Source organism: Manis javanica, chromosome 6 (genome assembly GCF_040802235.1).
Source record: "Manis javanica isolate MJ-LG chromosome 6, MJ_LKY, whole genome shotgun sequence".
In the NCBI taxonomy this organism is placed as follows: domain Eukaryota; kingdom Metazoa; phylum Chordata; class Mammalia; order Pholidota; family Manidae; genus Manis; species Manis javanica.
The window spans coordinates 142,160,877-142,305,055 of record NC_133161.1 but is presented as its reverse complement, the minus strand read 5'-3'; the positions used below and the strand labels follow the sequence as shown (position 1 = coordinate 142,305,055).

General features: G+C 40.0%; 1 protein-coding gene and 1 long non-coding RNA gene across 2 annotated transcripts; one reads left to right on the top strand and one right to left on the bottom strand.

The window, feature by feature from the left end:
* Nucleotides 1-17,106: 17,106 nt before the first annotated feature.
* On the top strand, nucleotides 17,107-37,909 carry LOC140850238 (uncharacterized). Its single transcript, XR_012132921.1, has 3 exons — nucleotides 17,107-18,046; nucleotides 31,330-31,446; nucleotides 36,084-37,909. It is a non-coding gene; the product is annotated as an uncharacterized lncRNA (long non-coding RNA).
* A 15,304-nt stretch (nucleotides 37,910-53,213) lies between these two features.
* On the bottom strand, nucleotides 53,214-138,146 carry BLID (BH3-like motif containing, cell death inducer). Its single transcript, XM_073240029.1, is given in 8 exon segments — nucleotides 53,214-55,959; nucleotides 57,037-57,479; nucleotides 64,508-65,187; nucleotides 65,586-69,006; nucleotides 69,083-69,243; nucleotides 73,185-78,616; nucleotides 78,619-78,729; nucleotides 138,108-138,146. Coding segments are annotated over 3 exon segments (318 nt in total). The 3' UTR covers nucleotides 53,214-55,959; nucleotides 57,037-57,479; nucleotides 64,508-65,187; nucleotides 65,586-69,006; nucleotides 69,083-69,243; nucleotides 73,185-78,448.
* Nucleotides 138,147-144,179: the final 6,033 nt, after the last annotated feature.

The window sequence follows — 144,179 nt, the reverse complement described above, 5'->3', positions numbered from 1 at the left end:
AAACTTTAAATAGAATTCGTGCCTCATATCGAATTTACCGAGTATCATAATTCCTCCAGGTGGTAAAGATACCTCGAGACAAGTGCTGGGCATAGAAGCCACAGGGCATAAATCTGCAAAGAAGTAAAAAGCTAACCTTTGCAAACAATATGGCTTCTCTCTCACTTACCAACTTTACATTTCCCTGTATGGCCCCGGAAGATGACTGGTTAGCCAGAGACGGGTAAGATTCCTCAAGGGAGGAACAACCTAAGACAGGCACAGTCGCAGGGGGGCCATCAGGTGAGAATTTGGGGATCAACAGAGGTGAGGCTCAGAACCTCACCCCCCCTGCTTTGAGAGAAATCTTCTGCATCCGTGGATGTCTTGCTGCCCTTGTCTAGCCTGGATTAATACTTAGTCCATAGGCACACACCTGATCATCTGATCATCTACATTTGCCTTCTTACAGCACTAAACTATGTTTTCTACCTTTATCTTGCATCTACCTACCACTTCAGCATTTTATTAAAAATAAAAATAATAATAATAATAGGAGAAATGTGGGATCAACATATAAATCAAGTACAAAAATCAAATGAATATTCATATTTGACCTGATGGTTTATAGGTCATATTGCATGATCAAAACCGAAAGTTTCTGTGATGAATGCCCTTGTACTGTTCACCATGTAAGAATTTATTCACTCTGTAAGAATTCGTTCACCATGTAAGAACTTGTTCGTTATGCTTCAGAAGATTGGAGACTGACGAGAATTAGGCTTGAGATGGATTAATGATTGTACATTGAGCATTGACCCCCCTATACTGAATTTTATTGTTGTTAACAACCATTTGATCAATAAATATGAGAGATGCCCTCTCAAAAAAAAAAAAAAAAAAAAAAAAAAAAAAAAAATAGAATGAGGGGCATGGTGAAATCAAGAGACCTGTTCATTCATTCTTTCATTCACTTATATAATAAATACCTATTGAACACCTCCTGTGTTCTACTAAGTGCATCCCGAGTGGTGGACGATATTTCTAAAGGCAACTACTAAAGGTTGCCCTTCACCCCTCCCAAATCTCCTTACTTCATCATCTCTCCTTCCAAATGTGTTCTTCTCAGTTTTTGCCATCTGTTCGTCTTCTGGTCTTCTAGATTTAAGCCCTAGTTCTTACTAATGCTACCTTCTCTCATCCTCTGTATTCCAAAAATCAAGTTTTGTTCCTCCTTTCCTTTCTCTTTTCCCTTTTTCTCTTCTTTCCCGGTTACCATCCTAGCACTAAGCCCAGATCATCTCAAACCTGGATTCTTCTTTCGTGTCAATCCTCAAGTTTCGCTTTTATTTCAATTGGAAATTAGCATCCAGGAGAGTTTTTAAACAAAAGATCAAAGTAATGCTTTCTGAAGCTTGTGCTGTGCTCCATGAGTCTGTGCTCTGACGTCTGTGCTCCATGTGAACTGGAGTGAGAAGAGGCCAGCAAGGAGACAAGGAAAGAGCTTAAAACATTTAAATACAGACTGATGAAGACCTAATGTAAGGTGCTGAGATGGAAAGGAGAAAGAGGAGGTTGCAAGAGAGATTTTTAAGGAGTCTGGGTGGGAGTGAAGTGGGTGCAGGATTTGAAGACGTTGCCACAATTAACAGTCTCAGTAACTAGGAGACTAATGATATTTTCCCACAACTTCTGCAGCACCTATATGTTGTCTATGTTGCTCATATGTGCCTTTGGACCTACTGTCTTGTGTAGGCTGCTTCTTGTCATCCACTACAACTTGGTTATGAACTCCATAAAGCATGGTCTGTGTCCCATCATCCTTTCCTTTTTATTTCAAGCTTGGTTTACACGGAGTCCAGGCAGTCCTAATAAGTGTTGAAAATAGTAGTTGCTAATTGGTCCATTCTTGTGAATATTTGGGTGGTGGTGTAGAACCAGAGGGTGGGCGGCAGGTTTCCTCACCGGAGAATTGTAGTTATGTCTGCTGTATTAGTTTATGGCTAAACTAAGTCGATTCCATACAAGAAACCATATATATCATTGGTCAAACTTCAGGGTCATTCACAAAACTTATTTTCATGAATGAAATATCACCCCCATGAATGCTCCCATATGAATCTGGGTAATCTGGTGGACTAGTGCCTCAGAGAGAGGAATTAGTAGTGACTTTCAAGAGACTAAGACTCCAACAAGTCCTCTATGGGAAAGTTCTGATGAAAAGGGCTGTTCATTTTCTGTCTCCCCTGTCCTCACATGTATATCCCACATGCCTGGTATTTTTCCCTCTTAATTGAAAAACAAACAGGAAATTCACAAAAAAGAGACCTGTACCTTGACCTGTTGCCTATAATGCAAGGTCAACTTAGGCTGCATTTAGGCTGCGTAGTATGTCCAAGCAAATGCTTCTAAGATTCCTTGAAGCACAGCCTCAAACAATGTGGCATAGGTACAAAGTCCTGGAAAATAACAGCTGTAGGCAGAGCAGGCTGGGATCCAGCAGGAGAATGCATGGGTGGGTCTTTCTGAACAGTCTTTGAGCAGATGGTGAGTCTGAGCATCTGGGTACAAATCACTCCAGTCACATCTAAAAACCAAACGAGATTCTTTAGAACTGTGAAGTCTGCAGAGTATTACTGGTTCTGTGCTGATAGCAGAGAGATTGCTTCACCTCCTTCCTTCTGAGTACAAAAAAAAAAGCCATAAAACAGAGCAATAGCCAGAGTCAAAGAGATCAAGGCTAAGCAACAGGGGTGACATTGGCTAGAGGAGAGTCCTAGAAAAAAGAAGGCAGAAACCTAGATTTGATTAAAAAAAGAGAAAGTGCTCTGTTAATCTGGGAATATAGGACTACCTCCAAGGCTAGAACTAGGCAAAATCATGAGGCAGATAACAGAGAGGTAAGAGAAATGATTTTTAGCTTACTAGCATCTCTCATGTTATCTTAGATTCAATGTATAGAAAAGACTGACTTTCCAGAATGGTCTAACAGAAAACTCAGAGGCCCTCTCAGCAGAGAAGCCTCAGTTTAAATCCCACACCTACACTTCACCTGTGTGTGACTGTGGAGAGTCACTCCAACTCACTGAGCCTGGGATCCCTCATCTGTGAAATGGGTAGGATAATGTCTCTTTCTAGGTTTACTGTGGACATTAAATGAGTTAGTGCTCAAAGGCTCAGCCTAGTCCAGCTTGGCAGAGGACATCCAATAAATAGCTGCTCTTTTTCTCTAACCTCTTTTCCATAGGAGATAGGGCTCACACACCCCCATAAAAGGAAGAATTCTTTCATCAGCTGCCTTTAGGCAGAGAGGACAAACATTGTCAAGAACTGTGAAGGGTCTGAAACTTTATGCTGCTGTTAAATTAACAAGTTAACCTGGCACAGTTTCAAGGATGCTGATAGAAGACACTAGACTCCTGGATCAGAGACAAAGGACTTGGTCACTCGTAGCACAGCAAGCAACATGAGCATCAGCATGTTTGCATTGGTTCCCTCTGCCCTAATTCCACGGGGCAGTGGGAAGAAAGCCAGGTGAGAGCTAGTCACACCGGAGTGCATGCGGGAGAGGAGTCCTGAGTTAGAGAACGCAAAGTTTGTATAAAGGGTAGGAAGCACGTCTGCTCTGTGCACTAGACCATCTCTTTTTTCCAAGGCTGTTTGCTATAGAAGCATCCTTGAATACATAGCCCAGAACAAAGGCAATCGGTGCTCCTGCTTTCCAGACGTAAAAATGTGAGACACATGAAAAATTGTCTCTCAAAAGGCCTAACAGAAATAATCCATTTCCTTCCCATCCCTTTACCAGGCTCACTAGCAGTGGCAGGCTTTCTGTGCAACACTGCTCTGTGAACGGGAGTCTCCCATATCACATACGCCCTGCATCCCATCATGTCAGTGTTCAAGCACCCCATCAGGAACTTCCTGACCTCGTCTTGAGCTACTTAGAGCAGGGTCAGAGCCCACAGCTGTGGAGGCTGCTGGCCTGACTACGAAAGGCCTGTTCTCTCACATCAGTTTAAGCTCCCAAGAAAAATGTGAGAGGAGAAGATTTGAGGGGTGGGGAGAAGTCAAAGGAGAGAAGAAGACACCTGTCCTCTTCTCTCCACACTTGGGGAGTATTTGACCCTGGCTTGGAGGTGAAAACTAGGCCAAACTGGTGTCATTGAAATGAAGCAGGAGCATTAAGAGTCTCAGCTATTGCTCTTCAGGTGCACGGGCCCAGGGCCAGCTGGACATCTGGGGAGAGCGAGAGGCCACCTACATGGAGTTATTTGAGGGACACCATGAACTCCACCTGTTTAAAAACATCTTTCTGCACCTGACATTTCCATTACGGTCTATCCTCCAGGGAAGACATGGTCTAAAAAAGACACTTCCAATATAAATATGCTCTCTGGGAGGAACAATCTCTACCATTTGTAAATGCTCTCAGACAGAGCCCATTCATTCAATACACACATTTTGAGTACCAACAACATGCTAGACAGTGTGTTGGCTACCAAGTTTGAAGCGTGATCAGCTGTAGCCCTTATCCCCAGGGACCTCAGGCTTGTGAGGATCAGAAAGGGAAAGGCTTGTGGATACGGAGTTATACGCTGCATGACAGTGAATTACAGGCTGACACAGTAGCAGAGGGAAGGGGTATTACATCTAATTTTGGAAGTTCAGGAGATGTTTTTTTCACAGATGTTAACTTTCACCTGTGATGCAAGAGTTAAGTATTTCTTATCTCTGCTTTAGACTTGAGGAAGCAGGTTTAGAGCATCTAAATGTCTGACCTGATGTTACTTGGAGTGTGAGTGACAAAGTCAGGGCTCAAACGTATTTTCACACAGTTTCAGTGGGTTTTCCCACAGTATGCATTTTATAACATATTGGTGTGCCTACGCGGGAAGGGCTTTCGGAGGCAGGATCTGTGAAATTGGAATCTCAGTGATGGTGGGAAGTAGAAGGGTGTGGACGGGGTTCAATAAAGACAAGTGTGTGGGGTGGGGTTAGGGAGAAAGACCCAGAGCATAGGACATTCTGTGGGAAAGGCCAGCCCAGTGGCTGGGGGCTGGGGTAGTGGGGAATTCTGGAGGAGCTATAGAGGGGGTCTGAAGCCAGTGGAGATAGTGGTGGAGGTTCTTTGGGGGGGGAAAAATAATAGAATAAGAAAAAGAAGTATTTAAGGAGAAGTCGTAATAGAAAATTTGATGCAAGCAGTGAAACTTAACTTTCCCTAATTTATCCAAACCAGTGCTGCACGGGCTGGGCATCGCCACTATTTTAGGAAGCAGGGGGCCAGCATTTTCTGAATAACCCAGAGAAGAGGGAGAATTCAATCAGGGCAGCAACATGCAAAGCCAACTTTTCATAGGAGTTGAACTTAGGATGCCTCTAGTCCTTTTCAAGCATGCCCCCTCTCCATCCTTCATCAAGGACTGCTCTGTTCCAGAGGGAATTAAAGTAACAGGTGATGAGGACCTGTTTTCCCACTATACTTTGACCCCCTAGCAGCCCCGAGTTCCCCACCTCTGGCCTTGGCATCGGGAATGAGCAGAGTGACCTGTGTGCATTAGCAGGATCGGGCGCAGATCTGACGCGACAGCCAGCAAAAGAGTGGAAACTGTTTTGAGTTCGATCAGGGCTTGAATCATACACTTCAGCTCAAAACTATTCTCCAGTTTTAAAGCCAAGCCAAACTCATTTGAGTCTCAAATATCCCCGTGAAGCCGTCGATCAGCCTGGACCTTCTCTTCCAACTGGACTCTCAGCCAACCTAGGCAACATTTGGATCCAATTTGATTTAAAGAAAAAATTGTATGAGTTCGTTGCCAGATGCCTGTGAGTCTTTGTCGAACTTGGTGATTTAGGCTAAGATTTGGGGTGTGGTGGAGTTCCCAGAGGAATTCTAGGGTTGCATAATCTACAGGGAATGAAGCAAAGGGTATTTTCAAAACTACCGCCAAGGAGCGGGTACTGTAGACCTCTCATCTTACGGGGCCCTAGATGACACAGCTTTCACCACTGAGTTTAAAGATTTCCACTGCATTTCACGGTCTTCTAGGGGTTGCTTAGCCATCTGTTTATTTTTCTTTCCCATCACCCCATCATATAGGTTATTATCCATTTTGAACCAGAGAAAGCCAGTACAGGCACACCTCAGAGAGACTGTGGGTTCGGTTCCACAGCACCACAATAAAGCAAATATCTAAATAAAGCAAGCCAAATGAATTTCTGGCTTCCCAGGGCATATAAAAGTTATGTTTAAACTGTACTGTACTCTATTATGTGTGCAATAGCATTATGTCCAAAATAAGAGTGTACATACCTTAATTAAAAAATACTTCACTGCTAAAAATTGCTAACCATCATCTGAGCCCTCAGGGAATTGTAATCTTTTTGCTGGTGGAGGGTTTTGCCTCAGTGTTGACGGCTGCCAACCGATCAGGGTGATGGCTGCTGAAGACTGGGGTGTTTGAGGAAATTTCTTAAAATAGAAAACCATGAAGTCTGCTGCAAGTGACACTTCCTTTCACAAATGATTTCTCTGTAGCATGTGATGCTGTTTGATAACATTTTACCCACAGTACAACTTCTTTCAAAATTGGGGTCAATCCTCTCAATCCCTGCTTATCAATTAAGTTTATGTCATACACTAAATCCTTTGCTGTCATTTCAACAAGCTTCACAGCATCTTTACCAGGAGTAGATTCCATCTCAAGAAACCACTGATCACTATAACAAATATAAAAATAATAATGAAAAAGTTTGAAATATTACTAAAATGTGACACAGCAACACAAATGAGCAAATGTTTATGGGAAAATGGTGCCAATAGACGTGTTCAACAGAAAGTTGCCGCAGACCTTCAGTCTGTAAAACACGCAATGCCTGCAAAGTGCAATAAAGCAACATGTAGTAACATGAGGCATGCGTGTAACATAGTGATGATAGATTTCTTACTTGAGGTTGAGAAGTAAGAACATGAATGAGCTAAAGGCCTGATTCAGTGGATTCTGTTGTCCATAATCTACCAAAAACTTGATCTCTGCCCCCTTGAAAGTTTGAGAGATTTTTTTTTTCTTGTAAGGCGGGTAACTTCAGCAACAACAGGTCACAATAAATCTAGGGCAATGGGAATGTCACACATCAGGTTCTTTGAGGAACTGACTGTGAAGTGGAGATTTGCTTGCAAGCAGCTCTTTAGGTGTGCGCTCAGCAGCAGGGCTCTGGAGAGAGCAAGGAAGCCGGATGGGGCCAAGGGAGAAGCTGAACGGTGGTGCTTTCCCAAGAGAACGCATAACTGACTCCGAGGAGAGCTCTGGAGGGCTGAGAGCCCCTCACAGGGGTCTGTAATTGTGGCAAAGGCTCTGGGAAATCATTATATATGAGCTAAGGGGGAGGGGACATGACCTTGGGCAGGCAAGTTTCCTCTGACAGCAAGTTCCAGGGATAACATGCGTGAGCACCCTACTCTCTGAGCATCTGTTGGTGTACCTTGGTCTCAAAAGATGAGGTGCACCGTACCACCCAGTACAGGAAGAGAGGTAAAACTCCATGTTGAGAACCCTGTTTGGGGGCCAGTTTTGTAGAGGTCATGTTCACAATGTGAAATTGTTCATAGACCAAGGAATGGAGCCCAGACATCTAAGGCCCTAGAGACTATCAAGAGACAGAGACCGGGAGATGGTAATGGCACGTAGAAGAGGGGTGGGGAGATGTCAAAGAAGGGGTTAAGAGCAGATGAAACAGTCTGTCTGGAAAAAGGAATTTAATTTAGCTGAGATGATGGTGGAAATTTCCAGAACTAATCAAAAAACTATAAGCCTTGAGTTATATTTTGTAAGCATCATGGAGCCCCTATTTTCTTGCCAAAAGCTACTCTGTGGCTTTCTGGGGGCCTGGCAGATGGGAAATCACTAGGATAGAAGGCAGGAGACCTTTGGGGATCCTGTGGACCAATCGAGTGCCCTTAATCTAACGAAGTCTTTATTTTTGCCTATTTCCCTCATCTCCTCCCAACACTAAAATTACTGAAAGACGCCCTCACTGTCTTACTCTAGACAACGAAGTGCACCTTTACATTTTCAAAAACCTGAGAAAACAGGAGGAGCTTCAAACACAGGCTTCCCCTTTCCTCTTTTTTCTCACTGTTCTGTTCACCAGCCTGATTTTATATAACAAGACCACTATGTTATTTAGACACATCTTTTTTCCTGTACCTTCATTTTTGTTTACATTTCTTCACTTCAAGGAGATTCTTTGTTTACATCCACTCATGGTTCTCTGAACATCTCTGATGTTTTCTAGCCTGTGTGTACCCGCCAAAGGTATGCCCATCACTGGGATTCCCACCCTGTCCATGCCAGGGCTCTTCATAAAATGCTATAGGATCACCATGGACCATCTCGCTGGCACTGTACCCTTGGTCGCCATATCACACGCAGTAGATTGCAATTATCTTGACTAGCTTTGTGAGCTTAAATTAGTAATGACCTGCCTGCGCCTAGCTTTTTCATTTGTAGAATAGGACCGATAAATGGTAACTCCCCTAATAGATGAGACAACACTTGGTACATTGTCTGGCATTTTATAAACCTACAGATGTGCAACTGAAGAAGTCTGTGGGATGGAGCTGGAGAACATTAGCTGAGGACACACTCCCCATGGCCTTAGCAATGCTTCTCTCACATGGGGCTGGTGCCAATAGACTGTGAGCATTGCAAACATTGAGGTCATTTGTTTTTACTACCAGTGCAACTTCTCTGATGAGGATAACCTGATTTTTTTATTTTAAATGTGGGTTGGAAAATTGTCCACCCTAATTTACAAGACTGAACTTGTATTCCAGTCAGCACTTAATTATTCGTATGGACATTTTTCCACTTCCAGATTATCAGTGGAATTCTCTCCCCTCCGACCTCAGGCTGCCTTCTCTCTGCCACCGGCATGTGGCTCAGCCACACGCCCCCTCAGTTGTTTACTGTGGGCTTAGGGAACACAAACTCATTTTAACTTTTTCTTGAGCAGAACCTCACTGGAAAGGAGAATCTGAATCCCCAGAAGCCATACAAAGCATTCCAAAGTACAAATATAAGAAGCATTCTCATTGTTTTTCTGTTTTGGATTATCTGTGTCACTCTTCATTTCCGTTTTGGCGAATAATCAAGAACTGGCTGTCTTACGGTTAACAGGACTTGAAAATTGCTGAGAATACTCTGCAGGGCATTGAAATGTTTGAAGGGTAAATACATAATGCCCAATATTTACACTTGATAGCATAGACTACCTTGGACAGGGGAGTAAAATAGATCGGTAATTCCAATAGTTCCAATTTAAGATACCTTTTTTTTTTCCTTCAAGGGCATTTCAGCCTCAGGTGTTTCAAATCATATCAGGCCAATGCTGATTAAAATCAGATAAAGCCGGAGAGACAGAGGAAAAAGGATAAGAAACTCCATATTGAAGGGCAAATATTTTTCTAAAAGATCAACTTGTACAAATTTTTAAAAGAGAAGGAAGAGAAGAAAGAATATTATTATTAATTTTGAGCCAAGGAATTTCCTAACAGCATTTAGGCAAATATAGGCTCCACACCCTTTAATCATTTTAACTAGGCCATCTGACTGTCCTGGACACATGCAGTATGCAGCTAACCAGAACACTGTCATTGCCTCATGGTCTCTAGAGTTCATGTCATCCAGGCACTAGTCCAAATATGGCCCATGAGTTATCTTCAAGTGCAGTTTCAAGGGACCTGCGGCTACCTAGTTAGCAATGCAGGGCCTCTGAGATCCAGGGTCACCTTGTGGTGGAGGTGGGGATTTGAGCTGGAATTCAGAGCCTGTGGGGACTTCTCTTGGTTGTCATGTTCCCAAGTTAACTTCGGCAAGACCTTAAAAAGGCTCTTAGGAAAACAGACCCATGGCTTCCTCCTTTGCAGGATTGAATTCAATTCAATATAAACATTTGATTTCATGTGTCTAGTTCGATGCTCTACTAAGCCCGAGTAATTAAGATGTGGGGTCCAAAGATGATTGCAGTATGATTCCTGCCTTCAAACAGCTCACAGTCTAATAAAAGAGAAGGATGAGCAGAGAGATATTCACCCACTACCTCAAACACAATCGTGCTTTGCTGGCTGCTAAGAGCACAATTGGACCCCAGAGAAGGCATTTTGAATGACATTTGAGGGCAGCCCAGGAAGGCTTCATGAAAGAGATGGTATTTGAATCCGGACATGAAAAGTGAACAGGATTTTGACAGACCCATGAAGAAGGGTGTGATTTTTTTTTTTAAGCTGCTTGCTGATTTCCCCCCAGTAAAGGGCCCATTTGCTAAGAGAAAATAATGCAGGAACAACTCTGTAATGAACTGAGAAAAGGATATTCAAGACTGATAGAAAGGTGGGTGATCAACAAGTGAGAAGACTTGTGAACACAATTTTTCTAACTCCGAAACCCAGGTTCTCAACCTCTGCAGTATCTGGTCTTCCCAAATATCCAGTGTTATTATTCTCCCAGGGCACTTTTGTCACAGTTTTACATAGTGCTTTACAGATGCATATGGCGTTTATCTTTTTTTGTCATTTAGTTACAATGGCTTTGTTGTTTTGTTGAATGTTTCACTTGGTTTTTACGTTCTCTTTCCTTAAGAATGGAGATATTTAGTAAATATGAGTTAAAGGGAAAAAAAGGAAAAGGAAAGAAGGAAGGAGGGAAGAAAAGAAAAAGATAATTCTCTGATGGAGAAACTGAAGGTGAGAGATTAAAGAATTCATTTCAGTACTGGGATCAAAATCCAGCTCACAGGTTCCTGACTTTACAATCTTTTTCACTGGGTTATTGACTTTGGTAATAAAGACCCAGTATCCTTTTTTTGGATATAAACATGGGGTGAAGAGAGATTTTAAAAGGGTTGTTTTTATCCTTGGTTATCAGAAACCATTGCATACAGAGGTAAGACAATTAGCTTTAGGGCAGCAAGTAATTTTCTCCAGGAAAAAATAGTGTCTGACATGATAAATTGAAGTCACACGATTTGGTCAAAGCCTATTGTCATTCATGGCAACAGCCACATACCAGGCATTACCCAAATAGATGGAGGGGCCCAGAGATGAGGCTCAAAGGGAAATGAAGGAGAGGAATGTGGGGGCGCATGCGGAGCCTTAAGCATCTAGGATAACAGCAAAGGCGGAGCTACTACGAGTTGCAATGAAATAGATTGGCTCATGAGGGAGTCAGGAAGGAAGAATTCATGCTAAATGCCAAGAGGAAGAATATTAAGGGTTGGCACTATTAATCTAGGACCTTCTTGAAAACTATTCCTTACCTTGTACCAATACAGAACCCCTAGAACTCCTCAACTCTGAAATCCTTCTAAACAGATTTATAATCACCAAAAGGATACTGTTGACATCAAATTTAAGGAAAAAATTCACCCAAGTGTGAAAGGAAGAAAAATACAAGTTATTAATAGTGTGGTTGGATAGGATATAACTGTACAAGGAAGAGTCAAATCATCCATTTAGAGGATGTGGTCATACCTGGATCATCTACCCTGTGTACCTCCCTCACCAGACCTCCGTCAAATAGGTCTTCTAATTCTGCCTCCCACACACAGTTTATGCAGCCTAATGATCATTTTCTTGGACACGAAACTGCTATGATTATCTTTAACTGAGCTTTTCACTCTGAAAATTCACTCATCTCTGAGGTATTAATAAGGTAAACATTATGGAAAAATTCCCTGGGCTCATTCTCTTCTCCATACATTCTTATAAGGTCCACTTCACTGTTGTCTGTTTCAGATTATAAAACCATCATGTGGAACAACTATGTCCTATATTCTCTTAGAATGATTCCTACTTTAAGAAACATAAACCTTTAGACTGGTTCATAATGAGGCTGAAGAGGCAGATGCCAATAACAGTAACTATGAGGGCGGACAATGGGATTGCATGAGCCATGGAGAGGGTGGCTAGAACCCAACGCCCTCGATGGTTAAAGGCAGTGTGGTATAGAGAGAACAGCCTGGGCTCTGCTCTTGTGGCCACGACAGCATAGGGTTTATTCCAAGGATCTACAACAAGACTAAGATCCACTCCTAGCAGATTGGAACTATATCCATGCCTAAATATTTAAACTATGGATGGGTTTTTCAACTTACCTATTCTCCACGCTCGTTAGAAAACATAAATGAAAACAAAAAGCAAATGGCATCCAACTTTAAGGGAAAAAACAAATGAATAAAATCAACCTGGAGACAAATTTAGGAGGGAAAAGTTCAAAAGAGCGTTTCCCTTTCCCCTACCTGACTTCAGGACCAGGCGACAAGGGCTCCCTGGGATGCATCTCTTTAAGCAAGGTGCAAAATAACAGCGCCTGTTATAAAACGTACGTTTTCCTAACAAAAGTATTGCAGGCAACCTCCCTCTACGTGGCACGGAGCATTTTCGGAAAATCAATCAAGTCCACTCACTCAGTGGAAGCCAATCGCATTGTCTGAGCCTTCCTCCGGAATCCGATTTCTGCCAGGTAGAAAATTAAGTTTCTTTTCCTCTCCTTTCAGCCACAGCGCTTCAGCATCACAGCACTGTTGTTCGGTGTGGGAAACCAACTTCCTGTCTCAATAAACAAGCACACACAGGCTTTTCTGGACACATAATGGGGCCTTTTTTTATTTTATACCAAAATCATTCCACACTTAACACATCAATGAAGCCACTTAAGCTCTACTGCATCTGAATTAAAGAGGAATTGTGTGATCAAAGGGTGTGAAAGAGCCACACAGGGTGTTTTTCAGATCTTCCACTTTTGTTACATTTGATACCCACCAAACCCAATAAATACGCTTATCCCAGGAGCCCATTTCATTATCGCATCCCGTTAAGCCTGGCGAAAGTGTTCCTGCATTAAGCTTTATTTTACAGTGTCCGTTTTATACTGACAATTTAGGTGAAGAAGTGGAAAATATCGGCATGTTTCAAGAGGCTGTGGGTGAAGTTGGGGACATAAGTAATTTTATCTTGGGGTTTTGTTCCTGTTTCACTGAATACAAATACATATTTATATGCATATACATGTATATAAATGTGTATGTGTGTATCTACATATATACTTATGCTCACTACAGAGGAAATATACATATAAATATATAATACGTATGTTACTGCACACAGGTATACACACACACAGGAAACAACATGAGAAATTGTTTTCAAACCAAACAGCAAAATATAAAGCAAAAAAGACTTGATGAAAATTCTTTGATGCTCAGAACTGAATAGGTGCATAGGACATTCTATAATCCTTTTAAAGCTTTTCATGCTATGAACACAGCTTCTGTGAAGGTGACTAGGCACTCAAAATTCGCTGTATTTCTGAAGTATCATGCATTCTAGAAATATTGGAAAATTCCTAAAAGAGGTGAGGCTTCCTCATAAGCTGTGTTTCACAGCTACACACATCCTGAAGTATATTTTGTGAATAATAATTGAAGTACCATGAAAATATGTCTTCCATGCAGTAGCATAAAAAAACAAAATGCAAAATATGCAGTCAATGAATTAAAGTTGATTGAACATATTTTCATTCAAATCTACGTAATCACGTCAATACTGGATTGAAATATATTCCTCAACTAGAGCTGGAGTGAATTGTTGAACAAGGACCCAAAATTATTCAGATAAAGTCCTTCTGTTGAAGAAAAGAGTTTAAATTGGAATTCATTCATTCGAATATCATGTGTGGAGCATCACTTATACGTCAGCCACTAATACTGGGCACAAGAGGGTCAAAGGTTAAAAAGACATGCCTCCTTCTCTGCTGATAGTTCAATAAGCAAGAAAGATTTGTGAACAAATGATGACAATGCAAAGTGCGAGAGCAACTCTGATGAGGTCCCTATAGGAGCCCAGTGGAGGAAAACAACATAGTACAGAGAAATAAGAAAAGGATTCCCCAAAGCAGTTAACATTTGAGCATGGTCTTTAAAGACCGATGGGAGTATACAAAGTTTATCCGACAGAGAAACTGGGAGAAAAACATCCCAGCGAGAATCCATATGGACAGAGACATCCTGAAAACACAAAAAGGCGTAAGTACTTTTAAATCAGTGCACAGTCTGTGTAGTTGGACTGTAGAATTCATTGAATGAAGAGAAGCAGCAGGCTAGGAAGACAGGCTGCAATCAAATCACAAAATGACCTGGATGCCTTATTAGGGCATTTGCAATGTAAGCAATGAGGAATCAAGAACAGTCTTAAAACACTGAGTGACCTGAGCTGGATTTATATTTTGTCCCAGTGAGATGTCTATACTTACCAACCTTTGAATAATTACTCCAATCTAGCAGCCCATGTATCTAAATGATTTCATCCGTTGCGTTTTTCTTTCCTGGCACTTAATTGTTCGGCATTGCATGTACCAGCCATGCAGATGATGGACTGAAAGGTTTGGTTTATATCCAGATGTTTCAGTGTTGTGTAGACAGTCACAAACACTGAAAGGAAAAATATTCCATGAGGGTAAAAGTCGCTTTACCATGCTTCCCAAATAAATCACTGTTGATGGTATCACTAATAGCAGTTCAGCTCTGTTTAAACACAGTTATTAAGATCAGATGACCATCTGTTTTCTGCTAGGGTTTATGTCATGCAAGCTTTTCCCATGAAACCTATGGACTGTTCTCTGTTGCACAGACAAATAAAACTCAATAAATAACCATAAAAATAACAACATATTGATACAGTTGTACATTCTCTTCTTGATTAATTCTGTGTGTATATATCCAAGGTCCATACATACCCTATTTCTAACCAATCTGATCTTCTCTGCAGAAAAATTAACTAACAAGGCTTTTTTCCCCTTCACTAAATCTTGAATTTCTTGTTGTCTTCCACTTAAACTCATGTAAAACAATGATATTTCATTTTGCTTTTGAGTGATGCACAGAGAGTCCCTCTTTTCCTTATTTTCATTGGGGATTTATTTGTTTCTAAATTGTATGGCCTGCACTTGATGCCAGAGGCAGAAAGAGACAGGAATTTTCCAGTAAACAAATGCTTACAAACATGCCACTTAGATGTGATCAGCAGATAAAAATCACATATGATTTGGAGATTTGCATTTACTGGGGCAGAAAACTCACCAAAGAAAGTGTATCTTCCTTTCACTTTAAAGATAAGATGACTCCATCATGGATTTTTCAAGGTCTGAGCTTGAAGAGGTCCATACATCAATGCTAATTATCACTTTTAAGGAATAGAGTGACAAAGAGAAGGATTTTCAGGAGAAGACAACCAAGAAAGTGAAGGAAATTGAAGCTACATCATATGAGAAAAAGTAGAAGGATTTGAGAAAAAAAGAATCAAAGGAGTGCTCAACAAACAGGTCCTAAAATGGAGAGAACTATGTGGGACAAAAGGATTCCAATTATTGGGTCTACCTCAAAAAGGAACCACTGGTGGAAGAAATGTTGAGAGACAAATATTGTTTCAAGATCAGGAGACACCCTCTAACATTAACAGCCATCTGTACGCTGGGCCCCTTAAGAAAAGGGTTCTATAAGCCTAGAAGAGTCCAAGCCCAGCTTGGAGCCCTGTGAGGCCAGAATGTGATGATTCAAGAATGAGAAGGGTCCTTAGATTTCTAGAAGCCCACCTTCTAATTCTGGCTAATCTGAATCTACTAATTTTCCTGTGGTTCAGCCCAAGGTTATGGACAGCAGGGCTTTCTTTCCTAAGCAGGGGTCTGCCCTCTGCTGCTGCTGACTTAGCCAGTCCTGTGATTTGGACCTCAGTTCTGGACATGATGTTTGCTTCGAGGTACCAGCCTCATCCTAGATTCTGACATCTGGGTTTTTAAGATTCGTGTCTTGCTCTGTTTTGTTTCAGTCATAGCTAGTAATCTAACACCAACCTCTGACTGATGCTCTCATTTGAAGTTTGATTTTATCTTTCTTGATCTTGAACTCTATCACAGAAAGGGGCAAAAAGAAGGAATTCAGCCCTTCTTCATAGAGAAGCACTTTAAGGCATTGAAGGTTGAGTAGGGGGTTTTACATAGGCAATAATGCAATTCATGATTTAAATCCATTCTTACTACTTTTCCAAATAGGCATGATTTTAACTGAGTATTTTTCTTTTCACAGGCCTTTGACCATCTTTATACATTTTAGCTTCATGCCATACGTAAATCTGAAGCCAATTAACAGTATACAGAAAATTGGGAAAAGCTTAGAAGTTCTGATGTTGATCCCTAATCTCTTGGGAAATTCAATTAGCCAGTGACCTATCTCAGATGATTAACCTGTACGGGGAGAAAGTTTTGGGGCCAGTATACAAGCCTCTGACTTGACAGGTTTGGAATTTCCCTTGTAAGTACCCAAATTTTAGGATGTGTGTTATCTCCCCAAAAACAAACTTCCTTGTCAAGAAAAGGAAACTTAACAGGCATCAAGCACCCTCTTGCAACTAAGCATTTTGATGAATGAACAGTAAATGAATCACAGGCAATATGAATTACATTACTTTCTACACACAGGTTGCAACATGAAGAGGTAACTAGTTGGAAACTTTGTTCATAATTCTTGAAAACCAGACTTACCTGAACATGCCACTTGAGTCCACCTGAAGGTTAATATGCCCTTATTTCTAAGGCTGACCACTACCTCTTGTCGTATTTTCATCACTGAAATATTTTCAAATTTCTAGAAAATTCACATTGGTGTGTTGCCAGTGGGAATGGATAAAATGCGATCTGAGTACCCTCTCAAGTCCACTGGCAATCTAGCATTCTTTTTTAATCTGGTTAAGTCATCCTGATTCCACATAATGAGTCTGCTAGGCCATATCCTTACTAGCGTGGGTTTAGGGGGGTGGAACTCTTTATCTATTCGTGAAAGAGAACTCAAGCAAGGAGTTCTTGTGTTTGAGGGAGCTGGAAACTATATTGATTGCTTTACCAAGCATTTATTAAAGTTCTAGAATGTGCCAGGTACTTAAGACACAAAGCTACAGCACCCCCTCCCACCCCCTTCTAAAGAATCTCTTGGTCTGGCGAGGAAGACAGACAAAGAAGCTGGTCATACTCGTCCAGTATGAGATTCTATGACAGTGACACATGCAGGGGACACAGGGGAGGGGAATCTACCTCCAGGAAGGGTGGAGGAGGGCTGGGAAGTGTTCACAGAGGCACTGGTGGTCAGGCTAACGTCTGAAGGATAAGAGGTAAGTCAGGAAGTAAAGAGTGGAGGACGCTAAGGACGTGCAGAGTCAGGTAAGTATGAGATACCTGCAGCCTGGAGAGAGTTGAGTATGGATGTCACACAGGGTTTCCTTTTCCAGTGGGGGAAGCTGAGGCTGGTAAAGCAATCAGAGGCTGAGTCACAAAGGGCTTTGCCAGACAGGTTAGGACGCATCTGGGTTGTTAACCTTGTGTCCTCAGACGGTTGTGTTTTTCTTTCGCCCATGCATTTTTCTTTAAAAACAACACAATTTATCTTAAGCAAATAGAGGTAAGAGAGGGAGTGGGTGGGGACTCACTACTTGGTCTTGAGCTCCAGGAGAAACATTCTGACACCTGAATCTGCATTGCTTGATCAGCTTGGGTTGGTCATTTTTGTTGCTGCCCTTAGTGTCCCATCCGGCAAAGGGGACTCCCCGCGGTGTGTTTCAGGTGTGCTCGGGGTCATCAGGAGGGAAGTTGTGTGACTACACACACTGTCATGTTCCTCCTTCGAGTCTACGAATACCTTACCACCAGCCTCATCTGAGGCTGGATTATATTTGGAATTTTTATGTCAACCAGTTCACAAGCCAGGACTGCTGTGCTTCATCGACGACCTTTGCTGACATTTTCTTAAGAGGTGAAGAAGAGGAAACACAAGGAGCTCTTTGAGTGATGAAGACAGAAACAATAGTTCGGTGCTGAGGAGACAGACCAAAAACAACCGGGTGGCCAAGTACTCGTTCAAGGAGCATCACTAAAAAGTTTGGATCTCGCACAGAGAGGAAGATTTTTATGTGGACTCTGGGGCCATGGCTAAAAATTTTCGCCCACTTTTCCCGATTCTGGAGGTACAGTGATCTTAATTAGCATATGTTACCATGTTTTGAGCGCTTTCTATAAACTATGTGCGTAGGCATCCGTGAACTATCCCTGAAACCTCTCCAAAAGGAACGCTATGGTTATCTCCACTTCACAGTGAGAATCTTACGGTCTGAGAGGTCTGGTCATGGGGTCAAGGACCCACTGCCAGTGAATATGGCAGAGCAGGAATTCAAAACCAGGTCTTCCTGGCTTCCAGCTCTTTACCACTCTGCTCCGGGGCCTCCACCAGTTGCCTCGGTGATTGATTTTCGAATAAGGACACAGTTTGGGATGAGGGTTCAAGGCCTCTGCCATGTGGAAGATTTAGCGGAAAGATCTCATACGTGAAGTCCAGAGCTCTGGGAGAGTCACAAGTTTTCTAGGCCTTTCTGTGGGGTGTCGAAGCTATTTAGTACGACATCCTGATCATTGGTTGACCTTTGTACTATGAACCTCAGCACTCCAGTCATACTGGGCTCGTCTCTCTCCGTACTGAGTTCCCTAAGTTTGCAGGGGAGGTCTCAGTCATGGCAGAACGGTACCACATTCGGGCTTCATGATTAAAATGTCCTTCTTTATTTTTTGGGAGTGGGGTAGCATGAAAAGAAAAGATGAGTTTTACTTAGCTGGCCTTTAAGAGAAAGTCCAGCTATACTTCAAAAGAGGCACTTGCATAACAAGGATTCTTCCCATTTTATGGATGAAGAACACAAAAAACAGTCAAGTCAGTGACTTGTTTAGATGCTTAGTAACAGCTTTTATCAGAACAAAGAGAAAAATAGAGGGACTATTTGAAGGGTATGAAAAATTGTGCATACAGCAGAGCTTAGAGATTCCTTTTTTTTTTCTTTAAAATTATGGTAAAATATACATAACATAAGGTTTACCATGTTAACCATTTTTAAGTGTACAGTTCAAAGGTCTTAAATATGTTCCCATTGTTGTACAATCAACACTACCATCCATCTTCAGAACTCTATCCATCTTATAAAACTGAAACTCTGCACCCATTAGACACATTAGACATTCCAGGTCCCCCAGCCCCTAGCAGCCACCACTCAACTTTCTGTCTTTATGAATATGACTTCTTGAAGTACCTCATGTGAGTGGAATCATACGGCATTTGCCCTTTTGTGATGAGATTATTTTGCCTAGCATAGAGTCTCCAAGATTCATCCATGTGGTGTGGCAGATGTTAGAAGTTCCTTCCTTTTTAAGGCTGAATAATATTGCCTTGCACGTATTCATTCCTTTCTTCTTTTTGGTAGTCTATCTGAAAAATATTGGTGCCCTCCATTTGAGTATTTGGGCTTCTAGAGAGGACAGATGATGTGTTTTCCCAAGGTCATTTCTTTGCTCTTGTTACTTGTCTGTCTGAGAGCCAGGGCAGAGAGCAGGATCCCATCCATAAGGGTTTGGGTCAGGATCCCTATCACACTGCAGGGTAAGAAACCCCGTCCCTTACAATGGCTTTCCTTCCTTTGTCAACCCTGCCTCCTAACCAAGTATTTAACCATGGCTAATACGTAGCATAACACCAGCCACATTGCCTTGAGACATGAAGCTCTAGCACCAGACTGTACAGGTCCTAAGGGGAGAGAGGAGGGGCCAGAGCACAGCGTTCAGGTTGCTGGGCCTTGGAAAGCCCGTGGTCAAGCATCTGCTGCTTCCGTCCATCTCACTCCAGACCAGGTGGCTTCTCAAGCTACCTGCTGCCATTCTCTTCTCTGGACTTTCACTCTTCTCTCTCACGGTGTTGCGAATCCTCTCCTTTCCCCTGTGCCTCACTGAAATCAAGTCCTCTCCCCTTTATCCTTCAAAAAAAAAAAAAAAAGATTTGCAGTAAATACAGTAAATTATATGGTGACTCAGTTCTGATCCTTCTACACCAGGTGACATTACCTACTGAGAGTCTCTTTGTAGCCCTATGGGTCCCTGAGAAACTCTCCCTTATACTTTGCTGAAATAATTCTGCTCCTAGATATCCTTTTAAGATTAAAGATGTGTGCTGGCATCATTCTGCTTGAACTGATTTTAAATAAAGTCCTTATGCTGGAGATGGGTGAATAACTTAACAGGGTTTCTTCTAGGCATCCAGGCTTTAAAAATATATATAAAATTAGCATATGTTACATACAAAGTTAATCATTTAATAATTACTAGCAAACAGATTTCTTCAAAATGTCTATATTATATCAAAACAATTGGTCCGTTCCATGAATAAAATCAGCCAAATGAAGTTGCCTAAATGAAACTTATTACTAAAAGCTTTTCCTTTTTGATTAATTGTATTTCTTTCATGTTGATATGACATAGCCTGGATATTTAGAGCTTCACAGATGATCTAATATTGACAGAATTTTAAAAGGTGTACATTTATTGTGTGTATATATGTATCCATTATTAATTATATAGACTCAAACCCAGATATCAATGAATTATTCCAGAAGAAAGGGTATGTAATACATACATCTATCATCGTTATATTTGATAGACTTATAGTTGTACTTAAAAAGCCTACATGCAATTTTCTGTACAGAAAGAAGTAAATACCAAATATGCATCGGTATTTTTTTTTTGTTATATGAATCTGTTGAAAATGTCATCAGAACAGACAAAAAAGCAGCCCGACCAGTTCTGAATTCTTGCTAATCTCAGGTAACTGAGGATATTTGCTATTGATAAAGCCAGTTAATCTCCAGAGTACAATCTGAGCTTTATGTATTTTAGATGAGAATCATAGAAATTGATTGGCATTTGCTTCTCATACAAGCTTCAAGTGCCAGCTGCAATGAAATCTATGACTATGATTCAATGTATTACGCTTCCCATCTCCACAAAGAAACACTCCAAAGCTGATAAAAATGAATTACTTTCTTTCTTTAATTTTGCAAATGCCTTACAAACATTAACTAATTAACAGATGCATGTGATGAGAAATCTACACTAGCCTATACTCTGTCACCCAGATCTTCAATTGTATATGATGTGATAAATTGCCAACTACAATGGAAAATTAACTTAGCTCTTAACAATAATTCTGGAAGCCATGTATGAGGTTGATTCCATGGAGCATTAAAAAAAAGGTTCCTGAGTAGCAAACCCCTCCATCCATTGCTTAGGCCAAGGACATTGTGGCTTCAGAATATTTTTTTAAAAGAAAAAATAAATAACCAACCCACAGTGTTTACTCACAGGCTGAGAGAAATTTTAAGGTTAGTGGGTATAAAATGTAGGAATGGCTACTACCAGTGCAACTCCACCTTAAAGAAAAAGGACATTCCCATTGGTGAGGTGATTTTTTTCCACGGGATAAGTGACAGCTTTCATGTTATAGCAATAAGAGATTGGGAAGATGAGTTCTTAAATTCTTGGTTAATCCAATGTGTACGTAGTGAAAATACCCATTTATACTCATATCTTGAAACAGGCATAGGTTTTCTCTAAAGCATATTTTTTCATATATCTGGAGCAGTTCACCATGTTTTGTTAGCCCCTAACAGTACCTGGTTTTCAAAATGTGTTTGTTAAATAACTAACAAAATTAATGACACCCAATAAATATTCATATTAGCATTATCAATGAAGTCTATGTATCCACAAACTTGTTTTTGACCATATTTAGCAGGGCATTACTAGGGACTCAAAATTTACAAGGTCCAAGAACTACCTATACTAGAAGAACCTATGCTAGACATGTCGATGTCATAGGAATCAGTTTCAAAAAAGTACCTCAAAATAGATAGTCCCATACAATGGATACATTTTTGGTTTTAGTTGCTTACAAGTTAATATGTATGAATTTTTATTATCTGAACAATGGAATGTGACTTGGACACTCCATTTGGTGTCTCACAAATACTGTGAATGATGTTCTTTCTGAATCAACCTTATGAATACAAAGAACAAATCCACTTTACATTGCAGTTCAGATAAAGTCTGTCAAGTCTATTAGGGTATAATTTACTCTAATTAGCTCTCTCACCAATAGAATTAGTCTCTACTTAGGTGAATAACACTCTGAAATGAGAAATAGTTTAGTAGTAGAGAAAAAAATGTTTTCATTCTGGTTCTCATACCTATAATTCTCACAGGCCTTAGTAAGGTTCAATCTAACTAAAATTGGTATGAAAAAGAAAATGGATAAGGAAATTGCATGCATAAAACTAAGTAATGGTTGCCTCTTATAATTACTGAAATGCCATTATACACACACACACACACACACACACATACACACACACACACACACACACACACACACACACACATACACACACACACACACACACACATAACAATTTTACAAGAGTATAATTACTAAGGTAGTATTTCTTGTTATGAAGAAAAGCTTCCATACCCTTTTGTAATAGAACTTGATAACCAAAATAATGCAGAATTAAAATACCTTTTTCAAGAATGACAACTGAGTAACAGGACTATAAAGCTGAACAAAATATAGGAGAAAAATTTTTAGGGTCCAAGATGGTGGTGTGCGAAGACCCTGGACTCACCTCCTTCCACAGACACACTGAATTTATACATATATATAGAACAATTCCTCCTGAAGGAAAACTAGGGCCTGACTGAATAGCTTCTGCACAATAAATAAATTAATACTAAACAAAACTGACTTTAGGAAAAGTAGTTTTTACCAAAGATGAAGAGAGTAATGATAGAGTTGTCAAATCATAAAGAAGATGTGATAATCATAAAAGGATGTGCGTCTGAAAACAGAACATCAAAATTCAAACAGAAGCAAAAATGGATGGAAAAGAGGAAATAACAGATAAAGTCACTTAGAGATTTCAACCCTCTTATCTCAACAATTGATAGAATAACTAAACAGGAAATCAATAAGCATGTAGAGGATGAGAACCATCTTATCAACCAATACAACCTTATTTATATGTATAAAACACTCCTTCCAACAACTGTAAAATACACGTTCTTTTCACATGACCATAAAATACACCAATGTAAATTCTTTGATCCATAAGGCAAGTCTCAATGAATTTAAAATATTTTAAATAATTTAGAGTATGTTCTCTGACCACAACAGGATTACATTAGAAATCAATAACAAAAGTCATCTGGAAAATCCCCCAATATTTGGAAATCAATTAAAACACTTTTCATTAAACCATAGTACAAAGACAAAATCAAAACAAAGTTAGAAAATATCTTGAATTAAATTAAAATAAAGACATGACATATAAAATTTGTAGGATAAAGTTAAAGCAGTGCTTAGAAAAAAACTTACAGCTTTAAATGTTTGTTAGAATATAAGAATGGTTTAAAAGCAGTGATCTAAATTTCACCTTAAGGAGCTAGAAAAATCAGAAAAAAACATGCACCCAAAGTAAACACAGAAAGAAATAACAAAGATAAAAGCAGAAATTAATTAAATAGAAAATTGGCAAGTAGTAGAAAAAAATAATGAAAATACAAATGGTTCTTTAGAAAGATTAATAAAATTGATAAACTCTTAGCTATACTAATTAAGAAAAAAAGAGAAAATATAAATTACTAATATTACAAATGAAAGAAGAGACATTAATATAGATCATTCAAACTTAAAATCTTGATAAGTGATTACTATAAAAAGTTTCATAAGGATAAATTTGACAATTCACATAAAAAGGACAATCCCTTGAAAAATACAAATTACTAACACAAGAAATTCAAAAATCAGAGTAACTCTACATCCATTGAGAAGTTGATTTATAATTTTAAAACTTTCCCACAAAGAAAACTCCAAACTTGGATTGCTCCATTGGTGAATTCTATCAAATAGTTAAGGAAGAAATAACACAAATTGTAGACAAACTCTTTCAAAAATGTAAGAGGAGGGAACACTTCTCAATTGCTTATATCATGCCAGTATTGCCCTGATACCAAAGCCACTTATGTACATTACATGAAAAGAAAATTATAGATCAATACTTCTCACTAGCATAGATACAAAATTCCTTCAGAAAATACAAACAACCCAAATCCAGCAATATGTAAAAAAAAATTAGGAATAAACAAACAAAAGAAATTCAGAAGTTCTGTACTGGAAACTAGAAAAGATTGTTGAGATAAATTAAAGAGACCAAGTAAATGGAGAGATATGCCATGCTCATGGATTGGAAGACTCAATGTTGCTAAGCTGTCTGTTCTTAAATTGATCTTTAGATCACAACCATCTCAATTTTTAATATCCAGCAGGCTTCTAAAAAAAGAGAAATTGATAAGCTGATTCTAAAATGTATTTGGAAATGCAAGGACTTAGAGTAAGCATATGATTTTTAAAAGTATAACATGGTTGTAGGACTCACAATACCTGATTTTAATACCTATTATGAAGCTACAAAAATTAAGACAAGTGTGATATTGGTTGAAATATTAACAAATAGATTAATAGAACAGAACTGAGAGTGGAAAATAGACCCATACTTAAATGATTTATTACTCTTTGAACAAAGTGCCAAAGTAATTTAATGGGAAAGGAAATAGTGCGAAAATAGTGACTGTCTATATAAAGGAAGATGGAGAAATGGAAAGCCCTACTGCATACCAAACACAAAAATGTGACATTGATTATAGACCTAAATCTAAAACACTGTAACTCCACAACCCCAAATCTTCTAGAAGAAAACATACAAGAAAATATTAATGATTTGGGGATAAACAAATATTTCTTAGATACAACCCAAAGTACTAACCAAAAAAAAATGGTTCAATTGGACATTTTAAATATATCTAGCCAGCTGTCATCTATGTGTGTATGTTACATATAAATATCATATACACATATGTATATATGTATATGACAAAAGCCTATTTTTAGAGTATATAAATAACTCATTCAACTCAGTAATAGTAAGACACACAACCGATAAAATGACTAAAATGCAAGAAAACTATATAAATGACCAGGTGGCAGTTAAAAAAGTGCTCAATATCACTAGTTGTCAGCGAAATGCAAATTTAAGTTACAATGAGATACCATTGTGCACCTAGTGAAATGACTGAAAAACTAACCACACCAAGCATTGCTGAGGACATGGAGCAACTGAAACTTTCATACATTCTTAATGTAAGTGTAACTTGATACAGCTACTTTTAAAATTATTTTGGCCACTTTTCACAAAATTAAACACATACCTACCCTATGATTCAGGAATTTCACATCTAGGTATTTTCCCAAGAGAAATCAAAACAAATGTACACAAACAGATATGTACAAAATGTTCATAACAGCTTTATATGTGATAGCCCAAAGCTGGTAACAACCATGACAACACCAACAGGAAAATGGAGAAACAAATAATTGTATATCCATATGGTGGATCGCTGCTTAGCCACAAAAGGAGGGCATTACTGATGAAATCAACAACATGAATGAACCTCAAATACAGTTAAGTGAAAGAAGACCAACTTCACATGGTGCAGATTGCGTGATTCCGTGTATACAGAGTTCTAGAAGGGGTAAAACTAATCGATGGTGATAGAAATCAGAACAATGGTTGCCTTTGGGAGTGGAGGCTGGCTGGCAATTGTTCGGGCTGAACTCTAAGGGAACTTTTGGGGGTGATGGAAATGTTCTACATAGTTAGTCCTGCTATAAATAACACTTGTTTTGAAAACGTGAACTTGTTCCAGTTCAACCGATACAAAAGGAAAACTTTGAGCACAGCATGGATTTTTCATTTGCTTGTGTGTGATTCTGTGTGCAGGAAACACTAGGTGAATGCAGAAAACCGCATTCGGCTGAACTGGGCTGCGTAGGGAAACACATATCTCACACAAGGGAACACACCTCACACATCTAGCTACCTCAGCTCATCGCGCATATTATGAGCTACAACCATCCAAGTCATTTCTGTTACTATTTCAGGTAATTCTCCTTTCTCCACTTAACAATAACTCACAAATTAACCCTTCCAATGTCAACTTCCACAAACAAACTTCAGGCCTTTTTCAGAATAAAGTGCATTATTTATTATAGCATTTATAAATTTCTTTAGCACCTAATGTATAAACCTGTACTGTTTTTAATTAGACTCCAATTCATTTTTATGTGTCATTGACAAAGTGAATGTTTGCCCCAGTCTTATTTTTGGCATAAGTCTTGTGATGGGATGTTTGTTGCACAACTCTGCATGGCAGCAGTGATTTTTAAGAGCGCATATTTTGCATTGCTGCAGAATTGACTATGCTGTTGGGCTAAGGGTTAGAGCAGCAAAATTCAATTGTCAAATCTAATCAAACTGTACACCTAAAATTTGTGCATATCCTGATAGGTAAATGATCCTTCCATAGAATAATAATAAGTTTAACTTAATATTAATCCATCTATTTGTTTAAGGTCTACCTCTTATGACTATGTTGGCCCTTGGTTTCTCATGCGTTTCATTTTACTTTCCAGTGAGTAGCGAACGGCACCCAGTACCCTGGATGTGACATGTTCTCGTAGGGCTTTCTGAACTCGGCATTACTTATATCAATAACGTTCTCTTCCCCAACCTTTGCCAGATTAGTTTCTGCTAATCATTTAAATAGTAGTTAAAATACCACTCTCTACAGGAAGTCTTCCTCGCTGTTATTCCTTCCTCAGCCTGATTAAATGCCCCTCATATGTGCTTCCACAGCATTGTGTGCTTAGTTCTACCATAGTTTTTGCCATGCTTTGTGGGAATTATTTATCACTTCTTTGAGGCCATAGCTCTCATGGTAAAAGCTATGTGTTTTAACCCTGAATCTCCATTTCTCGCTCTGTGATGGGCATGTATCAGACGCAGAAAATAATGTTATCTGAAAATTATCTGAACAACTGAATGAATGTACTATTTCTTGAACTAGTTTATTGGTTTCCTATTCCAATTAACAAAGTGACACAAAGTCAGTGTCTTAAAGCAACACAAATTCATTGTTTTACAGTTCTAGAGGTCAGAAGTCTGAAATGGGTCTCAATGGGCTAAAACCAAGGTATTAGCAGTGCTACATTCCTTCCGGAAACTCTAGTACAGAATCCATTTCCTTGCCTTTTCCAGTTTCTAGATGCTTCCTGCATTCTCTGGCTCATGGCCTCTTTCCATCTTCAAAACCTGCAGTCACATCACTTCAACCTCTACCTTCGGTCATGCATCTCCTCTGGCTAATTCCCCTGCCTCCCCCTTTCACTGATAAGGACACTTGTGATTACACTAGATCCCCACCCCCCCATGAATAATCTCTTCATCTCAGGATCCTTAACTTAATCACATCTGCAAGGTGTCCTTTGCCACATAAGGGAACATATCCATAGGCTACATGTATTAGGATAGGGACCTTCTAATACTTCTGGGAGCCTTGCTTTGTTTAGCAACAAAAGCAAAGTACTTGCTCTCCTCAGTGCCTTTGCAATGGCTGTTCCACATGCCCAGAGCGCTCCTACTCCGTGCATTCACATGCCTGACTCCCTCTGATACCTACAGTCTTTGGTCAAAACTCCCTCTTGTACCTGAAGTCTTTGCTCGAAAAGATCCCCTTCATCCATCCTATTTAAAATTGTAGGCTTTGACTCCTATTTACCCTTATTCTATTCTTTTTTCCTTTCCCCCATAGCCTATTTATTACATCCCTTTATTTTCTGTTTATTTTACCTAGTAGAATAATCACTATGAAGGCTAATTAATTTTTGTCTGTTTTATATGCTAATATACCCCAAGCACCTAGAGCATTAGCTGGAACACAGTAGGGACTCAATAAATACTTGTTGAATTAACTGGATAAGTGAGTGAATATATGACTCTCTTCTATGGCAGAGCATTGCAGAGGCGAGTTGAAGACACAGGCGTCAGGAGCTGCACACATACACAGAGAAGCCATTCTTTGGCAAAAATAATATGCATTTTGCAAAGGCCACTAGAAGAAAGTAAGTTCCTTAGGAATAAGCGATCGTAATTTTCTATCTACAAAATCTGAGCTTTGAGCAATTGCAGGTTTAGTGACTGAAACTTACATGAAATTTTCACAAGGGAGCCATCTGAGCAGACTGTCGTGGGGCAAAGATGGTGACGGACTACAAAGAGGATGACTGATAAAAGGAGAATGGGTTTCACACCAGATCAAGTAGTGATGCAACTGCTTAGTTAATTTGTCTCATCAACACTTGGTAAGAGGTGTTTGGAATTCAGTGATCAGATTCACAGATCGAATTATTCATAATTCATTGCATATACAATGACACATAAATTAACTGTATTAATGAAATAAGGTCTTCATAGCAAAGCACTGCACCATTTCCAAGTGATCTTTTTGCTGTGTTCATAAATTCTATGTTAAAGAAGACTTTGAAATGTTCCTACAGACAGCTATGTTAAGAATGTATCTTATTAGCAAATGCAGGTAATATTCTTGATTCTCCTACTCAGAGTAGTTATTTTAAGCAGTATTTCTTTCCAAATAAGGTCGTTAAAAAAAAACAAACCTTTCCTGTAAGCACCACATATTATAAGCAGTGAGTAAATGTGCATTTGTGCACACAAGTATAACAATATGTATAGGCCTCACTGGTTATGATTATAATAGTCTGAAGAAACTAGAGTAGATCTTCTGGGTCCAGAACAAACTGAAAATGGTCACAAGAACTTTAAAACATAGGCATGAGCATCCAGTTGTTATGAGCCTAGAAAATTACTCAACAGATTGGTAGTTGTTCTCATTCTGGCCCATCTATAATCCAAAGAAAGCAAAACCTTTCTCTTGATTTCTTCATTGCAAAACTGAGACAAGTGGCCCTTTCAAAATGTTTTCTTTATATAAGAAGGGATGGCAAAGGGAAAATAAACACAGGATAGAGGGATATAAACAATATGGTTTAGAAATTAGAGGGTTCTATTCCAACCCTGCTTATTTCCGTCTTTTCTGAAAGCTGTCTCAAAATAATTGCATTCTATAGGCTCAAGGGCAGGAAAAATTTTGCAAGCACCTAGGCTGGGTCCCACACATTCTAGCTCCCAATCCACTTCTTGCACCTTCTTTTTTGACATCTGTACTCCTGCGTCACTATCTAATCTAAAGCCTCATATCAGTGTCCATTCTCAGAGAGGTGCTTTTACTTAGTGAATGACACCCTTCAGATGAGACCTATTTTATATCCACAGGGATGGAGACAAATACTATGAAATAACAACGGAGCCCTAATCTGGTAGTTAAGTAACCTAAATTCTTGCCCTGGTTTCCTTGCCAGCTTAACTTCTGAAATGTCATCTACAAAATGAAGTGATTGACCTTGTCTGTCTTTAAGGCCCACTCTAGTTTCTGTAGTTATCTATCTAGTTATCATCATTAACAAACACGGTTGAGATACTTTCATATATACAATGAATTTCTCCTCCTTTTTCAAAAGGAGATAAAGAAGCTCAGAAAGTTCGAGTGACTTGCTAGCATCATACCTCTAGTAAATGGCAGAGCATGTATTCACCTGCTGCAGATCTTATCCACAGAACAAATGGTTTTGCAAATACCACACCGTTGTGCTAAAGAAAAATGGCTTCAGCACCACAGACAGATAAGAAGAGAGCCCACGTGATAAAAATCAAACGAATAATCATATCTGACTTGATTGTTTATAGTTCACGATGCGTGATCAAAACCGAAAGTTTCTGTGATATGAGTGCCCTTGCACTGTTCGCCATGTAAGAACTTATTCACTGTGTTAAGAACTTGTTCACCATTGTAAGAACTTGTCTGTCATGCTTCAGAAGATTGAAGACTGTTGAGAATTAGGCTTGGGGTTGATTAATGATTGTGCATTGAGTCCCCTGTACAGAATTTTATTGTTGTTAACAACCATTTGATCAATAAACATGAGAGATGCCCTCTCAAAAAAAAAATAGTTAAAATGTATTTTAAAATTCTAGTAAGTGGCAATTTGTAGGTTTTCTTTTAAAAATTGTTCATTTCCTTTGCTCCTCTTTTTTGTTAATGTAAGTTTTTCTTCATTTTTTTGTTTATAAATAAAAATTGATGCTTGTTATAAAAAAAAATAATGATAATTACAATCCAAAAATAAAAAGAAGAGAGCCCACGTGGCGGCTTCCTGGGAGCCAGCACCCCCACCTGTTCACATGGTCTCCTTAGGAACTGTCATAATTTAGGAGACCTTGGCAGTTCAGCCTTGGCCGATTAGTTCAGGGATTAGGCATGACAAGAATTAGGAGGGTAGAATCCTTCCTCAGGATTTGGAAATATGCAAGGGAATTGGTCTGTCTGGGATGACTGAAGCCATAAAATGGAAAACTAGGGAGATGTTAATGGCATTGTTTGCTGCCAAGTGAAGAAAGCCAGTCGTCAGTGTGAGACAAGGCAGAGAGGAAAGATGGAGCATTTGGGCAGAATGTGGCCCCTGAGTGCGGCTGCTCATGATGTCCACCTGCACAGCTGACCTAACGCCTTGGCGTCCTGTCCTCCCCTGTATCTTGTGTGCTGCAGTGTCCCCAGTTTGCCTTAATGGTTCAATGATTTTGCCTTCATTTCCTAGAACTATTGTAATAAATTACCACACACTGAGTGATTTACAGCCACAGAAATGTGTTCTCTCACAGTTCTAGAGGCCAGAAGTCCGGAACCAAGGTCCTGGCCAGGTGGGCTCCTTCTGGAGGTCCTGGCAGAATTCGTTGTGTCTGTCCCCTACCTTCTACTGGCTGCTGGCAGTCTTTGGCATCCTCTGCCTTGTAGACTTATCACTCCAGTTTCTGCCTCCATCTTCATATGACCTTCCCTCTGTGTGTGTCTCTACGAGTTTTCTACCCTTCTCTTCTCTTACAGGAAAGTCTGGCTCTGGACTTGGAGCCCATCCCTACCCAGGACGATATCCTCTTGAGATCCTTAGCTCAATTATATCTGCAAAGACCCTCTGTTGCAAACAAGGCCACGTGCACCAGGTTTTGGGTGGACATATCTTTGGGGGAGGTTACTATGAACCTCCAGAAAAAAGGAATCCCAAATTGAAGGGGTGACTGGTTTTGAGATTTAGTGCTATCCCTCTCAATAAATACATTCATACATTTCATAACACTTTTCATACTGTCACCCCTGCCCGTGTTTTTCTTTCTGTAAGCACATTTTGACGTTTAACAAATATAACACTATAATCCAAAAATAATATTGTGCTGCAAAGCATGTAAACACATCCATGATTATTTTCGATTTACCTTTTCTGGTATTTGCCTAGTTCAAATGATCCTAATGACAGATAACTGTAGATAAGATTGAGAAACTGTTCTTTTCCATTTAGGATTTTCCTGGACGGCTGAAAGTTCATGTGTGCTTTTGAATTACTCCAGTACTGGTATCATGACACCTGGAAGAAGAATGGTTTACTGGAGAATTCTGTTATCTGGACACCACATAGGTGGGTGCTTTTTTTGTTGTGTAACAAAGGAGAGGAGGTATGTTGGTGTTTTTTTGTTTTAACCGATAAAAATTGCTTTCTTTTCCAGGGAAATGTTCCCTTATGTGAAGTCACTTTCCACATAACCAGCCATTTATTAGAGTAACACATTCACCCCATCCTGAAATCTCAAATAAAAAATCCATTGTAGTGCCATTATGGAGCTGGTTTTATGTTTATTAGCAGCTGTCTTCAAATCTTTACTACTGCAGAGTAAAACTATTATACTGGTATTTTTTTTTAAATCCCCATAAGAACAACAAAAATACAAAGTCCCTGGTTTATGAGAGGTGTTTCATTGGGAAAATATTAAGGGATGGAGTCAATAAAAAAATAAAACCAAGCCTTCTGCTCAGTATAATCTTATGGATGCTCTCCATCTCCCAGATTCATTCCTGGGGTATTGCTATACCTTACAAAGGTTATCCACAAGGTTTAAACTTTGTGCATGCTTTGGTATTCCGATCTCTCACAAGGCAATTTCCCATTGCCTACTCCCTTAGAAATGAAGTTTCAGTTTAAATAGGAATCATCCTTGAACCTGTCCTACAAATCTTAGGTCAGATAATAACTTAAGAGTCTTCCAAAATGTGCACAATGAAGCTCCTCATGGCGCCCACCTTGCTAAATTGTAACCGGTCTTTCATGTATTACAGCTCATGACTTAGTTCTGTTTTAACAAAGTAAATCCAAAAATAGGAATGCCAAGCTCCTGCCATGTAAAATTTCTCAGTTTGATGCTAAATAAGAAGATATAGCTTTCATAGAGTGACAAGAATGCTATAAACATGTGGTGGCAGATTTGTTTGGGGTAGAGTTAATGACGTCCTTGTTAATTCCTGATAGAACTTAGAAGGCTCTTTAACAACTCCCTTTTGGCTGTTGATTTATCTCTTCATATAGAAAGTCATAGATTATTGTTTTTTCAAAAATATACACACTTCTTGCAGGTTACAATTCTACCCGCTTTGTAATTTTCCATCTTTAAACTGAGTTGATCCTTTTTAATGATGTTATGCCCTTAATCAGGACCGTATAAACAATCCGAATTACAAACTTCACAAGACATATGTGAACACTTAGTAGGCTTGGGGAGATATTTGCACTTTAGAATATCTACATGAATTTTTTTTTCTTGGAGATTATCCTGTACTAGTAACAGGCAGAGAAAATATTTCCCATGCCTGTGAGTATTTAGGAGTTCCTTTGTGTGGCTAGCTCTCTTTCCACACCCCCCCCCCCCCCACCAGTAAGGGGAAGTGGTGTGCATTGGGGGAGGGCGAAATAAAAAAATGACAAGAAGCTAAAGCTTTGCTGCTGCAGGATCAAATTCCAAGCAGAATTCCTTTATACACTTCGTTTCTGTGAAAGTACGGGGTGGTGCTGTTTTCACTGTATCTGCTCGCTTAATTGTTTCTGCCTGTTCATTTCATTCTTCAGTGCAAACATTAGCCTAAGGGACATTTGAAAATTCAAAGGTAGGCTTGAAGTTTAACAGGAAATGAACAGTGGTGTTACTGCAATATTAAAGGAAAAGTTTAGAGCCAATAGGAAATAGCCACACAATTCTAAACTCAGTATGTCTTTTCTCCTTTTTTAGTTACTTCCTTTCGCTCTCCCAAATGTCACGATTGAAGAAAAACATTCCACGGTTTCTACGTTTTTACATGGGCAGCATATATAAAGGATCTGGGAAATATGCATTAATGGTATCTCTTAGCTGTGATGACAATCAAGGGATTTTGAATTATTATGAGGCAATATCTAAAATCCAGGACAGATTTCCTGACAGCTGTAATGATTTAATTCTTCTTGAATATCCCTTTCCACCCTCAAACCTCCTTTTCCCAGAATTATCCAGATAATCAAGAAAGTGGTGGGAAGGTTAGAATCTGAACCATCTCAAAATCAAAACTGACCGGATAACCACCCAGCTCGGTTTCACTTACAATGTAGAAATACAATTTCAGTGACTTTGTGATGCCCGTGAAGTTTGACCTCTAGTCTTGAAGGTGTCTTCAGACGGAACCAAACTTGAACTTCAGAAGTTCATTATCCCTCAACCTAGTTGCCCGTTTACACTCAAGGTAGGATGGCTTAATTGCAACAAACATCAGTTATTGCTAAACGCTGCTATTTACCAACTCAAAATGAAGTGTCCTTATTGTCCGGCTTCTCTCTAATCACTGAGACAAAAGATCAAGGAGATTTTCACAAACCAAGTTCAAAAGAACTCAACATAAAATACTGCCTATTTTATAATTACTTTCTCCACCTTAACAAGGAAATCAAACAACGGGAGAAGAGCAAAAAGCTATCAGCCACATAAGGTTGTTTAAAATGACCCACCAGACACAGAATTTTTTAAGAGTTGAATACTGAGGCAGAAAGTATCAAACTTAAATAAATAAATAAATAAATAAATAAATAAATAAATAAATAAATAAATAAAAGCCTAGGGATTTAAACATACAAAATTTATTAGACCATTATTTTGGGAAATCATTTGGGTTACTTCAAATGGCCATAGTTAAATAACAGGTAATTACCTTTTCCTGCCTTGAAGAACAATGGATTTGGGAGGGATCCCAATTTGTAAAGAGCAATCATGATTTTATATTCAATTACCTAATGGAGAGATCACTGTATTTTGGTATTTTTTTGCTAACGCTGTATTTCATTGTCATCTATTCAAAAGTTCTATTTAATTTTTGATGGATTATGAATCACACTAATTCATTTTAAGAACAGCAGGACAAGAGAACTGTTGATAAACTAATTTTAGGAAGAGCAAGTGGCTGGTTTAGCCACCTTTACAATGATCATTCTAGGTGGCAAATATCACCTTTTGGCTGTTCTCTGGAGTAGAAGCAGCGTTTGTGCTGGTGGGGGGCGGGGGGAGCGTGCAAATTAGGTGTAGGTTCGAAATGGGAAAGCAAGGTAAATGAACAAATTGCAAGTTAAATACTTTAGGGGGAGGGGATGTAGTTTTACAGGTATCAATTATTGTCGTTACAAGTAATAAATAATGCTAAATAAAACACGTAACTAAACAGGCATTAAAGACCTTTTACCTACATAGAAGAAAAGAAAACCTTTTCTTCCTCCCAGGCTGCAGACTGCAGGCATTTTCCTCTCCCTCTGTCAAGTGCAATTCTTTCTTGATGAATGACAAGGCAGGATAATAGGCTGCGGTCGCCGTGGCAACCAGACGGCAGCCCTGTGTGCCTAGCATTTTTTCATCTGAAAATGAAACCAGAAGCAAAGAAAAGCTGCAAATGTAACCAACAGATTAACTGATACAAAAAAAAAAAAGAAAAGAAAGAGAGAAAGAAAAAAAGGAGCAAAAAGACAAGTTAGATTACAAGCAATTAAAATTACAGTACCTCGCCTCTCTCTCTCTCTTTCCCTCTTTTTCTCACACTCCTGACTAGATCACTTAAAATACTATTTGATAAATATTCAGCAGTCATGTTTTATCTTTATTTTTTTTAATGCTTTCTTTGCTTCTGAAATCTATGAATAACTGTTTTACAAGAGGCATTTGATTTCACTGGACACTGCAATTTATTAAGCTTTTTGAGCCTTGTTCCTACTGACATTTCTAAATTCCTTTCCTCTCTGTACCCATCCCTGAACTGTCCAGAGACGAAGGGTTTGCTGTGCAATAGTTTTATCTGGTGGCAGGATGGGCTGGGGAAGCAAGGGAAGAGATATGGCCTGAGCTGAGAAATGAAACGATAATTCTGTTATTAACACTCGTGCATTCTCAACACTCCATCCGCTGTATTGACTAAGTAATCATAGCTGCTCTTCTGTTGAGCTAATAGAAAGCCACAGTTCTCTGCTCTGTTCCCAATCCTGAACAGAAGTTTCCTGAAACCCCATTCAGAACACCATATAGTCAGCCTACATAATTTCCTTTCATTTACTGATATCAAAACTTTTATGATTGCTTTCCTTTTAGGTGACTGCTTTCTCTTGTCTGTACTGAACAGAAATACTAAAGAAAACAGATGTAAGAGAGGATTTTCTGAGAGCAATAGCCCCTTTGCACTGGCTATTTGGTGAAGGCAAAGAACACTGAGCAGAAAGTCACAGGACAGGAGTTCTGTGAGGAACAATCTCAGGGCAACTGGCAGAGGACAAACAGGCCTTGCATGTACTTGAATTTGAATCTTAGCTCCACCCCTCTGATGATATAATAATAGGTATCAATATCTTCAGTATTTTTTCATCTCTAAAATGGGCAAAACGTACCTACCGCATGGGACTTTTGAGATTAATGAGATCACCTGTTGAAAATGTCTGGTAGATAGTAGGAGTCACTTAAAGAGTTCTCCTTCCTGTAATCGAAACTCTCAGTTTTCTAACCTGTTTAGTAGAAATGTCTGTATAGGGTGAGTGTGCATGCGTGTGTGTGTGTGTGTGTGTGTGTGCGTGCACGTGAGATAGAGAGCTATTGTGTATACATAACCACCTGTTTCAGAAGGATGTATATCAAATAAGCTAATTTATGTAAAATGCTTCCCAACAATGTCTTGCTTATGAAAAAGCAAGGTGTGTCACCCAGAGATGTTAATACACTTCTTTTCCAGGGGAGTCCTAAAGAAAGGTGTTGGCCTCCGATTTACACTGAGGCAGAGCAATGAACCGACCAGCTGAACTCCAAACTGCTATCCAAGAAACTCCCCTGTTGTGGACAAAAAGATTGAAATGCAGAAGACCCACAGAGCAAGTCCACAGAATTTGGCTGGAGCCTCGAGGTGTCGGAGTGCCGACACGTATCAGAGAGCACTCCCAATGTCCCTGCAACATGCCCAGTGGTTGTGCTGGCCACCCACAGCAAGGTCCAATAAATCCTTCCCTTGTCCCCACTTCCCCCAACACACACAAATGCAAAGTAAACAGTTGGATCAAAGCTTTTAATGTGCTTTGTACTGTTTTATTTGAAAAGATCAGGTCTGATATTTGAGAGGAAGAGTCCATCTGGCTGGGCTGAGCTCAAGAAGCTTCAGAAAAATTGTAAACAAGCCCAGGGCACAAACTCCCCTCACAGCCTCACAGTCCCACCCTGCCATGCCACAGTCAAAGACCTGTCCCGGGCTAGCCAGCTTTTCTGAACCACTCATGCATAGAGAAGTCAGTGTACTGAAACTGACCCTCTGTGCAACCTCGTCCTAGAATTCTCTAGAATCTACATTGCCCACTACCAGTGCCAGTTCTAAATTTCTATTGTCCTGGGAGCCTATTGTTCATATTTTTTTAATTTCCAGAAGGTAGATATTATGATGCTTTACATACCCTCAGTTGTTCACATAAACTTCTCAGTAATTTAGAGTAAAAAGATGAGGATGGAGATTCGAGAGAGGGGAATAATTGCTTCATTAAGTGTGATATATGTGTATTTTTTTAAGGTTTTTACTTTTTGCCACCAATGAGATACAAAGAAGGGACAGGTAAGGTGCATTTCTTCCATCAGAGCATTTATCACACCTGATGCTGTTATTTGTGCAGTTCTCTTCTCTTCTTACTGGACTATAAGCTCCTTACAGACAGGGGCCATGCCTGTCTTGATTTCTTAACACATCCCCAGGTTCTGACAGAGCGCTTTGCTCATACTAGACACTCAATAAATACTTGCTGATCAAATGGATGAGCTTTGAAGTCAGACACACCTGTTCACACTGTCATTCTCCCATTCCCTAGTTGTGACTGGGCGTCTTTACTCTTCTGAACCTGATTTCTTATCTGTAAAATGAGCTGACATTTCCTCATATAATTGTAGTGACTGCTAAATAAGACAAATGTCTGAAAATGCATAGCTCCCAGCATAACTTAGTAGATGGGCAATATCTAATAGTTTTCTCCTTTTTAATTCAATAATATGTTCTGTTGAATTTTTAAGTGAATTTCTTGCCATTCAGAAAGGTCTTCCCTGATAATCTTCAGAAGCTCCTATAAAGATTACAGGGGAAGAATAGGTTCCTACAACGTTCATTCTCCAGAAAGTGATTGCATGGACCTATTCCAAAGACCATGTCTGCTTCAAGTACAGAAGAGTAAGTGCCACCTATAATTCACTAGAACAAGGAAGATTGATTTGAATGCAAGGACCAGGTTGGGAAGTGAAGATAGACTCCTGGGGTTGGCAGCAGATGAGGGACCAAACATGAATGCACAGCAGTAGAGCCATTAATCTCAAGATGACCACCTGCATGTGAGCATCTGGAGAACAAATCACAGACCACAGAATTCACTTAAGGCACAGGACAAGTGAGATGCACCCAGCGTTAGTTGAGCTCAAAGGGTGAACTGACATTTGGCAACACTTATTGTGCACCTACTGTATATGTACCTGTAAAAAGAACAACAGTACCTACCTCACAACATTTTGTGAGGTGTCATTAAGTGATCAGTAATACAAAAGCTGGGAAAAGGGCTTGCACGTAGAATAAGTGCAATAGATAAACTGCCATATATAAATGCAATCAATAAATAAATGCACTCAAAGTTTAACTGTTGTGATTTGGTATGTATTCACTCATTCTTTTTCTTTTTATTAAATTAAAAGAGACTGTGAACTTATGACAGAAAAGAGCTCTAGATCTGGGATCAGAACACTGGGGTTTGGCAATCAGTTCTGCCACCTACTAAGCTCAGTTTCCTCACCTGAAAACGAAAGTAAGGAGATCTGGCTTGAAAGATATGTTATGACCAAGATTAAGTGAGCCGAGTGAGACCTTGCAGGTGATGAGCAGAGTTTCAAACTATGGGCAATTGGTATCAGGGAAATTCAGCAGCAGGTCAGCAATGGTTAGAGACAAGGCCCTCAGAGACTAAGACACAGGGATCGGCACCAAGCGTTAGAGATGCCCGTCACCCAGATTAGCGCAACAGCCATCTTACCCCTGAGAACACAGTGATGCCAAGTTTATCAGCTGAACACACAATTCAGAGGAGACCATCATGCTCATAGGCCTTCACACACTCGCACTGGCCTAAGAATAAAAATCTAAGCTTCTGGGATGAGCATACAAGTTTTTCCAGGATTTTCTTTCAGTTTCCAGTTACTGCTTTATCTCCCTTTCAAGATCAGTCAAACACCATGCTGTTTCCTACACATGCATATGGTATTCATGGGCTAGAGACACAAAGACTCCTGGTCTCACTCTTCTCCCCATCTAGAGCATTATCCCTTCCCATCTCTATTCGTCCATGTTACCCATAACCTTCGAGTCTCAGCCCAAGGCAACTTCCTCTGTGCAGCTGTCCCTAGGCCTCCAAGCTGTAAGAGCTCTCCAGTTCTCTTGAGCACTTGGCAGTCTCTACTTTGTATTATAATCATTTGTGTATCTTCCTTTCTCCCCTAAACAATCACAAGTTCCTTCAATGGGCAGACTTTTTTAACTGTTTTACTCTTATTTGCTTGAAAAGGGGCTTAAACATAATAGTCAAGCAATATATATATATATATATATTTGTTGTTGTTTATATGGCAGTGGTATTGAATGATGAATGGATGGATGGATGAACGAAGGAGTGAAGGAAAAGGTAGGTAACTATATAAAAACCTATAGCCAAGTTTTGTTCTATAATAAAAATAAGGCTGATCAGACACATTAATATTCATAATACTAACTATGAATTAACATTTATTAATACTTATTATAAACTAGGCATTGAGTGAAGAGGTAGGGATGCAGTGGTGACTGAAACGTATACATTTCTCCCTTCTGGAGCTCCTTGTCCTATGGAAGGGACAAACATTTATCAAATCATTGCCCAAATACGTAATTGCAAACCGTGAATGGTATAAAGAAAAACATTACAGCCAGTTAGGAGAACACAAACAAAGGGGCAGGATCTGATTGTGGGAGGTCAGGGAAGTCTTCCTTGAAGAATCGATGTTTCTGTTCAGGTTTGAATGATAATAGCAGTTGATCATAGGCGGAGTAGTGACTTCACAGCAGGGAACTAAATAGAATGGCCATTTAAAGGCATTTCCACCCCGCAATCAGATGTTTCTAGGACTGTGTGAGGATGGCAAGTGGTCTAGCATCAGTGCTAATAATTTTGAGTATATGTTGAAAACAAAGCAGGCAGACAGTAAGAAAGATGGCCCAGAGAAGAACATGATAAAAGATGAGAGAGAGATGACTGAGAGGCGAAAAAAATAGCTCCATGAATAAATAATAAACCTGAATAAGTAGAGAAATAAACACAAGGCCAAAAGGGGGAAATGATGAGGATACTATCCATCTCCATCCTGGGTATCTCAAATAAATCCCATAAATATTAACCTAGCAGAATCATTCATTTGCAGTTAAACTTTTTGCATTTAGATTTAAGAGAAGAATTTTGACTAAAGGAAATCCTAATGTGCCCTTTCATGAAAATATGCGCGTCTGTGTCTACGTCCTGGACTAATGTAACGTTCTCGCCCTTTTGCATGTACGGAGTGACAGAGGCTTAGACGGAATTAAAGGGGAGGGGTTAGAGTCAGTCTCAGTGTCTCTGGCTCTTGCTCGATAATCGTTTGTAAACATACTTCCAGTTGAACTTGTGAAACTAAATGGATGGCTAAAGGTTACACTTGGAGAAGTGGGAGAAGGCAGGTGGCATGGATGACTTCGGAGGTCCATGCAAGGGGTCAGAATTCTTGAGAACTTGAAAAAGCAAACGCCTCAAGAACTCTGACGCACTGCATTAACTTTCCAGTATCCCCAGTGAACTTCTGAGGCTGCCGAATGGTATCCCTGGGCTCTGAGAGACGTCATGTACATTCCCCAAAAGGAGCATATGTTCTGTACCTCCCTGTGTGGACTGAATGAACGTTTCTGGCTCTGATGACATAACAATGGGAGAGAAAAACCCTGCTCTTTGGACATCACCACTTAAATTCCAGTGGCTTTGGATTTGAAAGCAGGTGGAAGAAACTGAGTGTTCAGAGTAGTGAGAGTAAAGACAATAGAAAGTAGAAGCTGTGGATACCAAAAAAGAAAAAGAAAAAAATTGAACTTCATTGGCTTTAAGTGGTGGTGAGAAACAGGAATAGAAGTAATTTAGCTTGGGTTCCCTCCTCCACCCCACAAGTCTGCTTTGGTGCCAGAAAGATCTATCACAGGAGAATTCTTCTCTGAAATGTCAAGTTGTTTCACTGTTCAAGGCTCCTTTATTAAAGCACTAATACCCTTGGGAAGAACACGCCTTATTAAATAATACCTTAAAGAAATGTTAATAGATCAGTATTTTCTAATAAGTATAGAAAGCTGAGCCTGAGGCCCTAAACGGAGGAGACATGTGACAGAGCTAAGGATTGGGCGCAGGTACAACAAAGCGGAATGATGTTGGACAAAATTCCAGCCAACTTCACAAGTGAAGCTCATCTAGGGTCTCAGTTGTACTAGAGGCTTGCTGGCTCCCAAGAAACAGCTCCTGGCCTAACACAAAGTCAATGTAGGTGCAAATACACTATTCATTGAGGGGTCACTTACATCAATTATGCAATAAAAAATAAAAATGTGCACATATTTGGAGCATTTGCTGTTTAACATTCAGGGGACTCCGTATGGTCAGCTATTAAACCGAATGCAAGAACGAGTGATGCTAAGCCACAAAGAAAATAAAAAGCATGCAAGACTTCCTCCCTGCAAGTATGACGAACTGATCCCAGCCTTTTGTGAATCGGCATTACTGACTGGCAATTAGACCATAAGCAAATCAGCCAATCAGAACTCAGCAATGACTTGGTCCTAAACTGGTCACACACACAAGAGATGCCAGGTTTCAGAGCCTGAAAATAAAACCTTAAATGTTCTTGATAACAGAACTTTTTAAACAAAAAACTCAGTTGAAGAAGTGAATACTTATGTGTGGTTATCAGTTAATAATTAAGACTATAATCATTGCCAAAAAATCTTGGAGAATGCAAGATGATGAGTAGGGCTGAAAATGGAAACAAGCTAAGATAGAAAAGCAAAAATTAGTGACTTTAGAAAAAGGTGACTTTTTCTCAGCATTAGCTCTAAGCGGCTTATCATTTCATTTCTGGGGTCCCCTGGATGGACATATGAAAGACTTGACACCACAGACTGTGGAATCTCTTCTCTCTCTGTTTTTGAGTTACAAATTATACATTTTTAGTTTCTGATCAGTTTTTTTCTACTGGAATTATATGTGATAACTGACTTGAGACTCTAATTGTTATCCCAAATTAGAATACATGCCTGGCCATAAGAAGTGAGGGGGCAGCCTCGGGTGGGTTTGTAGAGGTAAACCAGATGTTCTCATGAGCGCCCGGTGGGAACTGCTCCTAGAACCTCTTCTCAGAGGTCTGAAGAAGGTCTCTGTGACCCCCCTTGGGGGTCTCCAAGTCAGCATTTAATCTCCAATAAGGTGTTGTGCCCTTTAAAAGAAAAGGTTGAAAAATGAAAACCAAGAATAAAATCTCTCTCAATATATGGCTCTACAATCAGCTGGTTTGGACTTGGTATTCATGTGGTTGTAAATTCAGCCCCTAAGATAAACCAGTTAGTCTCTACTCCACAAAAACGTGTCAGTCCTCACTCACACCATAATGCCAAATTGTCCAAGTCTAACTAGCACATGCTATTTACTTAGAGGAGATGGGACCACCGTTTGAAGAAAGTGTGGCCAGACCCATGCGCATCTTTGACATATGTGTTCAGATAAATGTGGGTCAGACCAACCATCCTGATAAACAAATGAAAGAATATATTATTACCTAAGTAAGCGGACTGTCTTGGGGATGGAGAGATAATTGAAAGAATGAACATGTTTCTCAATTGCTAGTCATTTCCCTGGAAATGTTTTGAATGTAATTGGCTTAATTATCCGTTAGAATAGGTGGAGCATTGTATAACAACCACACTTCAATTAAAAAAAAGAATAGATGCAACAAAATCACAACATTCTAGATAATCTAAAAGCCATAGCTATTTGACTTGGGAATACAATGTTCACCATTCTTGCACAGGCCAACCTTCCTTATCGTGCTTTGCTTAACCTCAAAGCTGCATTTGGAAAAGGTCGTTGGAAGACACTGGACATGAACCTTTATGCAAATTTTCACCTTTTATTCCCCTCTAGATAGTTTCACTAGTCTCTTCATCTTTTTCCCCCCATGCATAAACCAGGCAGAAACTCACACCATTAATTTTCCTGGGATTGAATGCAGTTTAGATTCCGAGGAGGGCAGTCATTTCTTTACATGTCTATTTCCTCTTACTAGGTGAGCACTGCAGGACCAGGATCACGTATTATTCATCCTTGTATTCCCAGGATATAGTAGGTCCTCAATTAATGTTTATTGAATGAATTGAGAACCAAATATGTAACAACCCATTAAAATATTTTGTCAGTCAATTCTGTAATTTTTCTAACTGTTGGTTTAGCATAAAACATTGCATTGCTCTGGGCAGGTAAGTGGTTATTTACAAGGCAGATTTATATATAATTGGATATAATGCATCCTAATGATTTGAATTGATTTGGTTAGTCTAATTTGGATGAAAGACACTCGGTCCACTGGTGTTGTCTATTTCCTTGGTAGTAACAAATGAGATTCCTTCTGATACCCTGCTGATGGCAATTTGTGTGTCAGTCGAACAGTTTGAGTCTTTCACTTTTGCAGCGATGATTTAGGGACAAACAATAGGACCCTTAAAAACACATCTGATTCAGCTTTATTGTTTCATAAGCTGTCAGACTCTTCATTTTCTTTGTCACAATGGGAAGACAGGAAATGATATAAGAAAACCAGAGAGAGGACCAGGGGGCTTAAGGAGCTAAAATGCTTTGAGAGAATGTAAATAATGAAATTGGTGTGTTGCAAAACTGCTCTCCCTTTAATCTCTTTCTCACTTTCTTCTTGGAAACATGTGATACACGAAATCAGGTAAATGATGAATGTAGAAATCCCTAATTATCTTGCGAAGATTGTAAAAATGTAACAATGTCCTAACCAACTTGAAGAACCTCGCAGAAGGCTATTTAATGACAGCAGGAGAAATTAGGGGACAAACTGCACCAAAATTAATGTTTTGTGAACTGAAAGCCAAAGGTGGGATCACAGTTAAAAGCCATCTTAGAAATAAAGTTCCACACAAAAGGGTTTTAAATTTTCCTATTGTTTTAGTGGAGTGGAATCCTCTAAGTTAGGCTGTCTGCATTTGAACAGCCAATGACAACTTTTACTCAAAATTAAGCAATTTCCTAATTGTTTTGGCAGTGTAATAATAGATCAAAGCAGTTCATGTTGATTGAATGAACTGAACTGGACTTTGGATTTTAGAAATCAAACAAAACCCTCCAAGAATTCAAGTACAGCTTTGAACAAGAGTCAGGAAAGCTGAGTTCAAGACTTGTCTTGCGTATCCTCATGGTGATTGCTCAATATCTTTTCCCTCAAATGTCTCCTTTACCAAAATGAAGTCATATCTCATGGATATTAGGCAGACAAACAAAATAATAGATAAGAAAATACTGCTGTAACTCTTTGAGAGAAACACATCATAGAAATAGCAGGGGTTGTTATTTTTATTATGTCAAAATTAACTACAGTCCTGTTTCCAGTTCTACCATCCAGAAATACACGGATTTGGAACTGGTTCAAAGAGCTACCCTTGTGACTAAAAATTCTAGAAATGGGTGTTACCGAGATAGATGAAAGGAACTGGTATTACTCATCCCCAAAGGGTTAAGGAGAACAAAATAATGGTTTAGGATTAGAGATGTGAGCCTCAAAATGTGGTCCCAGGACCAAGAGTAGCAGGATCAGCTGGGGACTTGACAGAAAGGCAAATTCTAGGTCTCTCCCCCAGAGCAATAGAGCCAGGAATCCTGGGGGTGGGACCCAGACCTCTGCAGTTTAACAGCTCCCGGAGATGATTCTGATGCACATTCCAGTTAGAGAGTAAGAGTGGTGGTCACCAGGAGCAGTGCTAAGCACTGGAACAGAAGAGAAAGGATGCGCGGGTCCGTTACATCTTCTCTCCATCAAAGACACCAAGGAACAATAGAAGACAGACAGTGAGGAAGCGCCTCAGGGAAAAAGAACTGAGACCATCTGGGAGAACTCCTTTCTTTTCTTCCTGTCTTCTTTCTGTCAAGGAAAGTTCAGAACCCTGATAACTGTATGTGGCTGAATCCTCTGATGAAATTTTAACATAGGCTTGTTCAAAGAGGGAGGAGTCTTGAGAGGACAGTAGTAACATGAGAAATGGAGCCCCCTGTACACACCGACCTCAAGCAACGGTGGCTCTTAAATAGTCCATAATTAGTGTAAAGAGCCATAACTTTTCAGAAAAATCAGTAAAGAATAAAAAGGGGTGGGGAGGTGGTGAGAAATGCCAACCAAAAAAAGGAAAGGAAGGAAGGAAGTAGAGAGAGAGAGAGGAAGAAATGAAAAGAGAGGAGAGAGAAAGGGTGGAGGGAAGGAAGAAAACGAGAAGGGAAGAGTAAAAAAATAAATGGAGCTCAGAGAAAGAATTGCCAAGTTTTAGCACAGAAGGAAGCGAAAGAATGAAAAGAGGACTTTGGATGTTTCTGGATACCATTACCATCCGAGAGCACAGGACACTGGAGCCTTGCTAAGAATGCCGTCCTCTGGGGCCAGGTCGTGGGACTGCTTTATCATGAATTTCAATTCGGTTTAACAATTTGAAATGCACTGAAACGCCTCATTATGAGTATCTCCAGGCACTTTAGTAACTAAACCCCTTGAAGAGGTGCCAGACCACACTCACCCTATATAACTCGTGCTCCTCTTACAGAGAATTGTTACTACAGCGAGAAACCAAGCATTTTTTAATCACAATTACTTTTACTTTATTATGGGGGACAGATAAGTGCAAGGACATATGGACATATTAACGTCCCCATCGACTACTGACAAAAGATTTCCAACTGCCTGTACCCTCAATCTCCTCTTTCAAGGAGGGTTATTTACCTACCGACCCAAAGGGAGCAAGATTCAGTTTTTTAAAACATCAACATATGTAGTAGTAACCTCAAGCATTCACATATAAAATGGGTTTTTTTTTGACTACCTGAAGCAAAATACTGACCCCAAACCACCCTTCCTTTGTTATTCATCCTTCATCTATGTGGCTGCTTCCCAACATCAGAACATGTCAACAAAAACTAAGGTAAATATGAGACCAAACAAACAAACAAAAAATGTGCCAGATTAACTTCACTTCTTCCTTTGACATTTATTAGACGGAGAGTTTTGGGCAATGACATGTAGGATTCTAACTTCAACAAGTCACCTGACAAAGCTTCTGGTGATCTCCTTTCGGGGAAGTTGAATCACATATGTGAATAAGATGACTTTGAGAGAAACATCGGATGTATCAGTTGTTCATTAGGATCAAAAAAGACATTGGGAGACACACGAATGTGCTGAATCTAAGGATGAGGGAAACGGTGTTTGACAGTGCCATGTACAAAATAGACGTAAGTGTTTTAATAGATAGTGAGATGATATGGGTCGACACTGCTAAGAAGAGTAATATGAGGTTTTATGCAGAGACATCCAGAACCAAGAGGGGTAATTTTAAAAAGTGATCATCCTATTTCTGTTCTCCATTTGTCAGTCCACATCTAGAAAACTGCATAAAATTCTGAGTAGCACATTTTAAAAGGCAGATAAACAAATGGGAGTGTGTGGAGATGAACAGCATGATCTAGGTATTTGAATGAATGCCATGGGAGGCGGATTAAAGATGCTAGGTGTGTGAGCCTAGAGTAAAGAAGGCTCTGGAAGGGACATGATTTCTTCTTTTAAATATCTGTAGGACTGATAAGCAGAAGAGATCAAACTTACACGGTATAATCCATGGGAGAAACCAAGAATGATGGAAGATCCTCTTGTGATTCCATACAGGGAAAAAGTAGTTAAACTATGAGTCGTCTACACATGGAATTGCTCATCGGTGAGTTGGTTCATTAGGCAAGCAGAGTAAATTCAAGCAAAAGATAGACTGGATGACTTTTACGGCTTCTTCATCACTGAAAGTTTATAGATTCAGAATCCAAAAGGAAATTTGGCTGAACAAACGTCAAAAGTACATTCTGTGAAACCGTATTAATTTTTATAACATCTGCATCCCTGCTGTTCTCTATTAACCTGGGTAGTTAAAAGCCAATAATACGTAATCTTGATCACCCAGTTCTGGTGGCCAGGGGCGCTTGCATTCCTAGGTCCCACTGGACTGTGATAATTGGACAAATGGCTGTTGTCAGGTTGCCACCCCTAGGGTACTGCACAGACAATAGACTGAGGCACACCTCCAGTCTTTGGTGTGAAGGGCCCTTTGCTTGCCCTGCAGCTTCAGCCTAAGGGGCAGACTTCAGGTCCAGCACACATCTAGTGGACTATGGAGTTGTTCTCAAGGAACATAAGCTGTGGACACCATCTTGGTACTCTCACTCTCCCTTGTTCCAGCTCACCAGTATCTCCCAGAAAAGAGATTGTGCAAATTCTGGAGCCCTGATTTTCACAACTGCCACCTGGGGGACACCTCCAGATCTCTTGGTCTGTGGAATTTATGCTGTGGTCTCACAGGCCTGTATATATTTGCACACTTGTAAAAGCTGCTGCCTGAGGGTCTGGCTTCCAAACAGGCTGAAGCTAAGTGCTGAGATTTTTTTCCCCATAGGGACACTGACAGATCTTGGCACATCAACTACTAGGATCTATCAAAAATATAATACCCTGCTTGGACAAGCACAAAAGGTTTGAGAGATGACAAAGAGCTAGGACAAGATTCACCTCCTTCCTACATGAGGCCACTTCTTCAAGACTGGGAGAGGTGGTAGTTTATCTACCATACAGAAACCAACACAGAGACTCAAGCAAAATGAAGAAACAGAGGAATATATTCCAAATGAAAGAACAAGACAAAACTTCAGGGGAGAAAAAAAAGAAACTTTAATGCAATGAATGTAAGCAATATACCTGACAAAAATTTCAAAGGAATAAATATACAGGAAAGTACAAAATAGAAGTCACAGCGCTCAAAAATACAATAACTGAACAGAAAAATACACTAGAGGGGTTCAACAGCAGATTAGATAAAGCAGAAGAAATGATCAGTCACTCAAAGACAAGGCAATGGAATTCACCCAATTAGAGCAGCAAAAAGGATGAAAAAAGTGAAGATAACTTAATGGGCTTTTGGGACATCAAATGGACTCACATTTGCATTAAAAGGATCCCAAAAGGAGAAAACAGAGACAGAAAAAGGAAGAAATCTTATTTGATTAAATAAGAGCCGAAAACTTCCCTAACCTGGAGAAGGAAACAGATATCCAGGTCCAGGAAGCCCAAATAAGATGAGCCAAAGGAGATCTACACCAGGATACTTTACAGAATTAAAATGTCAAAAGTTAAAGGCAAGGAGAGAATATTAAAAAGCAATAAGAGACTTAATACATTTTATCATATTTACTTTTGACGTCTCTTTGTGATGTAAGAACGACTCCCCTACCATGTTTCTCATTTTACAAAAGAGCTACCTCGACTCCAGAAAAGTTAAAGAATTACCCATAGAGTTAGATCTAGAATGGGAGACCTTTGATTTACAAAAATAGAACTTTCCACTGTGCCTTTTGACCTCCACTATCTGACATACCTCCTAAAATTCTCCCTAATGTTGACTGAGATCATTCATTGATTAATTCAAGTTCACTGCATGCCATCCAAAGCCATAACCCATTGTTACATAATCATGGTAGTACTTTATGAGAACAAACGTTTGCCCATATTCTAAGTGAATGGGAAAATTTGAAGGGTCATTCTCTAAAAGTCTTCAAAATATTGTGATCATTCCACTCTTGGCTGGTGCATCCTTTTCTACTATATTTACCAGTTATCACCCGGGGGGGCACAGTACAAGAAAACTCTGGGAATCAAGAAATGCTGATGACCTCACTTGTGCATTACAATGCCACTGCCATTTAGTTTTCTCCATTCCACTCCCGTAAGCTATGATATCCTTCTCAACACAATACTTGACCCCACGTAGTGACAGCAGTGTGCGGTTCACAATCCCTGCGGCAAGCATTTCAACTGCTCTAAGCATTAGCAAAAGATAAATGGTCCTTTTAGTTCTTGAATTTATTACAAGTTTAAAACTAATCAGATTTACCTAACGTCAAGAAATAATCCTGGTCCTTTGGCAGCTCATATCGCAAGGGCAATCGATTAACCACCAAGAGGTATGAGAGAAGTCTAAAGTGAGAGTTTGTGATGGGCTAACTTAAGTGACTTACACCATTAGGTACAAAGGTTATAAGCAGAGTTAAGTTGTACTTTCTCCCAATAGTCTCAGCCTTGAAGAAGCCTCCTCCTCTCCAGGCACATACCTGCCATTTAGGGATCCCCAACATGCTGAGACGATCACTCCACCATCACTGTAGCTCTAACATTGTAAAAATTCAGTGGGCTTTGTAAAACCAGGATAAAAGATCTCTCAAATGTTGAAACAATTCGTGGCCGATATTTGCATAGGGTATGTTATGCATATAGGTTAATAATAATCACACACACATACAATCTTTTTCAGGACTGGTTTGCTTGAACTCTTGGTATCAAGGTCAAAAGACTTCAAAATGTGATTATCTGGGCCCCCTCAATTGAGACAGTAAACTGGAAGAAAAATAGGCATAGGATGATAATTTAACATTCCACGTTTTGCTCACTATATAGTTTTATCCTTAGGGTTAACAGATACTAGCATTCCTACCTCAATTAAGTAGAGCCCCCTCCCCACAACAGCTTCCTCTATGAACACTGAACACCAACAGAATGTTGATAATAGCAAATATTTTGCTAAACATCCTTTTTTTTTATTTTTAAAAGTATCACTATTCAGAATGTAGGGCCCTAAAAATATACACAAACCAAATATTGATACATTTCTGGACTTGCATGTTATGATTTCCTCTTTGTATCTGGTAACTGCATGTTATTAGCTACACTTGGTACAACTGGATACAGCTTGACATATTCTGGGATTTATTAAAATGTAAATGACAAAGCAGAAAAGAATGTTCAGACAATTGGATTACTCCATTGACTGAATGTTCCAATACTGTATCTATTTTTGTCAAAGCAATGGTGGGTCCTGCTGTGGAATGCTGAATGGAATATTCCATCGCAGGGCATGGGGAGAACTTGCATAAAGGAAATTGAAACCTAACCATTGCATTTTTAATTCATCTCTCCAAAAGCAACAGATTGCCAATACTTTCTAAAAGAAAGTATGATAATTTTGGCACATAATTATTGGAAGATTATCACTCAAGACTATGTATTCGGCATCTATTATTGGACCTGTAACTTCATTCATGAAAACAATGATACATTTGCTTGTTTTTCCTCTTGGCCTTGGCTCAGTTTTAGTTATGAAAACTATGTGATGAGCATGGATCTATGTGATAAGGCAGTGAACATGCACAATCCAAAAGAGACATTTTCCTGATCGGAACTGCTATTATTTATTCCAGAGAAGAGAAGGCTGGGACGTAGGTGTCTTTAAGGACTTGAAGGGATTGAGTTAAGAGAGAATGGAGACCAGCTGTTCTTTCTCTCCACAGGAAACAAGAGAAAATGGGATTAAACTACAACGTGAGGGATTTGGGATAGAAATAAAACAGTTTCCCAACTGTGTAGGCTCTCAGACTCTGAAATGAGTTCTGAAGGAAGTGTGTGAACATTAGTTTAATTCTGATGCCTTAAGAAAATGGAAAGGCACTTTTTCACTATGTGGTCTGACATGGATGGAAAGAGTGGAAGAGATGTTTCATGGTTCCTGGATTCTCTTGTTCTTTGAGGAGAATCTAAACATGGAAGGTGGTGGTAGCTAAGAAAGGTAACCTTTTTTTATAGTGGTTATTTTTCGGAGTCAGCTTTTCTTCTGGGAACAGACTGGCAATTCTTACCTGTACTGTGAAATGTTGAACTTAATGGAATGTCATGTAATAAGGCGGGTGGAGACAGAGAGTGTGGGAGCACAATGCACTCTTATTTTCTCTTCCCACTACTGTTTCTGCTATTGAGTAGTTTCAGTTAAAAGGTAAAGTGTCCTTCATAGGTCTATGTGGGGTTTAACATATGTATATTGATTTTTGAATTTGTAAGAATGCAGTTAAGGCTCCCAGGGAACTGAACTCTCTCTCTAGTTATATATGTATAATGTATGTTTTTCAAAAAAGAAGTGTCACTGTAAGAAAATGAATCTATAGTGTTCACATGTGACTAGAAGAAAAATCTGAGTGCATGGAATTCAAATTGGTCCAAATTCAATTCTTGCTTGAAAAAAATTACACCCACAGTGGATGTTGGTTGTCTCTTGATTTGAAGATAGTTTTATTTTCCATTTCCTTGTGACAGCTTTGTGTAGCAAAAAAAGGGAGTTGTGTTAGAGTCAGGAACCTGGGGTCAGGTCTTATCTCAGTGATGAACTGGCTGTTCAACCTGGACAACTCAGTGACTCTTCAATATCAGCTTATATTCTGAGGAATAAAAAGTATAATAAAGATATGTTAGATGATTTTTAAAGTGTAACTTTTGATCCTAATATTATATCAATAATCAATTGTCAATACCAAGAACTGTTGATATCTGAGCTCACTCTAAGATTATGTTCCCATAGATTAATAGTTCTCAATTTTGGAAGCACATTACAATCACACAGGAGCTTTGAAAACATCCTAATTTCCAGGCTACACCCTACACCAATTAAGTCAGTCTTTTGTGAAAGACTCAGGTATCAGTCATTTTTAAACTCCCCAGGTGGTTACAATATGCAGCGAAGGTGCAAGATTCCTGCTTTGGGTACAAAGCAGGGAGAGGGACTGAAATAATGACAGCAGTGTTTCACTACAGGCACAAGAATTGTCCCATCTTGTTTCCTCCTATATCCCCAGGACCTAAGAAAAGTCTGGCACATAGTAGGTGCTCAGGAAATAATGAACATTTTTAGTGAACATTGGCTAAACCCTGAAAGAAATAAACTTATCAACTCTGATATCTACTTTATTTTCACTTTGATGTTACTCATTGAATAAGAGCTCAAGTCTCTACTTTTGTTTGCCAGTGTAAACAATAAAGGAAAGTAAAATAATGGGTGATCCCATTAGAGTGACACAATTGAACTAACCTTTTGGTGAAAATAAGGACATCATCCATCGCCATATCCTCTAGAGAAGGGGCCCTGTGGAATCTAAAGACATGTCTCCTACATGACTCCACACATCTAGGTGAAAATAAATGAAATGTGTATAAGTGTCCACATGTGTCATTCATTCATCCAGCAGAAATTTATGAAATACTTACATTGTGCCAAGCATTGTGGTGAGTTATTGTAGTCTTCCTCAGTGAGGGTTTTAGGCTAGAATTAAACCTTAATCCTGGACATCTTTACATGAAAATAATTAATTTCCTTCTTATGTATATAGTATAGTTTTAGTTAAATATCATCCTTGGGAGAATTGAGAAAATACTCAAAACAAAAATTTTTTTTTCTCTGTGGTTCAGATGACAAATTCCAGTTAAGAAATGCTTCAAGTCTCGGGGATGAAATGACAAACAAAACACAGTACTTGTCTTTTAGAACAATATTATCCAATAAAACTTTCTAGATGATGGAACTTTTCTTTATCTGTGCTCTTCAACAGGGTGGCCGCTAGTCACATGTGGTAACTGAGCACTTGAGATATGGCCAGTACAATTGAGAAATTGAATTTTAATTTTATTTTAATTTCTAATTTAAATTTAATTTATTAATTAATTTAAATGGAAATCAACATATATGGTGAGTGGCTACCCTACTGAACAAGGCAGATCCAGAAACTCATATTCAGATGGAGCAAACCGGCAGGTAAGTTATCATGCTACCGTGCTTACCTCTAAGCACACAATGTCATGAAAACACCAAGGGGAGAATCTAGTTTTAGGAGTAGTGGGTGGTTGGCCTGAAGACTTCCAAGAGGAAATGACTTCCAGGATGAAACCTGAAGGACAAGAGATGGGATCTGGCAGGAGTCATAGAGGGAGAACTAAGCTGAAGGTTTAGGGGCATGAGAAAGCACAGAAGAGAAAGAAACATTGAGTAATGGCAGTGATGCATGGCAAGAACCTAGAAAAGCACTGGGAGAGAGGTACTTGAGGAGTCCAGACAGGAATGCTGGGGCCAAGATCCAGGAGATGAAGGGCTTTAGGTGCCACATTTCACAACCAGTGAAAAGCTTGAAACTCCGGAATGATAGGATCTTACTTGTGGTCTAGAGCAATTTCCCTGGCCGCTCCTTGGGGGGGTGGAGGGTAAAACTAGAGGCATGACACAGGAGTCCAGGTAAGAAATAAGGGTTAACTACAGTCACACAGACGATGAAGAGAAGTAGACGTGTTTGAAAAGAGAAAGAGGGAAAAATCAAAAGGGTTTACCTGATAGAATGGCCATAACAGGTGGAAAGAAAAAAGATAAGTGTCATACCTCGGTTTCGTAGACCTGGGTAGATGATAATGCCCTTTACTGAAAGGCAACATGGGGTCGTTTAGAAATTGTCTCTAAATTTAAATTTTCCCATCGCATTAGATTAGTTGCTCTTCATGAATCTTAAGCTAGCTTTGATATACACTGGTGAAAACAATTTATGAGAGCGCGCTCATTCAAGAAATCAACACAAGTTCACAGTTGATGCAACATTGCTTTTATTGGGAGTTCAGGGGACATATGACAGGAACCTCATAAAATATCAACCAAGTCACATTTTGTGCTTGGCTACTCTTTCAAAAAAAAATCCCTGTTTATTTACAAACTCACTTAATGAGAACTGTGTGAGATACGGCCAACAACCATCATTGTGAAAACAGGACAACCTGAACCACACGCTCTAAGTCTGACAATGCCAGGTATCTAAATGGAAATTTACAGCAAATATTCAGATCTAGATGTGCAAATATGTATCAAATGTTCCAAGCATCTAGATGTTTTTCCTTAATTAGTCCCAGCTTAACTGACTCCTTCAAGACAAAATTGCATTTTGAACCTCTGTGCTGTCTAGCTGACCACTTTATTCATCATTACTAAATGTCGAGCAAAAGCAAAGAGGCTGTCAAGGAAAAGCAAGGTTTCCTCAATTTTTGCTTTTTATAGCTGAAGTATTCTTGAGTTAGTTACATGGATAAGTGAGGATTAAAATGGCAAATAACCATCGATATTTTCAAAAACATAAGGACTGTTGAAACAGTCATGAATAAGTATTCATGCAGAAGCACTTACAAATACATACTGTACATAAAATTGGTTAAGAAAATGCTCATCAGTAGATCTGATTTCTTTATGTGAGCTAAGAACTCCAAATAACCAGAGGGTGTCATTGAAGACACTGCACATATAACTTGACCCATTAGGTGTTCTTTGGGGATGGATGATTGATAATTTCTCCATCTAAAGATATCAGTTCACAGCTAGCACTTTTTCCCACTGAGGTGGGAAGCCAAGGAGATACAAAATTGCAACAGTCTCCTAGGTACACTGCTCCCTGTTCACCTGGATACAATGCTTTCATTGGTAAATTCAAGTTCATACTTCACTTGGGCAGGATCGAGCAGTTCAGAGCCTCTGAGAGTGGACTGGAGGCCCAGCATCTGGACCTAGCTCTGCCGCACTCAAATGTGTGATCTCCCCGAAGTGCTCTTAGATTTATCTCATCTGTAGAAAAGGGCATCGCGGTAGATGACCTGGAAGCTCTCCTGCCACCTTTCATATTCTCAAGAACTTGAGATTTCACGCAGACCGAGTGAACAAAGTCATCAAAGACTGCCCCACAAAAAAGAAAGCCCAAAGGCTGATAATCTCCATTCCCCACTTTTTTTCAATTTTCTATTGTGAAAATACATTTTATCACTTGAGTGTAACTTAATCAGAAAACTCAGATTTTTTTGAGGGGATAATTAAGTAAAATAGCTCTTTGTTTGCCATAGAAAACTATCAAAGAATACAGAAGTGGTGATATTGTGACATCATTGACCACAATATTGTGACTTAGCACTTTAGATCATGAGGTTCGCCATCATAATTCTGAATGTGAACCTTGTATACGGCAGTTCAGCGTGTTACTTAACCTCAATAAAACTCAGCTTCCTGATCTATAAAATGGGGATAATAATACCTATTTGGCAGGGCTGTTGTAAGGCTTGAGTTAATACTTAAAATGCCTAACATATAGCGAGAACTCAATAAATGCCAATTATCAGGTTAACAGAAAAGCCACAGGTTCTCATATTAGTCATCAATCACTCCGACGTGCTTTAATGGCAAAGAGATATGATTGTAATTCTAGGTGAACCTGGGGTAAAGGAGGGGCAGTGTGTGTGCCAAGTCATCATATAGGTATAGATACGTTGGCACCGAATGTCTGGGATGAAGCCAATGACACGCGTATTCATGATTTCCTAAAGTCACCAATAAGATTCCTTCCTCCATGTCCTGGCTCACAATATTGCCTCCATCTAAAGGACTCTATATTCTCCTTCCTTTCCATTCATCTAAATCTTTGACATCCTTTAATATTCATCTTCTAATTTCCTCCTTTGGGAACTTTCTTCCCTAAACAGACTGGTTTTGCTCAGCTTCTGGTGACTTCCTCTGAGCTCCTTGTTCATAGCTTGTGTTTTGGTTTTGTTCTTATCATCTATTGGCCTGATTCGTTTCGTACCTTTTCAAAAGTTTATATACTTCTCACTAGATTTCACCTCTTTGGAGGCAGGGATCATGTTCCACAGAACCTAGTTTGCTTATTAACTAAAAAAAAAAAAAAAAAAAAAAGGTTGTTTGGTGTCAGGTGGGACAATGTGGTATTTCTTTGCTGCCTGATGAGTTTTCACCATTGTCTTATCCTGCAGATTGCTTTTGACTACTTTATTTCAAAAGTACTTTCTGTTCTTTAGGTCGCTCCTAAGCTCAGACGCTGTGCGTGGCTGAATATCAATCTACTTATAGCATTCATTTTGTTCCTCAAAACATTAACACATTTGTGCAACTTTCAATTTTAAAAGTTGGTGTGCTAATAAGCATATTCGCACGAGGGAGATTTTAAAAAAATGAACGTCACGCTGAATTTAAATACAAACAGAGGGATACACATGAGGAAGGGAAAAGTCCTTGGCTCAGAAATCTAGATGCCATGATTACGTTGCTCAGTGTCTTGAAAAGATCGACTCTCGTTGTGAGAATTCTATTGCCTGAAACGGCACCGTGTGCATGTGCCGCTTAGCAGGAGAGGTGTCTTCAGGAGATGGCTGTCTTTGTCTCAATTTCACAATTGGCCTGTGTGTCCATCAGTGGGGCAGTCTCTGCAGTCCTTGTCCTTTCTCTGTGGAGACATTCCTGAGAGGGGAAGGGGCTATAGGACCAGCTGAAGGGAACATCGACACAACTAAAAAAATAACAGAACACGTCACAGAAAGTTATCACATTGACTCTTCAATAAAAATAGATGAATGTAATGATACGGTGGGAGCATGCTATTTCTAAGTACAAGTGAAATGCTGCATCACCAGGAAAATGTAGCTCTTTCTCACTGTTCACCTCAAGAATCAGTCAAGCAACAGCTTGCTTAAGCACGTGTGAGCGCTCCACACTAACTGCTCAGGGAAAAAATCACTGTGGATATATAAGTGCTTCGTAATGCAGGAGTGAATGAAGTCACTAGAATAGTTGGGAGTTAATGTCGATTCCTCGTACTGTATTTTTGTACCATTGTATGTCTGTACTGTATCTCTCTGTATTTCTAGGGCTTGGCTCTGAGCAGGACACATGGTGCCCACTGAAAGAAAGAACGAAAGAAAAAACAAAAGGGAGGGAGGGACAGAAGGAGGGAGGAACGCAGGAAAAAGGGCAAGAATAAAGGACGAGGGAGGGAGAGAAAGCAAGAAAGAAATGTCTTAAATGTAGAGTTGGCGGAGGGACAGCGTGCAGAGAGAAAGCAAGGTGCAAACATGTTCAGAGACTTGCAAGCCGGGAAGAGCAGGCTCGCATCATTTAAGAAAAAAATCACAGATTCGGCGTGGTTTCAGAAAATGGGGGCGGGGCGATTTTCAGGAGGTTCTGTACATGTTAAGATTGAATTTAGGAAGTGTGGTGTGTTCATCTAACTATTGTGGGCTTTTGAAGGGACTACGATTCAAATGAATCAATGGAAAGGGAAACCTGAAACTCAAAGGTGTCAATTGAATGGAAAAAAAAAACAAACAATAATGCAAGAAATCAAATGAAGGCAGAAGGACCAAAGAATATGGTCTTAAAATAGAAAAGCAGGTGCTTGTCTGGGTTTCTTCTATGTTAATGTTGAAGGAAATGAGCTTAGAACTCAGATCAAGAATTTCCTTCTCCCACTGGGTATCTTTTTTCATTCTTCAGCTGTTCCCTTTTTCTGTCACTGCCCTTCCTGAAAATGAACTTCAGTCTTTCCTGTTTTAGCATCAAGGCAAAAATATGTTATTAAGTACAGTACCTGAAGGTGGAATCAAATATAACTTTAAAGGGCAACTGTAGGTACAAATAGACTCTGGATTCAAGGGTCCTGGAATTGTTCTTGTACTTCAATACTTTAGAATAGCTTCAAAATTTCTTAGAGCTGTAAAAGAATTTAGAGACCAACTAAAATCCAAAACCACTCATCTCATTTTTACAGATGAGGCTATTTGGGAAGAACTGAATTAATGTTTCTTTTAGTCTACAAAAGTTGTTATGAATGAAATATTTTTTGCAGGTGATTTTCACTAAGGCCTTGATGGTCGGCCTCTTCATTACACTAGCTCAATGAAGATGCATAATGAGTTAGACATACCAAAAGGGATATACTGCCACATATAATCGCTTTCTGCCCTCAACACTTTGGATACATTGAAGATGTCACTTTTCAAGACGGCAGGTATAGTCTATTTTTTCTATAACCTGTAAAAATAACCCAGTGTTAAATACTGCTAATAGGTATTTTTCTATTCCAATCAAGCATGCAATCACCTATCCTGGGTGAGGAATTAAATATGTAGCTTACAGATTTCAGAATTCATTATTTTCTGAACACAGAGTGGAATGGTGGGGTGTTAAGCTTTTGATACCCATGTGCAAGGTTCATTTGTCAATAAGTTAAAATGCTATTGTAGTAAGGAAGGACGCTTCACACAATTTTTTATCACTCCTCTGGGTGGCTAATAATGGAAAGTCTTTGTATACATGAGCAGATAAAAAGTAAACCCAAGTACTGCTTTGATGTCACATAGATACAGCCCAGGCAAAACATCTCTTTCATAATATGGACCCCACTATTAAAATGAATTTTGAGGAATGAGTTTTGAGTATAAATGTGAATCTCCATATCCTAGGTGTCTGCTATGAGTCAAATGTTTAACAAATCAGCCTTCAGGGCCTATGCCTACTTAATTGGAATGAGTAAGATCTTGTGTCATCTCAACATGAGCCTCCCTTGGTATCCTTTTTGTCTCCAGAATGTATAAACATAAATTGGGACGCTCTGTAATCCGATGGTAATGATTCTCCAAATGTGCATCAAGAGCATCTTCACCTACTGAGCACGTAGCAAGCACCGAGGGCCGGGGTGACCAATCACCTCACTGCTGCTCTGCCTGGGTTTTTCCTTAACAGCTAGATCTTCAGGCGCCAGCTACTTGGAGTGGAGGGCAGGGGTCTCCAGTCAAAGGAGACACACATCGAGACACCAACAGGGAAGCTGATGTTAGCGCATAAATGACTTAGGCAGTTGTCATTCACTCACCATGCAAAATGGAGGAACATGAGGAAAGAAGTTGTTTATGATTGCTATGATTTTGTTTACTTCGATTAAATTAAAACGATTATCTCTGCCTACAGTCTTTTCCCTATTATTTTATCTCATTATTCCAGGAAAAGGAATGGATTTCTTATGAATAAGATTGACTATTCTAATACCGTCCATTACTTCAAGTCATCCAAAGTCAGGATGAAGACTAAATCAGTAAAGAGCAGCAAATATTTTGCAAACAATGCAAGTGTCCACACGATAACCCTTTCAGAGATCATTAATTTCCAACGTCTAGGTCACACACATTCATTCTTGCATGAGAACACAGACTGTAGAGCCCTTTTATTCTTATGTGAACTAAAAAGGAATTTTTTTTAAAGCTGATTTTCAAAACATTCTCCTCAGGAGCCATTTCAAATGATGAGAACTGCCCAAGGGAAAAAAAAAAACAACAACTCAAGTAGGCTTCATGCAAAGCAACACAGAACTATATGCACATTAGTGTAATTACACATTTCAAATTATATCGGATGTATCTAATATCTAATTTTTTGAAAGCTGATTCCACTTGAGATTTCAATAACAGCATCAACATTTTGCAGGTGGCTCTTTCTGTATAGTATCCAAAGGGAATTATTCCTCTAATGTGCTTACAACCCTCAAGTAAAAGCTGAAGCTCTTCCTTCAAGGACCAGTGAACAATGAAACTGGGAATATTACCTTGATAGATAAAGCAAGGGAGGAGGGTTCCACCAAATATAATAACCAGCCTGGTTATATATTCTGCTCCTTCACTACATAAGAGCCTTATTTGCTTTAAGCAATAAGGAACAAACCTGGTTATATATTCTGTTCCTTTAGTATATAAGATCCTTACTTGCTTCATGCAATAAGAACAAACTTAAACATAAGCCTCATTAGAAAATGTGGGCGAGACTTCATATATATATTCTGAGGCAACGGTAAGAAAAGCTAAGGGGCTGACAATTTTAGATCAACTGACAAAAGAGAAATGTACGATTGAATGGCAGATTATACCTTTGATTGAAAACAGAGATCTCTATGTAAAATTCAGCTCTTATAAAGCATATGATTAATTTCTCCTAAAGAGGATACCAGATCAAAGCTCCATTTTGAGGAATAAGCTTTTGTCCTCATCTTTCTGTATGAATCAATCAATCATCAAATAACCAAATATATATTTGTGATCTTGGATAATAGAGCATATTATTCAAGTTGATTGGATCCCTTTTCTTGATTCCTCCTTAAAGATCTTTCTGCTAATTAGTCAGGGTTGCTATTGAATTATTTAATTATCTGTACTTTTGAGCAATGAAATATGTTGTCATATCACATACTTTATCATGCTTTTGCTGTTCACACTTAATGATGCCTCTATAGTTAGCAGTTTCCTTTGTTCTGCTCAGTAAGTGGTTTTAGAAAGGGGGTGGGCCAGGAAGGAGGAGTCTTGGGCTTTGTAAAATAAAATCATACATTCCTGGTGCACATGCAAAACTTTATGCATTTACATGAATTTCTTTTTAGAAATTAAGTTGCAATTCCATTTGGAATAAGCTGAGGCACATGTCAGTGACTTCGAATGCAGCCAGAATGGCATTGCTGTACCTTGAACATCTATCTCTCCACTGCATTTCCACTGCAGTGCAAGGGTAAAACGACAATTTAATTTTTTTTTTTAATCAGCAAAGAATGTCTTTAACAAGGAAGAAGTAAATTATGATAATTACTCTGAATGGTCGGATCCTTGAGCATTACTAATTAGCATTTATTGCCTGGATTATAGAACAATACATGTGAAACCGAACTGCGATTGCTCTTTTACGTTGAAGAACTGCAAAAGGCAATGGAGCAAAAAGGCAGCACCGTCAGTAGTTCACCTCCCCTTGGCAGTGTGCTGAATTCCTCACTTTGAAACATACACATGTGGTCCTCAGTATTTATGGCCCACTCATTTTTTTGTGTTCGGCACATATTTACATATGATATCATAGTCATGAGAGACTAATGAGAGGAGAAACATTTTGGCTATGATGTCATTTTGGGGCAATTTTATCCATTGTGAGAGTTATACCAGAAGGAGCATAAAACTCCCTGTTTCATAAAAGTATGACATTTTCTGGGGAAATTTTGACTTAAAAATGAAACAAAGACCTTGGTTAAAAAAATTCACTTAGTCAATACAATTTTACGTGCATCTCCCCACTTTCTCTTAGGAGGACGACTTCAGTTGAAAATTATTGAGAAAAGGAGATTGGTTTCTGGCTTAAGAGCCTTGTTTCATTAGGGATTTGAAATAAAACAGATTCTGAAGTTAGAAATAAATGAGATATTAATCAACAGAGCAACATCAGTCATGTAAATAAATGCCACTCGAATAATTCGGCAACTGAAATTCCTAAATAAGCCTGTAGGTAGGAGAAAAAGAGGGAAAATTAACCATTCCTCGTTCTCCCTGCAGCCTCACTGCTTTCCTCAACACCCATGATAGTGACTGAAGAGAAAAGAAAATGGTAAAATATAAAAGCAGTACTAAATACATTAACTGGTCTTTCCAATACCTTCCATGGATTCCTTACTCTGATCCTTTGTAGTTTGAGAGAATAAGTTTAGCTAAATCTGTGAGGAGATTAAACAGGGTGGTAATAAAAATTAATTCTGCTGAATGAGCAAATGCATTTGGATTGCAGAGATGCAAATAAGATAATACTCCTCTTTTCCTTTGACATACCAAGCGGATTAGTTTAGAATGTTAAATTTGATTTTATTAGAATATATTAGCAGTGTTTTAATTAATACCAATCAAACATTTTCTTTCCCTGGGGCTTGATGTGTTCCTAATGCTTTCTGAATCATCTGTTATTTATCCACCGAAAAATAAAAATAAAAACCTCCACCAAATTACCAAAGCCTTTTGTTACATTCTTCATAATTTTACTGTATTCAACGGAAAACTATGAGCTATTTACCTAAAGGTGTCTTGCCCATAAAATTAGTTCCCAGGTGCTGGATTTAAAATAAGTACATTAGTACAACTGATTTTTTAAAAAGGTGGAATTACAGACTCCCAAATAAACATCTTCTGTGTTTTCCTTTTGGGGAAAAAATGTTGCGAAAGGAGTTTGGGCTGGTTCATATTCCTTGGCTTTATTCTCACTAGAGCTTCCTAGAACTGCTGAATTTCCAGCTACATTGGTTTTGAGTTGGCACTTCTTTGGAAGCAGAGGCCAAAAAAAAGGGAATAAAAATATGATGGTGGGAGTGAATCTAGTTAAAAATATGGCAAACCAGTATGCCCTGTGAACTGGATTGTAACTGGGTTCCAAGGAGGTAATGCATTGATTGCATTTCACTCATTATCCCCTCCTTTTCTCTCAAGCTTCCTGTCCTTCTGTGTCCGAAAGCTCCAGTTCACTTCTTTCTCTCTTTCTTCCCGCAACGCAAACCACCCCCACCAATTCCCCGCCTTATTTTTTTTTTTTTATCTGCCAAGCTGGATTTGCACTTTTAAAGATCAGTATCAATAATGCCCTGCTTGTTTCGGTTGCACTCTCCCTTTAAAAGACAGCCCCCTCTAATTGATGCGTCTGGGCTAGTCTAGACTGGTAGTGATTGAACCAACCACCAATTATGTTATTCATTTCACTGAACTTCACTGATGGGCTCGGTGAGGAAGAAGGGGAGTTGAGAAACCTGCCCTTACAGTGAAGCAGATCCCCGCTGAAATATAAAATCATGTGTGTGGCTATGTACTCCGAAAAGCCTGTGTGATCAGTTGTATGATAGCAACCTCAGAACACAAGCAATCCTCTTGAAAACGTGTGAAAAACCCCAAGTGCCTTAGAATAACAACTGTATCACTTGTATTAAATTACTCTCCTGTTATCATTTTAAAATCACAGATGATATCTATCATGTTTTTAGGGACTCATGCACACATTCTCATAGAATTAACTGTGGCTTTGACTTTGCAAAGCACCAAATGTTTTGCACATACTTGATAGGAATCGTGTGGGAATCCATAAGTTAAATAGGTGCCTTTCCATTATTTCCAAGTACCTATGCATGCACATCAGCTAAGATGGGGAAAATCATCAATCCATTGTATAGAAAGTAAAAGAGGACTTGAAAATCAACTCTTTTCTCTGAAGCACATTCAGACTATCAAAGGCTGGAGAGTAATATTTAAGTATTACAACTACACAAGAGGTTTCAACAAAAAGCATGGTTGGACTGCTGCACAGTTAGTCTTCTCAATTTAGTTTTCTGATACAAAATGGTTTCTTGACTACAATTTGGAGTCAATGACTAATACTGAAATAGACACTCAAAAAAAAAAAAACCAGAAAAAGAACAGTTCTCTCATCCTTTGATATATGCATAAAGTGAGGTTATAACCAAAATAAAGTCTTTAAAAGAAGAAAGCATTTGAAGCCAGGGTTGATTTAGGCTTTTTCCATAAACAGAAGACAAATGTTGGTCCAAGAATACTAAAATTGTTTAAATGAAATAGCATATTGGAATTTTTCACAACAAAAGAAAGGTAAGTTACTGTTTCTCCTCTCCGGCTATAAATTAGGTCTAAATCACTGAAATTATTGTTACAAAAAGTTACATTTTCAGAAAACTACAAACTAGGTAATGCTAACAATTACTTTACAAAAAGATTATTTTAAATGTGCAGTTTGGTGTTACAAATAACTTCATTGGACTGAATTTAAATCTTGATACATGTTTTCCAATTTTTCAAATGATGAATAATAGACTTTGTTACTCCTAAAAGATACAATAATTGCGTACCCATACATGCTGTTTCTTTCCTTTTATGTAAATTAGAAAATATATTTCTAATCCTTATTACTTTCATCACATACAACATTTTAGAAAAGATGCCCAGTAAGGAGGCTTCAACCTCTCCTTTCATTTTTTAAAAAAATCTTGCAAAGTAACAGATTTAACCTTTCTTCACGCCAGAATTCCATCCTTCAGGTAGAAGAGCAAGTGTAGAATTTTTTTTGAGCTTCTTGATATTTTAGCCCAAACTACTGGTTTGCGCCCTATTTGTGCCTGTTTCGTTCACTGTCTCGCCATCTATGATATCCATGTGTGGGCACTGAATATATAACATGTCTACACGTCCATTTTAATTGGGCACGATTTTAAGATTAACTGTTGAGTTTAAAAGTTGGAGGCACGGGGCATGCTGGGATTTCGGCTGATTTGTTCTGAGGTCAAGCACCAGGTACTGAGCTGTTCTTGTTACGCTCGGATAGTACTGCGTGTTGCTCTCAAGGAACAGACCGGGGTAGCTGAGCTCCACAAGCTTCAGGCATCAGTAATACACATACGCGTACAGAGCAGCCAACATGCTATATACCAGGATATATACCTACTTTAACCTAAATCCAGGAGCTGCCACTTTCTGGTCACCTGATCCCATCTAACAATGAATACCTCACGGTGCCCTCAATCACTTCAGACAAACTTTCTTTTCTTTTGATTCTGCTTTAAAGAAAAAAGTTCCACCCAATTTCCAGGATGCGGAGGCACGACTCGCAGCTCCCAAGAGCCTAACCCGTGGATTTAAACGGTAAACATCACAAGTTAGGGTCTCAGGGATTGAGAGGAGCGCAACAAATTGTTCCTTCTTGAGTCAGAACAAAGCAAAACTAGAATGACAAGCAATTTCTGTCGGAGGTTCAGCACAAAAAGGCGACAAACAGGTGACAGGGCATCCCTCCCTCCCTAAGCTTGCTTAGCTCCCAGAATGGAGATCCCGTTTAAATAATAATACACACAGGCAACGCATACGCAGTCTCTGTGGGCGCATGTACATACCTGAACACACCATCGCGAGCCTATCAGAGAAACTCTTGGAAGCTTTGGGAAAAATAGTTTACTAAAATGGAAAATAATATGAACAGAGACCCCCAAGTAACCATGTTTGATAAATCATGGTCTGCACTAGGGTTCAATGTCTCTTCAAAGCTTTCGTATACCACTAGCAGAACCGACTGTAAGGAAGTCATGGGGCGTCTATTTCCCCCCAGGGCAAGCATGCCGCATGCAAAAATCATAGAACTCGGGTTTTCAGAAGGAGAAGCCTGAGGAGGAGGATTTGGAGGCTATGAAAGTACAAATACGAACAGCGTTTTAAACTCACCCACTGGAAGCGGAGCAGGGCTGCAGCCTCCTGTAGCACCATTCCCAGCAAGGGGGGGAAATGTGAGCTCGCAGTGCGCCAGGCTGGGCGAGGTGTTTCAATAGAGGACGGAGATCGGGGCGGGGAGGGGGAGGCGGGGGCAGGAAGCGATACACCAAATCTAGAGACTGTAACTCTGTAGTTTGTGCTTTGATGAGAGAGAAAAAAGGCAATTTGGTGGTAGCGGAGGGAGGGACTGCGACTGGTCAAATCTTGAAAATATTCAGTTGAAAATTTAATTTTTTTTTTTAAGAACGAGAAACCTCCCCAAAGCTGTTTTTTTTTTTTTTCCACATTTCTTCCTTCTTTCTTTCGCGTGCACTTGGCCAGTCCTGCAAGCGGGGCCTCCTCTGCATCAGCTGCTTGGCTGAAGCCAAGGCCAAACCACCCAGAGCCAGCACCAGGCTGTCATTTGGTAGCCGCGAGGTGGGAAGGGGTGGGTGCAGGCTGGGGAGATGCGTCTTCCCCACCCCACTCCCGCCGCCGGGCCTTTGAAGCCTCCTGCCAGAATTTCGGAGGAATCCGAAGCATAATTCCCCTCCATCTTCGCAGAAGCTGCTGGTTCTGTACCGGACAGACAGTCGCCTTCCCCATCTGCCTGGAAGCTGAGCTTCCCTGTGCACAGTCGGCTCCTGTGCCACCTCCAAAAAGGAAAGGGGAACGAGGCGAAGGGGGTGGGAAGATGACTTTCTCCAAAATTTCTTCCCCTTTTTCTTCCACCCCCCCCCCCTCCGCACCTTTATTCCAACCTAAGCAAGGTAGATGGCTGGCTAATCACAGGGAATGACAAAGCAGCCCCTTCAAGGAAGACCTTGGAGGGGGCCTCCGGCACTTAAATGCGAAATATTCTCTACATATTTCCATATGCAACTAAGAACCGTTAAAGCTCCGTGCTCTTCCCCCCATCTCCCACCCCCACCCTTTCAAAACAGAATCCTACCAGCCAGACCGCTACATTACGTCTCTTTTCCCCTCTGCCAGGGGCTATTCAGCATCCCCACCCCCATCTCCAAGACAACTTTTTTTTTTTTTCTCTCACCTCTGTAGGTTCTTCTCAGGCACAATCCTCTGTTCAGTTCAGGATCTCTCCCTTTTCTCCCCCTTGCCTTTTTCCTGTCTCCCTTTGCCTCTCCGAAAAGATAGTCCCTCATCATCCTACCTAGCTTCTCTCTCTCTCACCCTCTCTCCCTTTTCCTCTTACTATTAAAAATAATAATAATAATGGCCCCTTCAACATAGCAGCATGAAGTGGCTGCCTTTGAGAAGCACATTTAATCTTTACTGGCTCCCCTAGGCTTCAGTGAAGAAGGAGAAGGCAAGGGAAAAAAAGGGGGGGGGGAGAAAAAAAGATTGTAAGGGAGGCTGCTGACGGACAGCAAGCATCAGGCACAAATCAGCGACAAGTTGCATTTTCCTAGACCACACTGCCCCCTTTCTTCTCCGCTCTTTCCCGAGCCTCCTGAAAGCTCGAGTGTCTGGTTACCGGAGGCAACGGGTCTCCTTCTGCCAACCATGGTCCAGATTCCTCGCATGCCTGCTTAAATCTCTGGCAGAATAAGGAACCAATATCCCCCTCGGATCACCTTTAGCTCTTCTATGGCTTCCACACATACACACACACACACACACTTTTTTTTTTTTTGGATCTCTGCACTCTCCTCCCGCACCCCCGCCCTGCCAGGCTCCCACATACAAAGCTTGCGGTCCTGTCATTTCTCACTTCCATATCCTGGAGACAAGCCTCGCGGCTCATATCCTCTCGCGCTCACTCCCTCTCTCTGCTGTAGAGTATCTCATCCCTGACTCGCAGCACCGATGCGCTAAGGCATCTTCCTGACTACTAATGAGCTCGAAAATACACCAGCAGGTCAGGGGCAAGGCCAGACACTGGAGTATACAAATATATAAAAAAAAAAAAAAAATCTTCGGCCTGCTAGACTCAGAGATCAGGTATCACATTTTCTAAAAGGAAAAAAGAAGAGTAAAGGACTAAAGAAGGGAGACCACAGAGCAGTTCTCTGCCTAATTGTTCCGCATCCCATGGGCATGGAGCGCATAATAGCCACGTTTGTGTGCAGGTGATGTGTTTCATGAGTCTTGGTGGGTTTTCTTTACGGGCAGAAAGTCAACAATGCCCAAATATTTCTTTGAAATTGGCATTTAGAGAGATAAAAGAGCAGTGATTCAAACGTCTATTTAAAAGACGAAGACACTCTACTCAGGCATGTGATGACTACATGGCTAAAAAATCTCCTTCGTTTCAATGGCTAGGTTTTGCTCACTGACCAGATTTGCTATATGTACTAATTTACCACCTACGTTCCCGTGGATTTTGAAATGAATTCATCAGTCCCTGTAGCTCATCCTAACCCTTTGCTTCTCCTGCAGACATTTTCCTTATTCCTAAAGCCTTTCTCTTCAAATGTCCATCAGAAACATACACACTTCATTGATCAGCCTAGAGTCCCTTGATAATGAAATTCAGATGACAAAAAGTGACACAAGAAAAAAAGGAAAGACATCCCAAGTTGACTAAGGAAGGATCTCCTGCAAAGCAGTCATCTCCTGAAAATTAGGGTCTCTACCTATCTATACACACAGTGGGTATATTGCCATCTGAATCCAATTTTCCTGGCTGGAATCATGCAGACAACAGGCAACGTTGTGTTAAGTTCTAACAGTGGGGTCTGTAAATAACAAGGGAGGGAGGGAGGTATCTGAGGATGCAGGTTCCTTCAAGTGGATGTTTTTAAAAGGTAGCTTCTTTGTGCTCAACTCAGACACTGTGCTTTGTCTCTGACTGTGAGACCTGCAGCAGCACAGCTGGATGCCAAGGAAGAGGAGAAAAAGGAGACCTAGAGACAGGAAGAAGAGAGGAGAGCAGAACAAATCAAAGCAAAAAAGCGAAAGACCTACAATCACAGTGTTGGATTTTCTTTAATACTTTCTTTTCTTTTTGTCATTTTTGGGAAGGAGAGCGAGATGGCTGGCAGGGGTTGGCGACTGGGTTAGAACCTTTTTCGGATTTGGCTGGTCGGGTGTTTGTACTACACTGATGGAGAAAAAAAAACATGCTAGAATAATCATAAAGGGTGGAGCTGTCAAAAAGAAATCTTTGACTCACTGGCTGCCTCCCTGTAATGTCAAAATGAATCATCCCTAACCAGAATCATCAATTGCCTTAGTGTACTTCTATAGGAAGGCCAGATTATGGGAAACATGTCACTGCATTCATCTTCAAAATGGAAAGGTAACCAGGATGAAATTTCCTGAGACTCTTCTGAACCTCTGTTTATTTGCAACAATAGTTCAGAATGATTTTCACATACTAAGCTAGTTTGCCCCTGCCTGTATTCACACTGCTTGCAAAGATATACAAATAAATGAGTTATGAAAGTTTTGCTATGAACACATCATTTTCTCTACACAACTCAGAGATGTCCTTGGAGGATACTTATTTCAAGCAGTTAACACCTGACCCCAATTTCTGTGGGTAATTAGTGAGCTAGATAACCACACAAAGTGGGTAATTATTTAGTACCCAAGGGTACGCTAGAAGTGGGTAGTGGTTTTGTTAACAAAAGCACATCTCTAATTATTGTATCTATGATGGGTGTTTAAAAAATACCAGTTACTCTATCAAGTGAACCATGATAAATAAGTGAACTATTTTGCTGTCCTTAGCATATACGTAATATGTACATTCTATCGGTTAATAATATTTACCTCTCTTGTATGGAGTGTTTTGAAGATTAATTAGTTAACATCTGTAAGACTCTCAGAGATGAAATGTGCTAGAGAGCTTCTAAATACAGTATTATTATTGCTATTACTACATTGGCTAATAATCCCAGGATGGGTAAAGTGGAGGGAGTAGATGCAATTGTCTGGGCTACATCTTGGTTTGAAACTAAAGCTGAGATCAGAAATACAGTGAGTTTGGTTATGGGGAGTGGTCTCCTACCTAACCAAGTCTAACACAGGCTGTAACAGAAAAGAACAGTAGTTGCTATTTCATTGACAGCTGGCTCAGAATGGATGTGAGGAACCAGGGTAGGAGAAGTCGGAGCAGAAGGAAGGAGTTAGCAGTGGGCCAGGAAGGAAGCTGAATCAGCCTGGCCACACCCTCCTTCCAAAGTCTTTCTATCCTTCCCTTTGATGAGCAGCAAATATGCACAAAAATCCTCAAAAAAAAAAGATACCTATGCAAGTCCTGGGACAAATGCATGACAATTAGTCCATCAACCAGGGCTATACTATTTATTCTGGTGGGGAACAATCAGTATAAAATATTTTAACAACTGCAGATACATTTTAAAAATATTACCATGTTGAGAATAGGCACAAGCTGATCGACTTCACGTATCTTTAAGTCAGGATATAAGCATCATGAATATTTCTCCTCGGATTGCTTTTATGAATCACCCCCAGAATGAGAAGGGGATTCCATTTCTTTTTTGCTGAGAAAGAAAGAAAAAGAAAACCCCATGCTTTCGGGGCCCTGAGCCTTGAAAGCAAACAACCACAAAAACTTACTGCTTATTTCTCTGTACATGTCCATCTTCTTGAGCCGGCTGTCTGGGGTCTGGCTGAGGCAGGACAGAGACCTCTGGGATCCAAATCTTCAAGAAGGCTCACCACATTTTTTCTTTTAAAGCAAGGTTGTCCTGGGGATTAACCCTAGGAGTCTGGGAGATCTGAAGCATGTGGGAAGGGAGAAGGGAAATACACAGAGATATTGCATTCAGCCCAGTTTATGGCATCTAGGGGACACGAAGAGGAAAGGACCCCATTAGTCGGCCAACAGGTACCGCTGCGGAAATCTCCGCTGGAGGACGGCCTCCCGGACACGTGTTTATGCTGTGATTGGAAGCTAGTGGTGTGATGAGCGCATTTTAAGAGTTTGGGAGCACAGGGAAAATTTCTCCAAAAGCCACCCAAGCCAGGCTTCTGACCTGAAGCCCAGTATTTGTCACCCCCTCTCTGAGCTCAAAACTACAAAGGCTGACTGGCATTCTCCAACCCGCCCAGCTCCTTTCAAACCCACAGACTGTGCCAGACTGGCCCCACCTCCCACTGCAGCAAATTCTGTAGCCCGGCTTCCTGCTGCGCTGTAAGGAGCCAGATTTCCGTTTTAATTGTCCTACCTGGCCTTCCCCTCTGCCACTGCCCCTGGCTCTTGGTTCCTGGCACAGTTTCAAAGGCCCAATCAATGGCTTTCCCTCCCCCATCATCATTTTAAACACCTCTAGTTCTCCCGTCTCCAATTTATGTCTGCAACTTTTTTATGTCTTACAGTTTTTTCCATCTCTGACCACCACCTTCTCCTTTCTTTGGCCTCCCTCACTCTCTGGCCTGACATTTTTTGGCCATGTCAAAATACAGTTCTGTGTCATGTTATGGACCAAACACCCAGTACAAAAGTCAGCTGCTAGCTTCTCCCTCCCACCCCACATTCACATACCTGACAATCCAATTCATCTCAGCCATTTCCCAAAAGCTTACCTAAAAAGAAAGCTGACAGCAGCGGAGAGCAGGTATGTGTGTGTGTGTGTGTGTGTACATGTGTTAATTGACTTAACTATATGAATGCAGTGGGAAAGGACCTGATGCACATGGGTGGAAGAACAGAAGAAAGCAGACTGGTATATTTGTGGATATTTAAGATAAAAGTGACAATAGCTAATTATTACAAGAACTTACAGGGGAAAAATTACATTTTTTATATGGTTTGCATCAAGCCTCCACACATCATAATATCCTAAAATGATCTGATTATCTGGAAGGGTATTTACCATATTGTGAATAGCGACAGGCACGGTTCCGCAGCTAAAAGCTGAATATGAAAACCTACTGGGATGGATGGGAAGAGGAAGATGGACCCCATCCATCACCTGCCTGGCCCCCTTCGCCCTTGTCTGGGCTTATGGGCTAAGGACTGTGGTAGCATTTCTCCCTTATTTCCACCATGACTTAAAGCTTATTATTGTATCTGTCACTCAAACTATTTGTGATCTTAACCTTCCTACTTAGGTAATTACTGCTCCAACGTTGCAGTTTTGTTTCTAGGTGGCTTCTCTAATAGCTGTCATTGAGGTTCTTCATGACAGACACATAGATACCTAATATCACCAAATCCTCAAAACAGCCTTGAGAGCCATCACGATGCATTATATACACACAGAATAAGGTTCACAATAGTTAGAACTGCCCAGCTTGTGAGTGGTACTGATTTGAAGCCAGGCCTAACGCCCTAGGCCTGGGCTTCCCTTGGCATCACTATACCCACTCCTGTCTCAGCGTAAGTTGGTCCCCTCAGGTTAATCTAGTTTCTCCTTCTATGTATTTTCCATAGCTTTCACACTTACTCGGTCTTAAAATTTATTTGTTCTTTCTGTCAGTTCATTTTACCCGATAAATATTCAGCCCTTGACTGTATGTCAGGCACTGTGCTAGGCAGTGTTATTTCCTTACCTAGAGGATTTGTCACTTTCTAAGTGATGCTGTGTATCTCCATCTCCAAGCCCTAAGGGGAATGAAGAGAGGGGGCGTGACGTAGTCACTTCTGTATTCCCCATACAGAGCACAGCACTTGGCACAGAGCAGAAGTTTTTAATAAAATTTTGTGCTAATGTGGTTTTGACTGGAACTTTTTGAGCGAGGAGAGTTCATATCGAAATAACCCTTAGAGTAATGCTTAGTAAAGTGCACATGAAAATAGCATTTAAGAAGTGGTGGGTTGCAACCTTTTTTCCTAAGACTGTTCTTCGGCTGAGGTCCCACTTACAGCCACATTTATCTGTGGTTCTGAAAAGTGACAAACTGGCCTGTTTCATTCATTCTAAATGTTCTGAAGTTATGCTGTTTCTGTGTGAAGCCAAACAAACTCTGAAATCTCACCGATCTGTGGATTTGGAGGTAATGTCAAGTGATAAAGTGTCCAGGATGATGGAGCTATGAAAGACTATTCCGGGCTATGTGCAGGGAGGGAGATCTCTTGCCCTTCAGAGTGTGTGGGTGAGTCCAGAGCCGAGGGAAGCAACCCAGGTCAGATAGTTTCTGAAAAGATTTCAGAAAAAGATTGAGAAGCTAAAAATGATGCGTGACCGTATGACCTAAATAAAGGCTCCAGGTTTTCATAATATGTATTCTGAAAAAAGATTCGATAACTTCTTGTTTTTCCTGAGGAAAGAATATTTAAGAATGTATATGTGGTGTCTTGAGCAGGCTAATTTCCACCCTAGTCTTCCTATGAGCAATTCCTCTCTCTGCAAGGGGAGGCCGAGGGAATATGATGGAGTTCATATTCCCTTGTGGGGGCCACAGAGCCAAGGGATGAAGATAAACTCTGTCAGCAGGAAAAGGGGAAACAGAGTCTCATCTAGAGGATCCCAAAGTGATGCACTTTCAGAGTCTCAACACCCCTGAATTTAGTCGAAGGACTATCTCTACAAGGCTGGGATACTTTCCATTGTATCAACCCAGAGCACAGGTCCCAATGACGCGTCCTTGGGGTGGGGGGAGGGGGAGGCATCTCTTAAGGAAGAGCTGGAAGCATAGCCACAGTCCTTCGACTCCAGCCCCTAAACTCTAAATACACCTCAGATGTGAACTATCTAAATCCTCTTGGCAGGAGTCTCTCACCATTGACCTTTCCCACTACTCTTCACAGAAAGATGAGAAAGAGGAAGATTCTTCTACTCTGCTCTGTCATCAAAGCCCTCTTCGTAAACGATGAGACTTTGGACCAGTAGGGGGCAGTGCTTGGCACCCACAATCTGTAGCTCCAGTGGTCTCAAAGGAGTCGTCTGCCAAATTTTATACCCCAAACCCATACCAGTTCCAAGTGTCAGGCTAAGTAATATCAGGCTAAATACTTGGATATTTGGCTAGTAAAAAAAATTTTGTGTTCCTTAGCCTTTAAGGATATTAGGGGAAATCAATGGTGAGATGAATCTTTAGCATGTATATATAATAATATCTTTGATATGAATATGCAAAATAATTTGGGTGCTTCTTTATGACTCATTAGGTGAGTTTCAGAGGGCTTTTCTTGGCTTCTAACTTAACTCCATGTAAGGGCTGGAGTTATCTGACAGGCCCATGTGGTCTGTGAAGGTTATCTACAGTCCATTGCTTTGGGGTCTGATGCTACCAGTTTTCAGAAAGTACATTTCAATAGATTTTGGGTGTAGGAAGGTAAAAGAGGAAAGCTTTCATTCCTGTATAATAGTGGGTAAACTGAGGAAGAGAAACAGAAACACAGAATCAAGGCCCTTCTGAAAGGTAAGATCCATATTACCTGTGTAGTAAGAGAATTGAGCCTGACATTAGAAAAATCATTACTCTTGGATGAAACATTGTATCTAAGAGCCAAGTTCTATTTTGGTTCAGGTTCCCTGCCATTCAGTCATCAGGTTTAGGCTGGCAAGCAAAGAGGCATATTTCTTCCCCTGGGACTTTTGAAGATTGAGATTGCAAGGCCAAGAGTCTAGAGATGATTTGCAACCAAGGATACAGGCCAGGGGCTTGGTCTGGAGTTGTCTGTGTATTTTTTGAAACTGCTACACAGCCTGGAGTCTATGAGAGACAGGAGTGGGGGAGGTGGGAAGGCTGCAGAGACCAAGAGCATGCTCACCTCTAATCCTGAAGACACTTTTGCTGACCAAAGTAATGCTCTTCAGAAGGTGGGGCTCCTTTTACAGTCTTCACCATCTCTGGATCTCTAAGCTCTTTCCAGTGTAAATGAGAGAAGTACTCAAGGTGGTGAGCCATCCTTTGGATTCCAATTCAGACTTCAGGGTTTCCAGTCAGACTTCTAAGACTGTATGTCACCTTTTCATGAATGGTCATAAAGTCAAGATACAAATCCTTCTTCACTTTTAGACGTTTCAGGTTTGTCAGATACTTTAAAAGCTACTTAGGTTCTAAAGCTAAGGATAGGGAGAGGGGAAAGCAAATATCCTTCTATCACTCTTCCTGTTTCATAGTTGGGAACTGAGACAATTAGTGGCTAAATGCTTTTCCCAAGAAGTTAGGGCCCAAGAATAGAATCTGGGTCTCTCAACCCAGCCGTGGTAAGGAAAAATGAGTGACTATGTACGAACGGCCTCAAGTTCATTCCAAGTGAGCTTGTGAAACACCCAAGGTCTCGTTAGTAATAACCACACCCTGTGGGTCTTGGTTCCCCCATTATTCACTAATGACAGCACAGGAGGGAGGAGCTTCAAAACGAGGCAATGAAATTTCCTTGAGCATTTGTAAAGTAGACGAGTTTCAAAAGCACTGGGTGCACAGAATTAATAACGTTACGAGAACACAGCGACATTATTTTGAGACACGGTTTTGGGGCCAAGGTCCAAAGACAGTATCAGAATTCCTGATGAGATTCAAACAGAGACAGATGAATAGGGGGCACTCCAGGGAGTGGCAACGGCTACCTTGGGCATTTTCAACTTGCACATTCGACGCCTCTCAAGGAGTCTCTCCATGCTACAAACAGCAGTGACATGAAGACCACAGAGAACGAACGACATCAGCAGTTGCCAGGATGGCTTTCTGGGCTCCGATGCTCTGCCCTTCAGGAATATTGGGCTGTGTGCTCCAATCCAGGCTGGTACCGACCATCCTGCATTCCCAAATCAGGAAGCCTCAGTAAATTTTTGGCATTCTTAAGTCTTTAAAGATTCACTGTGATATTTGGACTACCTATCCCACGTCTGGAAACTAGTTCAGTTTATGGACCCGTAGGTGTACATGCTTAGCTCTGCGTGATACTTAACGGGCACTGAATGAACACAGGTGCTGATTTTGATGTTACTGTGCTTAGCACTGCGCTTGCCACCTAATAGGTGCTTTATACATGATTGCTCATTCTGGACCCTTCCGGGAGTCTAATATAACCTAGGGTCATAGTGTTATGTAACACAGACCAATCAACTGGTTTTACAGAGGCAAACGATCTATACTTAATGATTTTCCTCTCCTGCCATGAGCTTAATTACTCAAAATCCATACCTTCAAATTTCTGAAAAAGTGAGAAAGTTCTGAGCTGAGGAAGGAGGAAACAAACTTTGAAAATAAAACAACCAAACAAATCTAGCTGGTGTTCAGATTCTGTTCGAAACATTAATGGTGCTTGGGGGTTTCTAGTAAACATCTAGGTGCCTACTTGTCAATGTCTTTTTAAAAACAATGTAAACAATGTAAACAGAGAAAACAGATTTGGAAAGGAAAGTAGGGGAGGAAATGATTAGTAAATCATGTCTTCACCCCAAGTCATCTCCATATGTGTATATCTCTGGGCCCTAGAGACGTGCTTGCCAGAGTACAGGGAGACTTGATTAAGGTTTCAGGAAACTAGCTTTGTTCGGAAAATTCATGGAGAACTGGTCAGGTATCGAACTGGAGGTGGACATGGAGGTAGGGGGAGAAATCCTACAAATGACCTCTCTTCTGTTGAAAACAAGGGAGAGATTACTTTGCAAAATTCCATAAAATTAACTTCTCTGCCCGGATAAGGAAGGGCAGCAAGAGTAAAGGAGAATTATCACCTGATCCACTGTCTTCTTTGACTCCTTTGGATCACCTCAGCGTCCCCTTCTCCAGCACCCACCCCCGCACTGTAAGCATACCTCATGCAGGACAAGATGCACCATGATTGCAATTAAGAGACTGAGATACAGCGCTGTATATCTAGCCCATTGATTGTGCACGCAGAGAGCGCTCAGTCAATGCTGAGTATCAAATGAGTAGAGTCAACTTGAAGACAACATTTAATAGCTGTAAGATAAAGTGGGAACTCAACCATGCCCAAAGTAAACAAGGAAAGGTAGGAGGTCAATTAGAGCCAGATTCTGGGCTGGGTCTTATGGGACAAGAAGGAACAAAGAAGAGGCTTCAGCAACCATGAATCGTCTGTACTCCATGAGGATGCTAAAGCTGTGCTGGCCAAGTTATGCACACAGAGCTGGAATCTGGCCCTGGGGAAAACCAAAGCCTTATATATCCTTGTCAGGTTCTATTTCTAATTATTGTGGTCCCAAGACACATGAACAAATGGAAAGAATAGAGAACTGAGAGTTAAGATATGCGGATGCTCTGCTTAGCTTTGTCATAGTAACCTGGGATGATACATTTTATTTCTCAGATCATTAGCTCCCTCAACTACAAAATGAGAGGATTGGCCTAGATTAACTCTTAAATTCCCTCCATGGAGATTCTAGACCTGCAGAGTCCCTGTCTCTCTCTAGACTCCATTCTCTTACAAAAATACTTTCTTCACACTTATGATTTAGATTGAATTTAGATTTAGAAAATGGAGTGTTTTAATTGATGTTCAAAAGAATTTAGAGTTTGAACATACAAAGTGAGAGAAGAAAAATGTTAAGAATCTCAGAACGGTAGAATTAATCATAGTAGACTGGGATCTTCCTTTAGCGGTCTCCAAAAATCTCCTGATTGTTGAGTGGAACAAAGAAATTTTGACAAGCTCCTTGGGCAATAAGAAAGTATGTGGATGGGAAGAGAAAGTCATCCTATTTCACATAAAGGGAAATTGATGTCCAGGAAGGATAGATAACTCACTCAAATCACACTGTAAAGATGAAGTCAGGCCTGACACCCAGGTATCCTGTGTCCCATCCAACTGTATTGTCTGGATCTGTCTGCAATGAAACCACCACTGCCTCCAATGAACATTAGGATGTGGCACCCGGCCTAGTGGGATTAGTGGAATTGGGTAGTGCCCTATTTCATGACCTCTACTGAAAACACACCTGCTAAACATTCCTATAACATTGATCACCCTGGAAAGTATCTACATGAAAGACCCAGAGAGACTCCCTAGAAGATTTCTTATGGTCAAAGACACTTCCACCGGCCTTGAGTCAGGAAACCTGGTTTCCATTCCTTCATCAATCCCTTCACTCTTTTGCACTTCAATTTCCCTCTTTAGGAGTCAAAAGACTTCTTAGAGAAACTCATTGATCCTAGATCAATATACATGAAATACTTTTAGAAGAATTTCTGTCTGATATTACCACGTATCTAATGAAATTACTCTTACCTACTTTTTAAATGTGTGTATATATATACACATATATACACACACATATACACATACACACATTTTAATATATATTAAAATGTATATAATAGTGTATATGCACATACCATTCTGGTAAAAGTTATATATGTATATATGTGCATGTATGTATGTATGTGTATGTTTATCTACATATCTATCTATCTATCTATCTATCTATATCCTGTAGTCTCCCTGGGAAATCTGCTTCAAAATCTACTCCTGCTCTCTCCTCAGACTTGATATATAGCCAAGCAAGCCATTCTCGATTAACACAGCTCCCTCCTGGACAAGTCACAGAATAACTTTTTTGATTTCCCTTTACCCTTTTCCACATTTCTCTGCTGAAATGTTGTCTTAACTCTTAAATGGAAAAGCAAATGGAAAAGAAAACCAAAATGAAGATGTCTGCTTCTTTAGGATCATGTTGATTTTCTTAAAATTTTCTTATTTTCTAATACATTTCTTTTTGAAGAACAGGCTACTTGCATGAGGTATCTTTGTGGTAAAGAAAAGAGAGTGATATTTTTCTCAAGGTTTTTATGCAACAGATTTCTTTATATTGAAACCTGTGTTTTACACACAATGCAGGACTCAGTAGTACATAAGCCTCTCCTTCCCCTCATTCTCTTATAACTTGGCCTGCCATCTTTGAAAACTGCCAAGACGTTTTGGCAAACAATCTCTCCAGTGTTTCCATGGTATACCCAATACATAGGAATATAGAGAATGTTTATTTCTCATCATAGTTTCCTACCTCAAAAGATCCCAACAAGATTAAGTCTTTTCAATGCAGAAACTTCTTTACTGATAAAGGTTCTGGGATCACTGATGCAATTTTGAAGTTTCTCTGATGCAGTTTTACAAACACGAAAAGTAGGTTGTTCCTCCTGGTGTTTCTGCTTTGAACTCTTACAACTGCCCAGCAAGGATGACCCTAGCCTCACTCTTGTTCTCCCTGGGGCTCCTGAGGTGCCCTGTGCCCTGGATTCTGACTGTGGGGCAGGGGTTGGGCAGTGGTAGAAAGAAGAGGAGGGGGACATGGGAGTGGCTTAGAGTAAAAGCTCTAAAAACTTCTGTTTTGTTTCTTTCTTTCCCACCTGCCCCAACACATTTAGCTCTGCTTACTCTAATCCCTGAGCTCATAAAAGACTGGTAGAATTTCTATTTCTTTCAGTTCTCTTTTTTAGCATCCACAGCTTTTCCTGTCAAGGGAAGGCAAAAATCGACCTATTTACAACACAATCGCAATCTGATTATTAACTTAAGCAAATAGTGATGCCTAGTGGAATAAACAGATTGTGTTATTTAAAATTGAAAGCATATGTGAAGGAAGCACCACTCAGAAACAGCTTAAAAAAAGTACAGAAAAGAAATAACAGTGTCATGACTAAACAATGTTAAACTGATGTGCAATGCTGAGCATACAATTTAGCAGAGCAATTATTAGTGATACAACAGATATCTACTTACAGTGTATGAATGAAATACACTCAAAACCACAAAAAAAGACAGTGATGTGCTATGCTACCCTGAAGTTTAATTACAGGGCTTTTTTTTTTTTTTAGCAAAACACCTTTTTTTGGCCCATGATTTTGCAACATGAGTCTCAGTTAAATGCCATTTTACTTTTCAGTAGCCAGTTGATCTTTTTTGCACTTTTCTGTTTCTCTACAGAATCTTCAACAAAGACAGTGATCTGAAAGCGTTACGGGTGAAACTGAGTAGAAAAACACGAAAAGAAGAGGGTCATCTCATTGAAATCAAGTTCACTTCTCTATAGTACAACATGAAGAATGGGGAAAATCTGTCCCAACTCATTCCTTCCATAAGGCCTCAGCAGGAGAATCAGATAGCGATGCAATATAGGAAGGTCTTTGAAGTACGTTTCCAAGAAGAGCCCCACGCATGGCAGTGGAGCCAAGATTGTACCTAGTAAGAAGAAACACTGCTTCCTTAGGCAACACAGGGGTTTTGTTGGAACTGGCAGTAGTGCTCTGGTTGTAGGCAAGAGGGTCCATTCTGCCTCTGGATAGCAGAAGCTGCCAGAAGCTTGTCCTATCCAGGCAGGGCAGAGCGCGGTTTCAGCTCCTAGGACCTAAGAGCAACACCTCTCTTGGCCTCCTGTAACACCCAGATGGGACACAACAAATGTGCCGTGATTTGAAGCTGCCATGCAAGAGAGTTCAGAATCTAACATTTATCCATTCTTTCTTTCATTCCATTCATTCAACGAGTTTTTATAAGGCAGCTTCCCTGGGGGACTGCGGTTTGCCTCAGCACAGTATTAGACGGGAAGGAAAAAGTGGTTATATCTTGCCTGTCATTTTTCCCCAACTCCTCCTATCCCTGTTGTGTCCCTTGATTTCAAGAGGCTACTCAAAAATCCTCAACTGAAAACAGCTTCTAAGGGCTCATGCATTTATTCTATGCTTTTCTCTCTCCCCTCTCTGTAGAATATCATTTGACCTAGGTTTGCCTGAATGAGACTTATTAATTAATGTTAAATCTCAAGAATGTCCTTCTCTCAACAAGTTTGATGCTCAGACCACTAAGAAGCTTCATCTACTACCTAAAGGTGAGAAAGATGCCCATGTTGGTCTCTGACATTTAAAACGCAGGGATGTCTTACAGTCTTTTTTTCCCCTCATGTGACCAGCCCTGAAAGCATTTGCTTCATTTCCTAGTTAGAAAGAACCTAGAGTTGTGGATGCCTAAGGGACTCATTCCAACCAAGACTAGAATTTCAAGGGAGGGAATTGGTCCAGTTCCCTTGTCTGGTGCTTGTAATGCATAAAAGTATCACCCTCACCGTGGCAGAGCTCAGGAGATGACCAGTGTCAATTGTTGTCTCTTCAGTGATGTGTTGCAAATAATTTCCCTGGAGAAGTAGCAAATTTCTGACCTAGTATTGTATGCAAATACCTAAACAAATGCTTTTTTTCCCCCCCCACATTGGGAGAGACCTCAGAATCATCTTCTTTCAACTGATATGCCAGAATCATAGAAAAAAAAAAACGTGCCTTCTCTCTCCAGTCCCTTGGCTAAGATGTATTGGTAACATTACATTAGTCACGTTTCTAATTGAGAACAAGCCTGATTATCATTGGCAACCCCAACTGGGTGACTTACAGAGAACTATTTTGTAGGGGGGAAAGAACCTTAAGGTGGAAGCACCCTCGTTAGCAGCAGAAGAAAGGCTGTATGGTCGGATCTGGTGTTTCATAGTTCTTGTATCAGACATGAGGAGAAAGAACGTGCCTTGCACAAATTAGCCCACAGATCTTTCTAAGCAGGACCAATATGGTACATATGCAAAGGGAAGATAATCTGTAAGGAAAGATCCTCTCCTTCCACACCAAGCCCTGGAGAGTGCTTGAATTATCATGGCCTTGGCCTCCTAATTTCCCTTACACCATTTGGGTAGAAACTCGGCAACCAGTGATGCCCCCAATTAGCCACATGCAGAAGAGTGGCAACTGCTGTCACCAAAATAAGGCCAGAGTCGCACATCATCAGTAAACTGACGCACAGCATGAGGACAGCAGAGAGGTAAGCAGCGTACTGTGCAATGTCTCCTTCGGATCTTCCACGCTATTCCTGTATATTTTGTGCTATAGCCAGAATGAATACTCAGGGAACACTTTGGAGTTTTCCTAAGCTTACTGTGATTCCCACACTCAAGGGGGTGGGACCACAAGATATTCTACTCGACCAAACTGAGAGGATAACATGGGAAAACCCATTAAGGGCCTTGTAGAAAACTGAATGGGCAAAAGTATAACTGACTCCAGGAACATGGATAAAGGGCTCATTCAGACTTAGATCTGAAACCCAGATCTGCCACTTAATATCTCTGTAGTCTTGGGCAAGGTACTTCACTTTCCTGAGCCTTGGATTCCTGACCTATAAAATAGGGATAATAACACCTTTCATGATTAATTATTTTTAGGTTGATTGACTTAAGGAATACAAATTGTTTTTCACAGTGCCTAGCACATAGTAAGCACTTGTTGATGTTAGTTCCCTATTCCTTTCTCTCTATTGATAAAAATTTTCCAGATTTCTGTGTAACCGCTCTGAATTTATAGAATATTCATTTTTTTGGTATTGTTCAACAAGTCTGTTCATTTTAATAGCTTAAAAATTATTCTAAATATAAGAATAGAAGGAATATGAGCACTGAATAATACTTATTTTTCAAAAGATGTTCATAATCTCAGAGATAGGAACATGCCTGTGTAACTATGAGCTAAACAATGATAAGTAGAATCATGTAATTAGTTAAACATTTGGGAGGTGTTGATATCGATTATGTGCTAAAGGTCCCTTATTTTAGTATAGGAAGAGACCTTTGGACAAACAACCCCAAATGATACTGGATGAAGTATGCACAAAGGATGAGAAATAGCTTCTATTGGAGACATTCAATAGAGGAGAAAATATGTAGGCTAGAGATATAAAATAAGTGAGTTAGAACTCAGATAAAATGGACAAATTCCTTGAAAAATACAACTTACCAAAAATGACACAGATGAAACAGAAAATCTAAATAGCCTTATATCTATTAGAGCACTTAAATTCAATACCTAAACTTTCCCCCAGAAAAAATTCCAGGTCCAAATGGTATCACTGGTGATTTATATCAAATATTCAAGTAAGAAACAACATTAGTCTTCCAAATTTTTCAGAAAACAGAGGAAGAGCAAACGTTCCCAAACTCATTTTTAATCGAAATTGGACAAATAAATGACAATGCAATACAGCAAAATATTCTTCGTGAACATAGATGCAAAAATCTTAACAGAATTAAATAAATCCAATCTAACAACATATGAAAAATACAGTATTACCAATTAGGATTTACTCCAGGAATGTAAGATTGTTTTTATATTTAAAAAATCAATTTTAATGTGTTTACATTAATAGGACAAATGAGAAAAAAGCATTTCTTTATTTCAATAGATGCAGAAAAAATATTTGATAAAATTCAACACATATTCATGATTTTCAAAAACTCAACATATTAGGAATAGAAAAGAATTTTCTCAGTCTGATAAGCAGCATTCTATAAAAAACTTGTTAATATAATCCTTAATGGTTAACTATAAAATTATTTCCTTCTTAGACTGGGAACAAGGCAAAGATGCCTGCTCTTTCCACTTCCGGTCAACAATTCACAGGACATCCTAGCAACTGTAATACAGCAAGAAAAAATAAAAGGCATAGATAGGAAAAGAAGTAAGTTGCTTGTTTATGTAGAAAATCTCAAAAGAATCTACATAACAATGACTAGAACTAATCACTGCACTTTGCAAAATCATAAGGCACAATATTAATTCATATAAGTTAACTATACCTTGATATATGAACAGCAAATCATTGGAAATGAAAATTCAAAATCTACTTATAATAGCACTTAAAACATACTTAGGAATAAATTTTCAAAAATATTTGTATAGTGAGTTAAATTGCAGCTACTGGGAACCTCAGAACATGACATTTTAAAAAAATAAGTTTATGCAGATGTAATCAAAGATCTTGAGATGAGATCATCCTGGATTAGGCTAGTCCCTAAATCCAATGGCAGTGTCCTTATGAGACAGAAAAGGAGGCAGTGAAGACGCAGAAGGAGAAGGGCACGTGAAGACCAAGGCAGAGAGTGCCAAGGATTGCCGGCAGACGCCAGAAGCTGGGCATGGAATGGATTCTCCCTCAAAGCACCCAAAAGCGACCAACCTGCCAATACCTTGATTTTGGACTTTTGGTCCCTGAACTGTGAGAATTAATATCTGTTGTTTAAAACCAACCAGTTGGTGGCAATTTGTTACTACATCCCTAGGTAATAGATACAGTGTGAAAGGAAAATGGCAAAACATTTCTGGAGAAATTGAAGACCTGAAGAAACACAGAGACATACCAGGTTCATAGACTCAAGGACTCCAACGTCATGAAGATGTCAAGTCTACCCAAACTGAGCTATAGACTCAAAACAATCTCACAATAAGAATTTCAGCAAGCTTTTTGGGTTTTTTTGGCAGAAACTGACATGTTAATTCTAAAATTTATATGGAAATATAAAAGTTCTAGAAGTTTCCAAGTAATTTTAAAAGAATGGATTACTTTACTTCAAGATTATTTATAGAGGTATGATAATAAAGACTGTGGTAATAATGGAGGATAGGATAGACATACAGATCAATGGAACAGAATAGAGTCCAAAAATAGACTCACATTTATATGCTCAAGGGATTTTTTTTTTTTTTGACAAAAACGTCAATGCAATTCGATGGGGGCAAAAAGATGCTTGAACAAATGCTGTTAGAATGAGATAAGTGTATAGAAAAGAATGAACATTGGCCCTTATTTCACACCATATATAAAAATCAACTCAAAGTAAACAATAAACTTTAATGTAAAAGCTAAACCTGTAAATCTTCTAGAAGAAAACAGGGAAAATGATCTTTGAAACTTTGGAGATAGGCAAAGGTAACAAAGATAAGATACAAAGAAATGTAAGAGAAAAAAACTGATAAATTGGGCTTGATCAAAACATAAAACTTTTGCTCTTTGAAAGACACCATTAAGAAAATGAAAAAAAAATGGCAGACTGGTATCTAGTATAAACAAGATACCTTATAATCCAATAATAATGACAAGTTAATAAAAAAGATAAAAATTTAAACAGAAGCTTCACAAAGGAAGATATATAAATGGCCAATAAGTATGTGAAAAGATGCTCACAGTCATTAGTCTTCAGGTAAATGCAAATTAAAATCACAGAAAAATACTACCACACACCCAGTAGAATGACTAAATTCCAAAGACTGACAGTAACAAGTTTTGACAAGAATATGGAAAAACTGGAAGTCACATGTTCTTAGTGGGAATGTGAAATTGTGAACCACTGTGGATAACTGGCAGTTTCTTACAAGGTTAAATATCCATCTACCCAATGACCCAGCAATTCTACTCCTACAGTTTACCACAGAGAAATGAGAACATATGTCTATACAAAGACTTGTACACTCGTGTTCACAGCAGCTTTATTCACCATTGCCAAAAACTGGAAAGAGCCCAAATATCCATCAGCTGGTGTGTGGATAAACAAATTGTGACATATCCATCTACAATGAAATACTACTCAGCAATGAGAAGAAACAAACTACCCGTGCATGCAACAGCATCGATGAGCCTCAAAATCTTTGTACTGAATGAAAGAAACCAGACACAAAGGAGGATATACTGTATGATTCCATTTATACAAAGCTGTAGGAAATGCAAACTGATCTATAATGACAAAAAGCAGATCGGTGCTTGTCTAGAGCCAGGGCCAGAGGGAAACCTTGGGAAGTGGTGAAGATGTTCTGTATTTGGAATGTCATGGCCATTTTATAGATGTAAACCTATCAAAACTCCTTGGTTGTATATTTTAAATGGATGCAGTTTGTTGCATGTAAATTATATCTCAATAAATTTGCTAAGTATATTGGCTAGAAGGAAAACAGATAGACAGGGATAAAAGACAGGGCCTGCAGAGAGAAGCATATGTACAAAAGCATGCAAGTATGAGTGCATATATGCCTTATCCTGGAAAATAGTTTACCAGTTCCCTCCAGGCAGAAGCTCTGTCATGTGTTATATCTATGGTCTTCTCAGTGTCCAGAAATAAGGAGGGCAATGATGTTTCTGGGTTACATGGAGTCTATTCACTATATACCCATAGATAGCTCTTTAAATAGTGCTGGATCTACTATCAGAAGACTGAATAAAAATCCCAACTCTTCTTTATACTTCTGAGACCTGTGGGAAGTCATTTTACTTCTCAAAGCATAATCCACAAAATGAAAATAATATCTCTGTAATACAGTTCTTGTAAAGCTTAAAATAATACACATGAAAGAGCCTAATAACATTGAAGTACAGGCTACATATCCAATGACAAACAGCGGGGCTTCAAAATATATCTGTTGATTGGCATGCCAACTGTTATTTGGTTATTCATATACTCAAATCTCTCATTATCTGTATAAGTATTATCCACATCAAACAATTTTCCTAATCAGAAACACACTTCTATATCACTTTGGTCAATGAGGTTCTTCAGAAATTACAGTTGATTTTAATATTAGGTTGATACCTTAATAAAAAAAGACTTTCAATATTAGGTTGAGAAGAATACAATTCCCAAAGTAAATCTGTTCCTCATAAAAAATCACATAATGCATTCCAAAGTAGGGGTGACTTGGGGATTATGCACTGTTTCTAGATTAGCTATGACACTACTCTGTGTGAGTGAAATCGGCAGAGGACAGACTATTGTCTAAAAAATAAATAAACAAAAGATAAATGAGTTGTAGGTAAAGGTGGTCCCAGTGTGAAGATTTCAAAGAGAAAGGGCAATAACAGATACAGCAAAGGCATATGACAGAAAATCAAGGTGGGAGGGAACTCTTTAATACAGTTGCTTAGGAGAGGACATGCATTTTAGGAAAATTGCTAGAAGATGGTCTTTAAGAAGTACCAACACATTTAGCAAAGGGAACAGGGGCATCCCTTCTCCCAGAAATAAAATGGATAATATAACCAAACTCTCAAAGACTGATTCATATGAATGTTTGACTGAAACAGCAAATTACAGAAGAGAGTGGTTGTATTTTTTGAGAAACCCTGTGACTGAAGACCTCAGATGAACAGCCATTTCTCCATGTTCTGCTGTATACTGGGAAAGAACCCTTCATGACATACAGGGAGATGGTGGGTTGCTTTTTAATACATTTTTGTTGGTAAACAAACTCCTTTCTTTTTAATTTAGGGGTCAGCCCTTGAGCCAAGTCCATCTATGTACTATGTGAATCTAGTCACACCCATTTGTTTACCCTCTCTTTTTTTAACTCTTTTTTTTTTTTTCACTACAACAGCCCAGTAGAAGAGTTGTGAGAGAGGTCTTGATAAGCCTAAAATATTTACTCTCTGGCCTTTTATAAAGATAAAGTTTGTTTGATAAATTTTGATGGACCCCTGTTCTATAAATAGTACAGAGTTAGATCTGGACATTAGAACGTCTGCATCAATGTTTATCAGGAACAGTGGAAGTTTGCTTGCAAGAATAATAAAGAATGGCACAGTGGACTTAAAAATATCCATGTCCCATAATATGGAACAACAGCAAAAAGGAACAAAGTCAAATATATTTTAGTTCTTGGGCCCCCAAACCACCTCATTTTATACAATCTTATTAGAGCCAAAATCCTTATGGACATGGATTAAGGTGAAACTTGGGAAGAAGAAAATAAGTACTTTATCAAATCAATGAAAAATGTCTTGCCAAACTTCCTTCTTCTGGCATAAGATAAATTGAATCAACTGTCCTTTCTACTCACAGGGCAAAATCCTATCTCAGCTTGGTAAATGGTTAATTGTCAAACCGTCTTCAATGCCAGATGTTCTTCAACTATAATGAGATTCACTCAGTTAAGACTGGGGAGGGGCTAAAGTGGTGCAGGGTAAAAAGTCTGGCTTTGGGATAAACAGCCTGATTTAGCTTTGGATCTTGGCTCTACTGGAATGAATAATTGGGTGGTGGTGGTGGACAGGCTGCTTAGACTCTCCAACCTATGGTTTCCTCATCTCTAAAACAGAAATAATAATTCCTCCATTATGGGGTTTGTGAGGAGGATTAAATGTGGAATGTGCACAATATGCAAAGACCAAGTAGCTACTCAATAAATATGATGACTCCCCTTTCCCCATCAGTATTCTAGGGGCAATCATATCAGCTAAGAAGGTTCTTACGTCAACATCTCAAAGTGATATTGACTGTCACTACTTTCTAGAAACTCTTTTTGGAGGAAGAGGTTGATTTCTAAATTTGGCTTTAATTTGGATTGCTATCTAGATACATCTTTTCTTAGAGAATATGTCATATACCTATATATTGTGGAGTACCTGCTCTGTTTTCCTAACAACTCTACATTCCTTATGCTGATTATGGAGGCATTTGCAAAACTAATTGACAAATCATTTTGCTTGCAAAAAAGTTCTCTGGGAAGTTTTTTCCTCTTATGGGGCTATTGGGATCCTTTTTAAAACTGAATTCTCCAGTCTTTCCCTAAACCCTTTCACTAAGATAAGGGAATGGCTTTTCAACTACTGCAACCCACAGTTTTATGAAAGGAATTGTGCAATGAACTTAGATATAGAAGTTTGGTTTCAGAGTGCCATTTATATAGGACCAATTATGAGGCAATCTGTGTGTCTCTGTCCTTGTCTCCTTGAGGGGTGGGATTCGTCTTTGGACTTTTGTCTGGCTATGACTAAATCCTGAGGTCCTACAGCCACCTGTACCAGCAAACAGCGTAAAACTCAACAGAGAGGAAGCCTTCCATTCCTAAAACTGATTTTAAGCTTTGCTTGTTAACATACCCTCATTTGTCACCTGACCTTGAGAACTGGGGACTCTATTTATTTGCCTCAATGTACTCTTCTCTGCTTGAGCCTTTATCTGCTGCCACCAAACCCTTCTGCTTAATTGAACTTCTGGTCTTGTCCCTTCCAGAGCCCCCGTCTGTTGCTGTCCATATCCCAGCATGACCATGAGTCTGATCTTCCCTGGGTTCTAGGTTAACCATGTATAAAATGGGAATGCAATACAGTCACATGCCCTACACAGATCTACTAAAGACAAAAAGACCATCATTGGAGATACAGATATAAGCACTATTCTAATTTGCAAGTGCAACAGATTGTCTCTTGTTGATATTACTAAAGGTAATCTAAATGGTGATCTTAAACTGTTTCTATATCAATTTAAAATAGTCAACCTAAAAATGAGCATAAGTTTTAAATCTTGAAATATTTTTTCCTTTAACGGTACGTGGCCTGGAAAAGGCAGAGTATGGCCACATGTATACGCACAGAACATGCAAAGAAAGAAAAGAACGCTCCATATCACCCAACTCATGAAAAGCCCACCTGGATACCTACAGGGATTCACAAATAACCCTCAAGAAGCCTAACACCAAACCGGAAGCTCTGAGCCAATCATGGCACTTCTTAATGTTTCAGTAGTCTTCAGACAGCCGTGATCTTGTAAGTGACTCTCCCTTTTCTTTCTGTACCCAAAGGTTGCATGTCCAGCTCTCAGAGCATTGTTCCAGGAGTTACTAGGGACAGAACTCTCCAGAAGCACTGAAAATGACCTGTATTCCTATTAGCGGAATGAAAACCACTTTTCTCTGGTTCAAGAAAATGGCCACCAGGAAAATGAACAAAAGATGTCTATAAATGTGTATATCTGGGAGAAGGCACCTAAAGTGGGAGGAGAATATGCATGTTCATTTTTATTTTTATTTTTACAATTTTATATAAAGCTAAATTTTTATTTCACCAGATGGATTACAGGAAAGTCTATTATTTCTCAGCTTCCCAGACATGACACTTTGCTTTCTATCCCTAAAATATGTACTAACTTCTGACCTAATAATCTACACCGTAAACAGAGCAACATGCCCTGCCCCCTTACCCAGAAGTCAGTTTGTCTTCAACCTCAACCTCCTAGAGCCCATCCTTGAAGGCAGAAGTGAGCAGATCACACCCTTTGTAACATCAAAGTAGCAAGACGAATGTCTTCCCCTTAGTGTTACGCTTTTATTTTAGAACCCCACCAAGAACTGTATATCGATTCGCTTAACTAACAATGTACGGCAATCTTGGCCCTTGGTTTCTGAAGATGTTTTGGAGCAAAAAACTGCAAGTGCAGCAGAGGAGTGAGGGAGGGGCAGGCACAAACTGGAAACACCAACAGCCGAATACCGAAATGACTCAAAAGCAGAGAGCAGAGAGATGTTTGAGAGCATAGAGTTCAACAGTGGTAGTTCCTAAGGGATCAAGTGGGTTACGTGCAGAAAACTGTGCAAAAGGCTAAAAAGGAAGAAGTGGTTGTGACACGTTTTGTTCTTACAGTAATTTACTTGCATGGAAGATTTCCAGCACTTTTATTTGGCCATTTTACCCTATTTTCTCTCTTGCTCTTGCATGTGGTATCGACATGCCCAGATGACTTCTGCCCAGCGTGGGCATACTCAGCGTAAGCACAGGCAGGTGCTGGGTGAATGTCTGGTTATTAGGTCAGGAGCCTAATAACAGGATCCTCTCTAACGGCTGATTAATGGGGCTTCAAGTTAATATCTTTTCATTTTCTGTTTTGTTTTTTTTTTGTGGGTGTAGCGAGCCTATAAATTGAGCATTTGTTGAAAGAAAAAAGTAGAATGTTCCATTTAGGTAGATAGTTTTGTCAGAATATTTGCTGATGACTAAAGAATACAATAGCCAAGATTTCATTCCTATGACTCAGTGGCCAACCTCCATTTCCAAGATTTTCAGAACCACGTATACCATTTACTACATCTTAAGTGGATCTGCAAAGGTTAAGCTATCCTTGGTTCAATCAGAAACAGTGTTTATCATTTTGCTATCATCTACGCATGGCCCAGGAAAGCACGCCGCTGAAACCTGCTAAGTAAGCAGCCAGGTCCTGACAGCTAGTGATCTAACAGTTCTGCCACACCACAAAGCTCCTACCTGAATGTAGCACCCCACAGACACCCTTCTCTCTATGCTAATGGCTGACAACTCAGCCAGGCTCTCAGCTAAGAGTTACTCTTTTCTGTCATCAACATTAAGTAACCCAGCAAGAAGGCCAACCCCACCTTAAACAGGATTTCTCTTCCCAAACCCTTTGCTTCTGTCTACTGAGCCATCAATTTAAAATGTGGGAGTTATCTCTGACTTACCTTTCCAGCCAACCCACTTTTAGTTACAAAGTCCTATTGCTCTTCTGTGAAATATGTGTCTTTTATCTGTTCCTTCCTCTCCTCTTCTCACTGTTGTCCTTGTCTTAAGCTCTCTGCCTCCTCACCTCCTGCATAACTCCAGGAATTTCCCTACTAGCTTCCCTCTCCACTCCGATTTCTTCTCACTCCAATCCATCTGGAGTTCCATTAACAGAATATTCTGCTTTAAATTTTGCTTTCCTTTTGCTATTCCCTAGCCCCAAATCTTCCCTTGTAACTTACCCCATGCCATTTCATGTCTATAAGACCACGCATGTGAGAAAGCTCTATAAATGGTATGACAGAATTATTGTCATTAGCAATAGCGACTCTTACTGGCTTTTAGGATATGACGTGATAGACCCCATCTCCCTCAAAGTAGAACCTGATTTGAAATTGCAGGCTGACATGCTACCTGGGGCTCCTGCCAGGTCAGGCTAGGCACTGTCCATGACCAATCCTGATCTTTCCTCCCACGCATTCCCTCCGGAGGGAGACAAGGGAGCTGAATCAGAGTGCAGGCGGGAGATTTTTATATTGCAAAATGACCAGACATATGCGGTTTGCCCAAGAGCTCTGTTCTTGACCCTGTCTTGTTTATTTTATTAAAGCCTTGGATGAAAATAGATTATATTCCTATCAAATCTACAGATATTGAAAGGAGCGGGTGGAAATAAAAGCTATGCCAGACAACAAGATCAAAGTTCAAAGAGAACTCCAACTAGAGGTCAAAATGAAGAGCACAAAATATGACAGGAATAAATAAGTTTTGAATGCTAGTTTCAAAACTCCAACTGAACTGGGTCAGTGAGACCACACATGACAATTACTTTAAAATATTTCCAGGGAAGGAGATCAAGGTGATGGTGAGGGTGTGAGGCATAGGGTAGGAGGGAATGTATTATTTATAAGGGAACTGCAAACCACGCCAACAGTTTGACTTTCAAAATAACCAAAGCAACCATAGGTTGTATTAATAGAATTATGGTGTCTAGAACAAGGGAGAGGATAACTACATGGTGTCTCCACTGGTTGGACAGCCTGGAATATTTTCAGTTCTGGTTGCCATGTCAATTAATTGACAGATACGTGAAGAACTGTGAAGAATCTAGAAATCACATAGAGTATATAGCTTTATTCATGTTTAAATTGAAAGGAAGACATTAAGAAAGGATGTAATGTTTATACTCTAAGGACCATCCTAAGAAGAGAAGGAGTAGAATTATTCTTTGAAGCAAAGAAAGAAAGAACTAGACCCTGGGTAAGGTTTGCAGGAGGTAAATTTTAGCACAATAGGAAAAATAATTTTTCTATCAATAAGAGACATAAATTAATAGAATAAGATGTCTTGAGAAATTGACTTCTTGTGACAAAAAAATACTAAAGTATAGACTGAGTGACATCATCACAGGAACTATTTTTGGTATTCCTGACAGAAAGTCCAACTAGATAACCTGAAAGTTATCTTCTTTTCATCAGTAAGGTGTGATATTGCTCCCCCACACCTAAAATACTCTCTCCTTTGGTCTCTATACAACACTGACCATATTTGCTCTCCATTCATAGACATGTCCATCTTTCTCACTAGACTGGGAGTTGCTTGAAGGTAGGGATTCTGTTTTTTATTTGTACATTCCAGGCTTCTAGACAGTTCTCAAGGAGCTAGGGCACTCAATATACTTCACTGAATTAACTGAATTATAATTATTTTATGTTACATCATTTTTCAACCAACTGAATCATATTATAATTCTTTTACGTTATTTTTCCTACCTAGAAAAATTCTATCTACCCTTCAGAGTTCAGCATGAGCCCCCATTTTCCACAGGAAGCCTTCCTACTCATGCCAATAGCTTTTATATTCCGTGGCACACAATTTGCCACAATGTAGCTCTCTATGTCTTTCTTTCCTTGCACTGTGTTGTTTAAGGTGTGCCATACCTATCTCCCCACTGGACTGACAGTTCTGAGTGAAATACAATTTAAAAATTATGCCAACTACTTATCACTGTGCTAAGCATTGAACTGATTAGTGATAATTTGCTGGCTGACTAACTGAAAAGTAATGTTACAGAAGATTTTAACATTAAAAAAATCATCTTGTACTTACTAAAAGGAGAAAAATATTAACTTTATGGTAGAGAAATGTGTCAAACGTTATCTTAACCAAGTGATCAAAGTTAACATCGTTGGCCAAGAATATATTTACACCATTGACCCTGATATGATGTCATAATCTCTTCTGTGGTATTCTTGCCAAAAATCAGTGTTTTCAATCTAATCATGAGAAAACATGAGGGACCATGTACAAAATATCTGACCAGTAGCACTCTTTAGAAGTGTCAGGGTCAGGGAAGACAAAGAAAGACTGAAGAACTGTTACAGATGGAAAGACACTGAGGAAACATGGTGCTAAGTTGGGATCCTGATAGGACCTTGGGCCCCAAAAAAGCATATGAAAGAGAAAAGGTAAGAAATTCTAACACAGTCTATAGATTAGATAGTAGTATTATTATAACAAGGTTGATTTCCTGGTTTTAGTAATTGCACTGTGGTCATGAAGATGTTAACATCAGGGAAAACCTAGACAAACGCTGCACTGTTTTGTAGCTTGTCTGTAAGTCTAAAATTAACTTCAAAATAAAAATTTAAATCAGCCATAGTTTGGTTTTCATCAACCACTTAACAAAAGGACAGTGCCTATGCAAAGTTCATATGCTTTTAAGACGAAATGGCTATTAGTGATAAAGAACTTGAGTGAGGGTCCAGACAGCTAAGAATGGCTGCCTTCAACCAAAACACACACGTTAATTCTCCTTATTTGCAGTAGTCATGTTCTATAGAGTTACCACAAACACTGAATTAGTGAATACTGAAGAATTACTCATAGGGGAAATACAGGGTTAGCTTTCTGCAAGCCTCTCGTCATATTTTCATCAACTGATCAATACATAATCTTGATTTCTGTGTGTTTCTGCTTCAAGACACCTTATTTAAAACATGTTGTTGATTCATTAACATTGAACTCACAGCCAGCAACACTATAACTCATGCTTATTTAACACATGCTTTTTCTCCATAAAGCTTTTTGTGAGTAGGAGCCTAGACAGTACTGCAGCATTACGCATACAGGACATTTTAAACAGTGAAGCCATTGATAAGCAGAGAAAAATGCAAAAAAATGTGGCACTAAGTAGATATATAAAAATTCATAAAGTTTCTCTTAATTTGAGTAGTTGATATACAATATTATATTGGTTTCAGGTGTATAACTCAGTGACTCAACAATTCCATATATTGCCAAATGCTCACCGTGAGAAGTATGGTCACCGGCTGTCCCCATACAGTTATTACAGTATGAACAACTATATTCCCTACGGTGCACTTTCATCCCTGTGATTGATTTCATTTATAATTGGAAGTTTGTCCCTCTTTATCCACTTTACCTATGTCAACCAACCACTCACCCCCCTTCCATGGCAACCACCCATTTGCTGTCTTTGTTTAACGGGTCTATTTCTGGGTTTTTAAATTCATTTTATTTTGTAGGTTCCATATTGCAGTGAAATGATAGGGCATTTGTCTTCACCTGAGTTATTTCACTTAGCATAATACCCTCTAGGTCCATTCATGGTGTCACAAATGGCAAGCTTTCTTTCTTTTTTATTGTTATTATTCCATCATACATATATATATATATATATATATATATATATATATATATATATATATATATATATATATATATATACACCACATCTTCTTTATCCGTTCATCTTTTGTTGAACACTTAGGTTGTGTCCATATCTTGGCTATTTAAACAATGCTGTGATAAACATAGGGTGCATATAAAAGACACAGTATGAGAGCTGAAACAAGAAGGCAGAGGGTTGCCTTGCTCGACCTCAGCTGGGAACTTGTATGTTGGGCAACACAAGGTTTTCAATGCTCTGTGCATGTCTACAAATTACCACAAAAACACTGCCAGTACTAATTTGGGCTCACAAATAAATAAATAAATTTTAATGAGTTGGTGAATTTGCAGATAGGGAATTCATAAATAATGAGGATCAATAAACTTTAAGCCTGTTCAATGATTGCAAATGTACAGTGAAAAAGAATAAGCATATTTGCATTCATAGTGATCAGCTGAATTCTTGAAAAATTAGGGAGCAACAATTCTCCAATAATCAGAACCCGGCAGAAGAAGTGGGGCTCCTTGACTAAGCCTTGCCCAATTTTTATATCAGTTTTCTTAGATGTGGAAACAGTTCCTGGAAATTGTCTCTGAACTTTCATTCAGTTTTGGGGGTGTTTTAGTTGTATAATTTAGTTCTATCACAGATTACCATCTTTTCCCCACCCTGTCTACATTGAGAGCCTTTCTAGTACCATGGCCTCATCTAGTTTAATGATGCACATGGATACAAACTGAATTTCATCATTATTCAGAACTGCTTCCCCCTCAAGAAATTCCCTCTTCATTATCACATATCCACTCCATTTGTCTATTGTATCTATTCAGTTTCTCTTTGTGAAATTCCTACATGTTCCCCCAGCTAATCACTCTGTTCTAGCTGGATTTAAACTTTATTTAGTTGGTAAAACATATGAAGTCATTTCAATGATGCTGTCACTAGCACTCCAGGATCTGTTATCTCTTGACCTTTTACATCTTTTCATTTTCCAAACTATGATCTTGAGTAATCACCATTTGTTTCCTCTGTACCTTTCCTGGTCTGCCAACTATTTCCGCAAAAATTCACAAGACCTTACTGTTTAAATCCAAAATAAATTAATTCACTTAATCAACCTTCAACAAGTCTTATTCATCTACTGTTGACTCCCAATTGCACAGACAGAATCTTCCAAATACCCTTCCTTTCTACACACAATGCCAACACTCTAGTTCAGACTGATACGTAGGGCACCTGAGTCTACAGTAATAAGTTCTTAACTAGTCTCCCCACATCCTGTCCTGTCCACTTTATAAGCTAATTAATCATCCTAAAGTAGAGAGTTAATCAACCTACATGCTCCCCATAGCTGCCTGGCGAGATTCCAAACACCTTTACATGGCATTTACATCCCTCTGTGAGCTGATTTCAGGTTACTTGTAAAGTCTTTTCTTCTATTAAGCTTATTTGCATACTAGGTCTAAGCTCAAATGGACTATTTCTGTTTTTAAGCAGATCCTACTTCTCGCTAATCAAGCTTCTTCTTTACATCTTTCCCTTTATCATGCCCCCAATCTGTCCCTCAAAATTTTACCCTTTCTTCAAGCCCCATCTCAAAATACATCTTTTCCACAAAGCCCCTCTGATTCTACAATTGGAAATGGCATCTTCCTGGGACTAGCACTTTGGAATTTTATTTACTGCATTTGTGTTTGTAAAGTAATTATTTTGTAATTATTTTATTCTCCTCACTACATTTCAAGGTAGTGAAACTGACAGCAGGAAATATTATATCTAGTTTGCATTCACCCCAGCACCTATAAATGCTCTTTAAAATACTACTTTGTAACTGAATGAACAAATGTGGTGTATATATATATATATATATATATATATACACATATGTGTATTATATATGTATATTCCTAATATGGGTATATGCATATTTGTAATATATATATAATATAATCTATGTATAATAGAAAAGATTGAATAAAGTACAACACACTGTTAATGGCCCATATTATTGATAGACTAAAACTTGAAATAGACATAGGGGAAAAGAGAATCAAAGATGAGTTAAATTTGCAATTATCTGATACAGTGGTATGAAATTGATTAGAAAAACTGATGAGTGGTTAACATTAACTCTTTAGGCAGGGTTGTACTAAAATCCTTCCAGAGAGTTTTCTATATTTCACTCCTGGGGTTCAAAAATAAAAGATAACACAAGAATAAATGTATTCAATGAATTCTTAACTTGAACAGGCATTGCTAGACACAGTGAACCCTGTAGTAGCACATGGCTTCATTTGAAGGGCTTTTTAATTTTGATTACATGAAAAAAGTAACTCGGTATTTATCATCTGTTAGTCCATTCACACAGTGAATACTAATGAAACATATCACCATCATTACTATCACTACCACCACCGGTATAAAATATATTCCTTAGTTAAAAAAAAAAAGACTTCAGAACCTACATGAGCTATGTAGCTCAGTAGGAAGCCACAACTGTGGAAGCAGTAACATCAAAGCAAAGCCATTCATCATCTCCATGACCGTGATGGTTTTATTTACACTTGGGATAACAGTGCAGGAAAGGGTATATCAGCAGAGATCTCTTCTGCAGTAAATTTTGTCCCATTGCAGGGAAATTGCATGAAATCGCTCCAAAATCAAAATTAGGTAATGAATGAAATTTAGTCAATTCTCTTCTGATAAGCAATAAATATTTCTCTCTGCGCTTATTCTGTGTATCTGTAGTCTAATGAACGCGTTAATTTCTGGGAACCACCAACACCCTCAGGAAACTATCAACACCACGTGTCAGTTGCACCCTACTTTCCCTTGGCTATTAAACCTATTTCTGAGTCAATCTCGTCCACTGAACCGGGAAGATATGAAGACATCCTAGGTGTTCCAGAACACCATACAGACCTTAAATGTGGGGTACCAATGTCAGCTGAGTTCCCCATTTCATCAACCACAGGCCTATCAAATATTGTGCACTGAGAGAAAATTTGGAGCAAATGAACCAACCCTTCCTAAGCCACTAGTCTGGGTCAGCCTGGGAATCAAAAGATGATTAAAATGATGTCCATTACCACAAAGAATTCATAAACACAGCCAGTGAAACAGATATGTATAAACTCTTACGCTTTGCTGGCTTTTTTGAACAAAGTATCATGTGAGCACAAAAGAAAGCTGCCTGGGGGTGGTGACTTTTGAGCTAGCCTTTTGAGCTAGTCAAAACAAACTGAGCCATGTATCACAGTCCAAGCAGGAATCTATATTTTAGGATAATTTCAAAGCATGAGTTATGAAATAATTGAGATTAATGATAAGTCATAGGCAGCGTGTGTGATGAGACACTAAACTGGGGTAATTTAGTAAACTGAGCTACATTCACGTGGGTGGTATTCTCACCTAAACCATGATTGCATGATGATGAATATACACTACATATCATATTGAATTTATGGTGAGAAGTGACCCTGAGAGATGTCTTCACTTGATGTGGAGAGGTTTGGGAGTGACTTACTAGAGTTTTTAGTAAATATTACAAGAGAGCCATAGAAAAATTAACATCGTTTAAGAAATGCTTTAGGTTAAAGATCAGCAATATAATCAATGGTGCAGTGCACTAGATTGTCAGAAAGCAATGCATTGTATTTATATGGCCTTTTTCCTCAGTGCTGAAATAGGAGGGGTTTCCAAATGATAAATCAAGACTCCAAAAGCAGAAAGCACAAAATAAATGATAGATCATCAAGTTGCCAGATGGAATTCATCACTACCACCATTTTCATTAGAAAGGTTCAGCATCCAGACACCTCCTCTGAAAGTAAAGAATGGACTGAAGTTTACTGAATTGTCTTAGAACCACAATCCATGAATAATACGGCAGTTTTGCTATCTTTCATAATAGGTATACCTCAACCGCATTCTTCTAACTTGTATATACTAGACTAGTTGGGTCAGTAATCAACTGACAAGCCCTAAACCCTCTGAATGTGGGAGAATATTGACTGTCCCTGTATTTATTTTAAAGGAGGCCTGATGCTGGGTATGGAGCTCCAAGACTTGATTAAAAAAATTTTTAAATCAACAACACTGGAACAGTTTTGACTTTTAGCCCCAGATAGACAATTTAAAGTATTACCTGATATGGAAAGCATAAACTGCTTGTATAACAAAGAAAAAAAAGAGTCTTTAAAATGTTGTCCTTGCCAACACAGTCCTGAGGAAACAATATTTTTAATAAAACACTGAGATTCCTCCCAATGCTTCATTTATCTAGATAAATGTAGCTCAAGGCACAAAAACACATTCTTAATAAAGTTGAAAAACACAGTGATTATGCTTTATTTATCATGCTTTTATTTCTCTAGCAAATTTTGTTTTTCTATTATTCCCAACATTTTTAATTTCCTATGTGCCTGGGATAGAATGTGAAATTAAAGCATCAATTAAACCAGATCTCCATTGAACAGATTCCTTGATAAGTATGGCAAAGGTTTACTGATTTAACAGGACAACATGTATATAACTCGCAGGTGGCATAACACTCCTGGGGAATTCGGACACCTAAAATCTGCATATTGCAATGCTGGTGGGGAACTAGAGACAATGTTTATGATTTTAATTTACTTTCCTATTTAGAAAAAATAGTAGAAGTCACTTGAGTCACCCTGGCTCACTTTCCTTAGCATTAGTCATACTGCATTTCCTTAAGCCTGTGAGTGTGTTTCTATGTAAATAAACTATGTAGTTCACTTGGGGATAAAAGTCACAGTATTTAGAGATTATAAAGACCTATTAGATCATCCGGTCTGGCCACAGAGATAGTCCCCAGATAGGGAACGTAACTGTTGATCTTTGCCAAGAGGCCAAGAAGAAACAGTTGGCAAAAAATATTTTCCATGCCTTTTTTGTTTTAACTTATCTAATAGTGCTTTGGTGGACTCCCCAAGGGGACTAGTAAAATCATCATTAAACAGTTTCACTTATCAGGGAGGCACAAAGCTTAATTTATCTGAGTTGACAACGTTCCAACTGCCTCCATTGGTTGAACAAATGATCTTGTTTGCAAAACACGAACAGTAAGGGATCTGCTCTTTGAACTAGCCAGGCAGTTTGCTATCAGTAAAGAAAGTCCAAACCAAGTTCTTCCTAACTTTCTCCTAATCTGTTTTCACAAGTTTCAGAGCAATTAGGTATTAAAACACTGACTGATTTACCCAAAGTAGGAAATGAATACAGTAAGCTAACAACTTACTACTTTACGAACCAGAGTTGTTCATTTCCATTTGCTATGATTGGGAGTAATTTTGAAATTTAAAGTATGGAGAGGGCTGGCATTATGGTAAAAGTCAAAGAACAAATCACCAATATGAACCCCAGAGAAATAGTGAAGATATCGATTCCAGCAACTATTCCCTCTACCCTGTTTAAATCATATTCCAACCACACTGTGCATGTTCCTTCTACCCAGATTATATTCGGAAAACTGCCAAAAGTACTAAAAGGTGAAAGGCATATAAGTAAATGTATTTTACCAAGAGCACAAATAGGAAAAACTAGCAATTAGTAGAGGATGAGTTCGTAATGTGAAAGGAAAATCAGATCTAGACATTTTAAATAGAATTATTTCTCATCTACTGAACACACATCAACGAAACACATGAACTAAGTCTATTTTAAACAAGTCAGAATTTCCAGACTAGGTATGATTTTTGTGTGTCATGTGAGATGATATTAGAAATGCTGTAGAGAAAAAAATAATATAGTCCTTGGCTTCTTGAAATCTACACCCCAAGTCAAGAGTTTACATTCCATTTAAGCCTATAACAAATTTGAGGATTTCAGAGACCAGTAAGGCTCTACACATGCACGAGCATGCACAGTGAGCTAAGCCCTTTGCAGGTTCTGTAAAGAATTATAAAGGAGGTATTAGATATGGTTCCTGCCCTTCCAGAACTTACAGTATTATGGAAAAGATAAATATCTACACCCCCATCCCTCATCTCCCTCACCAGATGGAAAGCGAGTGACTGATTTCTGTTATCTAACTTGTGTTAACTTTAGCTAGAAAATAACACACAGGAAAATAGCACAGTCAGATGGAGAAACTGAGGGGCATTTAGTGAAATAATTATTTGCAAAGACTGGGTAGAGTTAGGAAGGGCCAAAAAGGAATGGTCAAGGGTCCAACAGGGGAAGTCATTACACACCCAGCCCAAGAAGGAAGGAGAGGAAGAAATTTTCAGGAGCAAGAGTGAGAACTAGAACTGTAAGAGGGGGCCACCACCCTCAGCAGGGAATGAGGCCAGGCCAACCTCACTGCCTGCAGGGAGAGGGTCAGGGCCCTCAAGCATCCTCACCCTGCTTCCCCACTTTCCCTTTGGTCTCCTCCTGCAGGTGCCTCCCTAGGGCCAAGTATATTCAGGAGCCAGAGGCCAAAGGGATTGTGGAGGCAGCCCGTGAAGGTCAGCCTCTGAGAGCCCAGAGTGGGATGGGAAAAGGCGGAGGGAAGGCAGCAAACAGACGACAGGACTGGCGACATTTAAAGCCACACAAGTTGACAGGACAATGTGTGCGCTGTATTCAGAACTAATATTTTGGTAGATTGGTTAAGAGTAGTGTTTAATTTTGGCACTTTTCCATTAGATGAGATCACAGTCAAAATTAAATGAGTCTCCACCTTAAACCAGAGAACATCAATGGTAAAATCTAGTTTAACCAGTATTCTGCCAAGCTCTGGTCTGTAATTGGTACGTCTACATGTTGCCTAACAATACAACATAAATGTAGCTTTATAATGCTGATCTTGAGGCATACAGGATTCTGAACAACTTGTAAGTCTTAAATATTACACTGTATTTAGAACAATTTAGCTTTACACAGAATGTAGTATATTCTGAACTGGTCATTCATACGTCTTGTATATGGCAGTTTTGTTAAAAAAACGGTATCGGCTGACCAGAAAACCTGCCTCTTGGCCATGGAAGGTAATAATAAGTTTACTCTCCTCCCCAAAAATGTTTACCTCCCATAAATTCATTTTGTACTTTTCTGCTCAGTCTCTGGGGATATATTCTCCTTGAATTATACTTGATTTAATATATGGTTTACATATTGGTTCCAGTATATCAGCAGCACTTCATTACTCAATAATAAGCTACAAATAGATTACAAGACTGTTAAACCTTCAGAGGATTCAGAACACCCACCAGGAGTGCCACACTTACGTTCGGAAGTCGCTTCTTAGCAGTTGACTAAGAAGCGGCGTGTTGCGGTGACACAGCAGCCTCACCACAGGGCGTGATCTGCCCCAATTTGGAATTCAAGTTATGATTTGAATTCTATACATTTTATTCAAGTTTAAAAATGGCAACCACAGAACACTTGGGCCCTTATTCATGAAACAATGAGTCATTCTGGGATTCCTTTCCCTCTTGGCTGGACTTGATGAACTTTTATACATGAAATGTGGCTGCCCTTGATGCAACTGAATCGACAATTAAGTAGGAGATTGTGGTGCATCAGACTGGTTTGGAAACATGTCTAAAAATTTCCAGCTCAATGTAAAAGCTGAACACAAATCCTCAGTCTTCCCCTTTACCTTCCGCCAAAGCCGGTATAGTCATTGGTCAGAATTAAGTGCTAATCAATAATGGAAACACCCCAGATGTTGCAATGACTATATATAACATAGAATCATTGATAATTACTTGGTACATATGAACTGTGCATATAACCCCTCAAATGGATTCCTTGCTCCCCAATTTTTTAACACAAGGTAAAAAAAAAAGACTTATTTTTGAACTGTTGAGGGTCCTCATCGCAAGGAAAAAACATTGTTTTTGTTTCCCTTCTTTTGTGGGTCTATATGAGATGCTGGAAGCTAGCAAAATTCACTGCAGTGATCATACCACAATATATGTAAGTCAAACCAGTTTGCTCTATGCCTTAAACTTATATAGTGATGTGTATCAATCATATGTCAATAAAACTGGAAAAAGAAAAGTTCTATAGGAAAAAGAAGTATCCTTGACTAACATTTCCCTGTGGGACACTCTCAAGTGAATGGATAATAAGACCACAAATATATGTTTGCATATGATCTTTCTATGACCATACAAAACAGTCTACTTTCAGGTCATTTTCAAGTGAAATCTCAGCATCACTATAATGTAAAATTTTTTTTCCCTTGGTTCCCTTTCATAAATACACGGGTTCACAATCTCTTTATATCCGAAGCACACAAGAGAAAGGTAACAATGCACAAAAGTAGGGCTATGTCATCATGTATCTTTCGGCCACATTTTAGAAAATACCCCAGAAAGTCTTTATGCTTATGGAAAGGGTCCTGTTTCTCTGAATTTGTACCTTGAAAGGTTAGCTCTCACTTCCCCCTGTCAGCACTGGAACTATTTACTAAGGAGGAGACAGAATCCTTTCTCTAGAGGAGTCTCAAGCCATATCAAGCACGACGCTAGCATGAACTTCTCCCCTCCTCCATCCTTCCTAACGCACCGTATAGAGAGGGCTCTCATGTTGTAAAGATGTCATATATATTTTCTCTTCACTCAAAGCTTCCTGAATAAAGAGAGATCTATTTGTCTCCATGGTGTTTTCACCATTAACAGTATCAGAGCTACAGGAACACAATGGGAGATGTGTTTTCCGTTAACCTCTTGACTCGGAGATGTCCTGATGCTAAACGTTATTGCATTTTGCATTAGCACGCAACAGTGGGAGTTCTGTGACTGATGTAAAAGGGTTGAGAAGGGCCGCAGAAGCTCTCGTGTGCTCCAGGCTGCAGTTGGCAGTGGAGCACGAAGCGCATAATTTTTGTTTTGAAAGAGCACAAACAGGTACTGGGGAAGGAGGTAGTGAATTTCACATGCGCTCCCCCTGTTCACCACTGAGATAGATCATCTCTGCTGTAAAATTATTTTCAGTGCTTTAACATACCCTGTCCACAGACATTAACTAGGCAGAAATTAATTTACTTTTACTTTTCTTTATTACCCCGGTGATCTGCAAACCCTGGAAGGAACAAGGGGCTTAAAATTTACTGTTTCCTCAGGCTAGTTTTTTCCACCGCCTTAATGTGGCCTTTAGGTGCCCGTAGCTTGTAGTGGTAACAGTTACTTCAAATCGTTCTTACCATTCTGCTCATGTGCTTTTGACGGTACAGGGCTAGAACCGGGAATATCTCCTCCCTCTGGGGTATGGAGACTGGTTAAGTAAGATTCCAGTCACTGCTATCTAAGATTCCTGAATGACAGTCCCAGAATTGAGGAATATTTTATACTTTGGGTACTTCAAAATTTATCAGGTTCTAGTCCATGGGTTTACATATTTGGACACTGGCATTCAGAAAGTTTGAAAGATCTGAGTATTGCAGAACCAGCTTTGTTACCTGCACCTGTGGCCCCAGCTGGATTCTCTTTTCATGCACTATTCGAGGGGGGGTGTGGTGTGTGTGGAATGAATGATCGTTGTAATACGAAGATCTTTAGAACTACAGCCAATGTCACATGCCCCTATTTCTAAAGCACAACTTTCAGAGGGATGAATCTCAGGGGTCCATATCAGCAAAAGGAACTGAGTTAGTTCTAAAAACTAAGCTGTGACTGCAATTAAAGGGAGAACTTTCTCTACTTATCTAAAGATGGGCACTGTCTTCAAATGTTTTACCCTCTGCATAATGGCTGGACATCCTGGAATTTAAAAGCATTTGGTTATGTAGAACTTTGCTACCCAAGAGTGCATTCTACACATCACCCTGACTTAAGAGCTGGTTAGAAATGCAGAATTTCAGGCTCGGTCCAGATGCACTGAATCCGAGTCTGCATTTTAACATTTGGAAATATAACTATTTTAGAAATACAGACTATTAAAGACCACCAGAGGTTGGTCTTACTCAGAAAACAAGCCTTTCGGAGGGGCTAGAATTTGGAGGGCCAGAGATAAGAGGAGAATAGTACAGGGAGACAAGCCCAGAAATAGTAATGAGGCAGGGTGTTATTCGATGTGCAGTCAAAGCTTGCACCAAGTATTTAGAAAGTGCAAATTGGTTGAATTAAGAAAACCTTGGTTTCTTCGAGCGTACAGGGTCTTCAGAAAGCTCAGAGAAGACAATGAGCCGAAGTCAGCTTTGTTAGATTAGTATTTGTCTTTACAGGAATGTTTTTGGAAGTGCATACTTACCCAGTACAAGAAGGGGATTAATTGTGTTATCACATACTAGTTAAATGTCATTAATAATAGACCAAGTCCAAAAGAATCTAGTGCATGCAAATCAAGAAAATACAGATGACCTCTCTTCAGAAAAGTTTATAAGCTCACTATTCTCACTGTCCAGGGCCTCTTTAAATTGCACCAGCAAAACATTCCTTAACTGATGAATGTCACGATGCCAGTACCATGTTTATATTTTGAAGCTTGTGAGTGTGCTAGAAACTAGCTGGATTAATTCAAAAAAGTACAGTAACATTTCTATCACCCATACAGATATTACAATTTTTTAAATATTAAAAATGTAGCATGCTGTGACTTTTTTTTTTCCTTTTTAAATCCTAAGATTAATTCTCAGAAGAGACTATGGTTATTTGTATTAATGGAATATTTGGGATTTCTGGGACTAAGAATGATAGTCAGCCATTCTAAAAGGAAAGAGGGCATTATTTAAACTCTGGTAGATGCAGCCTTATTAGCTCTCAGTAGAAACTCAATCATGACAGTCAGTCATCAGCAGCAGGACCCCAAACATTACTTTGCCCTTGGGAACCTTGGCTGTGTGAAACCACTCAAGTTTATGCCACTGAAAAGGAGAGGTCCTTATTGTCTTATACAAGAAGATAACCTGATTGTTTTTTAAAAAAGCTTTATGAATGCATAAACAGCACAAGTAGGTCCTTACATGTCAAGTGGTTACAGATGTTCAATACACCAACTCTTATCCAACACAGATACAGGTATAACTGCGTTTCATGTCAAACTCATAATAAATGTGACAAAGCTATGACAATGTCTTCTATCATAAGGCCAAAGACCTTTCTGAAGAATGGATGCATGAGCTAAGAAATTAAGAGAGCACGGGAGCCTTAGAGTCTTGTGTCCAGTTCTGCTGTAGATTTTAAGGGTGGCCTAAAACTAACACTAAACCTTTCGCTGTGCTTTATCATCAAACTGGGGCTAGTTATCCTTGACCTCTTAGTAATTTAACAGCCACTATGATTCACCATTAAAATATTTGGACATGGAATCAAAATGGTGACAGAGCAAGAGAGAGAGAGAGCATGCACTGTAGCTAGAAGCTGCAAAACCATTCTCTTTACGTATGTTGCGTATTAAATGCCAGAAAACAATAAAATGGATTAAATAACTTCCTTGAGTACCTTCTATCCTTTTTTCATTTTCTACTGAAGAGTGTCTGGGCTTAGAGCAACCCCATGCTAGCCAACAGTCGTGGATTGTAATGCCAGTCTGCCACTCAGGCAAAGGGTCCATCATTCATGACATGGTCATCACCATGAAATGACCAAGCCTTATATTCTGATTCAATCAACCCCCCTATTATTACCACCCCAGTCTCTTGGCATTTTCCCACAGATGTTGGCTGAAGCATACCTCATTAACAGGGACCCAAGTAACATTCAAATGGAGACCAGCTTAGCCTAAATTCCAAAACGTGAACTCACAAACATGGCACTTGATCTTGGGAGTTCCTTAGGAGGGAGGGTACATGATTTCCAATTTAGTGGAATCCGAGCAAGTGCAAAGGGATTGCAAAAATGGCCCCAATTTGTCATGACTCCCTGAGTTCAGGCCCTTTGCCAAGAAACCGTGTCGTGCCTCCCACCCTGGCTCCAGGCTGAGTCATGCAACTTCCTTTGATCCATGAGGTATCAGCAGACATAAAGCAGTCAGAAGCTCACAAAACCTTAAGCCACTCGGCCCATCATCCTTCTTCTTGCTCCGCTGCTTTTACCATACGAATGTGTTGGAACGAACCTGTTGGGGGATGTGCCCTACGGAACAGAACTGAACTGCCCCCATCATCTTCATGACCCCCACCTCTTACAGCTGACAGTCAGGATGAATGTGACCAGCCAAGACCAGAAAACTGAGCAGCCTAAATCGCTGGTCCACAGACTCATGGGCTACCTGCGCTTCTTTAGGCCACTGAGGTTTTGTGCTGTTTCTTATGCAGCATTATCATGGCAATGGATAACTGATACACTGAACCCCTCGGTGTCTCACATTTTTGGCAAAACAAAAATTCAACCCAAAAATCCAAAGAAACAGAACATGAAAATAGAGCATGGGGACAAGATTTAAACAAAACCTGCATCCTAAAATGCCAGTAAAATAACTGGTACCCAATCTTACCTTTCATAGGCTTTCCTTAGGGAAAAAAAGGCCTGGAGGTATCATGATCGTTCTCGGCATGTTGCTTTGTGCAAGACCCAAGGAAAGCTAGGAGGCTGTACAGTTATCTCCCTTGATGTAATTCTAAACTATACAACCTACTACCTCAACCTGGGAACATGCAGTCACAATGGCTGGAAAGCTACCATTTCTTAAGCAATGAAATTACACGTTAGTCTTATAATGGTTCTTTGTGCTGTCACTTATTTGGGCCATTCATAAGAGACAACATGTCAAAGGCTCTGACAGTTAAGAAAATAACACTAGAACCTAGGCCTGAGATTATCAGCCAGACAAGAAGGGAGGAAACGCTTGGGATTGGTCTTCTTGAAATTATTTGTGTCTGAAAATTATGGCAATGTTATATAATGGCAGTAGTTCTGATCAATGTCATGCCCTCTGGTATCTGTTAACAGAATACAAAAACAGACCAATATTTAAACTTGGATAATTGTAAAAAGGATTAGGAAAACAAATGTTTCCCCGGCGAAACTCAAAAATGGGAGTCTCTTAAGGGTCAGTAAAGAAGGGGAAAAAAATAGCTGGAGCCAAAACATGGTGAAAGATATAGAAAACAGGACTCTAAGCAAAGTGGAGACAAACAAATAACAGAGAAGCTATGCCGAACATTCACTCAACAGTACTTACATATATAGTACATAATTCATATATGGATTGTGTCCTTTCCAGAGTTGACTGTACCAGCTCTTTCTCCTAAAGTCTGTCTCCAACAGTTTATTTAGCAATGTGAAAAAATGTGACTGTATTTTTTTCAGATGGCCACCTCTTCTCATTGCTTAGCTAGACTGGTTCTTCCTGCTTAAGGCTATTGCACAAAGGGGCTGGGCCGAGTCTGTAGAGATGGAGGAGTGTCTGAGCACACAGGGATAGAAAAGCCACAGTTCTGTGGTGCTCACTGTATTCAAAGGATGAGTCCAAATGCTGTAGAGCTGGTGTTTCTTTATGTTACTCCACTGACCTGGGGGGGGGGACCATCTTTCCAATTTTTCCAGCCCTATTCCCTCATGCACACCCCATGGAGTGGGGCTGCATTTTTAAGGACACTGCTTCCATTGGATCAATGCTACCTGGTTTGGGGGAAAGACTGGGAAGTTGGTTTTACCAAGCAAATTCCCATTCATCCTTCAGGTCTCAACTCAGTAAGTTCCTCTGATTATCTCATAACTTCATATACACACTTCTAATTTACCCTAACACCACTATAGCTTGTCTGTCCCCTCCACTAGACCCTAAACTATTTGAAGATGGGGCTGTGTACTCAACATTGCAAACCTAGTCCCATCTGCATGCCTAGTACCTGGCAACTGGTAGAGGCTTATAATATGTTTGTTGAATGAAAACAAAAAAATGTATGAATGAATGGATAAAGTGGGAGTGTAAATGAGCCTAAAGTTAAGGACCAGTTGATTTTTATTTTTATGTCAGGTCTCTTGTTCTTCCACTTACACTGGAACTTCAGTCATAGTAAGATGGATTTGGTACCCAGATACCAGAGGCGGGGGGTGGCGGGAGGGACACAGAAAGGCTAAATTCAAACTTGGCAAGTTTGCCTTAAATCCATGGTTTCATATGGAAATTCAAGGAGACTGCCTCTGGATATTCACTTATATGTAAGATTTAATAGTCCCTGAGACACAAAAAGGAAGTGTAATTAATTTTCTTTCCTTTGCATTTGAATTTCTTACATTTCCCTGATTCTATAAACAGCATATAACCCTTATGAATGGCACGTAAGGCAGTGGAGGGGCAAATAAGAGTGAGCAGAAGACACAACAAAGGGGATAAGTTCCAACATACTGGAATGCGGATATCTTGCCCTAAACATGTATCTTAAAGAGCTTTTAAATATCTGCAAATGGAAAAATTCATCTTTCTCCATGTATATTCTTCTTCCGGGGTCAAAGAGAAAAAGATGTTGCTCTTAGAATACTAATGGTTTTCAATAGCCTGCTCTTTTGATTGTGTGAATTCCCTTGTTTATTGACACTGATTTTAGCCCATTATCATGTATTAGTGCAATTATGGCTCATTACATAATTAGTGTAAATATTTGTAGGCAAGCAATAACAACATGCAATTATGATATGGATGATGTCATAAAAACTCTTCCTGAAAAGAGGAAGAACAAAATAAGTAGCATTTATAGGAGAATAGTAGTTATATATCTTTAGATATACAGATACCATTGTACTCTTTAACTTTAAAAAAAAATACATTCCAGAGGTATTCTGAATACATGTAAGCAGATGCTCAGCCTATTGAGGTTGTAAGTGCTCTAAGCAGCGAGCTCCCCAAATGAAGTAAGTAAGAATCTCAGACGATGCTGTGAGTGTCGGGTATTACGGAAAAGCAGGGACACTCCATTAGTGAACATAGGCTGTATCAAGTAGGTATTTGAAATTTAGACAAATGATGATTAAAACTTGTGAGTTCCTAAAATATGTGCTGGTATGACAGACACACAATCCTGCAAAAGGGTTCCTGTGCAGATAAGCAGTTTTTTGAAGCCAGAGTCATTTCTTTGCCCCCTTAGCAAAGTACTAAACACACAGTGACTATTCATGTAAGTTTGTTGAATGAATGAGTCTTAAATTTTGTCTAGCCATATGACTACACCAAAAGAAAAAAAGTGGCTTTATTCCAACTCATACTTTATTGAGCATCATATTAGGTATCATTAAATCTTTGAAATTTTTGAAGTATCATTCATATTGACTTGTCTGTAAAATCTGAGCACAATTACAGGCATAACAAGTTTTTAAATCTTATTGAGAGAGGCTAGGTGACATTTGATGAGGTTAAATACTATAATCAGCAGACAAGTGTCCGTAGGATATAATAAATATTGGGGAATTCATTGGTAAGCACATTGGAAAATAAGAAATCATATTGACTTAAAATTTAAAGTTAATTCTATCCTACATATACCATTTTCTTCCCATGTAGAAAAATCCATTTATTAATTTTGGAATACAAACAAGAAATTATTTCACAACTAAATACCATCTCCCCTCTCCCACCCAAACACTGGCGATGATGAGGGGTGAATTGCTCTATCAAAAGCAATTCTTGGGATAAGAATTAGTTTTCTCTGTTTAAAAGAAACTAAATATAAGCTATATCCTGGTGACAACTTAATAAATATATTTTGATAGTGATATCTGGGAATTTTAATGACACCAGTTTATTTTATACCTATTCTCTCTACACCTCCATGTAATAATGACTACTGAAATAAATTTTTAGAGTCTTTCTGGGGAACACTTGAAATTGTTTTACTTTTTACAGCTTCCTGTAGAATATTTGGTCCACTCTAAGGGAGTCCTGAAGGAATAATTAGTATCTACAGAACCCTTCCTTCGTGAGCATGGAAGAAGGGGAAAATACTGAATTTCATCATCATGTAAAATATTTAATATCCTGTTTCTCGTGGCCAGTGGCCAGGGACTTTGGGCTTTTCACTAGAATATTTTCTAGCCAGATGACTAAAATAATATCTTAGGTCTTCTAGAAACTTTGAAAAAACTGACTGCTCTGTGTAATCTTTTGTCTTGGGGTAATGGGTTTTTAGAAACCTCTTTAAAAGAAACAACCTGGCAGTCACCCCCTGGCCAACGGGCAGCCCTTCCCTTGTCCCTCTGCAGGGAGCACAAGCAGCTCAGTGACTCCTTGGATTCATGAACCCCACTGGGCTCACGGGCAGCGTGCTTAACAGGAGGTGACAGGAATGGTGAGTGGAGATGTGATTTTTACCTTTATCAAACATGTGTTTATCCAGGAAAGGTACAAGTTTAATTTGCTAGCAGCTTATCCAATCTAAGTCAACCACTTCAAAGAAGCATGTAAAACCAGCTAAGTAGATTGTTTGCTTAATGGGTGATAAAGGCCTTGGGCAAACAATTATACATGATTCACACCGAAGGGGAGAGTATTTCTCTTCTGGATGTAACATTCTATCACTCCATAACACAGCAATGATTTCTTAGCAAGCTGGAAGTTGAGATCTACAGACAACACTCCTCAATGCTATAGAGAGTTAAGCAAAGAAAATGCATATACACGATACCCTCTGGGAGTAGCTTTTGCAGGACTCAATAATCTTCCCTTTAAACATGTGTGATCTTCATCGGCCTTCCTAATTCCTACACACACAGTTTCATTTTAATGTACTTGCCGGAGAAAGGTTTAGCTATCCCTGAACAGTGTGGCCCCTAAGAGGAGATGAGATAGCTTTTAACAAAACAAAATGTATCCGTTTGAATTTTGCTGATGTTAACCACTGCTTCATATGGGCTCTTGTTGAAAGAAGAGGCTGCACACACGCACACACATACAAATCTGAAGGCGATTCCTGCGACTATGTTTGACCAGACGGAATGTGGACGCTTAAAAGTTATCCCAATCTGATCAAGTGTCCACCCTAGGTTCTGTTTACAGACTCTTCAGCTCACGTTGTTGGAATGAGACAAATATAGCCAGTTTTGCTTTGATCTGCTGTCAGTTTGGCTTTCCAATCCCCGCACAACAGTGACATTTAAGAGGCAAGGGGATAAAATTATTTTCATTCCAGCCTTTTAAACATGATGAAGACATGAAATGACTTGGGCCAAGTATGAAGTTGGACCTACACAGGCTCTTTCTTTTTCATAAAAAAAACCTTCTTTTTCTTACAGTGCTGGTTATTTACAGAAGTATCACTAGGTATGTACGTACAGTCCCCTCATTAATCTTATTTTTAAAGATAAGGACTGATCTTGGGGAACGATGGCTGATGGGGAATTGCTACAAGGCACAGTTCCAATCAAGGGGAGATGAATTTTGCGAACAAGTTCCTGTCAGTTTCCAAAAAGGATCATAACTTTGAAAACAATTAGTCAGGCTTACAGAAAACAAAACAAACCCTTGTTTCTGTGTCTGTTAACTCATCATTCAACAGTAGGTTGTCTGAGTCACCCCAAAAATGCTTATTGCCTCACCTGCAAAAGCCAGTCTCGGAATCTGAAGCTGAGAATAGACTTGAGTGATACGGAAATTGAGGGCAAGCCTGTCAAGTACTCGTTGGAGAACCTCATCCATTTCAGAACAAACGGCCTCTCTCCTCCACAGCAACCCTTCCTTCCATTTTTTCCACTCTTAAAGGAAACCAAGGGGAAGAGGGTGGCGGGGGAGGGAGTGGGTGGGGATAAAGGCGTTTGAAGTGGATAAAGGATATTGAAGGGCTATTGGCATACAGGCAAAGCCCGCGGTCTGTGAGATCGCCTAACAGACACATACCTATAGACACAAGCTTGTGTGGACTATCACCACAAGTTCGGATCTACGGGTTTGTGGCAACAGGCCTTAGTATCTTCTCTCGTTTAGGGGTTTGACAATTCTGAAAATAAAATGTTAAAGCCATTAGTCCAACCAAGATTCTGCCATTGTATTGTTTCATGCGAGAAATCAAAAGACTGTGTCCTGCTCTTAAAAGGGCAAAAGTTAGACAGCATCTTTTATGTTCTCTCCCACATACCTCCCTCTGTTGTCACTTCCTCCACAAATGCAGGGGGCTCTGGGTAAACCTCATCATTTTACTGCTTAGTATTATGGAAGACTCGTTATTCACGGACCTTAACATACAGTCTGGGCAAAGTGACATCAGTACTGCAAATAAGCACGATAAAGGTTATTCTTCAACTTGTGGGCAGGAGAGAATGAGAGACAGAGAAAGAGAAAGAAGAGAAAGACCAAATGCAAATTCATTCCTTTAAACACCTGTAATCCCATAAAAAATAGCAGTGAAATTTCCTTTTCTAATGTGCATTCAGGAAAACAACTGGAATAAGCCAGCAAGCATCACAATAGGCTTATGAATATTTTCTGGAAACTATCCTAGAGGAGATTCCTGGTTATATTAAACTGGAAGGTTCATTTTTCAGGAAATGTTTGTATTTTTGTTTCCACTCCACTCCACCTTCACCCCAACCCCCACCCCCATTTATTGGTCCAAACACCAATGCTGAGCAAGTTCAGAAATATTTTATAAAATTTGACCCAGAGAAGGAATTGTGTCATTGCCCGCCCCCACCCCCCACCCCCCTGCACCCACACACAAAACTGTTCAAGGATGTGGGGATAAATCTGTTTCAGAGGCTTTCTTGTAAAAGGATTTTAAGTGTCAACATCATCCTTCCTTCAAAACCCGTGTTCTGCATGTAAGAATGGAGCATTCAAAAAAATGAATCACCATTAATGGCTCCTTTTGTGAATCTGATTGAAGACACAGTCTTAACTATAAGCATTTCAAGGACAGACGATGAAAAGCCAAAGAACCCCTTTCCTAGATATTGGGAAAAACATATGCTTCCATCCCTTAGCAGGGCCTAAAAAGAGACCTTTTTGATTCTGTTAGCAAAGTCTATAGATCCTGGCTCTCAAAACAAATGCTCTCTCGTGCCTCAACATGGGACTACTCGCTCCTTTCTCAAAAATCTGGGAGGCTCTAATAACAAAAAAGACAGAACTGAATTTGGGCATTACTCAAGAAGAAAAGTAAGTCCTTTTGTACACAAGGTAAAAGGGGAAAGCAAACAACAGGACACCTACAGTAGGGCAAATAGAGATGCAACCATTCATAGACACTTCATTGTCTGCCTGTTTCATTGTGACTGAGCTGGCGGTATGATTACTGGGAGCCTCTAGATACTGTGAAGGTTGCCAGAAACAGAATTTAGTTGCAGCTCCGTGGCTTGACTTCTAGATCCAAAGAATCAGCCATCCAAGTGCAAGTAGGATCCAAACCAGTCCCCTCAAAATGGCCTTTGTTTCATTTTATTTAAAAATGTCGAGCTTTCTGACAAAGGGCATGGAGCTTTGAACGATAGGCACGTTGAACACCGTTAAGGATGCTGGCACTCCTGTGACCCAGGCAGGAGCTCTTATTAAGGAGGAAGGGAATCGGTCCCGGCTCCCAAAGTGACGAGAATTGTTATCACCGTGTTTATTAAAAAGATATGAGGCAGTATTTGTCAGCTATGAATGAAGATCTGTCAAAGGGTAACACTTAGTCATTCAAGCAGCACCACCTTCATAACTTTGTACCCCTGAAGTCCATGGAAATGAGCTCAAAACTGTGTTTCAATTGGGGGCACCTCTGTATCTTTTTCCTTTTTTTTCTTTTGGCAAACACAGGACAGGGAGAAGTTTTTCATTCCAAATGGTTTTTAGTGTTAGCTTCCAAACACTCACAGTTTTCATTTTAGAAAATACGAGAGAAAGCAGAAGTTGCCTAGGCTGCAGAAAAAATAGAAAGTCAGATACTGACCTAGTAGAAGAATGCTTTGTTTGGTAGTAGTTATTCTCCCCCAAATATTAATTGATTACCACCTTCAAGAACCTCCTTTGGGTTGAGGAGGAAAATAAGGGTTCTTTTCTGAGGAAAGTGTCGCTTGCTTCATTAAGCAAGATTCTATGGGGCTCTCTTAGATAGTAACACTAATAATTAAGTTGGAAAATGTAGGCTAATGCCTATAAACAATGACAAAAGCAGGGTAAGGGAATGTATTAAGCACATATATCATTTATGTAATTAAACAGTTTGAAGTGGCACAAAGTCCTCCAGTAACATTAAAAAAAACTCCGCATGTCATAACTGGGCTCAAACCTTAGTCACTAGGCAGGGATAGGGATAGTTCCATAAAATGCCATATGGTATCACCAATCTAGGACTAGTTAAAACATCAATATTGTTATTATGCAATTCTTCCAGGAATTCAGAGCACATGCTAGGCTTTTTAGAGGCAATCCTATAATAATTACATTTTTTTACTTCAATTACCCAAAATAGTCACAGAGTTTAAGAACACTGTCTGATGGTTTCAAACAAGTTCTGCTTACATCACTGTCAGAAATCAGCACTATTAAGTAATAACTTTCAAACTTGTTTCTGAGTCCCATAGAATTGCACACTACGATTGCTGTACTCACTGGCTATAATATATTACAAATCTGGTTGCTATTTTTAAAAATGCAGTTATTCTTCCTAATTAAATCATTCAAGCATACCCTAAAAATTGGAAATACTTGAGGAAATGGAAAGTTTGGGGAAATTATAGGAAAATACCATTACCTGGAACAAGTAACGTCTTACGAATCTTATTTTTTAAACCCGTTTCCATCTTGCTAGACCAATATCGTCAAACCATCCGCCCGCGTCTGGAAAATAAAATTATTTTAAATGGATCAAGATTCTTCGTTTGTTTTTTGGTTGGTTTCTTTCTGTCACCCAATTCTTTTGTAAAGCTAAATTAGAATTAATGCCAGAACGAGAGAAAAAAAGATTGTTAAAAACTGAAATAGAAGTCATTCCAGAAAATCCCTGGGCAGCATTAAATTAACTTCATTTTCAGAATTACACATGACATAAAGGTTCTGCAAACAAGTCCCTTTCACATTTTTCCTGGAATCTCCCTGGCTACCGACAGACCTTAAAAATGATTTTACCAGAAAACTGACCAAATAGGAATGTGGAGTCTCGGAACACTCCCAAATTCCAGTGTTTCATACCAAACCGCTCATTTGCTAAACACGATTAAGAGATAGGCTATCAATAATTAAGGATGGTTAAGGTATAATCAAGTTGGGCAATCATTACCTGGCATGGTGTAGCGTCACTGAGACTTCGTTTTAACTTTTTGATTCTGAAATGGTGCGGGAGTCATAATTTCTCTCTGCGGATGGGGCTGTTAAAAAAGAAGTAAAACATCTGATTGTGGTGGATTCACAAGTCTATCCCCTTCCACCACAGCAGGATTCTTGGCTTCCGTTCCACCGTTCTTTCATTGGCCATGTTTTAGAGGCAGGATTTGCTTTTCCTTCATTGTTCCTTTACTAATGGAAGACAAACTCACTGTGCAGCTGCTTGCAAAAGGGAAAATGTATTTGAGTTTTGCCTGGCTGTGAACTTGAACACCAAATCCATGGTGATGTCAGCAGAACGACACAAACAGAAAGATTTCCTGCCCTCCACCCTCCTTCGTTTTTAAAGATGTACCTCTTGTACGGAATCCCAGCAGACCTCTTTTGTCCTGAAGGGAGAGAGCAATTCAACTGAGCAACTTTTTGAGAAAGAGAAGAAAGAAACAAAGAAAGAGAGAGGGAGGGAAAGGAAGGAGACGCACAGGGAAGAAGAGAGGCAGAGAAACAGGAAAAGAAAGAAAAGAGAAGAGAAACAGAGGCAGAAAGAGAAAAGGAAGAAAAGAGAATGGAGCCGAGAGAGGGAGAGGGAGAGAAAGGATATAAGAGAGAGAGAAAGAGGCAGGAAGGAGACTTAAATCTACCCATTGGCATTCACTGGCATCACGAAGTGAGGGGGGCAGCTCAGCTTTGGTCTCCCCATGGCTTTTCAGTTGTCCTGATGTCTTTTCTCTCACCCTCTGCAGCCCTGCTTTTTGTAGAAAAATCCAATCACCTCAAAAAAAGCAGCACATCCAGCAATTGCTGCTCCAAGATTAATTCATGGGTCTCAGGCATCACACTGACTTTATCCACCTGCAGCACCGCCACCAGGATGCCAGACCCCAGCGTGGGGCGTCTCTCAAGCACGCAGCACAGAGGCTTCCAGAACGAACACCAGCTAGCTTAGGTAGAATTCCTCCTTCTCTACCCAGGAAAAACTGACCAGAGGGAGTCGGGGAGGGAGGAGACTGGCAAACGAATGCCACGGTTTTCATGTTCCTTTCAGGCAAAGGGAAAATTAGAAATTGATATTTATAATCTTCCTACCACATGGCCCCATGTTAAAAAAAATACATTCTATGGAAAAGGAAAAAGGAAAGTATGGCCAGTTCGACAGAAGAACAAAGACATGACAAATGGCACGCTAGGATAAGATAGAGCTGAAGATGTCCTCAGACGACTTGAGGAGGGGGGGGTTGCTTTTGGTTATTTAAACAAAAATTCTTAAACCCCCTAAATGTTCACTTATAACAGAAGTATCATAGAGATCAACTAGTTAAGAGTGGGAAATTGGAGGCAAATTTGCTTTAGACACACCCGCTGTAACAAAAGAGAATGAGGCTGCCAGTAACAAGTTGTTTAGTGTGCAGCTGGCTAAGGAGACTTTCACTTTTGAAAGCACAAAGTTTGCTTAGGGAGACAATTTTTCTTCCTTTTTAACATGCAAATAATGATGCCAGCCTCCAGCTTCCTTTCTAGCTCCATGGTTAATAAAGCCAGGAAGGTTTTTAAAAGAATTACAAATTTTAAAAAAATGTAGAAGACCTTGATGCTGATCTGAACACACGAGATACATATTTTTAAAAAGTAGATGTCATTTCTTTGATAGCAATGAGATCTAAATATGCTGTACAAGACTGCCTACATGGCAGCCAACTTTAACACTTTATACAAAGCTGTTTTGCTCCTGAGAAAGTATGCCGTGCCATAATTAGATTAGAAAGCTACAGATTAAGTGAAGGGACACTGTTGGCTTGGGAAATTTGGAGAATCAAATCATTTGGATCCCACAAGAAAAGAGAAATGCAATGTGTAAAGACTTGGTACCTCCTTAGAACCTTGATGCGTAACAATGGGATTCTTGTTCTGGGAAAAGTACCAAAAAGCTTGGAACCTTCGCAATGATACTTATAAAAAGAAACAAGCATCAAACAGAAGAAACAGAGTTCAGCTGAACACAGAAGGTGTGCCTTACTCCAGGGCAGAGATTCACGGAGGGGGCATCAGGGCAGCCTACGGATCCTCCCCCTGCGTGTCAGCTTCTCTCACCTGGTCTCCATGCCTACTGAGGCCCCTATTTCCCTTTTCCTTTAGAACAACAGCAAACAACCAAATACAATTTGAATACAACTAGAATACGATTTTATATAGTTGCCGCCAAACTGAAGTTTGGAAAGCGAAAAGGCAATGATCTGTATTACCTACTTCCTGCTCTCAACTTTTCCTAAGATCAGTTTGTGCCCTCCAGACCTCTACCCACCTCCAACACTTTCTCCCCCAAGCACCTCCATCTCCCTCACGCATGTACACACATACACAAGCAAACACACAGACACGCACGCGTGCATGTGCGCACACACGCTGCTGCTTGGTTCAATCTGGTGCCTGCTTAACAACACGACAAGCAACATCTGTTTGTCAAAGAGCCAAAATCAAACCTTAACATTTCTTGGCTACGTTTCTTTTTCCTGTTTCCCCTGACTCTAAAAGGGGAGGGGGTGACGAGGAGAAATATCAAGATTTATACTCAACATCAGCTCCAGTAAAGCAGCAACCCTACTCCCCTTGAGTTATTTCAAGGTAAAGCCATTTTAGGTAAAACCTCTGCAGTATTTATGGTTGTCTCCCCCTGAAGCAAGCCCAGTCACATACGATCCAACATACAAGATTCCTAAAAGGCGAGTTTTTTTTTCTAATAGCTTTATATTCAATTAGAGTTATAGGGCGTGTGTGTGTGTGTGTTTCTGTCTGTCTGTCTGTCTGTCTGTCGGGGGATGGGGAGCCATGTGAGATAGAAATGGAGAGGAGTAAGACCAAAAAGGAAAAGAGATAGTCGAGAGGAAAGGAGCTGTGCTGTTTCCCTCCTATTTTACAACACACAGACATATAAACAGGCACATTGGCACATATGCCACACACAGGAGCAGGCGTGGGAAGCAGCGTGGCTGCAGCAGCAACCTGCCCATCTGTGGCCATCAGAAATGGGCTCTACCATTCCCCCAGGGACACGTGGATTTCTGGAAGGCTACCAGCTGTGCACAAAGTCACAATGCAGAGCATCAGAGCGACCTACATGGGGGAGGAGTCAGGGCGAGAAGATGCTGGTTAAGGGAGAGTAAGGCTCTCTAACCAACTGAAATGGCATCGCCCTCTTAGATGAGAAATGGGCACCGTTAGAAACTCAACTCCCGTTTCAGTCTGGGTTTGGAAGAAACCCACACGCATTAAGGGAAAAATAAATTCAGACAAGTAGCTAAGGAGACTTGTGTGAACTCCAAGCACAAGACATATTTCTTGGCCTTTCCCCCTGCGCTCCATCTTGTATTCTGATCACGCTGCTCTGCAGCAGCATTGCACCAACCTTCTGCATTAATCTTGGCCTCCACCCTGCAGACTGGCAAAGCACAAGGGCTGTGTATATATGATCCTCTTTCAGACTTAACAGGTTAAAATGGTGTGTGTGTGTGTGTGTGTGTGTGTGTGTGTGTGTGTGTGTGTGTGTGTGTATGTGTGACTTGTTAGAGGGACAGAGTGGGGGAACTTACTTCGGAATTTTTAAAACATAGGTGTTGAACAAAGAATACTCAGATGGCTTCTTCTGGGAGCAGCGGGGAAAGGGGCAGGTGAACTGCCTAGCACTGGAAAGTCCCCTCTGTCTGTAGATGCCATCTTTCCTCCACACCCCCAGCCTTTTTCCCCCCTCCCACCTCTCCAGTTAAAACCCTGCACCCTTGGCAGAGGTAAGCAGTGCCTGAATCATTATAGATGTTGATATAGGCATCAGGCAAAAAAACAGTACATTCCACAGAGGGGCGCCCTGTTCCCCTGCTCCTTTGATCAAAAGAGGATCCCAGAGCGAGCAGCTTTTGGAAAACAAACTGGAACAATTGATAAAACCTCCAGGCCAAACCTGTTTAGATTCCAAACCAGCTAGCATTTCGGAGGAGAGACTCCAGCCCCAATATCCATACCCTGGAGCACAGAACTTCTCCCACCCTGATCCATCTTCGGGAGCAGTGATATCGGTCAACATTTGATTTAGGGGAAAATTAACATTTTCTTTCAGGACAGAGATGTTTGTACTGTAGAAGCCAATATTTTCCTTTCTCAGCCTCCTGTATTAGAATTTCTAAAATGTTCCCTGGGACATAGAGTGGGTAGACAGTAAATAGAGTCAATTGCTCAGGGTGCCAGGGCAAATCAGAGGCAGGTCTGGGTATGCAAGCGTGTGTGTGTGTGTGTGTGTGTGTCTGTGTGTGTGTGTGTGTGTGTGTGTGTGTGTGTGTGTGTGTGTCCCCACCTTGCTGTCATGGGCAGATTAGCAAGACACACATATAGTTGGAGGGTGAGCATCTGCTTGGTCTCTTCCCCAAACAGAGAAGTTCATAGCACCTGCCCACCAGTCTCCATAGAAAAGCTCCAGGGATGGGTCAAGCAGCCAAGCCGGCTTCTGCTCAAGTCACAATTCTCTGGGGTGGCTGTGAGGACAGGGGACTAGTAAGGGGATGGGAAAAGATTCTGCATTCAGTGCAAAGGGCTGGGTGTGTCTCTTCGTGCTCCAAGAAGGCAGTGCAGCCTCCGTCTCTTCCCTTTCCCAACCTTTATTCGGTTTTCACACTTCAAAGCTGAAGCAAGCTGTGCCACCTCAGTTGCAGCAAGGCAGCCAGGCAGCTCCCCAGCTAGCACGATGGGGGTTTGGCTCCTGACATTCACAGAGGAAGATTTAACCCTGCAACCAGCCCTGCTTGCCCATCTTTTACAAAAGAGACCATGAAACTGAGTCCTGGATTTTAGGGATGGGGAGGCCGTTGGAGATCGTTATGACCTTTTCCCTACAAGGCATATCCTCAGATGTTTTGTGGCACTAAGCCATCATGACTCAATCAAAATGAAAAATGAACCTGGAGGGAGAAGAGCAGGGTGGGCCTATCCCAGCAGGCAGCTGGGCAATTACCCTGTGACCTGCTTGGCCTGGGCGCAGGAGAATGACATCTGCATTTTCTCATTTGTCCAGGAAGCCGCAGTGGCCAGAACCCCAGGAAATCCTGCCCAGTCGCCTGTTGGCTTATTTGTCCCGCCTGCTGGGAGTGGAAGGACTGTCCCACCCTAATGTAAAGACATATTTGCTAGGACACTACATCACCCTTTATCCTCTAGGAGAGGAAGAACTAATTTACAGGATCTCGGTGCAGCAGCCAGTGCAATGGAGGATTTTTTCCCCTCTAGACTGTCCCCAAAATGCTTTCCTTTATAAGCTGGCCCACTGCTTTCTTAAATTCCCCAAAAGCCAGAAAACATATGAGATACCTTTCATTACAGCACCACCTGTCCTCCCTCCAACCCTGCCAATCCTTTGTGGAAAACAAGAAAGATACCAGTAAATAAATGTCAACGTGGCTCGGCCAGCCTGGAAGAAAGACTGCATCCGACGCATAAAAAGTCAACCCAGATAACTTTCAGATAAAAAATATGGATTTTCACATGGAACATGCAGGAAGAAAAACAGCCATATTAACAGTGGCTGGCAAACTGAATTGCTGCCTAGACACATCTCAAAGTATAAAGTAATACAGTTTCTGTTTACAACATGGGTATAGGTACATATATTTTTGTGTGTGTATGAGAGAATATATATATATATATATGTCCAGATCTCTCGTCTCTAACCTGGAGCTCAAAGACCACATCTTTTTCACATTTTGTAAATTGACCTTCCCTTACTGCACCCTGAAATTCAGTCTTCTGTCCCATACACAGGGTAAGGAACAGAATGTTTTGCATCTTCATCTTTTATGAACTAATGCTTCAGGTTGCAAAATGCTTTACACATCATTCAGTAATTGTCTCCTCAGTCCAGTTGATATTATTGCTCCACATTGAGACGGAGAGCTGACATAGAGGAAAGGTAAGTGTCTTTCCAAAGCTCGTGTATTATTGCAATGGCGGTATGAGAATTAAGATTCCTTTCTCCTCCCTGAAATGATAAGAGGGTTCAAGCTGAAAGAATTTCGGGGTCCCTTCTCTCATTCTGCCTCGCTTATTCAGCCAGTCATTTGGTATCTCCTATAATCCCAAGAAATAGGCAACACTGGCTACATGTATTCCAGGAGCAGCCATTTTGGGTAATCCCAAAGAACAGACAAGCAAATGCTCATTTCGAAGACTGACGTCAGAGGTCAATTAAGGTTGAAAGAAAGGTCTCGGCAGTGCGCTCTAGTCAAGCCAATCCAACGTGCAGGTCTATAATTCTGATCATGAAGGACAAATAACAGGTCACAGGCTCCTGATTCTGCAAACTGCTTTTAGTCTACCTAGACCTGGACTGAAGTCCATCTATGCATTTTACCTGAAAAAATTGTTAGTGCTTGCTGAGTTTTTATTGGTTTTCACACATGGGACAAACTAAGGAGAGGATCAATTCAAGATTTAAAGAGAAGACATCAAAGTGTCCTGTGTAAAATGTTTACACATTTTCCATATATTAAAGTATAATTGAAAAAGGACTAGGGTCCCTTAGGGGGCATTCAAAGTGGTTAAGCTGCTATTCTTGGGTAAGGTTAATATCCATAATATCATCACATCTCTGTATTTTTGACTCACATAAATAATTTATTTCTGACATTTAATATGGACCAGACATCACCTCATGGGTGGCTCATAAAAGCAGGATCATATTTCCTATTTTTTTTTTTTGGTGTGATATTTTTGGGCGGTAGACAAGAACGGGTGGAGTAAGTGGAGAGCTGAGTCTTGCAGTCCCATCAAAATGATTTGTAAACAGAAAAGGCAGGCAAAAGCCACAGCTATAACCCCAAATCCCTTCTTAAGACATTTAAATTATGCCATGAAGAACTCAAGGTGCCACCTTTGAAAATTTGTAGTTCTAAGAATTAAGCCCCCTCTACTAACTCTGACAAACTGGCAGGGGCTGTCTGGAGGACAGACCGAGAAGGACTCTGAAGTCCTGTCTGATCTCAGCAGGAAGGAGTTTTGCAAGCATTTAGTAACTTAGCACTGCCATGGGAGAAGGAGGTTGATGATGAAACAAATCCTAATATTTGCCATTCTCGACTGACCCCAAACTGCTCTTGCGTCAGCATTTCTTGGTCTTCCTCATGAGAATGGGGAAGAACTGTTCTGTAGCCTCTGGGTGATAGATATTTGAGTTTCTGGGAAGTGTTATTGTTATTGTATCATTTCTGGACATTCTAGCTTGAATAAAGGAGGAGCTGATGTTGATTTGTATCTTGCATGAATAGGCCATAGTACCTATTCTCACAGTCTCTAGAGTGCACTCTAAGTTACTCTAGGTTACTGCAGCAAGGCAGAAAACAGTAGAAAAATGATTGCTACCCTTTCCTTCAGCACCGAGGAAGACAAACCTACCATAGCTAAGTTTTTGTTGAAGGCAAGAGAAATCATGAAAATGAGCAACTTCTGTGCAGCCAGGGATGCCAAATCCATTCATTCTAACCTAGTTCTCCTTAGAATCCATGTGAGACAACACATTTTACAGTAAAGAGTGGCATTACTGTGTCTCCTGGGAACGTTGGAAGGTTCCTGGTGCAGGGTCAAGGAGAAGACACTGATGAGAGAGGCAGGATTTCACCTCCCCTCATGGACTTTGCCAAGCGTCCAGCTGCTCAGAGAGGTTGGACAGCTAGAGGTTCGTCTGAACGGGACCCAAAATCAATAGACTTGCCCTTTATTCAGGGCACTCAGACACAGACAGAGTTTATCAGCAATCCTGGGTCCTGAGGAGGCTGCGTCGTTGTGAACGAGATCTCACTTTGGTTCACATCTCTCCTATTTCCCCGGTGGCCGTCTGCCCCTACAAGAAGGTAAAGCTTGAGCCTCAGGTCCAAGTAATTAAAGTCAAGTCCCTTTTGCAGAAACAAAAGCCTAAGGGGACCACCTCAGAGACGTTCTCACTCCTGTTCATCCAGCTTTCTCTGCGCTGAACTCCACATGTCAGGCTGTGAAACTCACCTTCCTGGGAGACAGGGTGGGAATCTCCCAAAGGGCAATTAGGTACTGATTCCAACCTGTGGAGAAGCCAAGTTTATTCACATTTCTGAGATGAGGAAGAAGACGGTTTCCCAGCCTCAACCCAAAGAAAGGCAGCCTAACAGCCTGTAAAGGAGGAGATCCTCCAGCTGTGGAGGGGAGGTCATCAATCCATTTTTGACTGGATTGGGTTCACAGGTCCTCCTGAAGTCTGCCCATCACCTAGTCCACCCCTGCACCACCACGGAGGACTGCAGATAGGTTCTCCAGTTCCTCCCTGCTTCAATACATTTGGCAAATGGACACAGAGGGTCAGGGCTGCCAGATGTTTTTCAGTGACCTGTGCACACACAGCGAGGGATTAAGCTCAAGTCGCTGATGAGTTTTCCTTGCAGACCTGAAGCCGCCGGCAGAGGAGGTGACCACAGGAGTCAGGAGCCTCCATCTCTGAGGCAAGAATGTTCAAGGAGACTTAGAGGTTTGACCTTCAATGGGAAAGCCTGGTTGGAGCTGAGAAATAGAATAATAAAAAAAATCTGTCTGGCACAGGTTTACACAGGCTCCCCCGGGGAACAGAAAATTACAAGAAATTCCATCCATGAGTTCAGTTGAGCATCAAAACCTTGGTTTCTGCACATCTGTAAGTCCTATTAGTACTTAGGAGATCAACTTGCCTGTGAATTGATTTGGCGTTGCAGCTATACAGAAGGGGCCATGGGGATGTGAGAGCTAACATATGGCTTCCTCCCCCTGCTCAGAGCTTTCTTTGGAGGGATGAGGGTAAGGGGAGCACAAGCTCTAGGCAACCCCACCCCTCCCGTTGCCCCACCAGCTAAATTATCACCACCATCCCTGTGCAGGAGTGTAACTGTGTGTCTCCCCAGTCACTTCTTAATCTCCATGAGTTTGCAGGTGGAGCTCTTGGTACGTGGCTGCTGAATCCCAGAGCTGGATTTTCTTCTTAGCGTGTTCCCAGCCCCTCTAGATCCATGACAAACAAAGGTACCACCAAATCCTCACTAAGCTAATGTAAAAGCCCTGAGAAAGAGAAACACTCTCTCCATAACTGCCTTTCTTACAACACATGGCCTGCTGGCCTCCGCAATGTTAATAGGATGAAATTCCTATTTAAACATCTTAGCAGAGGCCCCCAAAATGGCACTGGCTCCAGTGTGCATTTTCTTTCTCCTTTTCTTTTTTTTTTCCTGTTAGATCCGTGCCTTCACTGGAGTCCCCCTTCCCTGCACACAGCTACCCCATAACTAGACTGTGCCAGATGGGCTCTTAATCACAGTAATCAGCTGGGAAATTAAATGTTAGAAAATCCAGCTAGTCTCCTGAATTTTCCCACTTGACATGAGGGCCTGAGCTGTCGCAATGTCCTATATGAGACTCAGGCTACCTTTTAAAGAAGGGTCAATGTGACAGACCCCATGTGAGCTTCATGATCTATGGGTATGCGTGTCTTTCTCAGACAATGACTGCCAATCAATTCAGTTTTGTTTCAGTTCTGACGATTGCTATTAATTCCTCCTATTTACAGAACACACCCGGCACAGGAGCTCAAAACATTTACAGAAGTTAACTAAGCCTTGTAACATCCCTGTCAGGCAGCCAGGGGCCACCCAGTACTTTCTTCATTTTGGAGGAAGAAACTGAGCTAATAAAGGGACCAATTTCTTTGCCATGCCGTATAGACCAGACACTATGGCCCACTTATTTCCAGGGCTCTGCTGAAGCAGCTAAACAAGGCAGATACGTATTTATACTGTATTCACTAGCTTATTATGTAGTATTTTTCACATACACACAGAGACAAATCATGATGTAAGGTCCTGGTGTGCAAATACCAGTTCTTCTTTCTACTGGACTCTCCCCACATATGGGTAATACAGGTTTCCTCTAATAGGTGATCAGTCAATGTGAGTGAGTGGTTTGTGATACACCGTCCCATCTTTCTATGACGTTCTCCCTTTCCGCCAAGAACTCTCCTAGATTCTACTCAAATACCACTTCCCAGGAAACCCTGAGGTTCTATAAGCAGCTAGTTTTTTTGGTGATCCTATAGTACCCCCGTCTTCCAGCACTTACTTCATCCTATTACAATTATTAAAGGCATAATAGTGAATAGAAAGAAACTTTGTAGTCTTTGAGACGGAGAGGCATCTGTTTGAATCCTTATTTGGCCAATGTGAGAACCTTGGCCAAAATCATGGACTTTCCTCTACCTCCTCATCTGTAAAATGGGGACAACAATATTTACTTCGGAACCCATCATGGGACTGTTTGTAATAGGAGAAAATATAAACAATTGAATGGTCATCAGTATGGGAATGGTTCAATACAGGAGGTATATTAATACTCAGAATACTCTGTAGCCATTATAAAGACCACACATACATAAAGAAGGGAAAAGAAACAGTTCTAACTAAAGGTAAGGAATGAGACAAGTGGGTGAGATAGACTCTACGAAGCATGTATAAATAAAGTGCTAAGAAACGGTAGCCACCACGTTTGCTAGGTGTGGGTTCTTGGGGCGGGGGGGGAGGAGCTCTAGCTCCTCACAAAGTGCCTGGCACATCATAGGGGCTGATTGGTTGAAAGAAAGAAAACTATTCAATGAATGATGCAATCAGAAATTCACTGTTGAGTCAGGAAATAAGCACAGTAATGTGAATCACAAAGTCTTCAGTATTGTGTGGAATGTTTTTTCACGTGGGGCAGCAGCAGAGACCTTTGGGAAGAAACTGGACTGCGCGTCAGGAGGCCTAGATTCCACATTAGTTTCTTAAAGTGTGGTCTCGGGACCCCCAGCGGCCAAATCACCCAGGAGACTTATCAATCATACAGATTCCTGGGCCCCTCCCCTGATCTGAATCAGATTCTCTGGGACAGTGAGTCAGAAATCTGTGTTGTAACAAATTTCCTTTTTATCTGTAGGTGAAAGTTTGTGAACAACTGTCTTAGATCCTGTTCTGACTTCGGGTAAATCACTAACTTTCCAGAACCTCGTTCCTTCTCTACAATTAGGGTTGCATCTCAAATGTTCCCTTTAGTTATAAAATTCTGTGCTCTTGAATAATCCAATTCCCTGCCTTTAGGTTGACCTAAACATCAACCACAGGAGGTGTGGACTATTCAAACCGGCTGTGAGCTGCCTTTGAGTCTCTGGGGTCTCATTTGGATATGCTCTTCAAATTCAGAAGCTACTTGCTATTTGCTCTTGCTCCTTATATCCTTTTATTACTGAAACCAACTAGGAAGGACATTCTCTGAACACTGGTTCTTAATCATTAGCATATATAATTTTTAATATTTTCATACATTGGTGTTATGAGATATTAACACAATAACTATAAAAACAATATTACAAAATACATACATACATACACACACATACACAAAAGGGAAGGTGGCATGAAGACCTTGCAAGAGTTTACGAAAAGTGATGTTAGGAGAGATTATTGAAGAAGGCCAACAGAATGCCTCTCTCTGGCCTTAGGTATGGTAGAATAAGAAGATGTCCAGACATTTTCATGAAAGTCAAAAGCCAAGAGCACAGATGGCTAAGTTGCAGACAAACTCTCTAGTATGTTCTATGTGGAGCAGGCCAAGAAATGGCGAGCAGTAGCATCCTCCAGTAAATCCCAAAGGTTTCTAAAAGACGAAATCCAAAACCAAATTACCTCTCCTTTAGTCTTCAGAGAGAGAAGACTTCCTTAGAGTCACCAAGACCTCTCGGTCTTACAAGAATATTCTGAAAGAGACTTCTACCTAAGGCAAGGTCATTAAATTCCGTGAATCTGTATTTAAGTGTTCTCTACTTTATTTATTAGTTGTATTGTCTTGGGTGACTTCTTTAATCATTCAGAGGCCCAATTTCCTTATCTATAAAATAGAAATACTGATGAGATCTATTCTACAAGATTAGTGGGAGAACTGAATGCGGTGATACATGAGAGAGTGCTTAGCCTTGTGCTCAAGGCATATTAAGTACTAGGTCAATATTTAAAAGAAAACACTCTTCCTCCCACGATTACATAGCAGATAATTGTCCTCTGAGCCTGTCTTGTTGTCCTCATGGGAGCCTGATGGAGTGGTGATTTAGGATTATTCAAGAGGGTCATGAATTTGGAAATTCTCAAATTGTTTAAACTTTAGACTTTCTCTGTTATTCAGCCATGTCCTATAGTCCCTTTAATGATTAAAACCAAACCACACACACATGCATGATGAGTCCTTTCATCAAAACATGGAATCTAAAGACCATTTCAAGGGCACCTTGCACTATATCTTATAAAAGGAAAGCCAAGATTGTTGATGCCAGCATAGGGTCAATGGTTCGGGACTGATGAATCATAGAGCCAAGGATACTGCCTGGTCCATAATACCAAATAAACATTCACTGAATGAACACCAGATCTAATGGTTCTAGCCATTGTAAAAGTGGAAACAGACTTAAAAATATTTTTTTTAAGTTGATAGCATATACATAGCAACTAAATCTGAAAATTCATTGGAAATCTTAGGTCAGAATTAAATATAAGCTAGCCTCCAATAATCTAGACTGCTGGAGTATTTACATATTCTCAGATTTCTACTGAACTCACATTCTATCACCTCAACAGTATCAAGCTCTTTCTGGAAAAAAATTCTAAGGGAGGTAGTTGAAATTCCTCAATTTAAAGCCACCATCACTGGAATTCTTTGGACCTGGAAGCAGTGGACTGACCAAGAGCCCTTAGATTTAGTCTCTGTCTTTCTCACCTCCCCATCCATTCCCTTCCTCTATTCCTCTGACTTCCGCTTGCTCCTTTTCATTCTCATTTTCAAGTGTGAGTCAGACACCTGTGTCTTGGTCTGCACCTTGCTACAAGTTTCACACCTTTCTTCCTCACTACCATGTGCCCAGTCCTGGCATAGTTTTGAGCAGACAGTACAGAAGAAAAATTTGTTATATAAATTATGTACTAGGAAATTTCCTATTGGAGGGAAAACTCATTGTTTTACTTCTACAAGACACCCTAGCCATAGTACCCCACTAATTCCCATTGCTGGGCATGTATTACCCTATATATTTCATGCATTTATTAATTCACTACCCCATGAGCTGTGAGAGTCTCAAGATTGGGATAATGTCTTCTTCCTCTGCATCATACCACAAACAGCTACTGTAAGGCTCCACCCACAGTGGCTGGTGATTCACCAAGAATGGCTGCCTGACTCAGAATGGACAGGATTGGCACAGCCACTCTTGACCTTCCAAGGGAGTAGGGACATGTCTCACTCATCCGGGCATGTAGTCCGGCGCCTGACACATCAGAGACACTCAATAAATATTGACTGAACAAGGCAGAGAGGCAGTATGAATGAATGATACTCAAAAGGAAAAAATCCAAATGCTTCAGCAAAGCCAAATGTACAACAAAACAAATATGCCTTTTTGTTCATCCTGTCCTGCATTCATTAAAAAAAAAATACTTACTGAATGCTTGGTTTGCGCCAGCCATTGTGTTTGGCACCAGTGACCTGCAGATGAATTATATGAGTGGGGAACAGGTCTGCATGGAACGTCCATTCTACTGGGGAAGACAGATTGTACACAAGTAATTACATATGGGCTGGTGCTACCAGTGGGGAAGAAGACAGCACACTTTCTCTGGCAGAGGTACAGAGGAGGCATGAAGGAGACGGTGGGTGAAGAAAAGAAAGAGGAGACTAAACAGTATTCAACAAAATTCATCTGCCCCTACAGCAGGGAACTTTGTGTGAGGACAAATGTAGCCAGGACATCAGCCACTCTTCAAACTGATGGTTCAGTGTGATAGCTGATGCTGATAGAGCAAACAAACATCTTTTATGCACAGTGATATTGACACACATCCAGCCAAGAAACCCCAGCATTCCCATTTGAGTGACTCATCTGACAGACTCCCATGCCTGAGCTCAAGTGTGGGCTGGCCTCCCTGGCCTTAGCACCAACACACGGACTCTTTCAGTAACAAGAACTGGGAATCGGGAGGCTCCTGTTGCTCTTGACTTCCACAAGGTATCTGTTGACTTGCATCTGGCATTCAATGTATTACTTATACCAGGGACTCAAGTTCAGCGGGGAAGGGTGGCAGTGATCGAGAATAAGGAAGAAAGGCATTTGGGGAATTATCAAGATAGAAGCACAGACACTCAAACACTAAATAAAGCTCCTTGAAAAAGGGACCCAGAAATGAGTTATGATACTGACTTAGAATAAGTTCAAGCTCTAGTACAACTTGAACATCAAGATGGGTAAGGAGAAAATCAAGGTGCTCCAGTATTTGGCCACACACAATTTCTTGCTGTGCCTCTTGTAAATCCATTCCTATTTTTTCACCTTATGGGTTCCTATTTTTTTCACCTCCCTTGGCCATGTCGGCCAGCTCAGTATCAGAAGTGCAGTCAAAGACCTTGATCTCCACGTCTGTGAAATGAAGCCTTTGCTGTTACGTGAGTAGGGAAGGTGGGAAAGGCCTTAAGCTCACATACGTGGATGTGTGAATGTCTCTTTGTGTTGGTCTGCATAAAAAAGGAAGGCAAGAAGGCAAGAAAATAAATCTTCAAACACAAGACTTCTTCTCACCAAGCATGTCGATTTCTCAGGATTTCCGATGCATCCTGAGGAGTTGCATGAGGAAATGAGGAAGCTGACAGTCAAGGCTTTCGACCCAGTCCCGCCTCTTAGGTGGCGTGTTTGGATAAGTTACTCAGCTTTCCCATACTCGCTTTTTCTCATCGCAAACATGTTGAGTTGGAGAGTAAGTGAAACCACCTGGCACTTGCAGGTGTCCAATAAATGTTGCTTCGTTTTTTCTCATTCCCTAATAGAATAACAAGGTAAGGACCCATGCCATGTGTTGGCTTATATATTTCTGAAACAAGAAGGATTAAACAGCAGCTTAACTGCTGGTTGGAAACACACAACTGACTAATCAAAGGTGAATCCAAGGCTTTGAGTAGCAATAAAGGAAAGGAGAAAGACAGTGCTCATTTGGGGAATGTTTCATTGTTTCATTCTTTTCTACTCTTGTGACGTTCCTTTCTCTACAGTTCTCCGGCGTCACCACTCACTTCCGGATGCTAAAGCCCCAGTTCAGTTGGGCCTCCTGAAAAGCTGGCTGCTGCAGGCAGCTATCCTAGCCTCTCAGCCATCTTTCCCATAACTTCTTCTCAGGCGAGTCTTCCCACTGGGACAAGACGCTCTAGAGACTTCTGGAAGAACATGCTGATGTCCCTACTTAGTCTCAGACCTACTAAATCAGGTAGGCCAACGGCATTCTTATTTTCCTTGGAATTTCTTTTATGAAAGGTAAGAAAGTAAAAGACGTACATCCACAAGTCTGCTGTGGGCTCAAGTACATTCTCTCTAAATGGGTTTAACTGCAAAACCCAACTGCTGACAAACTAAACGGCAGTTCATACACGAGGGCTCCCTCATATTCTCTAAAATTCCTACCTGTCCTAGTAAATGTATGTAGATGGAACTTTCTTTTAATGGCTCATCAGTCAGCTGAGCTTCAGAACTATCACATGCATAAAGACATTACATGAAAGACTATTGCATTTTCCTTATCAGCATAATATATATATATAATATAAGTCATATTTTTGATATTATGACAAAAATATAATAGAAATCCATCCAGTGGATTAGGCAATGAACTGGACCAATAAGAACGCATATACGGCAGGAATTTTTTACATTCCCTTAAATAGTATTTATTGATAGAGCTGAGATAGAGATCTCATGGGTATACAGTGAATCTGCTGTCATGTCTTCTCTCAGTGTGTTACATGTAACTTTCCTGACATTTTTGTAAGCATAGCTTTTTTTACCCTTAGTGCATTCTCTCTTCAAAATTTGTTTTTGCCAATCTCAAAAAAAAACCTCTTAGGATGATTTTACACTTGCTACATAAATATTAATTCTAATAAGAGAGACCGAGGTTGGATTCTGTGGACCTCAAATCCCAAGAAGCAAAGAAGCCCATAATACTGGGATAATAAGTGTCTTCAAATAAAGCCATCCTTTTCCAGAGCCTTCAAGGTAAGTCATGTTTGTGGTAGACTTTAAAGAAAAAGAATGGGGAATAAGAATGAATAAGAGAATGCCTCATGAAATAACTAATAGTTTTCATGCAAACCTTATTTTTCATTTGTTAGGGTTTTCTTTTCCACTCATTCCGCAAATATCTATTAGTACTATGCGCTTGGAAATGAAACAGGTCATTGCAAGTAAAGGTAAGAAAAAATATCCCCAGTCAAAATATATTAGATATGTCCTTTGAAGAAATTTTAAAGTTACTAAGACATAACTTTTTTTATTTTAAAAAAAAGGACTTGTAAAACAGTATTCCAAGGGTTAAAGGTCAGTATCACTCTTCAGCCCATAAGAGGTGGGCTTAAGGATGGGAATGCGGCATTTCTCAAGGGTGGTGGGGAAAAACTTGTTGATGCTTATGACAAATATGAAAGGGCAGCTAATGACTCTGTGATTAGACGGGTAGGAGAAAACCTAAAAGGGCTAAAAGGTAGACACCTGGCCTTGGGCAGCACCCCACACGCTCTAGACATGTGAGTTCCATTGACTCCTCCTACCAGCTATTTATTGAACAGTAAACCAACACCAGATACATGACAAGATTTATATATATTCTCACCGATTCCCACAATAGCATAACAAGATAGGTGATATTCCTCTCATTCTATCCATTGTCTAAATAAGGATGTGAGGCAAAGGGCAGTGACACGTCTAAGCTCACACAGTCAGAAAATGTAGATCCAGGGTCTGAGCCTGAATCATGCCTCTATCTGACTCCAAAGCTTACCCTATGTTGCTAACTTCTGATCAAATTCAATCTAAATTTCAAAGTGGGAAGTCCAGTTGAGAGAGAACAAAGGGATGCTTCAGAATATTTCCTTCATCTACAATAGTTGACCCCAACTACTTTTTGGATATCAGACCTCAAATCAAAGCTTTAGATGCTCTCCCTAGGAAGAGGCATATATGTTCACAATTTCTCTGATGTGTGCATTTTGGGGTCATTTCCAGACTCCTTAAAACTAAGACTAAGAACATGTGCCCTGAACGTTACAGGCCCTGATGGGGTAGAGTGGGTAGGGATGTCTCCTTGGCCAGATCAACCAATCTGATGCAGATTCTACAGTATAAGCAATTCTTTATAAGCATAGAACCCACCTCTAAAAGGAGCCAGTCATGAAAGACAGAGACCCCAAATTATAAAGATATTCACAAAGAACACAGGATACAACCTGACTATTACTGGACCTGTGAGGGAAGAGTGGACCAGCAGCAGTGTTGTGTAAGGGAGTAGGAAACAATGTTGGTAGATTGAATGTCAACCCTACAGTTGGGCTATGCCCCTGGGTCATGACCTTGTGGCTCACAGAATTGGCTCAGTTTTGAACTGAATAGCCATTTCACAGACAGCCCACAGCCCGGCAGGATGCCACTCTCTGTCTCTGCCATCATGACACTGCCATCTGCAGCAACTGAGCTGAGCTGTCTCAAGACCATATTTATCACACCCAAGATTCCATTCTTACATAAGAATCACCTGTCGCTCGTGCATAAATTTCAGCACCTGGCTGAGCCAAGGGTAATCAAGATTTAAAAGGAAGGGGCCTGAATAAATACCAAGCAGATGTCCTCTCTGTGGGGCTGAGTGTTCAAAAATCCTTGTGCCCTCATACGCCCCTCAAAGGAGACTGTCATTTTTCTACTTCCAGCCTGCATCACGACTGTCAGAGGAGATGTGTTCTAAGAGCCACAGGCAATCTGTCTTCTTGGAGGTTCTGTTCCAGTTATGACCTCGGTTTGTTCCGGCTTATGTCTGTCTCAGAGTTTCAGCTTGCTCCCATCATCAGCTAAATTAACCATAAAGCAAAGCCTTGACTCACATTGCCAAATCCCAAGAGAAGTCAGCACAGGCCCAAGAGCCATGCACCACCTCAGCGGCTGCAGGCCCAAGAACTACAGCAATGGCCCTTACATTGATTCGGCACTTTGGGTGATCCAGGGGATTCCTTGAGCTCGAGACCTAGGAGTGGAGGCTCAAGAGTGTTGTCTGAGGGTCAAGCAGAGTTGTTTAAATCGTGGGATTACGATGGGCGGATGGGAGGAGGCTGGAGGGATGAGAGAGAGAGGAGGGAGTCTCCTAAACTAGAAAAGGGCTAGAAAATTACCTACAACTCAATTTGGAGAAATTTGGAAAAAGAAAATTAGGATTAACAAATATCTATAAGGTTTGACTCTGCGACCTTGGGCAAATTGTTCCCTCCTCGGGGTTTCTATTTGCAAGAAGTAGGAATAGAACGAAGGCCTCTTCCCGCATTAGCACGTCATGATGGAAGGTAGAAGAAAAGGCCTTTGAAGCCAATATAATTACTCTTCTGTCCAGGGAAATATAAACAACAGTAACTGCAACAGCCTTCAGCTTTGCTTTTGAATGAGTTCTTTGCTTCTGTCTGAGAGGTAAAGTAGTTCATTCCTTGGGGAAAAGCTGAATGTGAAATGGTTGGCCATGCCCTTTGCACTCTGGTTTCACTATGTTATTTTGAATTATTATTAGTACAGAGAATATTCAATATAAGCTAACAAGATTTTACTGAGCATCCCCCGTGTACCCAAGGCTGCAGTCAGTCCTCTGGGGTAGATAATTAAAAAGTATGTGACTTGTTCAGGGTCTTCAAGTACCTTAACATTTTCACAGAGGTTTATATGCATTTTGAAAAATCAAGCAGGAAGCAGGCTCTTATATTTTAAAAACTTATTTTAAAATAAACATTACTCCTGTTAATGTAAGCAACTGAGTTTGACTGAACGTGTTTGTTTTTAATGTTTTTACTAATACGAACTATTTATGTATTATTTATCTTGTTATGCATGTCTACAAGAAGCCTCACTTTGGTATTTATAGATCTTACATTGACTTGAATTCTGGTTGGCGGCCTGGCTGCCTCTAGATAAAACACAGGTAAAAGTCAATCAAAAACCTTCTTTAATTTTCAAGCAAATGCATGCTTGTACATTTTGAAGTGCCACATGAGTACAATTTCTATATGATGTGAAAGAAAACAAAATGAACTATTTTTTGGACACCGCTCTAATCCCTGAGTGTGCACATTGGTTAATACTTCTGCACATCTATTGAACACTGATGCTACTTCAAGTTAATTCCCAGCAATGGACTTTTATCCTTTGATGTGTGCTTATTTTTCAGACATTAGGTCGATGGTCAGCAAGGTCATCCTCCCCAGATTATTTTGTTTTCCTTTGAAGTTTTCTAAGACAAATCACTAATCAATTTATTTATAAATGATCATCCTTTCAAATATACACACCTTGAGTGCAAACAGAACTTTTCAAGAGTAAAAGATGTTTCAAATGAGGTCTTTCCAATGCAGATTATCTTTTTCATGCCCTGAAAGTACTTGTTCTGACTGTTCTGTGTGAATATGCTGTGTGCACTTCCAGTTACATGTATTTATTGAACATGTAAGAATAATGTAAAACATGGTATACTCATTAATGGAATTTGCCAGTCATATTATGTGTTTCTAAGTAGTTAATAAAATGATGCACCAAGAATTAAAGTGTGATATTCTTACTGAAGAAATGATATACTGTATCGCTCTGTTTTTGCTTCCAATAACCCACAGCACTATTTTGGGACCTTCAGTGTTCAGAACTGAGTTGATTATACTCTACAGTTCATGAAATGTCAAAACACATTTATATTCACTGTCGTTATGGTGAACACAGTAAGATGAGAGGCAGATATTTAGGGTGACCAACCAGCCCAGATTTCCCGGGACTGAGGAGGTGCCCAGGACATGGCACTTGCCACGGGAAAGTCCCAGCAAAAGGGGTGCAAATTGGTCATCCTATGGGTATTATTCCCAGTTACAGTTGGGGAACCTGAGGTACAGAGAAGCGACAGGTTCCACCTGATTCACCCAGCAAAGCAGAAGTAGATGCGGGACTGAGTCTTCTGCCTTCCAGCAAGAGCACATTTGCATCTAGGCAGCTCCTGCCATTTCCTCTTTGTCTTCCCTTCCCATGGAACTGCAAGAAGACCAATGTCATCTTTAGCCTTCTATGTGCACAGCTATTCCAAAACTGTGCCCTTGGCATACTGTGGATGCTAGTGAATGTGGCCCTTTGTGGATACCCCACATCACTCAGGAGAAACAACATTGCTACTTTATGTTTTAAAGAGAATGACACAGGGGCTGAGAAGTTATAATTATCAGAGCTCTTAAGAGCAGAGGAATACTAGTATAAGTTCTGTCTACCTCACCAACTCCTCTTAAGACCACCAACCACTCCTGGTTTTGAATGGGCTCTATGTGTGATTTCATTACACAAATCAACCTAAACGAACCTCAGGAAAAATGACCAGGTGGCCACCTTTAGAACTACAGCATGGTGCTAGGTAACATTTACCAAGGGTTTATTGTGTGCTAGACACTGTGCTCAGAGCTTTATGGGAACTCAGTTCATTCAGCCTCACAAAAGTTCCAGGCAGTGACAACTAACATTCCCATTTTACAGATAAGAAAGGTGAGGTTGAGAAAGGTTAAGTGTCTCCCCCAAAGTCACATAGCTGATAAAGGATGGAGCTTGGGATCAACCCTAGGCTGTCTGATCCCAGAGCCATGAGCCATCTACCACATCACTTCTAATAATAGCAGCTAAACAGCATTGTCCTCAACGTCCCCAGTCACTCAGAGAACTCTTTCCTCAGACAGACCCAAGAGTAGCTCGACCACACATTCCTGAGATGCACAGCAGGTGTATTAACTTACTTGTTTGGATCAGAAGTCCTGAGGCTTTCTGGTCATAGGTATTAAAGGATCTGAAGCAAGAGATTTTAATCTATTGAATACTTCTGGGGTGAGAGAAATTGCCTACTAAGCTTCTGTTATTCCTTCAGTACCTCTACTTGTCTTTCTGAAGAACATACATAATACGTCCTGGGCTTCTGTGAGAAATGACTGGGTAAAATAATGGGCAAGCACTCTGCAAACTGTAAAGTGCTCTGTACAATTATCTCATATGTTAAGGAGCTTCCAAAATAGCAATTTCTTCCAATGCCCTTGCAAAGCAAATAGGACACAGCTGCTAGAATGCTCTGCAAAGAGAAAGAAATCAAGCTCTTTAAAACATTCAAGGGGGAAAGCACACACCATAAAATGACCCCATAGAAGAATTTTATAAGAAGCATGGAAGTGTCATCAACTTTTTCTGTGGTTAATTCCAAAAGAGCGCCAGCATAGCAAAGATCAAACAAGGCAGTTCTTCCCCCAGAAACCTGGGGAAAAAGGCTGCCTTAGAGACACTTGCATATTAGTTAGAAATATAAATTATACTCACATGAGGAGTAGAAGTGAGGAAGCCAAGTTTACTGGCTCTTCTCAATCTTTTTCCAAAGACAAGTCTGTTGGGGCATAAGGGGAGGACTTGTTCTAAACTAAACACAAGTAGGATTTTAAAAAGAGCGAAGAAAAAACGAAAGTAAGAAAGGATGAGGTGTTCGCAGAAGGCTATAGGCACTGAGAGTGACTCAGCACTCGCCAAGGGGCAGCAACAATTAGATGAGTTTGTTGAAAGAACTCTAATAAAACCAGCATTCCCTGTAATCTCAGAACACGGTTGCACCACTGAAGACAATACTCCACAACTCATCTGGGGTTTGATGGAAGCTGCTTGCGGGTGGGGGAACTTGGGGGTGAGTCATAGACTCCTCAGATGAAGAGGACCAAAGCTGGAGGAAGCCGGGTCAGGGCCCTGCCCTTTCTGTCTTGCCCTCTCTTGAGGGATTTCAGCCCTTTTTCAATCAGCCAAAAGGAAGCATTGAGCTGGCCACTGGCCGGTGAGAAACTGTCAAACACGTGAAATCAAGTTTCACTTGTAGCATAAAGGATAAAATGTAAACACTGTATTAGCAAGACCTGAGATGGGGAGGGGAAAAGATTTCCTAGGGTCTCTGGGCCCATGAGAATCCTTAGTGCAAATGCCTGTTTCCAGGTGAAAGAGCACCTCAGTTATCAGGAAAGAGGCAGGCTAGGCAGATTTTTTAAAATTCTTTGGGGAAAAAGAAAACCACAATTCCTTTTAGCACATAGCTAATTTCTGTCTTCATCTACCCTTTAGCCATAAACACTGTGCTACAACGAACATGTTTCTCCTGTTATAAGCTGGTCTTTGTGGACATGGATAAACTTTTTTTTTTTTTTGCAAAGCATAAATTCTTCATATATTTGCACACTTATTCTCATAAACTCAATGGAAACCCAGGCAGCTCTCCTACCCCTTCTCAACGGAAACTCCCCATCCCCCTCCTGCAGGCTATAGAAATTTTTAAAAAGCGTTTTGGTTCTCTGGCATCATTTCTATTTCTGGTGGACAACTACAGGCTGAATGAAAGAGGTAACATTTTCACCTCTTAAGAAAAAGATTTTAAATGGTAAAGAAACTGAAGATCTGACATTTTCATATTAACTTTTCCTTTAAAATGCCTGTATTGATCTCTCTTTGTTCTGGAACACACTCACATATAAAATACTAAATGTATTCATTATGGAAGGAATTTATTGAATTTACATAATATGCATGATTTTAAAAAAGAAAGTTACTGGTCTTCCGGATTTTCTTATGTCTGAACAGAAAATTTTTTTAATTAAGTTGGACTTTTTTGTTGTTTTTGTTTTTCATTTTGGCATTCCTATAGAAAGCGAGAATATTCTCTTTTTCAACCAGAACAATACTAGTTTGAAACGCAGCCAAGTTCTAAATCAACTATATTATACCTTCCAGGGATGGGAAGAGCTTTTTCTCTCATGGGGCGGAAGGTGAGATGGTCCTTTTGCGTTCAATGCTTGCTAACACCGAAGCAGGAGCCATTTCTACAGACACGTCCAGAAGCATGAACTGCATCCTGTGATGGGGAGCAGACGAAGCTGACTCCTGGATTCGGGCCAAGCCAGCAACATGCATTTGAATATGAGTTGGATTTAGGTGAGCACTTCAATAAGCTGTATAGGACAGAGAAGACCCGGGGCCTAGAACTCAAATCACATGGTGAGAATTTTGCTCTTTTATGGGCCACTTAGTAGATGGGGTCAGTCTTTTAATTTACTTAACAATTTGCAGAGAGTTTTCCCATTGTAGCACTTAATCATTTCTCCCCAACTTGATTCCTCATCCATACAATCAGGTTAATGCAGCTTATGATGCAGGTCTAGCATACGGGCTAATAAAATGTATGTACAGATATGTAATGATAGTACCTGGCACCTAAGAGCTGAATGGTAATTTATTTTCCACTGGGCCCTCAATAAAGAAATATGGGGCTATAGTAACCTTCTCCCGCCTTTTCCTTTGCTGAAGACACAGCTAAGAATAATCCCTTTTGACAATTTTATATCTTTCCTACAGAACCACATCACCTTGTACCTACTGTAATGGTTTATTAGGGGCTTACCATGGCCCATGCCCTGCATTGAGCATTTTTACCTGGGCAATCTCATTCCATTTTCCCTACAATTCTATGGGCTTTAGACAATGGTTCTTCTTTTTTTCAAACTCCCTTGTTCACCAATATGATGAACTCCAATAAGTACTTTTTAAACATCCATTTCATGTAAGGATGTTCTCTTACCAAGATCAAAAACCACACTCAACCCCTCGCCCTTCCATGCCGCGTGAAATCACCAACCCGCTCGTAGTCGTGTCCCTCTTCTCGCTCCGGGCCCATACGGACTGTGGGGTAGTTAAAGTGAAACTATACCTGGCATCTGGTTCTTACTTCAAGTTCATCTTATATCTAGCCCTCTGAATTGTATTTTGCAAAGTTGGCTCAAGCAAAACACGCAAATAGTTTCAGTCCTCCAGAAAGTGATTTGTTTTTTATCCCAGAGACAAAACAGAATGTAGCTGAAAGTGTCCACTCTGTTTAATCATATAGATGCCTCCCATTTCTGTTTAAGTTTATGACCTTATCATAAATTAAGGCTGACCAGGACTCCTATTAATATCTGTTTAAGAACTGCAGCCAATATCCTCCCAGTGCCAAACTGACAATACTCACAAGACAGCAGAGGATAGCCCTCTGCTTGAAATTTGTAGAAAGGGTCACTGTAGAAGAATTCGCATGGAAATTATTCCACCCACTTTTACCATCTAAAAAATGTTATAGACATTCATGCACATTGAATTGGCAAATAAAAATTTTCTGGACAGATACCCCTAATTTTGAATAAATCTGAAGGTTACTAGGGCAAGAAAGAATGCCCATGCTTGATACAGAGACATTTACCAGGAGAAGACGACTTAGTTCAAAAGGCACTACATGGCTATTTAAAAACCTCGGTCAGTTCAGTTCGTTGAGAACAAGTCCTCAAATGAAACATTCGTTGCATACTTTTATATTGTGTTTGGCTTTGTTTTATTTTTTGAATAAATATTTGTAGAGGCATATACTTGGGCTTTATTTTCTTTTGAATATTTTTTGATATTTTAGGAGATAATGTTGGTTCTTCATGAAGAAAACTGAAGCAATCAAAAGGGATTTTACACAGGATCTCAACACTATGTCTCCCATTATTAGTATCCTAAACATGCTTGTTACCATGAATGAAATATCTAATTTCTCTGAACCACATCTTCCACTTGGCACTAGGTATTGACCATTTGCCAACCCAACAGAATTCCTTACGGAATTCTTCTAATCCTTCCTAAAACATTCATCTGTCCCTCTCTACTCAGTCATCTCCATAAGCACACAGCCATATTTGTATTTCTCCCAACCCCAAACAAAACACTACCACCACCACCACCACCACCAAACCCTTAGCTTGACCCCGTTTTCCCCACCTGTTTCAATTCCATTTCTTTGCTTCTTTCAAATTTTCAAAAGTTGGCTTTCTTCACTATTTTCAATTCTTCTTCTACCATTCTCTATTAAGCCACTTAAACGGAGCTTTAATCACCACCACTCCACTAAATATGTTCTAATTAATGTTACTCACGACCTCTAGTTGTGAAATTCAATGGTAAATTTTTAGTCATCTTACTTGACCTATCAGCAGCATCTGACACCATTTTTCTCTTCCCTCTATTTGACCCACCTCCTCTCCTGATCGTTAGGACACAAGACTCCAGGTTTTTCTCCTACTTCAATGGACACTCCTCAGTCTCTCCTTGAGGTTTTTTCTTTCTTGACCTCTTAATGCTGGAAGACCCCCAGGGTTTCATCCTCGTCTTCTTCTCTACTTTATCTACACCCACTCACTGATAATTTCCTTCAGTCTCACAGCATTTAATACTAACATGCTGATGGTTTCATCTATAGCCCAGAGATACTCAACATATTCTCATAGAACCCACATATACATGACATCGCCAATCGGGTGTTTTAAGTCATTTCAAACTCAGTATGTCCAAGACCAAATCCCAGTATTTTCCCACAAACATGCTCTTCCTGCAGCCTTTTACATCTCAGTTAATAGCAACTTCATCTTCCTCGTTTCTCAGGCCAAAACCTTGATTCATTTTTCTCTGATATTCCACAGTCAATCTATGGTGAAATCCTAGGGAACCTAACTTGCAAAGCATATACACACGTGAAGTACTTCTCACCACCTCTACTCACCAACCTATAGCCTAAGCCACATCAGCTCCTGCTTGGGTCACTGGCATCGTTGCATGACTTGACTCTTATCTTCTATTCTTGCCCTACTCAGTCTACTCTAAATTCAATATCCAGACAGATTCTTCTTAAAAAGTCAACACCATGCAGTAACTCCTATTACACTCACATTAAAGCCGACGTCTTTTTCAGCGACCTACAAGCCCTTATATGGTCTCCACCTTGCATCTCGGTTACCTCTTTGATCTACTGCTACTTTTCCTTTGCACATTTTGCTCCAGCCCTACTGGCCTCTTGGCTGTTCCTTAAATATGCTAGGAATGCTCCTGCTTTTTGGCCTTTGCCAAAAAGAATGGACTGGTTTTTGCCCAGATACATATATACATGCTTATAGTCTGACCTGCCTTTGCTCGAGTGATACCCCTATTTAAAATTGCAAGTGTTCACATTACCCTCCCCTTCAAGCCCCTACAGTCCTGAACCTCATCCCCCTGCCTTAGTTTCCTCTTCCCCATAGCATCCACGGTGAGGAATATAATATACCGATTTATGTATTATGCTTACTGTCTGTGTCTGCTAGAATGTAGGCTCTTCAAGGATAGGAATTTGTGTAGGTCTTGGTCATGTCTTTTCTGAAGCATCTAGAATAATGCCTGGCATATGAAGTCATTCAGTGGGAGTTGAACTGAATGAAACAGACTTCCAGAAAAATAACCTGAACTGATAACATTGTGCCTATACAAAATAAGGACTCAACTTAAAATAGCTTGACAGAGGATTGTTGTCTAGTATCTAATTGGACTGTAAAGCAAGGAAAAGGATGCCTGGATGCATGGTCCATTTGTTGGGATAAAGAGTATAACCCAAAACAAACTGAGGCATATCTTCCCTCTTGTGTTTTTAAAGATTCAGGCAATATATTCTCAGATGACTCAGGAAGGAGTTTGGAAAAGCCCACAATGCTGTGTTCTACAAAGTCAAGGAGCTAAAAGCTTAACCTTTTTTTCAAAACCAGTTCTGTTTTCTTTTTCTAGTATTCGTTGTAGTTCTACACAGACACTCTGGTCCATAGATGTCTCCCTGTGGTGTGTGCCACTGACGGCTCACGTCCCATTTCATTAAAGTAGTCTCAGGAAAATGTAGCAGTCCACGGAATACTTTTACCAGCCTTGGCAATCTTAAGGGGGATCAGGTAGCACAGTGTTTCCAGTGTGTGTGGTCCCTGGACTTGCAGCATTAGCATCATCTGGTAACTTGGGAGAACTGCAAATTCTTGGGGCCCACCCCACCCCACACTTACTTAATCAGAAACTTTGAGGGTAGTATCCAGCTACCTGTGATTTAACATATCCCCTAGGTGATTCTGATGCCTGCTTGAGTTCGAGAATGTTCGGAGAAACCAAACAAGAGAAATCATCAGAATTATTCCTTTACAAGTTTACAAGGCTTTCCTAGCAAGGCAACATTAGACTATAGATCTCCTTCATTGATAAATGCAGTAAATTCCTAGGTCATCCAGCACCCCACAATGATTCAGTGGACTTCTCTCTTTCGCTAAGCTTTTGGAAATACTCTGTCTGGGCATTCTGCCTCAGATTAGCAAGAACGTGGTGGACTGCTCACATATTCCAGAAGCCTAATTTAACTGATTTCACAACGCTCTGGGCTCCTGGATCTTCCTGGTAAGATTTATGAACCCAAATCGTAGCATGTCCTTTCTCAACATATCTTCAAGCTGACAATTCCATTTCAACAGTAAAGATGATCACAATGGAATGTGAATTAAGGGAAGAAAAAAAAAACAGATATTGAGAGTTGTAGGCATTTGTCAAAAAATGACTTGCTACTTAAAAATATTAATCCATTAGTAAGTCATCTAGAGTCCCTTTGCTTTGACTATTCACACAAAGGTATTAGTTCGTATTTATTTTAAAAAAAGAACTCTGCTTGGTCTGGAAGTCTGAAACAAATATTCCACAAGCCCAACTTCTTGTCGCTCTCACATTCCCATTGGTCCTTTAAAAGTAGACAGATATCCCATTTTACAAATGACATAACACAAATTCAGCAACCTTTGTAAGGACACATTATGGACAAATTCAAGACTCTCAGATTTCTTAGATTTTCTTACAGATGCCAATTCAGTATAAGAAATATGTACTAAGAATTTGTTCTGTGCCAGACCATGAATCAGGCCATGAGAATATAAAATTTCCTGACACAGTCTCTGCCTTTATAGAGCTCAATGCAAGAGATCCTGTCTCTCTGATCATTTAATACCCACTTTTGGCAGTTCTAGCAAAGTAAGTGAAATAAATGGTAAAAATGGTTGATGTGGGCATAAATGAAATCTCGGAGCAGAAAGGATTCTGTCACAAGTTGCCCCAAGATACTCACACTGACCCCTCACCATTCAATCAAGGTGCCCTGTGACATTTGGTGACGAAGAGTTTTAAAAGTGCCCTGTCATATGCTGATATATAATATAATATTTCATACCTAGAACAAAATATGGAGATTCCATGTGAAAAAATAAGCTTAAAGAAGGGCAAAGGGAGTTGGAGCCCCATATCAAAGAAGACTAAAAGCTATTGATTGACAAAGCACATTTTATAATAAAAAAATAACAAGATGTTCAGATATACTTCCAAACAAAAACATGTTAGAACTGGGATACCCTCCTTCCTTTATTGTCTTTATTATCTGAATATGAGGTTGGGTTTGAGGGTCAATATTTTTCAAAACACTGACAGTGCAGCTTTATTAGTAATGCTTAATAAATGTTAGCAAACGTTCAGGTTAAGTCAATAAACTTACGTGCCTGGGAATTTGAGGCCTAAGTTCAGATCTCCTTTACCACTTACTGGCTTTATAACTAAAGGTAAGATGTGGGGAAACAGATGAAAATAAGAAAACATCAAGACAGAATTTTTTGAGGAAGGTAAAGCTTTCCATAAAGTATGAAAAGCTAAACAAATATGAGGCCATGTTTATCCACTCAGTCAACATATTATTTAAGCACCTGCAGTGTATTCTGAATGGCACTGGGTCCTGGGGATACCCAAGTGAATATAGCAAAGTGTTTGTGGTCTTTGTTCTATTATGAGAATATCTGGGGAACAGCCTCAGAGTAGGAACCCAAATGACCTGAACCACGGAAGAAATTTGACTTAAGAGAGCTTTTTAAACAAGCTGAGACTGCTTGATTAGACAAAGGAAAGACTAAGGGGTAAGCTTTAATAACTTTTTAAAAAGTTTATAATGTCATTTTAAGATGAACTTAGGGCAGCCAATATGAAAGAAAAAGAAAAAGAATAATTAGACTCAAGTTACAGCCCAAAAAAAGGGTGGGTTGCTTGGAAAGAGATGAAGAAGAAAAGCACTTTCCTAGAACACTAGAGCTTGCGCCTGAACTCCTGTTTGCTCTGCTGAAGATCTTTTGAAAGTGATCAGTTAATTCTCTCTCTCGATGAGTTTAAAGATGTGACTAAAAGTGGGGTGCTAGCATAGTCTTTTTTTGAAGTTCGGCTGTGAATGGCAACTGCGGATTAAGACTCTCCTCTCTTTCCTCTTCCTTATTTGGTTCATGTGTCTTATTCCAGATTTGGAAACTCGTAGACATTGCTATGAAATGTATCACAGATATGACTCACTGTGAAAAGGGCAAGTGTGTGAATGGCCTTACCAGTGAAAAATCCTCGGCCTGTCCTCCTCCCCGTTCTTTCTGGGGCAAAACTTTAGTCTTTTTCTCTCTGATTCATATCCTGAGGAAATCAAATCACCAAATGGCTATGCTCAATAAAAAATATCTCCAACCTACCACACTTTAAGAATGTAAGAGCTTTTTAATGGAGATGTGCATGAACTTTAGAAGAAAGCTTTTTCTTTGGAAGACTTCGGTGCCACCTAAGACAGGGGACAGAGTCAGAATATTATTCATACACAAAAGTTATGCATGAAAGCCCTTTGGCCAACAGGTCTACAGTGTGTGTCAGTCAAGGGCAATCATTTTAAAGACAGGCATTAACAGGAGAAAAACTAAAGTTTATTTGAGCCCACTGGTGTCAGGTATGCTAAGTCACCTTCTATAGTCAGTTGACATTAATTGAATGACTGACTACGTATGAGGAACCATTTTAA